This window comes from Lissotriton helveticus, chromosome 12 (genome assembly GCF_964261635.1).
Source record: "Lissotriton helveticus chromosome 12, aLisHel1.1, whole genome shotgun sequence".
NCBI lineage: Eukaryota > Metazoa > Chordata > Amphibia > Caudata > Salamandridae > Lissotriton > Lissotriton helveticus.
Genome location: NC_136073.1, coordinates 747,059,556 through 747,181,451, shown reverse-complemented (window position 1 = coordinate 747,181,451; position 121,896 = coordinate 747,059,556). Strand labels below are relative to the sequence as shown.

Sequence of the window (121,896 nt, the reverse complement as noted above, 5' to 3'; positions counted from 1 at the left end):
ACAAGTTTATAAAGTGTTTTAAGAAATACCTGGGCTGAGGGATCCAAAATAATGTCTGATAAATGTCCTGTTACGGAGGGTACTATGGTGCTCATTGTTGAAATCAGTTTCTCAATAGCCCATAGCCCATTGCTGCTAAAGAACTCATTGCATATCGGAAACATCCAGGGCCCAGTTAATCCGAATCAAAGAGAATTGCTTACCATCTACGAAGCCTACATTGGCTACCGGTCAAAAAGAGGATCCAGTTCAAGGCGCTAACCCTGGCCTTCAGGTCTCCCAGTGACACAGGCCCTAAATACTTAGAACTAAGATTACCCAAATACATCCAAAAAAGGATGCTGAGATCTAATAACCAGAGATTCCTAGCTATTCCACGTTTCAAAAAAGCTAGACTAGGCAGTCGATCTTTTTCTTTTATAACCACCTCTCTCTGGAACTCCATGCCGGAGCATCTCCAAAAGGTCACCTGAGAACCTATTTTTAGGAAGAATCTTAAAACCTGGCTCTTTAGCTTCTCCCCCACCCCCATCAGCCTATTCACCAGGTTACCTCCCCCTTACAACTCGCTCTCAGCGCCGGGACACATCCGTTGGAGGTAGCTGTTATGCTTTACAAAATGCAATAATAATAATTTGCAGTAAGTTCCAAACAGACAGGTTGTAGTTTTTTACCACAGCACAAAATTTAAGCGCTTCTTCATTCACCTCTACAGGTGAATGAAGAAGCGCTTAAATACTCTTATTAAAGGTCTTTCGAGCTGAATTGCCTTTAAGCCTGTTTTCCCTGTCCACATAATTAACACACGCAAGGTATCCACAGAAAAGGGCTGCTTTCTTGTAGTTGGCGTCTATGATAATGCAGGTATGTAATTTTGACTCCGAAGAAGTGTGGCATCAGTGCTTATGGAAGGAAATGTAGACTAATGGTTAAGTAGTGGGGTCAGAAACCAGGAGACTAAGCCCAGCTTACCCACTCCATAAAATTCTGTTATCCTGGGCGAATCAGTCTATCTTCTTTTGCTTTAGTTGCCTTCTACTTAAGATTTTAGAGCATTTGTATGCAAATTAAGCACTACACACATTGTATATTTTAGGATTTGCATTCTGAAATATATAACAAGTGAGTTCCGCTAAAACCGTAGCACTCCAAAGCGTGTGAAGCATCTCGGAAATTAAATATACAAATTGACTCTTAGCCCATCAGATTGATTCACTGATTTATGAACCACTAACAACATTTACAATGAGCGCTTTCAGATGTCCACACAACTGGGTGCTTATGAAGTTGGAATAATTCCAAAATGAATGCCAAGGCTGAAAGATCTCCTCGGAGACTGTTTCTTGATCTTAGGCAGTTTAAATGATTTTGCTGTAGGTATGTTAGTCTTCAGATTAAAGTAACGGATAAAGTAACCAAAGGCATTTATTATGGCCACATAGATTTCTATTCAGTACTGGCTACGATGTGCTTTCTTTCTCAGTCCTTAGGGTAATGTCCAAGGTGCAGATCTCTGGACATGGTGTCTTGCCGTCTGCGCCAAATCCTCCAACTAGGTACAGCGTATCGTTGAGAAGGCATGTCCGGTGTCCTATCCTCTTCTGGCGACGGTCCGTGCTGGGAAAGTGGAACCAGGTTGGCGGTGAACATCCTAAAAAAAAATAATACTACGTTTAAATGTAATTCCATAAATATTAATTATTTTCATAATTACTATATCAAAGCAAAAAATTGCCATGCTTTTTTTAAATATAAAAGACTTATAAAGGAAGCCGTTTAAGCGGGCTTGGGTCAACTGCTTGTGAGTTTTAGAAGTTTGTGTTAGTGAAAGCAGTTATCAACTTGGCGTCAAAGACCCCCTCTAATCTTACTAATTACCTTCCAACTCCTCTAGCCTAGGCTAGCCTGGATGGGCTCCTACTCAAGACTGCACCTTTTACAAGAATAAGGACATCCATGAAGCGGCCAAGCTCTCGATACAACTGCCACTGGCATCGCTTTTTTTATTTTATTTTAAATTAAAGTTCATAGACCATGCTTTCTATTTTATCATTTTTCTGGGTACAAATGGGCATTATCCAGCCCTGTGTGTGTCCTAGTTCCCCGTGGGCTTGAGCACTCACAATGCCCTCACAGGTTTTTATCCAATAAGGTTCAAAAACTGAGTGAACTAGTTCTAAAACCCTGCAATGTTATGCCATCTCAACCTATAACGCTCCTTCTGGTTTTTTTAAAGCTGCAGAGCCAGTTCACGAATCGCAAGTTGTCGGACTGGAGGAAAAACAGTCACTCATATATATTTGTTTCGTTTCATTCAAAATTTCCATACAAGGAACTGGTGCACAAACTAGCGTGGTACAGAGATTCATAACGTTTGTCATTTTATTTAGATCAGTTCTGTCCTGGAGATATTGCTTTATTTGAGAGCAAAAATACCTACACGTCATTCAAATGGAAATGCAGAGTTTGAGAATCTATCTTATAAATCCCATTCCCACTGTGCATTAGATTTGCAACAATCAATATAAAAGGCTTACATATTTTCGTAGGAACCAAGGGGGTCCGATTTATTAGTGATCCGGAAAGTGACTTTTCAGTGTAACTTACAACTTTACTACTGAGTGGCTTCTTCTATGTCCCTTGCACAAAAACAGACAATTGTCTCCCTCCCTCCTTTGATCCTCTTAGAGGAAAATGTAGCTCTGCATCATAGCACCCTGAATTCACTGGGCAAAAACTTTACACAAGCACTTTATTTAGTGCCCCTGCTAACGCGGGATTACTGGTTACTAATTATCTTACCAAATCCCAAACTATGTCGACTGAATCGTTGGTACCTGTCGTTGAGTAAAAGGTAATCTCGCAATAAGTCAATCAATTTAAGAACTTACAACACTCTAAATGATCACTGACCAAATTTAAGTTTTAAAGATTTAATATAAAGTCAAAGATAACTGAAGATACAAACTTCTCAAAATGAGATTCAAAAGATAAATTGGTATCACTATAAACATGAACTTCTTGAATAATCTAAGTCTGAAGAACAAAATAATAAGTACAAGCTCAAAGACCATAAGGGTTGTCAAAATAGATATAAGTTGCAATCTCAAAGTCATTACAGAAAAGAAAATTAAGGTTAGTCTGTCCCTACACTATTTTAAATGACATCCCTACTTAGCAAGATCTTAACCCTCTAGGTGTCAGCCGTGGTGACTTCCTAAGAAGATCACGCACTTCTCTTTGTCTCTTCTCTGATAATGGGTCTCTCCTGATCAGCCTATCTGCCTACCCATCCGCTTCCTTAGGCTCCCAAAATCATCTGCTCTGCTCTCCTCCCAGGTCTCTTTCCCTAATACCAAATCACATTTCCAATAGAAACGCCCCTTGGGACGCCCCTCACGTGGTACATCTTTGCGCGGCAAACTCCATGATGGTACTCTTGAAGACCCTCGTTATAGTTGACCTTGGTTCCCAGGCTTCTTCAGTGCGCTGATACCCCCTGAAATTCCTGGAAACTCCTACAGGCCTGCGCAAGGCGCCACTGAACAAAGTCCCTTTCATTCGAGCTGATTAAGACCCTCGCACCTGCATACAGCTCGTCCTGCAGTGGGCCTCAAATTCCAGACTCCACCATATCTTTAGTCATAAAACACTCTCAAAGCTCGGTGCTGGACACCTCGCGACCTCTTCTCTAACGAGCACATGACGATTTACACGACATGACATTATCTGCTCAGGCCTACTTGATTTACATGCAGCAGGTCCCTGCACTCTTAAAACGTTAACTTGATTTAAACAGCAAACATTCTTAACTAGCATACGTTTCTAAAATAACACATCTATAAAGCATATACTTTTAACCCTAAGTTCAATAGTACATTTTGGAAGAACCATGTCAACCTTATCTCACATTAATTTAGCAGCACGTTCAGGTTTGCTGTGAATTGCCCTAAGGCCTACACATAATACTGGATTTTCAAAGTTACATTTAATTCGGACATGATTCTTTTAACATGAGAACATGAGGTTTTCACATATATTCCAACATTTTCTACATTAATCTCACACCGTTACAATTATAGTTACTCTACTTAACATTCTATACATTTCACTACTAAATATAAAACACTCTGTATATTTCACTCCTGGATATAAAACACTCGTGTGCAAAACATGTTTAAACTAACTACGTGCTTGTAAATATGGTGTACTTATACATTTTTTTCTCAAACTTGTGCTCTCTCAGTCCCCCCTTTGATGACCTCCAGGGGTCATCATCACCAAAACACTAAAAATGTAGAACCCTTCAAAATGAAGACATGGTTGTGCCACCTCTTTTCATACTCTCCAATGCTTTCAGACTCTTATATTGAGTGTCCTGCATCGCTGTCAACTCTTCTTCCTGTTTCCTCATAGCTCTCTGCAACCTATTTGCTCTATAACATTGATACAAACGCACCAATCCCCACAAAGTGATTACGCAAATCACAATTATGATGATGGGTTTCAGTATGTACCAAACGATACCTTTCCCTAGGTTGGCAAACCAACTTCCAACTTTACCCATTCCATGACCTACCTTTTCCCACACATTTACCTTTGCTAGGTCCTCAATTTCGTAGTGTATGGCAGTGATATTTTGTATATACTTCTCTAGAGGTTTTGAATTGTCTGGAATGTAAGTACAGCATTCCTGGACCTTCAAAGCCTTACAGACTCCTCCCTCTTTTGCTAACAGAACATCTAAAGCAAGTCGGTTCTGAAGAACCATTGCCCTAATCGATTGCATCTCACCTTCTATCAGCATCAATGATCTTGCAGTACTAGCAGATAGCCTATCTACGACTGTAGCTAACCTCCTGATCTTAATGTCATTCATTATCAATCCTAAGAAAGGGAATGCAGCACCTAGTACATCTCCAACTACTTCTGCTGCACCCAGCCCTCGCTTCCATCTAGTTGATATTTCTTTCTTAGGCGTGCCTAAATTCTCAACATGATATATTTTAGGGAAGACAACAGCCAGATAGCATGATCCGTACCAATTATCTGGTAACTTCACATAGGCACTTCTTCCACATACAAAATATACATTTGGTATTGCTTGCATCCCTTTCAAAAAGTTCTTAGAGTAATACTCCAATTGAAAGGCATGTTCACAATGGACTTGACCTACATAAAAGTTTTCATAATATGAGTAACTCCTGTGAATGCACAGTTTTCCCCGTTTATCCTTATCCAAAGCAATTGGACCAATACTACCTTTTCTTTGATGTGCCCTTTCCTCCTTGGTCCAATCTGTTTCCCATTGTCCTGATGCTTTCAAAATCTTCTGCCTCCTGTATCTAGTATCTACCTGTGCTATAAACTTTTTCTCAACTTCTGATATTTGACAAGTCAGATTGTTCCTTCGAGCATGTGAAGTATCTAACGTTTTCCATGGAATAAACCATTTGTGTAATCTGTCTTCGCTTTTGTAGTAGTCCCATTTGTTCAAATGCTTGAAATTCGGAACCTCTGGCAATGTCGAGTCGAAATTCGAGAAATAATACTCGAATCCTTCTCGTCCATAAAACATGCTCAACAATAAACTGCACGTTATTCCATATGTCAACGGAAGATGATGGTATCTGATACCCTCCTCCACTGAAGCTGGTAATTGCATACAAACGTAACAATCCTTCACTTCCATGGCATCAACATATTCATAAAGCAATTTAGCATAAGCATTTGACTTGTAATTTCCCTGTGACTCGTCGGTGTGAAGCCTTTTTATTTCTGCATCTAACAATGCTTTGTCTTTCTCATTGATGTTTCCCTTCTCTTTAATAATGGTAGTTTTCGGTGTTGATACTCCCTTATCCTCCTTAACTGCGGTTTCATCCCCTTCGTGTCCCGCTAGGAATGAAACAGTTACCACTAAAATTATAAGAGAAACCACTACTCCTAAAAGTGTAACAGCTATACATTTTGCCCTGCGGTTCGGGTTGCCAGCCTCCATGTTCTCAAACAGTGTAGTTTTTGACTTTCTTCCAGCATTCACTTCCTCTTCTTTTCAAACAAAGTCTTTCTCTCTTGCAATGTCTTTCTTTGAACACTTGGAAGCTTGACAATTTGTTTCCGCAAAACAGTTCAAAGTCCAGTAGAAAATAGACAACCCTAGCCCTTCTCCATCCACTAAAATGAAACCCCTATCACGTTTCTTCTTCCACTCGGCGCTAGGTTATCTTGCAACAAGTTTTTACCATTTCTTTTCAACAGTCTTATTTTCGTCTGAAGTTATGTATGACTCCAGGAGTGACACTACGTCTTCATAAATGTCCATCCGAAGTATCATTCCCTCAGGTTCTGGGCAGTTCGTCCCACAACATGGAAAGTCAACTTTTTCTAGGATTATTCTCCTTATTTCGCTCAAGACAAGTGGACGGACAAAATTGAGAGTTAGCGTTTTTTCAATTTCCACTCCTGGTACTATCAGTTCTACATCCACGATTACAAAGGGGTCCGTTCTAATCAAGATCACTTTCTTCACCTTTCCAGTTCTGCGCCCCTTTGAAGACATTCACAATATGGTATTAATCCACAACAATAAGCGCTCCTAGCATTTCTACTACTCGCTCAAGCATCTCCAAACGAAGAAGAGTTCCCTCCAATATTGGATATCGTGAACAGCAAACTGGAAACTCAACTGTCTCTAAAATCAATTTTCTTATTCCACTCAGGAGAGCAGGATGAACGATGTTGAGTGTCAGCAACCTTTCGGTCTCCGCTCCTGGCAGTAGAAACCTTATTTGCACTGTGATGATCGGGTCAGTTCTGATCAGTTCCACTTCCCTGATCCTCCCTGTTCTGTGTCTCCCAGACATCTGCAACGAGGTAGGTCCAGTCGGGAGTAGAGTATCTTCTACTAGGCACTCGCACCCTCCTTGATCTTCTAAGACCCTCCTCGGCTTGATCCTGGATATCTTCTTCTGGATCTGAGTCTTCGGATATAGGAGTAAGCGTTTCTTCCTGGGCCGACCTCAAACTTAGCCTTCTTCTCCTTGTTGGCCAAGTGGCAGCTCCAAGCCTTATTCTCCTATTCCTTGTCCTCTCACTTGGTTCTTGGTCGCTCTGATACGGATCTGAGTCTGAGTCGTATTCACTTCTGCTCTCTCCTTCAGTTGCGTCTTCTGTCTCACTGCCGTCCTGCCTTCGCTCTTCTTCTGAATCCGTTGCGTTCCCAACTTCTTCCGACACCCCCTCAGCTGCCTCAATCCCTTCTTGCGACTCTTCTTCCACTTCCGGGCTTTCGTCTGGGATGGGAGCTGTTCCTTCTAGAGGTGCTGGAACTCTTCGAGTATGGGATGCATGGATCCAATTTGGCAGCCCCCCGCACTTCACCGCGGTGTTCGTTATCAGGATTACCTGAAAGGGCCCACGCCAGCGAACATCTAGGCAGTTCTTCCGGACGTGTTTTTTAACTAAGACCCAGTCCCCTGGGTTCAGGTCATGACACAGGTTCCTCGATGCTGGAACTTCAACCGCATGCACCTGAAGGGACACAGAATGGATGGCGTCAGACAGTCCTTTACAATAATCCAAGATCAGATCATCTGTAATATTCAATAGGGCAGTAGTTGGAACTGTAGGAAGTCTCATGGCCCTCCCCATCAGGATCTCGTGGGGAGAAAGACCTGTCCTCCTGTCAGGGGTGCTGCGCATGCTCATGAGCACTAAAGGAAGAGCATCTGGCCAACTCAAGGATGTGGATGCCACTACTTTAGCCAATCTATTCTTCAAAGTGCCATTCACTTGTTCCACAATTCCTGAAGCTTCTGGTCGATAACTACAATGCAGCTTTTGATCGATATTCAGTGTGGAGCACAACATCTTCACTATTTCGCTGTTAAAATGTTTTCCTCTGTCAGATTCCAAAGAGGCAGGCACCCCGAAGCGCGGTATCAACTCCCTGAGCAACAATTTAGCCACTGTGAGTGTATCGCACCTACGTGTAGGGTACGCTTCAACCCATCTGGAAAATACGCATACAATCACCAACACATACCGAAGGCGATTGACTCTTGGCATTTCGATGAAATCTAGTTGCATTCTATTGAAAGGCCCCCCCGACCTCCCAATGTGACTCAGTGTGACTGGTGTTCGTTTGCCTACATTCAGCTGTTGGCAAGTAACACATCGCTTGCATACTGATTCTGCTGCTATTCTAAATTTGGGGCAATACCAAGTCTGCCTAAAAACTCTCAACATAGCATCTCTTCCTAGGTGTACTGGACCATGTATTTCTCTCGCCATGGGATTTGCTAACTCTTCAGGTAACACAGCCCTCCCGTCTGCTGAAACCCAAAAATCCATTTCACTTCGCACACAACCTGCGGTTTCCCATGCCCTTTTCTCAGTTTCTGGTGCATTCTCCTGCATTACCCTCAAATCTTCCCAGGAATCCACGGTCTCTAACATCATGCTTAATTCAGTCTTTTCTTCTGCACCTTCTATTTCCACCTTTGAGAAGGAATAATTTTGTTCCGCACAATAGCGTGCGACTTCATCAGCGTATCTATTGCCTTGTGACACAAAATCTGTATTCTTAGTATGAGCTACACATTTTACTATTGCGATATCAACTGGACCTTGCAATGCTTCTAACAACAGCCGCACAAATTCTCCATTTCGAATGGGCGAACCAGAGGAGGTCATGTAACCCCTCTGAGACCACAACTGCCCGAAATCATGAACCACACCGAAACCATATTGTCTGTCCGTGTAGATGGTGACTCTTTTCCCGTTTCCTGCTATGCAGGCACGAGTTAGGGCAATAATTTCTGCTACCTGTGCGGAATGTACTCCTTCCAGGCAAGCGGCTTCCACAACTCCAGTAATGGTACAAACAGCATAAGCTGCTCTCAACCGACCAGTATCGTCTCTTAAACATGAGCCATCAACAAAATTAATTTCATCGGGGTCTGACAATGGCTCATCCACAATATCTGGTCTGGGTTTCGTGCATAGTTCAGTCACATCAAGGCAATCGTGGTCTTCACATCCTTCGCCTTCTATTACAGTGGGTAATGGCATCAAAGTAGCAGGATTCAAGACAGAGCATCTCCTGAGGGTCACGTTTTCTGCGGCAAGTATAACTTGCTCGTAGCGCGTGAGCCTACTATTGGTCAGATGCTGCGTCTTCGTCCTGGTCATTAGCAATTCAACTGAATGTGGTACATACACCACTACTGGATGTCCCATCACAATACTCTCGCTCCTTTCAATGCTGACACCCGTTGCAGCAACGGATTTGAGACATCCGGGCAACGCTGCGGCTACTGGATCTAATGTAGCCGAAAAATATGCAACTGGTCTACGGGCATTACCGTGGGTCTGTGCCAAGACTGACAAAGCACATCCCTCTCTCTCACAGCAATAGAGTGAAAAGGACTTCTCGTAATCGGGCATTCCCAAAGCTGGAGCACGGCATAAATCGTCTCTCAGCTGTAAAAACGCCACCAGACATTCTTCATCCCATGGTACCGGATCACTCACCACCTTGTGCGTCAGTTTCTGTAAGGGCTTTGCTTTCAGTGAGAAGTTAACTATCCACTGTCGGCAGTAACCCACCATTCCTAGGAACATTCTAACTTCTCTCTGTGTTGTAGGCGCATTCATTTTCATTATTGCCTCAATCCTCTCTGGGGACACCTTACGTTTCCCTTTTTCTAACCTGTGCCCTAGATACTGTACTTCTGTCAGACAATACTGCAACTTGCTCGGAGATACCTTATGTCCATTTTCAGCTAAATGGTTCAGTAAGGCAATTGAGTCTGTTTTACAAGCTTCCTCTGTTTCTGACGCAACAAGTAGGTCATCTATGTACTGTACCAGAACCGAGTTCTGTGGCAGTACTAGATTCTCAAGATTCTTTTTCAACAACTGATTAAAGATGGATGGGCTGTCTGTGAATCCTTGTGGGATTCGACACCATGTTAAAACGCGATCTTCCATTTTAAAAGCAAAAAGATACCTGCTCTCTTCATCCAATGGGATTGAAAAGAAAGCCTGACAAAGATCTATCACTGTGAACCATTCTGCTTGACATGGTATTTGAAATAGTATCACTGAAGGATTCGGTACCACGGGACAACATGAAACGACTATGTTGTTAATTTTTCGTAAATCCTGAACTATCCTAAACTTCCCGCTAGGTTTCTGCAAACCCATAATCGGGGAGTTACAAGGACTACCCACGATTTCTTTCAGTATTCCCTGCTGTATCATTGACTCGATCACAGGTTTTATTCCCGCAATCGTTTCCTGGGACAATTTGTATTGAGGCGTTCTTGGAAACTCAACATTTGGTTTTACCAATATTTTTACCGGCTCTACCCCCTTAATCAATCCTATTTCTTCTCCTGTGAAATCCCATACCTCTGACGCCACTGCATCTCGTAGGTCTTGAGGAAGATCTTCTATTGTCAGAGTAGGATATAGTTCTACACAAGATTTTGAATTAGCCACCTTAAAAGTAGCATCTTCGTCGGTAGTCTGTACCTCCACTCCTTGCGGGGTGCAGTATATGGTGCAATTCAGTTTGCACAACAAATCCCTTCCTAACAGACATACCGGACTTGAGTCACAAACCACAAACTGATGTTCGTTCATGTGGTTTCCAATTTTCACAGACACTGGTTCTGTCAAAGGACTAGTCATTCTTTTATTTGCGACTCCTACCACCTGAATAGTTTCCCCTGACATTGGCAAGTCTGGAACCACCGCTGATCTCAGAGTCGAACGAGTAGCCCCCGTATCCACTAAGAACGTAGTGGGACACCCTGCCACTTCTGCCTCAACAAATGGCCCTCTTTGATCCACTTCTAGGACTGCCCCGAGGGTACAGTCCTCTTCACTGCTCACACGTTGTCCTGTCAATGGATCAATGTAGTAACACCTGTCTTCCTCGATGAAGAGAGGCATCTGCTTAAAGACCTTACCCCCAGCTGCTATCTTCGGTGGCTGTGGGAATTGGGCCCGTGGAGCCGAAGTCCCCCCTTTGGCCACCTTACTACTTGGGACTGTCACCTTTTGCACTGGGACTTCTTGGACCTGCTCTTCTACTTCTAGCTCTCCATTTTCAGGGTTAAAGGGACACTCGCGTCGCCAATGCCCCACCTGGTGACACTGATGACATTTTGTCGTTTTCTTTAAAGTAGCAAAGTCTATCCTAGGTCTCTGCCCTTCCTCATTGTCCTTATTCTGACCGTTTGGCTTTCGTCCCATCCCCTGTTTCTGCTGGCCACCCTTCCCAGCGGACTGCATTTGCACCACCATCAATTTCTCCTTTAGATTCTTGGCTTTAGAATCTATCTCGTCACTACAGTATCGTGCATAACGTAGAATTTCATCTAGTGGTTTGTTCTGCCAACAGATTAAATGTTGTTGAATCATCAAGCAAATGTCAGGTCTCAACCCCAAGACAAACTTTGACACAAACTGTCCTATATCTTTGGGATCCATTACATCAAGTCCACTGTATTGCTTGAATGTTTTCAACAACCTCTCATAAAACTCATGCACGGTCTCCTTCGGTTCTTGCCTTGTTCGATCTATCTTTACCCAATCTATATCCTGTGGTGGTACCTTATCTTTCAACCAAGCTATTACCCTTTCATACTTTCGCATGACAATCTCAGATGGTCCATTAGTTCGAGCATCCCTCAATGGTTCAGCATTTGGCCATTCGACACTAGTCTTACAAGGGGTCCACAGATCAGATGGGACCACGATGTCAAACAACGTGTTCAAATCAATCCACAATACCTTCGAAATTTTAACAAACCTCTCTACCTGCTTATACCACTCTACTGGATTGTCCCGCAACTTCGGAAATGAGTTGGTAAATGCAGCTAAATCTCCTCTACTCCAGGGTACATGTACATAATTTCCGTTTGATATTTCTCGCAAAGGGAATGCCTCCATATGCATTACCCTTCCCTCGGGGGTCATCACATTTGCACTTCGCCTAACCGTGCCCTTTTTCGACCACCTTTCTTCCCATTTATCCAGTTCTCTACACACTCGTATCCCAGCTATCAGCTCCCTTATGTGAGTTTTCAATCCAGTAGTCCTCTTCTCATCTAGATCTTGGTCTGAGTACTGTAACCTATGGTTACTCTGTAGTGCCCTTGTCCTAGATAAATCTACAGCATATCTGTCGGCCAAATTAGACAGTTTCTCGTGGAATGCTCTAGCTCTCCTAGTAGTATCCTTTGCTATGAATAGCAACTCATCTTGTTCGTACAAATCGATCCTTTCTAAAGGCACCGTTCCTTCTATAATCTCGTCTAGATCGGATTTCAGACTGGAGACATCAAGCCTTTTAACCTTTATCGCAGCTTTCAGCACCTCTGGTCCAGATGTACCTTCTGCCTCCCTCCCGTACCAGCTCCTAGCCCTGCGCCTAGGCACTGGTGAGTTAAAGGGAGTCCTCCCCTGTTCCCATCTCTCTAGGTCCCATGCCTTTCCATCTTCTCGGGGTGGATGATGAAATACTTCCCTGTTTCTCAATTTTCCGCCTTCCCCGATCTGTCTGTTTTCTCTAGGTGCATAGTAAGGCATCCCATTGCTCCCCCTCTCTTCACTGTTTCCCTGTGATTCTTGATTACTCGAAGCATGGCGGGACCTGTCACTATTCTCCTTCCTCCAATGTTGAACATCTTCCCCGAGTGTATGGTGAAGGCACCTAAACCTATTTTGGAAAGCCCGTACCATTTCATCTCCCCCTTTCTCCCAGAGACGGGACATTTCCTCACACTCTACAATCCTAGTATTTTGTTCCGGCTGTTCTCTCTGATTGGTAGGACATGCATCCCCTCTATTCTCTTGACTTTGGCCTTCCCGGCCCTGACTACTCTCGCTGGCCCCACAATGAGATACTGTCCCATTGCCCCTGGTATCCCACTCTGGTTCCGTCCTTGTCCTGTTACTCGGGGATACTATGGACCCGTCCCATTCCCTCAAATCAGCTCTTAATTCTGAATAGGGTCTTGGCCGTGGTCCCCTTAGATCCATTGGTCCTCTCGGACCTCCCTGTTCTGAATTGGGACCGACAGTTGTGTCTAATGGGGTATTCCATGTTACTGATCCTGGCAATTGTTTCCATGCATTTGTCACATTATTCCTCCTTTCCATCTCGATCCTTTCTCTATCCAATTGCCTTTGTTGTTCCTCTCTATCTCTCTCAGGGTTATAGATCGAAACTATGGGTCCTATGGTAACAGGCACCTGAAGAGCGTCTGGCAATCCAACAGTCTCAGCCCTTTCGGTGGTTGGCGCTTTTTGCACCACAAACCTTCCCACTACACTCTGTACAGTGTTGTTTGGAGGTGTTTCTCCACTTTTGATAGGTGTCCATTCCGATATAGGGAGTGGTGTATATCCTTCTATGTCATTCCCATCTTCCCTTGCGAGCCCTCTATCTTCTATCCTCCCCACTCTCGGAGGTGGTCTATCCATTAACAATCTGTTTATTAGATTGTCCTCCGACTCGCTTTCCTCGTCTTCTTCCATGAGATTTCCTCCGCCTGACACCTCCCTCATCGGATACATTTTCTCCACCTCAATAGTCTGTAGCCTCCAACGCTTTTCCTCCTCATCCCATTTGGAATCTCGCACTGCCCTTACCGATCGCGTCAGTCTTTGTTGACGCCTGTTCAAATTTCGGTCGTGTGCAGCCTTAATCCATGCATTAAGTGCCTCAAACTGTGTTGGTCTAGGTGAGGGTTTCAATGAGGACATGGTTGCTTTTAGCCGATGTAACACCTCTAATTTAAACGTCCCGTACTTCGGGAACTGCATTTCCTCATTCCCTTCCGTAAGCTTATTCCAAGCCCCAATCCACAATATGGTATGCAGCCCAACATTCGTTGCCATATAATGAGCTGGCGTACCCTCTGGGGGAGCCTCTTCCCCGTAATAATGTTCACTTCGTTTACGTTTAAAAATCCCTTTCAAACACTTAAAACACTTCATGATTTCTCTTTTCTCCGCGTTTGTTTACTTCCTGATGACACTCCACCAATCTCAGCGCCGTTCTCACTAACTGGCCTATCCGTACGCGACTTTCCTCCGACGTCACGCTAGCCGCCCAACCAGAGCGCGGCTTTAGCTAACGTCACACCAACCGCTCAATCACAGCGCGACTCTAGCCGACGTCACCCGTCCCCCTTCGCAGCAGTTCCCCTCCTTTCTCAGCTCGTCTCCTCGGTCATGCACGCATCCCATTCATACTCTGAAAAATGATTACTTCCGTCCAAGCGATCACCTTTCTTTGACTGTACGCCCACAGTCTTTCTGTAGTTGTCACCTTAACTTGGCGAAATGTCTTTCCGATTACTTCCAGACAATCGCCTTCTCCGATAGGTTACTCACACACAGTAACTTTCGACCAGCGTCCGTTACTCATACACTCACTCTTACACTCCCCCTATCTTGGATCCACGGCGGTCAATGGTACCTCGTGACCTCCGTACTATGGTCGACAACTACCCTGGATGTTCGATACACCCAAAACCACTTAAGCTCTGGCCTGAACTTAAGATTTCACCAGTTAACCCGTTTACCAGGTTACCAGTTTACCAGGTTGCGCGCGCTCACAACCTTCTCTCATTCACACTACAGGCATTCAACTCCGCAAGACATTACAATACAAATACAACACAAAACACCGCAATCTGTTCACGCATGACCCTTTTTATACTCACTCTCCGATACTGCTGCTTTTCTCGCACCGTCTGCACCTTTCGGCACACGATTCTTCCGCTGCTCGTCTCTCGACGTCTCGGGCCTTGGGGTAAACTAACCTCTCTAGATTACCTTCCTCAAGAAGATAACCATCCTCACTCTGCTACCAACTGCTAACGCGGGATTACTGGTTACTAATTATCTTACCAAATCCCAAACTATGTCGACTGAATCGTTGGTACCTGTCGTTGAGTAAAAGGTAATCTCGCAATAAGTCAATCAATTTAAGAACTTACAACACTCTAAATGATCACTGACCAAATTTAAGTTTTAAAGATTTAATATAAAGTCAAAGATAACTGAAGATACAAACTTCTCAAAATGAGATTCAAAAGATAAATTGGTATCACTATAAACATGAACTTCTTGAATAATCTAAGTCTGAAGAACAAAATAATAAGTACAAGCTCAAAGACCATAAGGGTTGTCAAAATAGATATAAGTTACAATCTCAAAGTCATTACAGAAAAGAAAATTAAGGTTAGTCTGTCCCTACACTATTTTAAATGACATCCCTACTTAGCAAGATCTTAACCCTCTAGGTGTCAGCCGTGGTGACTTCCTAAGAAGATCACGCACTTCTCTTTGTCTCTTCTCTGATAATGGGTCTCTCCTGATCAGCCTATCTGCCTACCCATCCGCTTCCTTAGGCTCCCAAAATCATCTGCTCTGCTCTCCTCCCAGGTCTCTTTCCCTAATACCAAATCACATTTCCAATAGAAACGCCCCTTGGGACGCCCCTCACGTGGTACATCTTTGCGCGGCAAACTCCATGATGGTACTCTTGAAGACCCTCGTTATAGTTGACCTTGGTTCCCAGGCTTCTTCTTCAGTGCGCTGATACCCCCTGAAATTCCTGGAAACTCCTACAGGCCTGCGCAAGGCGCCACTGAACAAAGTCCCTTTCATTCGAGCTGATTAAGACCCTCGCACCTGCATACAGCTCGTCCTGCAGTGGGCCTCAAATTCCAGACTCCACCATATCTTTAGTCATAAAACACTCTCAAAGCTCGGTGCTGGACACCTCGCGACCTCTTCTCTAACGAGCACATGACGATTTACACGACATGACATTATCTGCTCAGGCCTACTTGATTTACATGCAGCAGGTCCCTGCACTCTTAAAACGTTAACTTGATTTAAACAGCAAACATTCTTAACTAGCATACGTTTCTAAAATAACACATCTATAAAGCATATACTTTTAACCCTAAGTTCAATAGTACATTTTGGAAGAACCATGTCAACCTTATCTCACATTAATTTAGCAGCACGTTCAGGTTTGCTGTGAATTGCCCTAAGGCCTACACATAATACTGGATTTTCAAAGTTACATTTAATTCGGACATGATTCTTTTAACATGAGAACATGAGGTTTTCACATATATTCCAACATTTTCTACATTAATCTCACACCGTTACAATTATAGTTACTCTACTTAACATTCTATACATTTCACTACTAAATATAAAACACTCTGTATATTTCACTCCTGGATATAAAACACTCGTGTGCAAAACATGTTTAAACTAACTACGTGCTTGTAAATATGGTGTACTTATACATTTTTTTCTCAAACTTGTGCTCTCTCACCCCTGCCGAGTAGCAGCAGCGGATACGCCTGTATCCTAAAAGGCAGAGATAATAGCCTGGGGATTTAGGGCATGGTCATGAACCGAGCCACCTGCACAGAACAGCTACCCTTTCAGTAAAATTGTGACACATTTTTTGTGGCTCATTGTTTTTGGTGGGATTTTATTTGAAATATAAAGATTCTGCAAGTGGAACTGCATTCTTTAGAACTAATCTTACTAATGGTACATTTCTATGCTCCGGATCTGACTATTTTTGTAAGTAGCTAAAACAGCAGATCTCCTAAAAAATATTCTGCACTGATTTTTGCTTCCCCACTTTTATTTAAATAATCTGTGCATGCGGTGTCATGCCTGCCGCTCCTTACCCCGGCACCTGAAGGAGATTCCTGGAGTCATTACAGACCTGAACATCAACTGACATGTCTTACGTGGGTGGCAGAGAGACCAGTGTAACGTGGTATGAATGCAGCATTGATTGATTCCTGGAGTCATTACAGACCTGAACATCAACTGACATGTCTTCCATGGGTGGCAGAGAGACCAGTGTAACGTGGTATGAATGCAGCATGCATTGGAAGGCAATAATGTTCAGTCACTCTGCCTGCAGCCTCAGCGTGTTAGACGCCAAACATTTTTCTTGTATAACCATATCTGATCTTTATGTATGGTTTACAAATAGTGAGACTGAGGCAAGAGAAATCGCACCTTTCACATTTAGTGAATCTGGTCTAACCTATGTGGTGCACTGATGAGGAAGAACAGTCTCATTGTCTTCCTCACAGGAGTACTACTCCATAATACTATTGCACTAGAGTGATCGGCACACGCAATTTTTCATTCATGGACAGGGACATATAATATACATCTTGTTAAGACATGGGATGCACAAACTTCATTCACATATTCTTTGTTTTTAAAAAGACCTCCTTTATTCAAATCTTAAAATATGATTTTTTGAGTAGCCAATGCGTTTCAACTCTTCACAATAGACTGCTTCTGGGCTACAAAGATGCAGATAATACACACATGATTAAATTCAAATACAAGGAGATTTTCAATTAAAACCAACATTTTGTTACACAAGCTGCCCAATTGTATGTGATTTATCCTCAAACTATTTAGCGGTGGTTTTTCAACATTTGATCAAAATGTTCAACATCTGTGTGCAACCTATTTGTTAGTTTCATTTTTTACAACAGTATCATGTCCTAAAATGTGAGGCTAGTGTATTATCATTTAATTCATGTCATTTTCAAACATAACTTTCAAAACTTCAAGATTGTTTGGGGATAATGTGTAATTAAACATTATTCATTGAATATTCTACCTTATATTTGATCCATGTATAATATGTTTCTCAAAAAGAATTAACAAATGTTTTAGTATCTCAGAAAGAGTCGACAATACTTCTAGTTGATAATCTTATGCATATATTGTAAGAAACATTCTCTTCAGCCATCAAGTTATGACACAGAAAATTAAACCAGTTTGCTCAGATGTTATGTGATTAATAGCATCATTTTAACAGTTTGAACCAATTCAGCATTATGATGTACCTCAATTTGTTGCTTAAGGCAAAAAGGCCCCAAAAGCCATGTTCCATCATCTAGAGCAGGTCACGTCCAAGTGGAAAATTCTATTGTCTCCATGATACACATATATAGTCAGTTGGCCCCATGCACTCGTTATAACATAATTCTAAAATAGAGTTTGAGAATAACATGTTATCTGAATTCTTCTTTTATAAATTATATTGTCTACAGTAATTCCTAAAAACAATTATCAAATGATATACCTCTTATCACGGTCAGCATCTCCCTTATCTTGCAAGATATTAGTTTCTCCGGGTGCGTGTTCAAAGCCTATGTTGGTATCAAAATATGTTTTAATTATAAAAGAATAGTATTCTTGTATCATCAATGCTGCCTTCCCTACAGTGCATTTCAAGAAATCGAAATCTCTCGTTAAATTTAAAGAAAGGCATTGTATTCCCTTTTAATATTCAATTTCTATCTTCCCTGTAAGAAGTTTCCTTATGCCTAAGTGGCACACCATTTTTCATAATGTATCCAAACATATGGGGCAAGAATTGCAGATCCCATCCACTGAATTACCAGAGTGGTCTCATAAACAGCGCCCACATAATGATGGGTAGATAAATTATGTTTGCACATCTATTACGCATGGTTCCTGATTTTGGCTAGCTCACAAAATGGCAAGATGACGAATTGATGTGAGCCACAATCTTATCATATAAATTACTTGCAACAGTTGTGGAAAAGCCCTTTTGTTCAAGCAATATGCATTACGTTGAAGTTAAAAGCTATTGATTCATCATCCAGCAATATCATTAGTCATAAATAAAAGGGATCTCATTTTTCAATGATGGTAACATATTTGAGATGTGTAATCCTTCGAAATAAATGCAATAATGTGTACCTTTGAATTGCACACTAAAAGATGGTGGCCACATTCATGGGAAATACCAACACCTCGCCTGTTCACCCATCACTCAGATGATAGTATTTGCCTAGTCTTTAAATGCCAGCGAGATTGGAGCGCAAATCTTTTGAATCGACTGTATACACAAGTTGCTGCGCACCGCTAATACGGTAAGAACATGGGGACAAAGGGAGTCCTTTACATGCTTGACTAGTAATTTAGATCTATATTTGTGGGCTTCTTTAGAGATCACTTAGTTCTATTATAATCTAGCCATAAGTATGTGGGTGGGGTTTGAGACCACTATGGTAATGAGATGGGTGGGATCTGCAATACTTACCCCATATGTTTGGTTGCTTTATGAAAAATGGTGTGGCAATTATGCATAAGGATTCTTGGCGAAAGGAAACGACTTACCGGGAATAGAGCAATTGAATATTAAAAGGGAATACAATGCCTTTTTTCAAATTTAACAAGAGATTTCGATTTCTTGATTGCACTCTAGGGAAGGCAGCATTGATGATCTACCAATGCCCTTAGTTTATAATTCAAACAGATTTTGATGCCAACATAGGCTTTGAACACGCATTCTGAGAGACTAGTATCTAGCAAGATAAGGGAGATGCTGACACAGTGATAAGCGGTACATCATTTGATACTTGTTTTTAGGAATTACTGTTGACAATACAATTTATAAAAGAAGAGTTAAAGTAACAGGTTATTTATAAACTCTGTTTTAGAATTATGTCCTAACGAGTGCATGGGCCCAGCTGAACATACATATGTATCTTGGGAGACAATAGAATTTCCCACTTGGGCATAACCTGCTCAGGATGAAGTAACAAGGCTTTTGAGGCCTTTATGCATTAAGTAAGAAATGGAAGAACATTATAATGCTGAAGTGGTTCAAACTCTTGAAATTATGCTATTTCTCACTTAAAATTTTAGCAATTGATTTAATTTGCTGTGTCATAATAACTTGGCGGCTGATAAGGCATGTTTATTTAGAATATATTAATAAGTATCAACTAGAAGTATCTACTCTTTCTAAGAAACTAGAAGCATTGTTAATTCTTTTTGAGAAACATTTTATATATGGTTCAAATCTCAGAAAGAATACAAAATGAAGAATATATATGCAAATGAATGGCTAAGAGCCTGAATGTTTAAATAGAAGAAACTTGTAGTTGTGGATCTTCAATTTGAAAATGACATATATTATATTAGGCTCACATTTTAGGACATGATGCTGTTGTAAAAAAATGAAATAACTAACAAATGAGTTGCACACAGATGTTGAGCTTTTTGACCAAATGCTGAGAAATCACCGGTAAATGGTTTGGAGGATAAACAACATATAATTGGGCAGCTTTTGTAACAAAATCTTGGTTTTCATTGAGAATCTCTTTGTATTTAATCGTGTGTATTATTTTTTGTATCTTTGTAGCCCTGTAGAAGTCTCTTGTGAAGAGACGAAACGCATTGGCTACACGAAAAATCTGATTTTACGAAGATTTGAATAAAGGAGGTCTTTTTAAAACAAAGAAAATGTGAATGAAGTTTGTGCATCCCATGTCTTAACAAGATGTACACTATATGTCTATGAATGAAAAATTGTGTGTGCCGATCACTCTAATGCAATAGCATTATGGAGTAGTACTCCTGTGAGGAAGACAGTGAGACTGTTCTTCCTGATCAGTGCACTACATAGGTCAGACCTGATTCACTAAATGTGCTGAGTGCGTTTTTTGTATAGTATATGTCCATGAATGGAAAAATTGTGTATGCCGATCACTCTTGTGCAATATGATCCTTATGTATGAATGGAGGCTCACTTAAGCTTGTTTTCAAGGCAAGTCATAGCAATGTAGGCTTTCCTGATGTAATCACAGGAGTCGTCAAAGCTATGAAATGAACAGCAACTTAAATTACTTTGTGTGGTAGGAGATATCCATAGTACGAGTTGTGTGCTGGAAAATCATAGTGTAGAGTTGCTATGTGCAACCAGTCATTAGGTTCTGGACTTCCATGAAAATGCAGCATAATGAATAGGAGCACAATCTAACACGAGAAATGGAGTGCGTACAAGAACCTTCAGCAAACAATATTTATTTGCATATGCTGCAAAGCCACAGAGACCACTTGAGAGCCTTGAGTCCGGTAGCAACCACAATTCACAATGTCCAGCTTGGCAACTCTATAGATAGATCTTGCTAACTTTCTTAGGGCACCATTCCTGTCTATCCCCAACTATGAAGCCTTCATAGCTGCATTACTGAAAGGCTCACTGAGGCCTCCAAAGTTGAATGTAACGATCTAGATAAGTCTATAGATATCAGCATAGTACACGTAAAGCTCCAGTTGCTAGACACAAACCAGAGGTGGACTTCACACTGCACATAAGGTTACATAAATGGTTCAACCAATTGAAACCGAATCCACACTGGGCCTCTAGAACCAGATGAGACCTGAAGAACTGGGAACAAGAATCCAGACATCAACATACTAATAGTTGTTGTCTAAGGACTGAACACAGTTGAGGCCTTACTAGCTATACACACGCAACATCCCAGTAGCCTAAGACTATTCTTTGCTCACTTAGGGGTCTCTTATTAAATAATCTCAAAGATGTTCAACAACAAGTGTTGCCATGCTTGTACATCTGCTAAGCTGTATAATATGTGTCAACCAGGAAATCCTGCACTACAGCACCTTAGCCTGTTCTGTCTATTAGTGGAGCTAGGTAAAAACCTTTCACCTTACGTAAGCAACCCAGAATAATCAACTGCTTGTAAAATACAATCCATGTCACTCAACTTAAAGATAAGGCACTTTTACGCCATGCACGCCTTTCCCTGGCATGACACCACACACAAATACAAGTGGAGCCATACAGGTGAGCTACACAAATGCTGGGTTATGTAATAAATGCACTAATAAGTTATGAACTATACCCTGCCACACCGTCTATCTAGACCACCTGAAGTGAACACTGCGCAAGAATCAAGACCATGCAGTCATACTGTAGAAAAGACAGGTGATCATCTGCCAGGTAGAAATTATCAACACCATGCTGCCCCTCATATAGGAAAATACAGCCAGGGCCACACGAAAGCCATGTCTGAAAATAGCCACACTGTATACAATAGGATAAACAAAACAGCTGTCGTCTCTGGTCCAGCATTTCCTGTTTCTGATCAAGGCAACAACTGCAAAAGTAGGATTCTCATCCTTGGACATCTGCTCCTCAACGTCCTCAAGAATCACTCAGGAAAACCAAAGGCAACTAATGCAAATTTCTGAAAACTAAATTTTTCCCTGGCCTAAAGAAAACCCAGATTCTCACTTCCAACCTATAACAAGCATTTGCAATGCAAAAGGTCTCGCATTCACGAGATTTTGAAAGCTATTGGCATTCTAAATGACACTGCCTTTAATTTATGTGTTTTGAAAACCTGCAAGCGGTGTGTAAACACGCACCTTGTAATTATAGTTGTTGCTTATGAGAAGCAAGGCTGGCAGTAACTGCCCCTTTTTTACCGCCAGCCTTGCCTCTCCTAAGCAAGGACTATAAGTAGACAGTGAGTGTTTACGCACCGCTTGCAGGTTTTCTAAACACATTAATAAAAAGCATTGTCATTTATAATGCCAATAGCTTAAACTCTCGCAAATGCGAGACATACTGAATTGCAAATGCTTCTTTATTATTATCTCAGCCCCCCCCCTCCGTGCTGCCCACCTACCCGGCCTCCACCCCCCCCCCGCCCCCCCAGTTCCGCCCCCACCCCACTGCCCCACCTATGCTGGCCCACCATATTTCCCTGATGCCAGCTGCTACTGCTTTTTCTCTAACTTTACCTCTGTGACTACAGAAAAGTAGTACATTTACACAAAAGTAAAAATTTACCTCTGGGATTTGGGGCCCATATTCGGGGAAGTGTGGCTTCTTGTTGGACGTGATCATGGAGTCTGCTGAACGTGAGATTTGCCGAATGGAGGGAGTGTTGCAGAATGGCAGAAGGAGGGATGCTGCATGGCCACCGATGGAGGGAGCTAGTCGGGATTCTGCTGGAAGTCTGAAAGGTACACCAGCAGCATGGATGCCAGGAGTACTGCAAGTGCAAGAGATGAGGGACAGCCGCAGTAAGCAGGGGGACGTGTGCATGGAAGGAGAGAGACGGAGTACTGCAGCACCCTGGGGGGGGGGGGGGAGTCTGGGTAGCAGGGAGCACGGTAGAGAGCCCAGAGGGGCATGGAGGGAGCACTGACTGATCAAGAATAGAGTGAGCACCACAGCACCCTGGGGAGAGTCTCGGGAGCACAGGAGAGCCCAGAGGAGCATAGAGGGAAGGAGCACTGACTGATCAAGAATAGAGTGAGCACCACAGCACCCTGGGGAGAGTCTCAGGAGCAAAAGAGAGCCCAGGGGAGCATAGAAGGAGGGAGCACTGACTGATCAAGAATAGAGTGAGCACCACAGCACCCTGGGGAGAGTCTCGGGAGCAAAGGAGAGCCCAGAGGAGCATAGAGGGAAGGAGCACTGACTGATCAAGAATAGAGTGAGCGCCACAGCACCCTGGGGAGAGTCTCAGGAGCAAAAGAGAGCCCAGAGGGGCATAGAGGGAAGGAGCACTGACTGATCAAGAATAGAGTGAGCGCCACCGCACCCTGGGGAGAGTCTCAGGACCAGGTAGAGAGCCCAGAGGAGCATAGAGGGAGGGAGCAATGACTGATCAAGAATAGAGGGAGCACCACAGCACCCTGGGGAGTGTCTCAGGAGCAAAAGAGAGCCCAGAGGGGCATAGAGGGAAGGAGCACTGACTGATCAAGAATAGAGTGAGCGCCACCGCACCCTGGGGAGAGTCTCAGGACCAGGTAGAGAGCCCAGAGGAGCATAGAGGGAGGGAGCACTCACTGATCAAGTATAGAGTGAGCGCCACATCACCCTGGGGAGAGTCTCAGAAGCAAATGAGAGCCCAGAGGAGCATAGAGGGAGGGAGCACTGACTGATCAAGAATAGAGTGAGCGCTACAGTGCCCTGGGAAGAGTCTCAGAAGCAAAAGAGAGCCCAAAGGAGCATAGAGGGAGGGAGCACTGACTGATCAAGAATAGAGTGAGCGCCACAGCACCCTGGGGAGAGTCTCAGGAGCAAAAGAGAGCCCAGAGGAGCATAGAGGGAGGGAGCACTGACTGATCAAGAATAGAGTGAGCGCCACAGCACCCTGGGGAGAGTCTCAGGAGCAAAAGAGAGCCCAGAGGAGCATCGAGGGAGGGAGCACTGACTGATCAAGTATAGAGTGAGCGCCACAGCACCCTGGGGAGAGTCTCAGGAGCAAAAGAGAGCCCAGAGGAGAATAGAGGGAAGGAGCACTGACTGATCAAGAATAGAGTGAGCGCCACCGCACCCTGGGGAGAGTCTCAGGAGCAAAAGAGAGCCCAGAGGAGCATAGAGGGAAGGAGCACTGACTGATCAAGAATAGAGTGAGCGCCACAGCTGCCTGGGGAGAGTCTCGGGAGCAAAAGAGAGCCCAGAGTGGCATAGAAGGAGGGAGCACTGACTGATCAAGAAGAGAGTGTGCGCCACATCACCCTGGGGAGAGTCTCAGAAGCAAGGGAGCCCAGAGGAGCATAGAGGGAGGGAGCACTGACTGATCAAGAATAGAGGGAGCGCCACAGCTGCCTGGGGAGAGTCTCGGGAGCAAAAGAGAGCCCAGAGTGGCATAGAAGGAGGGAGCACTGACTGATCAAGAAGAGAGTGAGCGCCACAGCACCCTGGAGAGGCAGTCACTGCAGAGGAAGGGCATACAGCAGATCCCTGAAAGCATGAGGCACAGAAGGGGCAATGGCCGGGGTATTCTGGAGGAAAGACTGTGGCACTAGCCTGTAGAGGGTGCTGGCTGGGAGTCAGTGCTGAGAGAAGCTTTGCTGTGCTCAGTTACTACTCAGATACTTTAACAGCCCATCAATAGTAACACAGCCTCCGAGATTCCCAGTTCCATGCTTGATTAGCGCATCCTGCCAAGGTTCAGATTTGTATTCTAGTACATATAGTACTTTTATTTTGTTAACAATTCAGGTTACCTAAAGGTAACAGGATGCTAAGAAAACGCCTGTGCCTGTGTTACTTGTAGAGAGCACTGTCCCTGTTTGTGCCACGAGCCATCCGCACAGGTGTCATTGTCATTCTAGGTATATTTCTGGCTCCGCAATGTGTGTGCTAGTGTTTAATTCAATATACTACTGGTGGCAATACACAATATGTTTTGTATCTGTTTCAGCACTCACTAGTTTCCCATGAGTAAGTAGTTTATCCAGTACCAGGTGTTGTGTTTTTTTTGCATTCTGGGACTTGTAGTCCTGTTTATTCTACTAAGTGATCGGGACAGCACATCCCAGCATGCAGAGAAAAACTCTAGACTGGATAAGCTACTCACACATGGACCTGGGAAACTTGACAGCTCTTCTGTTTTGGTCAGTAAAGAAGTTCACAATGAAGTATTACTCCTGGTGCCACTGAACCGGCTCTACCATCCATAGCCATGCGCCGGATTCGACCCCACTTGATAGCGGAGCCAAGTAAATGCAGCTTAAGTTTTGTAAGACATATAAAGCTTAGATTTATTTCCTTATAATCATATTCTAGTAAGAACCTGTTCAGGGAATCACCTTTTCTCTGCCTCTTTATGCTTCTTACTATTTACTTAATAGCACCAAGAGATTTTGTTTTTTGAGTGTTTGTTAACGCTGTACAAAAAGTCATTTAAAAATCATGATAATAATATTAATAATGATTATTGTTATTAATATTAAGGAGGTTGTCCCTGTTCTGAGAGTGAAGGAAGCTTGCCTGCTGTCTGCTATATCCTTGTGTGTGAGAGAAACCAGTAGTGCTGCTGCCTATGCTGTACTATTCCATAAGTGAGGGAAGATTGCACTGCTGCTATCTGTGATGTACTTCTCTATGCAAGGGATGCTTGCACTGACATTGTGTATGCTGCACCTGTTCTATAAGCAAGGGAAGCTTGCACCGCTAATGCCTGTGCTGTACCTGTTCTTTATGCAAAGGATGCGTTCACTGATATTGTCTGTGCTGTACCTGTTCTCTATGCAAGGCAAGCTTGCACCTCTGCTGCCTGTGCCCTACCTGCTCTTTGTGCAAGGGATGCTTGCACTGTCATTGCGTATGCTGTACCTGTTCTCTCTGCGAGGGAAGCTTGCAAGGCTGCTGCCTGTGCCATACCTGTTCTCTATGTGAGAGAAGCTTGCACTGCTGGTGCCTGTGCTGTACTTGTTCATTGGGTTAAGGAAGCTTGCATTGATGCTGCCGGGCGGGTGCAGGGTGTGTGTGCGTCCAGTAATGCTGCTGTCTGTGCTGTACCTGTTCTAGATGCGAGGGAAGGTTGCACCGCTAATGCCTGTGCTGTACCTGTTCTTTATGCAAAGGATGCATGCACTGACATTGTCTGTGCTGTACCTGTTCCTATACAAGGCAAATTTTCACCTCTGCTGCCTGTGCCCTACCCTGCTCTTTATGCAAGGGATGCTTGCACTGACATTGTGTATGCTGTACCTGTTCTCTATGTGAGGGAAGCTTGCAAGGCTGCTGCCCGTGCTGCACCTGTTCTTTATGCAAAGGATGTGCGCACTGACATTGTCTGTGCTGTACCTGTTCCTATACAAGGCACATTTTCACCTCTGCTGCCTGTGCCCTACCCTGCTCTTTATGCAAGGGATGCTTGCACTGACATTGTGTATGCTGTACCTGTTCTCTATGTGAGGGAAGCTTGCAAGGCTGCTGCCCGTGCTGCACCTGTTCTTTATGCAAAGGATGCGCGCACTGACATTGTCTGTGCTGTACCTGTTCCTATACAAGGCAAATTTTCACCTCTGCTGCCTGTGCCCTACCCTGCTCTTTATGCAAGGGATGCTTGCACTGACATTGTGTATGCTGTACCTGTTCTCTATGTGAGGGAAGCTTGCAAGGCTGCTGCCCGTGCTGCACCTGTTCTTTATACAAAGGATGCGCGCACTGACATTGTCTGTGCTGTACCTGTTCTCTATGCAAGGCAAGCTTGCACCTCTGCTGCCTGTGTCCTACCTGCTCTTTATGCAAGGGATGCTTGCACTGACATTGTGTATGCTGTACCTGTTCTCTATGTGAGGGAATCTTGCAAGGCTGCTGCCTGTACTGTACCTGTTCTCTATGTGAGGGATGCTTGCACTGACATTGTCTGTGCTGTTACAGTTTTTTTGGTTAAGGAAGATTGGATGTATGACGTTATAACGCATACTTTTACTCCGCAGACCATTACAACGCGACTTTTACTCCGCATACCGTTACAACGCATAGCGCCTTGGGGCGCTGGATAGTGGTAAGTATAATTTACTATTCTAACTCCAGTCCCCGTGGACCCTAGGGAAGGTGTTGGATAGTAAATTATACTTATCCCCTATCCTAGAGCGCCCCCCAGCGCAATGCGTTGTAATGGTATGCGGAGTAATGGTCGCGTTGTAATGGGTCTGCGGAGTAAAAGATCCGTTGTAACGGGTGTATACCAGGAAGATTGCATTGCTGCTGTGTGTGCTCTACCTGTTCCTTAGGTTAAGGACGCTTGCACTGGTACTGTCTGTGCGTTATCTTTGTGTGTGAGAAATCAGTAGTGCTTCTGTCTGTGCTGTACCTCTTCTCTATGCGAGGGAAGCTTGCACTGCTGCTGCCTGCGCTGTACATGCTCTCTAAGCAAGGGTAGCTTGTATTGCTGATGGCTGCACTGTACCTGTACTGCTGCTAAGGAGGAGTTAAATTCATGAAATCAGTTAATAGCCTCCTACTGCAAGCCGACGTAGATCAAATATAAATTCGTGTAAAATCACCCCAACACCCTCTTCAAGGGGCTCACATTTTGTTAAACCTGCTACTCGAGTTTAAAAATCGTCAAAGCAAGTTTTTTAATAATTGAATTTTATTGCCATATACTTTTTATAACAAAAAATAGTGATGTGTATACATTCTTTTATTGCACGCTTATTCTATTTGCCTATGTAGCTTTTTTTATTCTTTTCTCCAGGGGGTTTAGTAATGATTTTAATTAATCAAACAATAAAATTTGAATAACTGTACTTCTGCTGCCTGTGCTGTAGCAGTTCCCTATGCAAGGGAAGCTTGAACTGATGCTGTCTGTGCTGTATATGTTCTCTCTGTGAGAGAGGCTTGCACTGCTGCTGATTGTACTGTACCTGTTCTATATGGGAGGGAAGATTGCAATTCTGCTGACTGCACTGGGCTTTCTGTATCAAAAAGAGAAGCATGTAGCTCTCTGTGTGACGGAAGCTTGTAGGGCTTCTGTCTGTACTGTATGTGCTATCTATGGGAGGGATGCTTGCACTGCTGCTGCTGCTGCTGCCTGTATTGTACCTGTTGTCTACAGGAGGGAAACTTGCATTACTGCTGCTGGCTGTGCTCTCCTTTCTGTATTGCAAGAGAAGCTTGTAGTTCTCTGCATGAGAGTAGCTTTCTGTACTGCTGTCAGGACTTTACATGCTATCTATAGGAGGGACGCTTGCACCGGTACTTCCTGTGCTGCACCTGTTCTCTATGTCAGGTAAGATTGCACTGCTGATGACTGTACTGTACAGGAGGGAAGCTTGCACTGCTGCTGACTGTACTGTACAGGAGGGAAGCTTGGACTGATGCTGCCTGTACTGTACCTATTCTCTACAGGAGGAAGCTTAGACGTCTGCTGCTGCCTGTGCTGTACATACATGTTTGCAAGAGAAGCTTTTAGTTCTCCGTGTGAGGGAAGCTTGCACTGCTGCTGACTACACTGTACCTGCTTTCTACGGGAGGGAAGTTTGGACTGATGCTGCCTGTGCTGTACCTTTTCTCTAATGGAGGGAAGCTTGGACTGATGCCTGTTCTGCATCTGTTCTCTATGGGAGGGAAGCTTGCATTGCAGCTGCCTGTGCTGTCCTTTCTGTATGCAAGAGAAGCTCGTAGTTCTCTGTGTGAGGGAAGGTTGGACTGATGCTGCCTGTGCTGTCCTTTCTGTATGCAAGAGAAGCTTGTAGTTCTCTGTGTGAGGGAAGGTTGGACTGATGCTGCCTGTGCTGCATCTGTTCTCTATGGGAGGGTAGCTTGCATTGCAATGGCCCGTGCTGTCCTTTCTGTATGCAAGAGAAGCTTGTAGTTCTCTGTGTGAGGGAAGGTTGGACTGATGCTGCCTGTGCTGCATCTGTTCTCTATGTGAGGGAAGCTTGGACTGATGCTGCCTGTGCTGCATCTGTTCTCTATGTGAGGTTAGCTTGCATTGCAATGGCCTGAGCTGTCCTTTCTGTATGCAAGAGAAGCTTGTAGTTCTCTGTGTGAGGGAAGGTTAGACTGATGCTGCCTGTGCTGCATCTGTTCTCTATGGGAGGGAAGCTTGGACTGATGCTGCCTGTGCTGCATCTGTTCTCTATGTGAGGGTAGCTTGCATTGCAATGGCCCGTGCTGTTCTTTCTGTATGCAAGAGAAGCTTGTAGTTCTCTGTGTGAGGGAAGGTGAGACTGATGCTGCCTGTGCTGCATCTGTTCTCCATGTGAGGGAAGCTTGCATTGCAGCTGCCTGTGCTGCATCTGTTCTCTATGTGAGGGTAGCTTGCATTGCAATGGCCTGAGCTGTCCTTTATGTATGCAAGAGAAGCTTGTAGTTCTCTGTGTGAGGGAAGGTTGGACTGATGCTGCCTGTGCTGCATCTGTTCTCCATGTGAGGGAAGCTTGAACTGATGCTGCCTGTGCTGCATCTCTTCTCTATGTGAGGGTAGCTTGCATTGCAATGGCCCGTGCTGTTCTTTCTGTATGCAAGAGAAGCTTGTAGTTCTCTGTGTGAGGGAAGGTTGGACTGATGCTGCCTGTGCTGCATCTGTTCTCCATGTGAGGGAAGCTTGCATTGCAGCTGCCTGTGCTGCATCTGTTCTCTATGTGAGGGTAGCTTGCATTGCAATGGCCTGAGCTGTCCTTTCTGTATGCAAGAGAAGCTTGTAGTTCTCTATGTGAGGGAAGGTTGGACTGATGCTGCCTGTGCTGCATCTGTTCTCTATGTGAGGGTAGCTTGATTTGCAATGGCCCGTGCTGTTCTTTCTGTATGCAAGAGAAGCTTGTAGTTCTCTGTGTGAGGGAAGGTTGGACTGATGCTGCCTGTGCTGCATGTGTTCTCTATGTGAGGGAAGCTTGGACTGATGCTGCCTGTGCTGCATCTGTTCTCTATGTGAGGGTAGCTTGCATTGCAATGGCCGGTGCTGTTCTTTCTGTATGCAAGAGAAGCTTGTAGTTCTCTGTGTGAGGGAAGGTTGGACTGATGCTGCCTGTGCTGCATCTGTTCTCTATGTAAGGGAAGCTTGGACTGATGCTGCCTGTGCTGCATCTGTTCTCTATGTGAGGGTAGCTTGCATTGCAATGGCCCGTGCTGTTCTTTCTGTATGCAAGAGAAGCTTGTAGTTCTCTGTGTGAGGGAAGGTTGGACTGATGCTGCCTGTGCTGCATCTGTTCTCCATGTGAGGGAAGCTTGGACTGATGCTGCCTGTGCTGCATCTGTTCTCTATGTGAGGGTAGCTTGCATTGCAATGGCCCGTGCTGTTCTTTCTGTATGCAAGAGAAGCTTGTAGTTCTCTGTGTGAGGGAAGGTTGGACTGATGCTGCCTGTGCTGCATCTGTTCTCTATGTGAGGGAAGCTTGGACTGATGCTGCCTGTGCTGCATCTGTTCTCTATGTGAGGGTAGCTTGCATTGCGATGGCCCGTGCTGTTCTTTCTGTATGCAAGAGAAGCTTGTAGTTCTCTGTGTGAGGGAAGGTTGGACTGATGCTGCCTGTGCAGCATCTGTTCTTCATGTGAGGGAAGCTTGGACTGATGCTGCCTGTGCTGCATCTGTTCTCTATGTGAGGGTAGCTTGCATTGCAATGGCCCGTGCTGTTCTTTCTGTATGCAAGAGAAGCTTGTAGTTCTCCATGTGAGGGAAGCTTGGACTGATGCTGCCTGTGCTGCATCTGTTCTCTATGTGAGGGTAGCTTGCATTGCAATGGCCTGAGCTGTCCTTTCTGTATGCAAGAGAAGCTTGTAGTTCTCTGTGTGAGGGAAGGTTGGACTGATGCTGCCTGTGCTGCACCTGTTCTCCATGTGAGGGAAGCTTGCATTGCAGCTGCATGTGCTGCATCTGTTCTCTATGTGAGGGTAGCTTGCATTGCAATGGCCCGTGCTGTCCTTTCTGTATGCAAGAGAAGCTTGTAGTTCTCTGTGTGAGGGAAGGTTAGACTGATGCTGCCTGTGCTGCATCTGTTCTCTATGGGAGGGAAGCTTGCATTGCAATGGCCTGAGCTGTCCTTTCTGTATGCAAGAGAAGCTTGTAGTTCTCTGTGTGAGGGAAGGTTGGACTGATGCTGCCTGTGCTGCATCTGTTCTCTATGTGAGGGTAGCTTGCATTGCAATGGCCCGTGCTGTTCTTTCTGTATGCAAGAGAAGCTTGTAGTTCTCTGTGTGAGGGAAGGTTGGACTGATGCTGCCTGTGCTGCATCTGTTCTCTATGTGAGGGTAGCTTGCATTGCAATGGCCTGAGCTGTCCTTTCTGTATGCAAGAGAAGCTTGTAGTTCTCTGTGTGAGGGAAGGTTGGACTGATGCTGCCTGTGCTGCATCTGTTCTCCATGTGAGGGAAGCTTGCATTGCAGCTGCCTGTGCTGCATCTGTTCTCTATGTGAGGGTAGCTTGCATTGCAATGGCATGAGCTGTCCTTTCTGTATGCAAGAGAAGCTTGTAGTTCTCTGTGTGAGGGAAGGTTGGACTGATGCTGCCTGTGCTGCATCTGTTCTCCATGTGAGGGAAGCTTGCATTGCAGCTGCCTGTGCTGCATCTGTTCTCTATGTGAGGGTAGCTTGCATTGCAATGGCCTGAGCTGTCCTTTCTGTATGCAAGAGAAGCTTGTAGTTCTCTGTGTGAGGGAAGGTGAGACTGATGCTGCCTGTGCTGCATCTGTTCTCCATGTGAGGGAAGCTTGCATTGCAGCTGCCTGTGCTGCATCTGTTCTCTATGTGAGGGTAGCTTGCATTGCAGCTGCCTGTGCTGTCCTTTCTGTATGCAAGAGAAGCTTGTAGTTCTCTGTGTGAGGGAAGGTTGGACTGATGCTGCCTGTGCTGCATCTGTTCTCCATGTGAGGGAAGCTTGCATTGCAGCTGCCTGTGCTGCATCTGTTCTCTATGTGAGGGTAGCTTGCATTGCAATGGCCTGAGCTGTCCTTTCTGTATGCAAGAGAAGCTTGTAGTTCTCTATGTGAGGGAAGGTTGGACTGATGCTGCCTGTGCTGCATCTGTTCTCTATGTGAGGGTAGCTTGATTTGCAATGGCCCGTGCTGTTCTTTCTGTATGCAAGAGAAGCTTGTAGTTCTCTGTGTGAGGGAAGGTTGGACTGATGCTGCCTGTGCTGCATCTGTTCTCTATGTGAGGGAAGTTTGGACTGATGCTGCCTGTGCTGCATCTGTTCTCTATGTGAGGGTAACTTGCATTGCAATGGCCTGTGCTGTTCTTTCTGTATGCAAGAGAAGCTTGTAGTTCTCTGTGTGAGGGAAGGTTGGACTGATGCTGCCTGTGCTGCATCTGTTCTCTATGTAAGGGAAGCTTGGACTGATGCTGCCTGTGCTGCATCTGTTCTCTATGTGAGGGTAGCTTGCATTGCAATGGCCTGTGCTGTTCTTTCTGCATGCAAGAGAAGCTTGTAGTTCTCTGTGTGAGGGAAGGTTGGACTGATGCTGCCTGTGCTGCATCTGTTCTCCATGTGAGGGAAGCTTGGACTGATGCTGCCTGTGCTGCATCTGTTCTCTATGTGAGGGTAGCTTGCATTGCAATGGCCCGTGCTGTTCGTTCTTTATGCAAGAGAAGCTTGTAGTTCTCTGTGTGAGGGAAGGTTGGACTGATGCTGCCTGTGCTGCATCTGTTCTCTATGTGAGGGAAGCTTGGACTGATGCTGCCTGTGCTGCATCTGTTCTCTATGTGAGGGTAGCTTGCATTGCAATGGCCCGTGCTGTTCTTTCTGTATGCAAGAGAAGCTTGTAGTTCTCTGTGTGAGGGAAGGTTGGACTGATGCTGCCTGTGCAGCATCTGTTCTTCATGTGAGGGAAGCTTGGACTGATGCTGCCTGTGCTGCATCTGTTCTCTATGTGAGGGTAGCTTGCATTGCAATGGCCCGTGCTGTTCTTTCTGTATGCAAGAGAAGCTTGTAGTTCTCCATGTGAGGGAAGCTTGGACTGATGCTGCCTGTGCTGCATCTGTTCTCTATGTGAGGGTAGCTTGCATTGCAATGGCCTGAGCTGTACTTTCTGTATGCAAGAGAAGCTTGTAGTTCTCTGTGTGAGGGAAGGTTGGACTGATGCTGCCTGTGCTGCACCTGTTCTCCATGTGAGGGAAGCTTGCATTGCAGCTGCATGTGCTGCATCTGTTCTCTATGTGAGGGTAGCTTGCATTGCAATGGCCCGTGCTGTCCTTTCTGTATGCAAGAGAAGCTTGTAGTTCTCTGTATGAGGGAAGGTTAGACTGATGCTGCCTGTGCTGCATCTGTTCTCTATGGGAGGGAAGCTTGCATTGCAATGGCCTGAGCTGTCCTTTCTGTATGCAAGAGAAGCTTGTAGTTCTCTGTGTGAGGGAAGGTTGGACTGATGCTGCCTGTGCTGCATCTGTTCTCCATGTGAGGGAAGCTTGCATTGCAGCTGCCTGTGCTGCATCTGTTCTCTATGTGAGGGTAGCTTGCATTGCAATGGCATGAGCTGTCCTTTCTGTATGCAAGAGAAACTTGTAGTTCTCTGTGTGAGGGAAGGTTGGACTGATGCTGCCTGTGCTGCATCTGTTCTCCATGTGAGGGAAGCTTGCATTGCAGCTGCCTGTGCTGCATCTGTTCTCTATGTGAGGGTAGCTTGCATTGCAATGGCATGAGCTGTCCTTTCTGTATGCAAGAGAAGCTTGTAGTTCTCTGTGTGAGGGAAGGTTGGACTGATGCTGCCTGTGCTGCATCTGTTCTCCATGTGAGGGAAGCTTGCATTGCAGCTGCCTGTGCTGCATCTGTTCTCTATGTGAGGGTAGCTTGCATTGCAGCTGCCTGTGCTGTCCTTTCTGTATGCAAGAGAAGCTTGTAGTTCTCTGTGTGAGGGAAGGTTAGACTGATGCTGCCTGTGCTGCATCTGTTCTCTATGGGAGGGAAGCTTGCATTGCAATGGCCCGTGCTGTCCTTTCTGTATGCAAGAGAAGCTTGTAGTTCTCTGTGTGAGGGAAGGTTAGACTGATGCTGCCTGTGCTGCATCTGTTCTCTATGGGAGGGAAGCTTGCATTGCAATGGCCTGAGCTGTCCTTTCTGTATGCAAGAGAAGCTTGTAGTTCTCTGTGTGAGGGAAGGTGAGACTGATGCTGCCTGTGCTGCATCTGTTCTCCATGTGAGGGAAGCTTGCATTGCAGCTGCCTGTGCTGTCCTTTATGTATGCAAGAGAAGCTTGTAGTTCTCTGTGTGAGGGAAGGTTGGACTGATGCTGCCTGTGCTGCATCTGTTCTCTATGTGAGGGAAGCTTGCATTGCAGCTGCCTGTGCTGCATCTGTTCTCTATGGGAGGGAAGCTTGCATTGCAATGGCCCGTGCTGTTCTTTCTGTATGCAAGAGAAGCTTGTAGTTCTCTGTGTGAGGGAAGGTTGGACTGATGCTGCCTGTGCTGCATCTGTTCTCCATGTGAGGGAAGCTTGCATTGCAGCTGCCTGTGCTGCATCTGTTCTCTATGGGAGGGAAGCTTGCACTGCTGCTGCCTGTCCTGTATTTATAATGTGGCGATGGAAGCTTGCACTGCCTACTCTCTGCCTCTTTGTCATCACATCCAGGCATCCAAGCACTGTTCTTGTTCCATCTCCTTTTGCCAGGCGTAAAGTACAGAGTTCTTTGCCGTAAGTTTACATGAGCTGTACTCAGAAGAGAGACCTCGTATTCTACTGTCCAGCAAAACATGAGTCTGTTTCCTCTTCTTCAGCATCTAGCACCAGCACCTTGTCTTTCCCGTCCCTCACCCCACTCGGGCTACCACCACTTCAGGCAACCCCCCCCCCCCCCCCCAAGCTCACCAAGATGTGAGTGGTCAGAGCTCCTGGCCCGATTACTGCCAACGTCAAAGCACTCACTAAGAAAACAGGAAAAATGCAAGAGATACCAACCTTGTTGATGAGACGAAATTGAAAATGCAGACCTTTTGCTAAATATTGTTTTCTGCGCACTTAAAGCACATTTGACGGACTTGATGTCTGGAAAGAAGGACTCTGGGGTGGGGGCCACGGGGGCTTTCTATGGGGAGGTATGAGGGATAGGCTCCAAGCGAACAAAGATACAAAACAGAACGAGTTATTAAGCACCAATTAAGATAACACATTGTTTTCATGTATGTACCAAAAAGGATGAAAAAGCACGTGTTTCTAGTATTTTAACATTTATAAATAAAAATAATTCTCCCAATCATTTCAAATGCGCAAACGTTGGGATTACCGCTTCAGCTGGGGCATGGGTGGGGGGTTACTTTTTGCAGGTCGAGCATTCGAGACCTCTTGTATATACTTTAGTATATACTTATGCGTATGTACTTTGTGGGCCCTGGAGATCAGCCCTAGGACTTATGTGATTCCGCTTAGGACTTTTTTCTGTTCAACTGCCTCTATTTAACTGTCTTGATAGAAAACAACCAGCAGAGGTCAGTAAAATATCAGAATTGCTTTCTGCTGAGGGACTTTCTTTTTCTTAGTTTTCTGGCAACTGCCTCTATTTAACTTTCTTGATAGAAAACGACCAGCAGAGTACAGTAAAATACCAGAATCACTTTAGCATTCTCTAGATTCCAGTCCATAGAAATTGTCTTCCACGAGCACCCATAGACAATAATATTTTTTTCTAATCTTGTATTTTCAGTGATATGGTCACCGAAGGCCCTGCTTTTATATTAAAAACAAAGCTTTGGACTATACCATTTACTGCTGAAAGGCAATATTTCTCTCCATGTGTTCCCATACCTGGCATGTCACGCAGTTTGGTGCTTAATTTCCCTCCATGTCAAAGAACAGTAGGTGTTTCAGCACCCAGGCAAATGTGCTGCATAGCTAAATACATATAAGGTCCCAAAGGCGTGACCGATTGCATTGCAAATGCTTCTAGTAGATAGGTAGGGACAGGGGGAAAGCTGCTTTTCTTCAAAGAGCCAGGACAAGCATTTATTTTGCAATATTTTAGCAATTGACTTTGTATTTCTTGACAAGGAACGAGGGGATTTGTATTTTCCTGCCTTATTTGCTTGATGATAAAAGCATGGATTCCTCATTATTCAATACTATTTCATGGATTTCCGAAAAGTCTAGGTCTGACGACAGAGCATTACTCACTTGTATCATAGATGTACAAATCATTGCAGATGGCATCTCGCCCCTTTGACAGTGTTTCTCCACCGAACACCACCGCAAATGGGCCGACCATGGTGCAGGAGTGGTGCCTGAGTCCTTTAGGCTCCTCGTGGGATGCTCTGTTAGAGGCAACCAGACATGATAGCTGTTCGATCAGCTTAGGAGCATGGATAGTGTCCACCTGGATCAGAAGAAAACACAGATCAAGTTGATCTTTATTGCCTGGACTGAAACAAAGAAAAGAAACCATGATTGACTGTAAGGTAGATGTACAAAATGTGAGAGTCTTCGACCTGAGTTAAGCCAGTAAAATGAACTGGGTTGATTAAATGAGCACTGTAGAAAACTGTATGATGCTTTCTTGCACCAGGTGAGAATACTGGAAAAGCTTACTCAACCTTAAATCCCTTTGGAAACATCAAAATAGTACTATTATGTTTGATCTGCAGTGAAAATGGATCCAAATGTAATGTGAATATGAACGAACTGTCTCTGTTGAACTCAAACGTAATGCAGTAGATACAGAGAATGATCTAAAGTAATCTCATTTGAAGGTATCTGGTCTCTTCAGACAGACAAAAGTGGTCAGTGCAGGTGAGAGCCGTGGGGCGGGTGGGACACAACAGCTGACGACGAAGAGAAAAAATTATTAATTTAATTTTCCCTCGTCTGTCGAGTTCCCACCCCACCTCTCTTACCTGCACGGGCCGCTCCTGCAGACAGAGGATATCTCGTCCCGGTTTACATTCATCTAAGTCTTCTGGCAGAATAATGCAGGTACTTGACTCTCTATTCTCAAAGTCTCAGGATTGAGATCAACCCATTGAAAGGGCCGACTTCAAATACTTCAGTCTCAGTCTATCGAAAATGCAATTGCTTTAAACATTTTAGTCTTTTGATCTAGTTTTCGGACAATCTATTGCATACAGTACCATTACACAGAGACTGCTTTTTTAGGTCTCGTGACCTACAATGCGCGCAAGCGCATTGAGGAGCGAGAATTCAAGTGCTCGAAATCCTCGTCAAACCAAGGGCTTCATTCCTTGCGGTTTTCTTGAAGTTCACGTGGCCACAGGCACGCGCTTTTGGGCCATAAACTCTGTTCCCCACAGCCTTACATTCATTTCTCCTCCCCCTCCCCAGCCAGCTTCCCCCAGGCCATAGCAGCACTCCTCCCACACCAGCACCTCCCCTCTCTCTCCCCGCAAACACAGCCTTTACTTTAATTTCTCCTCCCCCTCCCCAGCCATGCCGAATTCTCCTCCCACCTCCCACGGCCGTCCTTTCTGCCCGCACGAGCCTTCTCTTCTCTCTGCTCTCCCCTCAGGCGCCGTGACATACTTCAAAGGCTTATCACTTCACACGGCCGCAGGCCGTGCAACCAGAGCACTTCAGTTGGTGCGCAGCCCCCCTCCCAGCACTGCCTTGTTACTCTCGGCAGCCAACTTTCGTTTCATGGTGGAACAAACCTCACTGATAACTATCGTCTATTGTAGCGAACAACACCAGGTTCAACTTGTGACTTCAGGCGCTACACGCATCTTTGCAGGGTGTGTGCACAACCTAACGCCATTTTTTGTAGCTACCTTTACGAGTATCATTGGGTATTACGACCCTGTCTACGTGCCTTGAAGTAGCATCCTGATGGCTTAAGGCGCTTGCTCACAAGTCCGCACTCGATGCACTCTCTTATCTTCTCCTTCCTGCTACCCAGGCTCCGCATTTCACCCATTGAAATAACTTTAGAGCAGCATAAAAGGGTATACAAACAAAGTAATGTAACTAAACAGAACATATATTCTTAACTAAATGTGGCATATACATGGATAATATATGGAACGTATGTAAGCATAACATACCATATGTAGAGTGCAGAGTGCAGATTCAGAGTGCAGTGTGCAGAGTGCAGATTGTGAGTGCAGATTGTGAGTGCAGATTCAGAGTGCAGATTCAGAGTGCAGATCCAGAGTGCAGATTCAGAGTGCAGAGTGCAGATTCAGAGTGCAGAGTGCAGATTTAGAGTGCAGATTGTGAGTGCAGAGTGCAGATTGTGAGTGCAGATTCAGAGTGCAGAGTGCAGATTCAGAGTGCAGATTCAGAGTGCAGAGTTCAGATTCAGAGTGCAGAGTGCAGATTCAGAGTGCAGAGTGCAGATTCAGAGTGCAGATTCAGAGTGCAGATTCAGAGTGCAGATTCAGAGTGCAGATTCAGAGTGCAGATGCAGATTCAGAGTGCAGATTCAGAGTGCAGAGTGCAGATGCAGAGTGCAGAGTGCAGATTCAGAGTGCAGAGTGCAGATTCAGAGTGCAGATTCAGAGTGCAGATTCAGAGTGCAGAGTGCAGATCCAGAGTGCAGATCCAGAGTGCAGATTCAGAGTGCAGAGTGCAGATTCAGAGTGCAGATTCAGAGTGCAGATTCAGAGTGCAGATTCAGAGTGCAGAGTGCAGATGCAGATTCAGAGTGCAGATTCAGAGTGCAGATTCAGAGTGCAGATTCAGAGTGCAGAGTGCAGATGCAGATTCAGAGTGCAGATTCAGAGTGCAGATTCAGAGTGCAGATTCAGAGTGCAGAGTGCAGATTCAGAGTGCAGAGTGCAGATGCAGAGTGCAGAGTGCAGATTCAGAGTGCAGAGTGCAGATTCAGAGTGCAGATTCAGAGTGCAGATTCAGAGTGCAGAGTGCAGATTCAGAGTGCAGATTCAGAGTGCAGATTCAGAGTGCAGATTTAGAGTGCAGAGTGCAGATTCAGAGTGCAGATTCAGAGTGCAGAGTGCAGATTCAGAGTGCAGATTAAGAGTGCAGAGTGCAGATTCAGAGTGCAGATTCAGAGTGCAGAGTGCAGATTCAGAGTGCAGATTCAGAGTGCAGATTCAGAGTGCAGAGTGCAGATGCAGAGTGCAGATTCAGAGTGCAGAGTGCAGATTCAGAGTGCAGATTCAAAGTGCAGATTCAGAGTGCAGATTCAGTGTGCAGATTCAGAGTGCAGATTCAGAGTGCAGATTCAGAGTGCAGAGTGCAGATTCAGAGTGCAGATTCAGAGTGCAGAGTGCACATTCAGAGTGCAGAGTGCAGATTCAGAGTGCAGATTCAGAGTGCAGAGTGCAGATTCAGAGTGCAGATTCAGAGTGCAGATTCAGAGTGCAGAGTGCAGATTCAGAGTGCAGATTCAGAGTGCAGAGTGCAGATTCAGAGTGCAGAGTGCAGATTCAGAGTGCAGAGTGCAGATTCAGAGTGCAGAGTGCAGATTCAGATTCAGAGTGCAGATTCAGAGTGCAGATTCAGAGTGCAGATTCAGGGTGCAGATTCAGAGTGCAGATTCAGAGTGCAGAGTGCAGATTCAGAGTGCAGAGTGCAGATTCAGAGTGCAGATTCAGAGTGCAGAGTGCAGATTCAGAGTGCAGAGTGCAGAGTGCAGATTCAGAGTGCAGATTCAGAGTGCAGAGTGCAGATTCAGAGTGCAGATTCAGAGTGCAGAGTGCAGATTCTGAGTGCAGATTCAGAGTGCAGAGTGCAGAGTGCAGTTGCAGAGTGCAGAGTGCAGAGTGCAGAGTGCAGTTGCAGAGTGCAGTTGCAGAGTGCAGTTGCAGAGTGCACTCAGCAGCACCACCACAGCATCACTCAGCAGCACCACAGCATCACTCAGCACCACCACAGCACCACTCAGCACCACCACAGCACCACTCAGCGCAATCCCAGCATCACTCAGCACCACCACAGCATCACTCAGCACCACCACAGCATCACTCAGCACCACCACAGCATCAATCTGTGCAACCGTTCAACAACAACTGGTTCAATTATGTTCTCTCAATGTTTCAAGCTTTATTACAAATGTCACAAAAAGATGTTATTTCACTTCTGTTCTTGGATTTTCATCACAATAAAATACACTGAACATAATCTTCACAAACGTTATTTACAAAAGTTTAAGCTATTGCCAATATAAATTACAATCACTTTTATTTAAGTATTAATTATTTAAAAAAATTAAAAGCCGTTGCTATTTGTAATATCAATACATCTAAGTCACGTAAATACCAAACATGTTGCATTACAAATGCTATAGTCGTCACATGTGCGAAAGTTATAACTATTGGCATTGAAAATGACAAAGCTATTAATTTAGCTACTTTCAAAATCAACACATAAATAAAAAAATTGTCATTTACAAGACCAATAGCTCAAACTTTCATAATGCGAGACCTATTGCATTGCAAATGCTTGTGTTAGTTCATTGCTTATCATTGGTTGTCTTTCTTGTCAAATGAATTTGTTTCCCTCTTATTAAGGGCCTGATTCAGAGTTTGGTGGTGCAGGAGCGGGATCGCCACGCCGCCACCCAGCTCCCACACCACCAAACTGGTATGCGCACCACCCACCAGATTATGACTTTTTTAGTCACTGGTGGGCGGTTCTTTGGAATCCCAGCGTCAGTGCTTAGGATCTAGGCACTGCAATGGGAATGTCAAAGGCAGTACCTGCATGGCATGGACTGGTGCAGTCCATGCCATGTAGGTACTGTGGTACATGCACATGGGAGGGGAACATGTGCCTCCCCCAGAGACAACAGGGTGCCCTGCAGGGCCCCCTTTTGTTTCCTCTCCGCCACAGTTTTCTTGGAGGAGGAACCGCCATGAAAACCGTGGTAGAGAGAAAACTTGTAGTATGCTTGGCGGGACCGTCAAGCATATTGCAGCCTCAAGATCGCCACTACTTCTTCGGAGGATCCGATAACTTCAATTTACTACCGGGCTGCCCTTCACTACAAGGTGCTTTTGTACACCTTTTTTTTATTTTTTATTTCCCTATGAGAGATAGACATAATACTGTTATTTTAGTATTGGACAGCGGGACTGGCATCATGGGACAGGGTGGGGGAAAATGTGGAGCAAAAAAATTGGTAACGTGCTCAGGGGAGGAGGCTAAAATGGTCTAAAGTAATACCTGATACCTTTTTTGCTGATTTTTGCTTAAAGGCTGAAGGGAATCTTGCCACGTGTATAGACTCCTCCAATCCAAAAGATTTGATCCTCAAAGCCTTTGAGGGCATCTGTAGCCAGATTGCAGCAGATCTTACGACTAATTTGAAGATCAAAGGGTATCAGGGTAATAGGTGGTTTGACAACACCTGTTCGAGTGCACATCGACTATTAATTTTAGCTTTGAAAAGCGTACCACGAGATAGGGGGTTGGTAGCGAGCCTCCGTAAGCAGTATAAGCTAGCGGTACAATCACGGAAAGCAGAAATTAAAACAGAGGCTCTGAATGCACTCTTGTCAGTAGAGATTTTAAAAGATAGTTCCAAATTTTGGTCTATTCTTAATGCCCCTTTTTTTTCTTCTGCTGATAATGATGTGCAGGAGTGCAACATAACAGAGGCACCGTGGTCAGCTCATTTTGGGGCAATCTTATGAGTCCACTAACACACTGATCCCTATTGCCAGCCCTCCTTCTCGACTGGGAACAGACCATTTTGTGTTTAGTGAGATCGACATTGAGAAAGCTATAAAGGAGACCATGGGTGATAAAGCCCCAGGTCCTGACGGGGTTCCGGCGGACCTTTAAAAAATGCAAACCCTAAATTCTGGTAAAAAATATTGGCAAATGTTTTTTATGCTTCTGGCATGCAGGGGTTCCTTCCCGGCATATTGGAGTCAATCTATCATCCCAGTCTTTAAGAAGGGTCAGAGAGGGGACCAGCGATGCTATAGAGCCATATCGCTGATCGAATCTGCGGTTAAAATTTTAGGGAAAGTGGTCCTAGCTAAGATTACAGACTTGATTAACGAAAATAAGATTGTTTCAGACCTGCAGTATGGTTTCAGGCATGGAAGAAGTACTATGGACCAGTGCCTCAATTTGCACTTATTAATTAGCAAGTACACTGTGGCCAAAGAAGGCACACTACATATGGCCTTTATGGATTTATCCTCAACCTTTGACCTGGTTAACAGGTCTAGGCTGTGGAACATTCTGCTAGAAATGGGCATTGAGCCACGTTTAGTTTATTTTTGGGCTGATCTCCATCGGGACTTATATGCGTCAGTTAGGACCTCCCAAGACGGTAGTTGTACCGAGTCTTTTAAATCGGACCTGGGGCATCCGCCAAGGGTGCATATTGGCATCTCTATTGTTTACTCTTTATATTAATGCACTTGATAAATCTTTAAAGGAGGCCACCGTGGACATCCCGCGTGTAGGAGAATATTTCTCCTATACGCTGATGATGCCGTCCTTTTAGCATGTACTGCGTTGGGTCTCCAGAAGCTCCTGGACGCTTTTGGATCATATATGCAGTCTTTAGACCTGGTTGTGAACAATGGGAAGTCACACATTATGTCCATTGGCAAAAAAACTAGGAAATTGAAGTCATCTTTCTGTAATGGAGTGGAGTGTCCAGGGTTTCCTCCTTTACTTACCTCGGAGTATTATTCGATGACAAAGGCTCGTGGGTCCCCCAAGATAAGGCTAAGAGACTGGCTTTAAGTAGATCGACGACAGCCTTATTAGGGTTTGCTCAACGTTTGGGGGCTAAGCCAGTTGAGGCAATTATGAAAATATATAGATCAAAGTGTGTGCCTATCGCCGCGTTCGTTTCCTCTATTTGGGGTTTTAAACAACAGCCAGGGGTCGAGATAGCTCAAACTATATTTCTCCGTAGCCTTTTGTCCGTCCCTCAATCAACACCCACCTATGCAATTCATCAAGAATTAGGGCAGGGCTACGTATCAGACATTATGAGTTTAGCTCCTCTTTTGTGCTGGGTCAAAACTTGGCTTAATCCAGAGTTGACATTGAATCTGTTGATTCTGCGAGATATTATCAATCTGGACAAAGCCAATGAAATTAAGTGGCTGACATATGTTAAACATATGTTTTTTAAAATAGGACGGCCAGAATTATTTTAATCCCCTGATAGGATTTGTAAGCAGGACTTGAGGTGGGTCAAAACATTTTTTTTAAATATTTCGATGTTGGAGCTACAGAAACCATTAGCTAGGGCTCACTGTTTGACTAAAACCACCTTGTCTACTGAACCTTACCTGACTTCGGTGACTAAACCTTTTCACCGCTGGCTCCTGACAAGATTCCGTTTCAACTTGATCCACTTGGTGTTGGGTGATTTCCAGGGGTGGTGTAAGCCAGGGGAGGTTGAACCCTGTCATTGCGATAATTTTTCTGTACAGAATACCCTACATTTCATGATGTTCTGTGATTATTACAATGTCATTAGGAGGAGGTTCATAATGCCATTACTGAGGGGTAAAGGTTTTGTACAAGTAAGACCGGTCCTGGTCTAGACTGTGTATGAATTGCAACGGTAATGTTTTTAACTGGGTACTCGCCTTTTATTGTATTTTGAGATGACCAAATGGTTTTTAAAGGATGTGTTTCTGTCTTTGTATTTGTCTTTTTGTACTTTTATGAATTTTACAAAAATCGAAAAAAGTGGATTGATTGATTGATTGATTTATATACATCTGTTATCTCGGATCAGTACATTTAAAAAAGAAAATGGTCTCTGCATCATGAAGTTTGTGAATGTATACTAAGTACTCTATATCCAATCTTGCAACTCTGCAGTTGCACTATGTTGTTTTTTGAGCATCTCATTGACAAAGGATTGCAGCACATAATTGTGGGGTCGGCCGCTAGTTAAAAATACAAATGTATTCCTGTTTTAGAGGAGAGTGGATGGAGAAGAGTGCAATGTTTAATGCAGAGGACTCCTTTTTTCCCAGCACAAGTATCACCACTCACATGCATTTTGTCCTTGCTCCAGTGGCCAGCCATGTCTACATCTGATGAGTCTCGACCTCCGAACACCAGCAGTTTGTAGCCAGAGTCCTTCCCGTCTCGGCCCTTGCTGTGCAGCAGCATGGCGGAATGCCCAGATCTTGATGCTGTTCGGGACGGCTCCTCCTTGTACCTACCAAAAGCAACAATAAAACATGAAAGGCCCTAACAAAGGGGTAGCCTTTTATTCAGGATATATGCTGCTTTTCCTTTGCAGTAGCTTGGACAGTAGTCCTTTTTGAGTCTGTTACAGCCATCTTCCACTGAGCAGCAAAATATTTGCTACTTACAAATTCATCACTGCCATTGGCTACTGATCATTTTATAATTGTTAAGTTGTATATTATGGTTGCTGTTGGCGTTTTACACAGTCTTATAACTTTTAGGTCTCGTCTTCCAGACCGTGCAAACTAAGAAAGACCTATTTTGGACATAGAGTGGGCCTCGACCCTGCCTATTGTTTACCACAGGTTGACTTTATAGTCCCTGTCATTAGCTTGCTATTTTATTTAGCCTCGTATATGCTTGCCTTGTTCTTCTATGTTTGTCCCTGTCCTCAAGCATAGGGGCACATGCATCAACATAAGGAATTGCGATTCCTTAATAGCGATTTTTCAGAAATCTCTATTTAGGAATCATACCCCCCACATGCATCATTGTAGGAATTTGTGATTCCTAAATTGCGAAAATTAAGGAATCGCAATTAAGGAATCGCAAATTCCTATGCATCAAGAAATTGCAAACGTTTTTGCGATTTCTTAATTTTCTTTATTTGCGATCGCATTACATTGATTCCTATGGGCCATAGGAATTAATGGGAAGGCATTCTCATTTTGCAAATTCGCAATTAAGGAATCGCAAAATGAGAATGCAATTTCAAGGGTGCAAGGGGGGTCCAAATGACCCCCCCCCATGCACCCCTGAAATGTCACGTAAGTAAATTTTTCTCACACACATGTCCCAAGGGCATGTGTGTGTGTAAAATATAAGTTTCAAAAATGCACTTTTGTGCATTTTTGAAACTTTTCTCAAATTACCATGAAGGTTTACTTCATGGTAATTTTCCCCTTCCAAATTGCGAATTCGCAAATGAAAAATAATCATGCAAAGCATTTAAGAAATCGCAAAATTTGCGATTTCTTAAATGCTATCGCAATTTAAGAAATCGCAAAAATTGCGAAAAATGAAGAAAAAAAATGATGCATCCCAAAAAAGGTTTTTGCATTCGCAAACGGCCGAATTTTGAGATTCGCACCGTTTGCGATTGGAAAAAAGCTTGATGCATGTGGGCAATAATTCCTTGTGCATGTAGGAATCGCTAAAAAAATTGCGATTCCTACATATTCCTTAATTGCGAACTACAATTGGCAATTAAGGAATAGCTTCCCATTCATTCCTATGGGCCTAGAGGTGCAAGGGTGCCAGAAGGATACCCTGATGCACCCCTGAAATTGCGATGTGACCACATGTTGCACACACACATGCCCTATGGAACTTTGAAAAATGCACTTTAGTGCATTTCTCAAAGTTTTCGCAAATTACAATCAACTTTAAAAATTTATGGTAATTAGCGATCCCTAATTGCGAAATTGCAATTTAAAATTGCATCATGCATTGCATTTAGGGAATCACAATTTGCAATTCCCTAATGCATTTGCAATTTAAGTAATCACAATTTTTGCAATTACTTACATTTGCGAATTTGCATTTGGGTTTATGCATCCCAAACACAAAAATACCATTCGCAGAGGGGCAGATTCTGTGAATCTGCCCCTTTGCGACCGGTATTTAGAATGATGCATGTGCCCCATAGTCTCTTTATTTTTCTCCTTACACTGCTTATTTTTAAAGAACTTCATTTTTCTCTTTGGTTTAGCTCTCCATGCGAGTGCATGTGTTTTGCAGCTGTCTTTCTTGTATGCCACTCTTCTCTCTGCTGCGCTCTATGTTGCACTCTCTCTCACCCGAGTGCTTCTATGCACCTCCTTCAGCGAAGGGCTTGCCCTCGTGTGTTTCAAGCACTCAGCTTTGCTTTCGCGCTCACGTGCTTCTCCCTTCAGCACTATAATAACGCCTTAGAAGAATATAAGGCAGACATAAAAAACGCCAAATCTGTCTACTTCACTGAAAAAATCCGGGAGGCGAAAAACTGCTCCAAGGAGCTGTTCAAAACTGTGACAGCGCTATCCAAATGCCCGTGTGACAGAGTATTTTCGCCGAACCAAAATTTTGTGGAACAAATGGCCGGTTTTTTTTCAAAATAAAGTTCAAATGGTATACAATGGGCTAGCTACTGCAGCATGTGTCCTGGTAAAGAACAGTGCAGATTCTTTGGATAACCGGACATCACTGCATAGGTTGTCACGTTTTTCCGCCCTAGCAGCGAATAAAGTTGCCAACCTGTTGTTACATACCAAGTCAGGATCGCCTCTGGACCCGTGCCCCCCTCATATATTACACTTGGTATCGGAAGAAGTAAGTTCTTCCTTGACCCCCCTACTAAATGATATCACCAGTTCCGGGGAATTTCCTGAAATCAGGAATCTTCCACTTCCCATGTGGAGTCCCACAGGGTTCGGCCTTGTCCCGACACTATTTAATCTATATGTCAGACCCCTGGCACGAGTAATTAAAGAACATGGCCTTATGTTGGTGTTGTACGCTGACGACACCCAACTAGTGGTATCATTGGCACAAAGTGTGGGGCTAACAGTGGACAGGTTTCGTAACTGCCTCACAGATGAACTTGAAGTTTTTAAATATTAATACAGAAAAAAAACGAGGTCCTAGAGTTCAGTCAACTATCATCAGTATGGAGCCAGGCCCGGGGGCCTCCCGAGGCTGGCAATAGTCCAGTCCCTATGCCTAAGGCCAGGAACCTTGGATTTGTGCTTGACAAGGACCTCAAACTTGCCTCGCAAATAAATCAAGTTTCCTCTGCATGTTTTTTCAAATTAAAAGTCCTGTGGACAATCCTGCCATTTATTCCTTTGTCACTTAGGAAAACAGTGGTCGGAGCTCTGGTTTTGTCCAGAGTCGGCTATTGCAATGCCCTGTATTTAGGGTTTGACAAACTTCAATCGCTTCAGAATGCAGCGGCTTGGGTTCTGCTTGGTTTACCTAAATACCACCCCACATCAGCGGTGATTAAGCAGCTACATTGGCTTCCAGTCCGTCAGAGAGTGAATTTTAAAGCCCTATGCCTACTGCACAAGGCTATTTACGGAGGTGGGGCTGCGGATATTCAAACTCTTTTCTATATACCAGCCCCAACGCTGTCTCAGTTCTGCCAACACAGGATTGGTATGTGTTCCTAGAATAAAAAGAGCTATATGGGGAGGAAATGGGTTCTCTCGCCAAGCATCCATCTTATGGTACTCCCTCCCCGTGACAATTAGGTTAGAGTCCAACAGGGCCTTATTCAGGAAACTGATAAAGACCTGGCTCTTTTCAAGGTCTTAAAGATCCATTAGCTGCCTGCATCATACTCACCCAGCATCAAGACGCCTCAGCAAAAGTGCGCTTTATAAGCTCTTCAGTCAGTCAGTCAGCACTGTTCTTCCCTCTCCCACCAGCTTCCCATTGCTTTCCCTTTCTTATCCTTCAGCTTCCCGTCGCTACCTCCTCCCACCTTCCCACTCCCTACTGCTGACTGCTCCTCCGCCAATTGTTGCTTTTTAAAATGTATTTATTTATTTAATTTTTTTGCAGAGAACAATGCAGCAATGGCTACTGACCTGTCTGCCTTATAATCCCTTTTGTGCTACTGCCATTTCTTTTCCTTACTTACAGATCCATCTTGTATGTATTTATAGATAAACAAATGTTGCCCTCATCAGTTTGTAGGCATGCATGAATAATAGAGCATGCACACTGCACCCTTTTTACCATTTTATTTTGTGGCTTTTCTATGCTGTACAGCATGGTTAAAACCCACTGGCAAAGCTAATAGGTCCCAAAGGCGAGAATATATGACTTTACCAATGCTTCTTTTAATACACCTTTGGGAGAAGCAGCTTGTGTTGCTTTCATCAGTCAATTTATGTTTGTACGCCATGGGCAAAATGTAATGACCAGTGCTTTGACGGAGACATTTGTAAGGGTCCAAAATATCCTCTAAACAGTGGATTATTCCCACTTGTTCTAGGGTATGACTATTCCGTACAGACAGGTGTTTGAACAAACATAAACTACAGCATGGCTACTTAGCCACAGAGGATAAAGAGATATTTAGTAAAGAGGCTTAAACAGCAGTAGCTATGCACAAGGCTGATACTGTAATGTGCATTTTTTCATACAAGTTAATTGATTTATCTTCTGCGGGTGTTCATATCACTGAAATCTGAGAGGCGTTCAAGCATGACTGCATATGTATTGGTTAAATAAATGTGGAAATATACCAGTTTCAGCTTTACTTTTTTCACAAAATCCATAATAAATATGGATAAATATAGATAAAGTTAACAAAAAATAAATATGGATAAAAACAGATGGAAATGACAAAAAAATAAATACCATAAAATCGGGAGCCCTAATTATAATAGGGGGCAAGTGGGGGAATTCTGATGCTGGGACATACTGTAACCAGCAAATAATGACTATATCAATTGCGCCAATTAAATTATATCAAAAGTGGTTTCGTTTTCCAAGGCGAGGTAACAGTAACTAGACATTATTGAAATCCAAACGTCATATTTCTTCAATATTGATTAACCATCCATAAATGTTTATGTTGATAAACTGGGATTAATTCTGAATTTAATATCTATATCTATACAGGCTTTCTTATTTACTTATCACTGTCAGTAGAGGAGAGGATGTGGTGTAACAGCTAGAATGGTCAACTCCGAAGCTAGGAAACGGGTTTCAGGTCTCATCGGGGACGCTCAACATCTTGTGATTCGGGCCAAATCGCTTAATCTCCACATGCCTAACAAGATTAATGTGTCCATCTGTAAAGCAACTGGTGCTCATGTAAAGAGCTCTAATACCTTCAGGTCGAGTTCGCGCTATATAAAACAACCTCCCCCCCTCAAAAAAAAAAGTTGAGCTGTATCTAGTCATCTTTAATTAAAAAAAAAATGATGATGTTGTTTGGAGTTTCATGACTATATAAAGGAACTTTTCTTCGTGATGTCTATACACATTTGAATGGGGACCCTACCTGAAGTGAAATGTGTAACTTGGAATGTACGGAGGCTGAATTCCATGCTGAAACGACACAAGGTGCATGCCTACCTAGTCCGCAGAGGGATCCAAGTAGCTTTTCTGCAGGAGACGCATGTTGACCGAACCGAGGGGCGGGCCCTGCAGAGCAGGTGGCGGGGCCAGCTGTTTTATTCTACTTACTCGGCTTTTGCGCGGGGAGTTTTAATCTGGGTGAGGGCGGGGGTCCCATTCCAGCCCCTGGAGACGTTAGTGGATCCTGATGGGAGATATGTGGCTGTACAGGGTAGGCTTGACGGGAGGGATTTGACGCTGTGCAGTGTGTATGCCCCGAATGTGGAGCAAGCGGCTTTCTTTGCGCGATTATCAGGGAAATTGGCGACAGTCTTAGCGGGCACAGTCCTCCTTGGGGGGGATTTCAATTCGGTAACAGATGTGGAGTTGGACAGGTCGCACCCGCCGCTTGCGCAGTCGGCGGTTCATAGGATGGAGAAAGGGAGACGGGAGTGGCAATCTATGTGGGGATTGGTCAATGCCTGGCGGACGCAGCACCCCGCTGAGCGGGATTATTCCTTCTATTCCTCCCCGCACGATCTCCATGTCCGGCTTGATAGTGTCCTCTGTTCACCGGATGTCCAGGGCTTGATCCGCCACAGCGAGTATTTGGCGAGAACAATTTCTGACCATAACCATTGCTTGGTGATGGTCCGGTGGTTCAGGCAGCGCCAGGCTATTCCCACGTGGCGGTTGAACCCGTTGGCGCTAGAGGACTCGGCCTTTAAGGCCTCGGTGCAAGACAGCGTGGAGGGCTATTTTGCGGCGAATGAGGGTACCGCGTCGAGTAGGGCCCTTGAATGGGACGCCTTCAAGGCGGTGATTAGAGGTGCCTGTATTTCGGCCACGGCGGGGGCCCGCAAGACCCTCCTGCAAGACCTTGCACATGGCGAAGATCGGTTGTGCGCAGCGGAGCGAGCTGGCCACGACGATCCTGACGCTCACGAGGCTGTCTCAGCCGCCCGCGAGGAGGTCGCGGTGCAGATGGAGCGACTCCGCTGCTTTGATCATAAGGAGTATCTTATTAGGGCGCACGCTGAGCGCGATAAAGTGAGTTCCCTGTTGGCTTGGCTGGCCAATCCTGCGGCCCGTGGCACCCCGATCTTGGCTTTAACCACGGCGGAGGGGCGCTTAGTCTACACCCAAACCAACATCAATGGTCAGTTTTATGAGTACTATGCGCGACTGTATCAGAGCACGATGCCCAATGCACCGGAGGGACTAGATGACTTCCTGGCCGCCGCACAGTTGCCGCGCCTTGAGCCGTAGCATGGGGACAAGCTAGGCGACGAGATCTCTGTGGGGGAAATACGCGCGGCCATCAAATGCATTGCTCGCCGCAAGACCCCTGGCGCAGATGGTCTACCGATTGAGTTCTATGCGGCTTACATTGACGTCTTGGCCCCGCGGCTGCACGCTGTTTATAGGGAGGCATGGGATGCTGGCGTTCTTCCCGCAACCTCTCGGGAGGCCATCATAATACCCCTCTTGAAGCGAGGGGGAGAGGCCGGCTCTTGCCTGTCCTACCGCCCCCTATCTATGCTCACGACTGATTACAAAATTCTGAGCAGAGTCCTCGCGAAGCGGCTGCTTGCCCATATGTGCTCATTGGTCCACCCGGACCAGGCGGGCTTCATTCCCCAGCGCACCACGGCCACCTGTGTGCGCCGCCTGTTGCGGGTCATGGGTGGTGATTTCGGAGGGCTCCCGGAGGCCGCTGTGCTTTCGATTGATATTGAAAAAGCATTTGACAGTGTGGAGTGGCCACACATGTTCCGGGTCTTGGAGGTGTTTGGGCTAGGAGAACGATTCGTGAAATGGACGGCTTTACTGTATAATGCGGCCACGGCTAGAGTGAAGACGGGAGCTGCGATATCGGTGGCGTATCCGGTTGGCCGGGGGACACGTCAGGGCTGTTCCCTTTCCCCATTGCTCTTCGCGCTGGCCATTGAGCCGCTGGCGGCTCATGCTCGGATGGGACGGACCTATGAGGGCCTGGCACTGAGGGGCGACCCTCACTACATCACCTTATACGCAGATGATTTGTTGATGTTTTTGGCAGATACCGATGATTCCCTTCGTGGGGCCAAGCGCCTTCTTCTTCACTTCGGCGGTCTCTCGGGGCTGCGGGTCAATTGGGGGAAGTCGTGCCTCTTGCCGGTAACACCGAAGGACGGTGAACCCCGGATGGAGGGGAACCTTCGCTGGGAACACCGTTGCCTCCCCTATCTGGGCACTCAGATCTACCACACTCCATTGGATCTGCTGGAAGGCAACATCAACAGAGCGATCAGGAATCTACAGGGTTCCATAGGGTTCTGGCGAACCCTACCTCTCTCGGTAGCAGGTCGGGTGGCATTGCTGAAGATGATTGCTCTTCCTCGTCTACTATATTTATTTTGTACCCTGCCGGTGTGGGAGCCAACGTCGGTATTTCGCAAACTTCGCTCCTTAACCACGGGATTCATCTGGGGATCAGGCAGACACCGGGTCGCTTTAACAACTGTGATGCGTCCCAGGGCCGATGGGGGGTTGGCGGTCCCAGATTTTGAGTGGTACTATCTGGCGGCGCAACTCCAATGGCTTACTCAAGCAGTGGCTCGCGAATTTCGCGGTCCGGAAGGGCCACAGGGTCGGCTGTTTCCGAGACATGTCATCTCTTTCATAGTGCTGGGCCAGAAGCTCGAATTAGGCCGCCTTACCCTCGAGGAGCGCACTCTTCGCCTCTGTTGGCTCCGGAGTCAAAGGCGCGCGGGCACCTCTCGCCTATATGCCCAGGAAATTCCCTTGGGGATGTGCACGGCCCTCCCACATGGTGGGGATTGGTCGGCGCTGGCAACCTGGGAGGAACTTGGGTTGCACATGCTTGGAGACCTATACCGCGATGGGGCGCTGCTGACCTTTCAGGAGCTGCACGACGCTTATGGCCTCCCGCGGGGGGATTACTTGTTACATGCCGCCCTGGTGGCCAGTATCCAGAAACACTGGGGTGGGGGCCTTGCCGAGCCACCGACTTCTCTGGGTTGCCAATATGTGGTCATGGCAGCTGGTACTTTCAAGGCCGTTACCTGTCTATACCGGAGGCTTTCGACAGAGGCCATGTTGCCCCTGGATGTGCTGCGAGGCAAATGGGAATTGGATCTTGAGAGGCCCATCCCTGAAACGACGTGGCCTCAACTGGTTCGGCGTGCCTGGAAGGGCACGCGGAACGCTAGGTTCCAACTGGTCCAATTTTTTACGCTTCATAGAGCGTATTTGACGCCTGTCAAGATTTCGCAATATTTTGGGGGCGCCACGTCCCTCTGGCCAAGATGCGGCACAGACGGAGCAGACTTCGCCCACATGTTTTGGTCGTGCGCAACGCTGGCGGCTTATTGGACTGCGGTGGTGACCTGTTTGAACGCGATCACGGATCGGCGGATAGAAGTGGATATGGGCGTTTGCTTGCTGCTCTGGTTTCCGCACCCCCCCGGACGAAAGTCACTAGTAAGTTTTGTGATTTGGGTTTAATTATGGCCAAACGAGAACTTACCTTACATTGGAACTCACGCGATGGCCCTAGTTATGCGCGGTGGAAGGCGGCCTTTCTGCGCTGGGCGCGTGCTGAGAGCTCTCTCCGACTGCAACAAGCCAATCGTTTAGATAATGACAAGGCAATGGAAGTGGCTAGGGCATGGGAGGCACTTGTGACCGAGCTGCAGAGACCGGCGGATGGGTTGAGTGACGAGGAGGAGCCTGTGTCGTAGAGCCGGGGGTTGAATGGGTGGCCCACATTCCTGCGGACTGTTTTTTTTTTCTTCTTTTAACGTTGTCCCCGTAACATTAATGGGTACAATTGAGCACGTTACTAGAAGGAGGGTACTCATGGTTGTTACATTTATATGAGTTGAGCGGGGCGCACTGACAGGGGTGGGGAGGGTTGTTGAGGGGGTGCAAAAAGAGATTACAGTATAAAAGGCATGAATATCACTGATTATGTTGTATTTTGGAACCGGTGTGTATTACTGTAATGTGGTACTAGATGTTCCCTCTATTTCAGAATGCCAATAAAAAACGTATTTACAAAAAAAAAAATATAAAGGAACTTTTCAATCGGCTCTGTTCCTCTATATGTTCATGGAACTCCTCAGTGACTTGCAATTGCCAGGGGATACATTATGCAATAAATTCTTCTCTTGTGTGCACACTACAGGTCATGTGAATTAATCTTCAGACTGTCAAGTTGCAGACAGATCCTTTTAGATAGTCATTATCTGACCAATCTGGTACATCCTTCGGAAACACAAAGCATTGACAGTGATACAGACTGTAGGCTCGTTCTGGAGCCCCAGACAGTGGCCTAGCCTTGACAGTCACTAAATAATAGTTCTGAGAAGTTTTGTTTATCTGCTGTTTTTTACCCTTGAGGTGTATGCTACTGGTTCCTTCATTGTATCCCATTCAGTGTATATCTGTGATGCCATTAGATACCATCTTGAAATCAATGTACGGTAGAGTTTAAGCCTTTTGCAATAAATGTACCTACATTTCAGGTCCAAGTTACCATCTGTGGTCTTTAAGAATTACTATACAATGTAACTTTGTACTTTAAGGTATTTATCCTGTAAACAAGGAAATGGCTTGTCCTAAGGGCACACGAAACTTACCAGTAGGTTTTGGTTTTGGCGTTAACTCGTAGGGTGTACACGCTGGCGTAGCGTCTTTGGGTACGCAGTCCACCTTCCCGCCCGACGATCCGCAGTTCATGATCAGACACCTTTGTGCATGTGTGACTGCTGAGACCCACCGGTGGGTCGTTAGATGCACCCTCACTCCACGTGTCCCACACTTTGCTCTCTGTATCAAAGCTGAATACCGAGGAGACCCTTTTGGTGCCGTCCCAACCTCCAACCACGCTTAGCCACCGCCCTCCAAGGACTGCGGCGTCATGGTGGCTGCGACTTTGTCTGCTGTCCTCTGCCACTCTCTCCACCAACTGCTGTTCTGGGTCAAAGGTCACCACATCACCCAGTGGAACCTCCTTGGGGCCTCCTGATTTTACTCCACCAAACACAAATAGCTTGCCTTGCACCGCAGTGCATGTGTGGTATGCCCGCGCAAAGAGATCATCATGAGCCACAGGCTTCCAGCCCCAGCAAGAGTCCGCTGTAGACATGTCCTAGTGGAGACAAGGACAGGAGAAGAGATTAGTTTTTTGTATTGAATTTCATCGGACCCAATTCCACACATAATATAATGACCTTCTACAACACCTGATTAATCAACTTATTATTTTATTTTAGGACAAGACCTCTCTATTTTTCGATACAAAAACATTTTTAGTAAACATCACAATACTTTGAGAGAGGGTTGCCCACAAGCTCACTCTCAACGAAACACGCCTTTGCACCTCGAAGATCAAAGGGACAAGGGAAGATTGTCTTACTTGCAAAGGCACATTTGCCCCGGCAGTCTCAAGTTGCCAAGATTATTTTTCCATTTCACAATTCTATGTTTATTAGTTGTATGATGTAGAGAATCGGTGGTCGTTGAGTGGGCTGGAGCTGCCAAGCTGCATCTGCAGGGCTGACCCTCCATCCCAGGTACATATACTTTGTGTTAATCAACAGCAACTTCACAGGACTGCCCTATCCAATTCAATTCAATTCAAAAGTACTTTATTCAGTTTTTTTTGTACAAAAACCATAAAAGTTCACATGACATTAAAACTAGCAATCTAAACTTTCAGATAAAAATACACAAGACAAGTTACAATTTATAAAAACCGGCTATTGGTAACATAAATGTTCAGCTGTTGGATGATCAAAAGGGGGGCAGAAGACACAGGGTTTTATTCTTGACAGTCTTACATATCCAAACATTTCCTATACGTCATAGTACTTTTTAAAAAACCAGCCACATGAGGTATAGTTTCTGGGTTCAACATTTGTAGATAAAATAACGCAGGACGGGCTTGTGCATAATTCATCCTTTTTAAAATAGGTTTAAGATAAAAAGCCCTGGGGAATTCATAATATTTACAATAAAACATGAAGTGAAGCAAATCCTGTGGAGACAGATTGTCGCAGCCACAGGGTGCTAACACCATCCCCTTATGAAACCCCCTAGGGACTGCCAGTAAAAGGTGAAACAAGTTAAACCTAAACCTAATTAAAAGAAATCGCTCATATGCTGGTAATGGCCAGAGTAAGTACTGCTCCTCAACAGGCGAGGTTATTAACATCAGATGGAGGCGCACGATGGGCTTCAACGAGTCCCTTTCCTCTCTGTCCAGTTTCTTGCGGGTAATAAATGACTGTTTTATAAATGCAAGATCTGTCCTCGATATTCCTGACGGGTTTACAAATAGGTCCGGTCGCCCCTCTTTGCCAAAACTATCTCTAAGATATCTCAGCCAGGGCATTTTGGACATATGTTCAAGACTCAGGGTTTCTTTTAGCAAGCTATGTGTTAGCCCAAGATGTTTGTTGAGTCAACATTGCATCCAGAACATAAGGGGGCGCAGTGACAAAGTGTCACTGATGAAGGGCATGCCAGTTTCTTCATGCACTGATGTATACGGGGTTCCCTGAGGGACGGACAGAAGTTGTTTTAAAAATTTATTTTCAGCGACTTGGAGACCCTCGTGGTTACTGTATCCCCATAGTTCGCTCCCGAAAGTGGCTATTGCAGTGCTCTTGGAGCGATAGACCTTTAGCATTGCCGCCACCGGTCTATTGCCCATTCTGGCTGCGAAATCAAAAAGCGCAGCGTTAGCCCTAGCCACTTCTCCCCTTTTCCTGTTCAGAAGTGCAACCCAGTTCAGCTGTTGGTCTAAAAGTACCCCAGGTAAAAGTGGTGCATGAGGGCACCCTGATTCCATTTACCCTGAATGGATGCTGTTTTCTAGCTGCCTTTCCCACCTGCAACACATAGGATTTAGTGTTGTTTATATGTAAATCTCGTGATAACATAAATCCATAAAAGGCGTCCAATAATGTTTGTAGTCCATTTGGGGTGCGGGCTAAGAGGACGGCATCGTCGGCATACAGTAGGACTGGCAGACCCCGTCGTCCCACGTGCGGGTAGTCTGCCCCCGTCTTAACCAGTTTGTCTTCTAGGTCATTGATATATAAGTTAAAAAGAAAGGGGGCCAGGATGCACCCTTGCCTGACCCCCCGCCTAGTTCTAAAACTTCGAGTGACCTCGAGATCCCGGGTATATCTGACGTTAGCCTTTGTGTCACTGTGTAAGTCCATTAGGAAATTCACCAGGTGTTGCTCTACCCCCATGGCCTCCATGGACTGCCACGACTTTCCCCGGTTGACACAGTCAAAGGCCGAGGAAAGGTCCATGAAGGCCATGTAAACAGTTCCTGGTCGTGTGATGGTGTATTTACCCAGGATTAGGTAGAGATTGAGGCACTGGGCCATGGTGGAATGTCCTGCACGGAACCCATACTGTATGTCAGAGATGATCTCCTTCTCCTCTGCCCAAGTGGACAGCCTCTTCAGGATAACGCCCCCTAGTACTTTTACGATGGAATCTAACAGGGAGAGATTATAGACATTGGAATGATTTCTGGGATTTCTGGGAATTGAGAGTGAACAGGAGGGGAGAGGCAAGATGGCGGTCGTGTAGAACGGCCGGGAGCATGAAGCAGTGGATGATGTGTGCTGTGCCCTGAACTCAGAGAACACGATGCCATATAACTGCAGGGGTATATGGAGGAATAAGTGAGCAGTCTACGGCAGTTTTTGGAAGTTTTCAACGTCGGAAAAAAGCGGCGAGATACACATGCTACTGACCCATACCTGCCGCGGAACCATCGGGAGGTTGCTGCGGGAGCTGACGCTGGCCGTGAGAGTGCTGGCAGCCGGAGGCAGGGCTCAGGTGAAGGGGAGGAGCCGGGAGCCTCCGCGGACTCCGCGGAGCTCGTTGAGTAGACAGCGGGCTGCTGCTGCGGAGACGGCGACGGAGCCATCAACAAGTCAAGGCTTCCAAACTACACGGAGCTGCAAGAAAAACGATAAAAAAGTTCAAAGTGGAGTTATGGCCCCAAAAGCGATTACGAGTTCTAAAGCTGCCTCAAAAGGGAAAGCTGCTGCCGAAGCGGCTGCTGAAGCCGAGGAGGAAGACAGCCGGCAGAGGAAGCAGACACCGGTAAGGAAGAATCAGCTTGCGGTGAAAACCAAACAAACTGGGTCTCCTATTTCAGATATCTTTGCTAAAATAGGCAAGGAGAAGGGCCTGAAAGTTGATGCTCTGCGGGGGAAAAAGGAGCAGGAGATGGGTGCTGAGGAAGTTTCAGTGGCCGTAGATGTGGATGGGGGTGGGGTAGATGCGCTATCCCCCTCACCAGGTCCAACGGCTGACCCCCCTCGAGCTCAGTAAAAGCAGATGCGAAGAATGAGGAACAACATAACGCTTTGCCCCTGCCTCAGTTGAAAGAATCCCCAGTGATGTCAGGGGGAGTTGGAGAAGGCATAGGGGCCATAAACCCAAGTCCAGAAGAACAGACCAAGACCATAATAGAGTCAACAATACCACAGGGGGCCCTGTTGGCGGACAATACAATAAATCTAGCGGCTGAAAAATTTAATGATAAGGAGAAACCTCCCAGTGAATGCTTCTTTTCCGTCTCAGAAAAAGGCGAGTGGTCGGAGGATGGAGACAGCTCTGAACAGGGAGGGAGTAATTTAGACACAGATAGTGAACCTGAGCACGATATTGGGTCACTTATATCTTCTGCCAAACCACCTATCGGAGTTAAAGCGCAGGACCTTAGCTGGGATCATTCGTCAGCCACCCCGCTAGTCGGGAGTCCGCATGGGGAAGCCGCACAGATGTCTCTCCTCGAGGTGATACACAAGGAGATCCTAGCTCACAGGGAAGAAACTCGACAAGACAGCCGCAAGGCACAGGCCGCTGTTAGAAAGATGCAAGGAGCCATAAGGAAAATGTCTAAAGTCTGCACTAATTTGGGCGATAGAGTTTCTAATTTAGAGGAAAGGGTTGTCTCAACCGAGGCGGAGTCAGTAGCTGCTTCAAATAAAGTAGATGCCCAAAGTGCTCAAATAACAGACATCCAATGGAAGCTGGAGGACTTGGAAAACCGACAGAGACGGAATAATCTTCGAATTTTGGGGGTACAGGAGGGGGTCGAAGGGACAGATGTGAGGGCATTTGTTATCAAGCTCTTCAAGCAAGCATTTGTCGATTTGCCAGGCTGGAATTGGGCAGATGAAATCCAGCGGGCTCACCGCACTCCGTTCAAACTAGGCAGGAATTTAAAGGAAGGAGACAAGCCGAGAGCTATTCTGATATTCTTAGGTAATTTTGTACTAAGACAGGCGATATCGGAAAAAGCAAGACCTGATTCAAGGAAGATAGTAGAAGGAATTTCTTTTTTCGTTAGACCTGACTTCTGTCATATAACAGTTGAGAGACGATGGAGGTTGAGACAATTGATAAAACCCTTCCAAGACAAAAAGATGCAGGCGTACCTGATTAATCTGGCACAACTCAAAATAATTAATGCTGGTAGGACCCTGTATTTCACCTCTGAAATCAAGGCCAAGGAATATTTAGATTCTCAGGGGGTTTGATTCTGGACAATAATCTACTTTTGTTGTTGCTCAGAGAGCTGTTTAACGGAATATTGACTATCTTGATAAGCTTACTGGTGGGTCAAATTTAATCTGCTTTAAATTACCATGCATGGCTGCAGTTGGGTGGTGGGTTGTGTTTCGTGGCATCTAGGGATTTCAATTTTTGCTTTATCGATCTGCAGGGTCCGGATTTTATGTACGGTTTTGTTTAGTTTCATCTCCACTGCTCCAGATGCTTTTCCATTGTGTGCACAGACAAGGTCTGAGCGCCTCACTTGAGTGGGTGTGTGGGTGGGAGGGGGGGGGAGGGCAAGAAAAGGAGGTAGGGGGTGGATGGGAGGAAGGGGGAGGGGTGGGAAGGGGGAAAAAAAGCAAAAAATGAGATGTTTTGGAGCAAAGAGGTTTTTAGCAGCAATCAGAGGATAACATTGATAACAATGGCCAAGTTATAGGTATCGGATATCTCCTACCAGGAAAGATTATTTCAAGAGGATGTCGCACATTAAAAATTGTTCTATCAACGTTGGTGGTTTAAATGATTGGAGAAAACGCCAAAGATTTTGTCATTTTGTTAAATTTAATAATCTGGATGTTCTGTGTGTGCAGGAGACCCACCTTCCATGGGCCAGGAGAAATTTACTAAATATAAGGGGTTATGAGCTATTAGCCTGCTCTTCACAGACTTCGAAGGTCAGGGGGGTGACTATCTTTGCCAATTCAATTTTAGGCGGGGTTAAGAGGTCTAAGGCAGATAGCTCAGGGAGATGGGTAATAGCGGAATTGAGTCTCGGATATACGATATGTACGGTTTATGGGTCAAATCAGGACGATCCGGAAGTGTTTGACAAACTAGAGGGAGAACTGGCAGACTGGCCAACCCCTATTATAATCTGTGGGGATCTCAATATTTCGGTGGACTGGAATAGAGTAGGCAATTATTCAGGGGGTAAACCAAGAGTGTTTCGTGCCTTGACCTCCTTAATGAGATCGCACGGTCTGAAAGACGTTTGGAGTGCAAAAGAACCTATTGATCCAGGTTTTACATATTACTCTTTCCCACATCAAAAATACTCCAAGCTGGATTATTTTCTGCTATCCTCAGAGAAGCTTGGTAAAGCTAAGATTAAAAAGTTGCCCAAATCTCTATCTGATCATAGCCCGTTGATTCTAATATGTGATGTAGATAATATCGAAAGGCGACAAACAAGATGGTCATTTGAGAGAAAACTCCTCGCGGATGATAGATTTGTGAGACATATAAAACAATGGACTAGGGAATTCTATGAGATTAATCGGTATAGTGCGTCCCGCAATGTAGTTTGGGAAACATTTAAGACCTCTTTGAGGGGGGAGACAATAAGTTGCTCAGCCAGACTGAGGAAGGAGGATAGGATGAAGGTTGAGACTCTGATTGGGGAACTAGGGATAGTAGAAGTACAACATATTAAAGAGATAGGGCAGGGGGCTGATGGTCAGGCAAGTTTAAACAGAATGGCCACCATCAAAGCGGACCTCCAGGGAGTAGTGACGCAGAAAGAGTCTAGGGAGTATCAGTCTTCTAGGGCAAAGAGATATGAGACGGGGGAACAGGCAGGAAGAGCATTAGCACTCCGGATTAGGCAGGAGAGATCTAAAAACTTGATCACCAGTATACAGGAAAATGGGACTGAACATACTGAGCCTAAAGAAATACTGAGAGTTTTCCAGACGTTTTATCAAAAACTATATGATGAAGAGGTTGGGAGGGTGGCACAAAGTCCTGCCCTCAAAGATGACGGCCCAGAACTAGATGAAAGAAGTAGGGCGATGTTGGAACGCGACCTGACTCTGACTGAGATAAAGATGGCCCTTCAGGAACTAGCAGCTGGTAAAGCTGCGGGACCTGATGGGATCCCCCTCGAAGTATATAAATGCTTAGAGGAGGAAATTGCACCAATCTTGCTGGATTTATTTACCGGTATAGTGTGTTCGGGCTCAATTCCTGATTCCTGGAAGGAGACAAATATTGTCATATTCCATAAGAAAGGCAAACCCAAAAATAATCCAGGCTCGTATCGCCCGATCTCCCTTATTAACGCGGACACAAAATTATATTCCAAGGTCTGGGCGAAAAGATTGGGGGGGATCATTGGTCGATTGGTCTACCCGTGGCAGCATGGGTTTGTGCCAGGCCGAAGCACTACGGACCATATAAGGCGTGCTATAGCATTATTCGATGCCCATGCTGTCGCGGGCAGAGATATGGCCATGATCCTCCTCGACGCGGAGAAAGCATTCGACCGTGTGACCTGGGATTGCTTGTGGGGAATCTTGGCCGGAAGAGGTGTTGGGAATAAGAGCATGAGGGCAATCAAGGCGATGTATAGTGATCCGGTTGCTAGGGTAATGGTTATGGGCCAAAGCTCGGAAGAAATAATAATTAGAAGGGGGACTCGTCAAGGATGCCCCTGCTCCCCGATTCTATTCTCGTTGTATATCGATCCCCTTATACAAAAAATTCTGGTGTCTGTACAGATCACCCCAGTGATACTCAATGGCCATACTACCAAACTTCTGGCATACGCTGATGACCTGGCAATTATAACAACGGCCCCCCAACAAGCTATGGCCGAGATATGTCAGTTGGCTAAGGACTTTGGTGTACGGTCAGGTTATCGCCTGAACGAGGAAAAAACACAGATCATATGCACAAGTAACATCACCAAGCTGGATCAAAGATATGTGGAATCAGCTGTGTATTTGGGGGTAAGGGTGAATGCTAATGTAAATAAGATTATTGTGGATAACCATATACCATTGATAGATTCAATTGAAAAGGAGCTTAAGAGGATAGATATATTGCATTTATCACTGATTGGTAGGGTAAATGTATTGAAAATGACTATGTTTCCTAAACTCCTCTATCTGTTCCGGGCCATTCCATTGCTATTGGAAGAGGGGATGATTAGGACAATTGAAGCAATGTTTATCCGTTTTATCTGGCAGTATGGGAAAGTTAGGAGATCGATTGCTCACATGTCTCTACCATTTGAGAGGGGTGGCATGGCGATGCCTAATATCAGGATGTATCATTGGACATGTCTTTTGGTTCAAATGAATGTATTGTTTCAATATGATCTGGAAACATTAGAAACCCCGCCAGGCATGCAAGCGCTCCCCTCTATCTTTGAGCTCTTAGTGGGAAGGAAGGCAGTAGGGCTATTGATGCGCGAAGTTGACCGGAAGTATTACAAGAGAGCCAGATATAAGATTCTGATGGGGGCATGGGGAACATGGAAGTCGGTAATGACATTTTTGAATATCCCAAAAATTCATGCCAATATTGATCTTTGGAAATCGAGCATCTTTGCCCATCTAGGTCAAAATAGAAATAGTCTTCTTTGGAGGGAGCTGGGAGTTAGGTGTCTAGGTGATGTTATGCTAGGCAATGAGATTCTTGGTTTTAATATACTTCAGCAAAAATTTGGGCTCCCAGCCAGTCAGTGGCTCTTATATGGGCAGATTGCTCAAACACTTCGCTCATTCAGGCCTAGGTTATCTTTTTTGTTGAGCAATCCAATTGTAGAATATTTGAAAAGGGGTGGTAGTAAAATCAGAATAGGGTATAACAATCTTCTACAAGAGCTGGAGGATGACATGGAAAAAACAGAAACTACCCTAGCTCAAAAAAATTGGTGACCCATATGTGGATTTAGATTTAGCCCTAGTTCTGAACAAGAAGATTTTTAGGTCCTTAAATTTGAGGGCCCAGCATTATAAGACCCTTTTTAACTTGTATTTTACCCCATCAAAATTGTTCGCCTGGGGCGTAAGAGATAATGACAGGTGCCCTAGGTGTATTATGGGTCCAGCAGATTTGCTCCATATGTTTTATAACTGCCCGAATTTAACACCGATTATTAGTGAGATACAGTTATTTTTGGGGGGGCTGCTAGAACAAAACATCATTCTATCCCCTACCTTGGTTTTAGTAGGCACGGACGGCAAATTGAAGGCAGAAGGTGGGATTGAAGCCCTAGTTTTCATATCAGTGGCTATATTGCGTTTATTAATTTCTGCTGGATGGAAAGATACGATTCAGAAAAGGGGGTGGTGATGAACAGAGGGCCTGAATTAAGCAGACCACTCTTACCCAGTCCAAAGATCAGGGCTTGATCCATCACCGTTTTTTAGCTCACTGCACCATCCCAGCTCAGAACTTGGCTATATGCAAATTAGTCTGTTCCTGTCCCAGTGCATGATGGGAACAGGGCAAACCAAACTACCAAGCCAATTCTTATACTGGGAAGGAAACAAGCTTCCGGGGACCGGTTTCTGCCATTTCAGGCATCGTCGGCCCGGCTTGCTTGAATCCTGATGGTGCAATGAGCAAGGGACTCACATCTGAGTATACCCTTCCACGCTTATGGTGGACAAAATGATTCAGAAAAGGGGGTGGTGATGAACAGAGTGCCTGAATTAAGCAGACCACTCTTACCCAGTCCAAAGATCAGGGCTTGATCCATCACCGTTTTTTTAGCTCACTGCACCATCCCAGCTCAGAACTTGGCTATATGCAAATTAGTCTGTTCCTGTCCCAGTGCATGATGGGAACAGGGCAAACCAAACTACCAAGCCAATTCTTATACTGGGAAGGAAACAAGCTTCCGGGGACCGGTTTCTGCCATTTCAGGCGTCGTCGGCCCGGCTTGCTTGAATCCTGATGGTGCAATGAGCAAGGGACTCACATCTGAGTATACCCTTCCACGCTTATGGTGGACAAAATGATTCAGAAAAGGGGGTGGTGATGAACAGAGTGCCTGAATTAAGCAGACCACTCTTACCCAGTCCAAAGATCAGGGCTTGATCCATCACCGTTTTTTAGCTCACTGCACCATCCCAGCTCAGAACTTGGCTATATGCAAATTAGTCTGTTCCTGTCCCAGTGCATGATGGGAACAGGGCAAACCAAACTACCAAGCCAATTCTTATACTGGGAAGGAAACAAGCTACCGGGGACCGGTTTCTGCCATTTCAGGCGTCGTCGGCCCGGCTTGCTTGAACCCTGATGGTGCAATGAGCAAGGGACTCACATCAGAGTATACCCTTCCACGCTTATGGTGGACAAAATGATTCAGAAAAGGGGGTGGTGATGAACAGAGTGCCTGAATTAAGCAGACCACTCTTACCCAGTCCAAAGATCAGGGCTTGATCCATCACCGTTTTTTAGCTCACTGCACCATCCCAGCTCAGAACTTGGCTATATGCAAATTAGTCTGTTCCTGTCCCAGTGCATGATGGGAACAGGGCAAACCAAACTACCAAGCCAATTCTTATACTGGGAAGGAAACAAGCTTCCGGGGACCAGTTTCTGCCATGGAAAGATACTACAGCACCCACATTTCAGCAGTGGTTAACAAGGCTTTTAGGAATGCATAATATCGAGGAGTGCCTGTATGATTTTAAGGGAAAGAAAACACGGGAACTGGGTAGAAAGATATGGGCCCCAGTCAGAAAATGGAGGGAATCTAGACAATGAAAATACAAATCGAATTGTTTATGAGATTGGATGGTTCTTATGCATACTCATGTCTACCTCAGTGTTTTCTTTTTTAGCCCTGCCTTTCTTACTTACTTTTTGTATTCACTATTTATTGTTGTCATTGTATTTATTCTGATTGTGTAATGAATTGATATATGTATTGATTTTTACCTCAACACCCCGAAGCATCTCAATAAAAAAAAAAAAAAAGGAATCTAACAGGGAGATAGGCCTGTAATTTAAAATGCAGTTACGGTCTCCCTTTTTAAATACGGGGACTATTGTTGAGAGACCCCATGAGGCTGAGCAAGCCCTTTCTGATGCAGCATTACCCACAGCGGTGAGCATTTGGGCCCAAAAGGTAGGGTCTGATTTGTAGAGGTCAGGAGGGATGCCGTCTGGGCCTGGGGCCTTTTTGTTGGAGAGATTACTTATTCCCTTCATCAGTTCACCTACTGAAAATACCACTATGTCCTGCCCAGGCCTCTCATGTGAGGGCGCTGGTTGTACGTTTTTCACCCACTCACCCTCCGCGATGTTTGACCCCACGTCAGTAGTCCCTGATGGTGCTAGTGGTGATTGGTTAATTGTACACCAAAATCTAGAGCTATTGGACAGGGTCAAGGGGTTTAAAAGTTCCTCCCATAGCGCGTTTTTCAGCTCGGTCTTCCTTTTTGTCAGCACCTATCCAAATAAAAAATAATAATAAGGATTGAGTCTTGCAGAGTTGGGGGCCCGACAGAGGCTATCTGAGTTTGTACATATCTTTCTACGCTCATTTGTATCTAATCTCCCATCACACATTAGGGATACTAAACATCTACTAAATAACCTCAATGATGTGACATGGGAAAAGAACATGACCTTGGATGTGGTTTCACTCTATACGAATTTAGTACACCAACATGACATTACAGATTTGATATATTTTCTATATAAAAGACAGATAGAGTTCTTGGACCACTCAGAAATTATAATAGAGATGTCCAAATTGGTACTTGGAAATAATGCGTTTTTATTTAATGCCATGTTGTTCAAACAGAAGTGTGGGACCGCGATGGGCTCTAGGTTCACACCGTCTTTTGCCAACCACTTTATGGGATGGTTTGAGACAGTGTGTATCTGGGGCCCACCAGGTGCCAAGTGAAATGAACATATACACCATTGGGGTCATTACATTGATGACTGCCTAATGATCTGGATGGGCATCCAAGTGGAAATCATGGAATTCTTTGCATTTATGAATGACAACACCTACAATATGTCCTTTACAATGGAATGTAGCCAGGATAGGATTGTGTTTTTAGATATGGAACGATATATCAGTGGAGACAAGATTAAAAGTAGGATGTATAGGAAAGCCACAGCCTGTAACTCATTGCTTCATGCTAGCAGCTCACATCCCAGGTGCCAAGTTAATTCAATACCGCATGGAGAAATGTTGAGAGCGAGTTGAAATTGCAGTAATGATAAGGAATGTTTAGAAAACATCAGTGACATAGGAGAAAGCCTGAGTGTATGATAAAGATGTGATCTCAAAAGCAAGCAAAAGGACCCGGACATTAAAATGTATCAGCACACTTATAAATGCTAAGAGACCAAACAGCAGCAGTAGGGCTTTAGTGAGGCTAATCACTAAATATCATCCCTACTCACAGAAAGTGTACAATATACTAAAGAAACACTGGTCCTTACTTATGACAGACCAAACATTACGACCATTTCTAACTAAATACCTCTGAGTTATATACCGAACGGGTCATACGATAGGCAAAATCATTAGTTTCAATTACCCAATACAAGATATCTGAGATATGGCTACACAAAAGAGATATGGGTTCATATAAGTGTGGACAATGTAATATGTGTGGACTAGCTACAAATGGTGTTGTCAACTTTTCCCACATTAACACACGGAAATCCATAATACGTATGCATAATGACTGTACCACCAAATATGTTGTATATGTTCTGATTTGCAAATGTGATAACATTTATGTTGGCTGCACGATCAGGTCAGTCAGGGAACAAACCTCGGGAAACATTTCAAAGTTATAAAACACGGTAATGAAAGATATCCCATTGTGGCCCATGCAAAAGATTGTGAGGCTCAAGACGAACATCTGAGCTTTAGCTATCATGGAATCGAAGCAATACAGAGTAATGTGAGGAGGGTAACTCTGAACTCAGTTTGCGCCAATGTGAGGCACAGTGGATCTTGAGGGTGCATGCAGTTGAATTAGGATTGAATTTTGATCATGAACTCCAATATTTTGTAACTAGGAATGACACTCCCAAATACTAACACCAAGACATATTCCCCTACTGTTACGCTTTTTTCTATTCTCATTTTGGTTGAGCTGGGTACTGTGATTATCTTACACCTGATCTGTAAGATAGTGAAGTATAAAACATCTATAAAATATTTTATCGTCATGTTTAGGATCGACTACACTAGCGACACACAATATTACATAGCGCTTTTCTATTAGGCTAATTTGACAGGATACGGCTACATTCAAAATGTGTTATTATACATTGTAAAAATGCTAAATATCGGTATCATTGATGCACTTGGATATCCAATGATGAGTACTGTTGACTTATGGCGTCGGGATAGTGTCATATTAAAATCATAGCAATATGGTAGAATGCGTTAGAATTGACTTTATATTTAAATAAGGGTGCCACGATGTGTTTACTTTCATGCACCTTTGCATGTATTGATATTTAAAATAATTACAAATGAAATTGGCACCACGCTAAGATGGCGGCGACGCTACCGTAATTGTACAATAGTCCGCTTTCTAGTCGAGCACGTTTGGGTGTGTATAAAGAGCCACTCCAAGATGAAATGAATGTAGCATGCTGATTTCATAGCGGATGGAGTACTCTTCATCGCAGGACTAGAGATCACAGAGCTAAGGTAAGAACACATTGTAATAGCTTCAGCTATATAGCACTTTGTAGCGTCTGACAACACATGGCTTGTAAGACTTGTAGTTAGATGTACCCATTAATGTTTAACTGTGAAGCTTTTAGGAGGGATTACGCTATATGAATGACTAAACTTAGTAGCGACATGAGGTAATGAGACTAAGACTTTCTGCCATGTTATTAGGTCCATGTTTTACACTTTGGTTTTACGAAGTAGCCGGATCATAAAATGTCACGACACCATCATATTGATCGTTATAATGTTATGAAGTGCCCTTTGAATACTTATTGTGTGTTGTGTTTGTAGAATAACTTGGAAGAAATGTTTTCCTTGGTGGGGTATTAGTAAGGATAAAGACTAATGGGTTGTATCAACTCCACGCTGACTGATAGGATCTGAACACTGGATATGTACTCAGAGATTCTGAACACAGATTCGGCCTATGATTAATGAAGCTGGCTGTTCTTGAGATTACACTACAAGGTTGCGGCTAGATGTATCGGGTAAGAACTGGGCTTAAGAGTTTCTGTTGTGAATAAGTAGTACATCATGATGAGAGGAGGAGATAGTCTTGAAACATAGTATTTTATGTATCTAGGGACAGATGATATATAATTGAATACTGGATAGCTACTTTGGAACGATTTTTGCAAGGGTATGTGTCATTTGGTTAAGATGAGTATTACAGGTGCTGGCTTTACTAATATACAAGTGGGAATCTGAGCTTATAATAATTAGCAAGCCACACAAACAGAAGCACGAATTGGATTGGTGATGGTTACTTTATTTTCTCTCCGCAATCTTCTTAATATATATTTATATTATTTAATACATATATACTTGTATCACACTTTTTGTTATTTTTAATCAAAGTCTCCATCTTATTATCTTTATTTTCACCCTTAACAATCCCTACAGCAGGGGGCGTGGCTAAGCGCCCGACGCGGATGGCAGCACAGTGGTAGGAGCTCCGTCCCTACCGGAGAATACCGGCGGTTCGCATCACTCCAGCGAATCATGGAGACCTGTCCTCGTCGGCGGAACTGACCAGGCATCATCACAGCCGGACTTCGCTCCTCATCTGAGCCGACATTGCACATAAGCGCCTGCTTTGACTCCGGTCGTGGCTCCTCCCGGCCGCGACCGCCATTTTGTTTTCTTTCCGGCGCCTCTCTCAGACGTGCGTTTTGCCGCACGTATTACCACCGGCTCCCATGGACCTTATTTGATGTTGTTCTCCTTCATCTCTTGACGGCGACCTCCTTCAACCATCACAGGTGACTTTTTTCCAATCTCTGGCATTGACTTATTGTGTTTTTTATCGACTTTATCGCTCTCCTCAGACTTGCCGGCCATTTTGTTCTTCTGAAGTCAGTTTTGCCTTGGCATGCTGTGGATGTTGATATTTCCTTGCAATTTACTGCACATTTTTGTTGCTCCTCTTGGCTGTTTTGGTTCTCCTCCTGCTTTAACCCTCAATTGGCTCTATTCCCAATTTTGAGCCCTCGCCTTTTTCTCTCAACTATATTCTGCGCTAATTTTGACGCTTTACTCACCTGCATTTCAATGGCGCAGCGTCTCGACAAGCCCCCTAAGCGCAATTTCGTCAAAAATTCAAAACTGTTTTCGGCGCTGGCTCACCTAGAAGCCTCCACAGACCTTCCTATTGCTACTACGACAGCTGACATGGAGACTTCTCCTCAGGTTGCTACCAAAACCAACCCTAAAAGGTTGAAGAAGGACCCACCCTCTCCCTCGAAATCCTCCTCGACTATTTCAATCGAACTACTCCTTGAAGAAATACGAGCCCTGCGCCCTTACATGGAAGACACTAATGCCAAGTTGCAAACGCTCACTGACAACTGGTCTAACATGGACGCCAGGGTCTCCACCGTGGAAAAGGATATCTCATCTCTTCAGGAAACAGCAACCAAGGTCGCTCACATGGATCTTCAGATCTCCTCCCTTCAAAAGCAGGTTGAGGACCTTGAAAACAGAAATAGGCGCAATAACCTGCGTCTTTACGGCCTGAAGGAGGGCAGCGAGGGGAATGATCCTATTGCCTTCTTCAAGTCCTTTCTTCCCAAGCTATTGCACTTACCCGAAGACACCTCACTCAACATTCTACGTGCTCACAGGCTTGGACGACTCCTCTCCTCTGTCTCTACCTCAACTAAGCCTAGAGGGGTGATAATGTATTTCCTTGAATACACTGACTTGCTGAAGGTCCTCTTGGCAGCCAAGGCCTCATCACGCATTACTTGGTCAGGCTCTACCTTATTCTTTGCTCAAGATTACGCTAAGTCCACGGCTGCTCGTCGTAAAGCCTTTCTTGACATGAGAGCGGATCTTCGTTCCATTGGAGCCAGATATGGACTTTTCCACCCTTGTCTATTTAAAGTCACCTATAACAATAAGACTACAACTTTTGAAGACCCTGTACGACTCCGAAGTTTCCTGAACTCTTGTGGTTCTGCTGGCATGGAATTCTCCAGTTCTTCTTCTTCGTTTCCACCATGACTTTTGTTGTTGTTATCACTGATTATTCCATGCCATTTTGTTCATTGTTCACTCATGTTTACTTAGTTCCGAACTTTTAGACTCTCAGACGAGTCTATATTTCTCTTCCTTGTTATCTGTTATCGTTGTATTCATTCCTTTTTCTTTTGTCGACATGATATTTGTTTGTGTTCTCGCTGTTTATCGTCCTCTAACCCTGTTACTCTCCTTTTTCCACAGATCTTATCTAGTGTTCCGTCCTGTCCTCTCCGGTTGGACATCTCGCTGCCCTGTGTACCCGCCCTTCGTTGGTTGGTCTTACCTCCCTCCCGTTACTTCCGTATTGTTCCCCTTTTGTCCCGACTTCTGATCGTCTTCCCTCTTCGACATCCTTTGTAAGTACCTCCCCTCCCCTCTTATTTTAACATGTTGCCATTTATCGCATTTGTTCTCTTTCTTGTACCCTTCCTGACTTTTTCAATTATTCTGGTGTCAATTTTGTCTAGATCGTTTTTTATTCTCTTCTCACTTCTCTTTCTTCTTCTTCTCACCGTTCTTTGGTTTTATACAATCAGTCCTTTCTTTTTCCTGTATTTTCTTCACACTCTATTTTGTTTCTCCTCTTATTTTACTACGCATTTTTCATCTTGTCATTTCCCTATTACATTTTCTATACGCTTCTTCATGTCTCTCCATTCCGATGACTCTTCCTCATCCTGGTTTACACTTGGTTTTCTCTCACAGCTCAATCATTCTCCCACATCGCTCTTTTTCTTTATCAGAATTCTCGACATTGTTCTCCTTGGTGTCTCTTTTCTCCTGCTCTCCTATGTTTCTTCTTCTTTCTTATATCACTCCTCTCTATCGTTCCTTCCCTTTTCTTCAATCATTCTTTATGCTGCTATAGTTCTCTTCTCTTTTGCACCCTTGCTTCTTCTGATTCCTTCCTCCTTTCCCTTTCTCTGCTTCCTTTCTTCTTTTTTTTCCATTTTTCCTGATTATGAGGCTTTACTTTTGTTCATTATTTTTATTACGCTCTCCCTCATTAATTTTCCTTGATGTCAATACGTATTGTTTCCTGGAACGTTAAAGGTTTGCACCCCCCCATTAAGAGGCAGAAGATCCTCTCCCATCTAGCTAAATTGAATGTAGATGTTGCCTTTCTGCAAGAAACCCATCTATCTGACATTGAAGCTGCTAAGCTTAAAAGAGGTTGGGTGGGGACTGTTTTTTCTGCTCCTGGTGATGGTAAAAGAAATGGTGTTGCTTTGTTAATTCGCAAGTCTTTTTCTCATTTAGTTTTACAGTCCGAATTTGACCCTGAAGGCAGGTGGTTATTTGTTAAGCTTTCCTCAAAAGGTATCCCTTTTTCCCTGCTTAATGTTTATGCCCCCACTGGTGGGAATCCTACCTTTTGGAGTGCGTTTGCCTCCCATATCACTGAATGCATTGATGATAATTTCATTTTGGCAGGCGACTGTAATATGCCTTTGGACCCCTTTCTGGATAGGCACTCCAAATCTTTTTTTGTTCCTAACAAATCTCACAAGCTCTTCACGCACGCCATTTCTCAACATAAGCTTGTTGATGCTTGGCGAGTATGCAATCCGACCTGTAAGGAATTTACTTTTTACTCCCCGGTGCACCACTCCCAATCACGTATCGACTATATCTTCCTGTCTCACCACATGTCCCAGTCCCTCACTCAGGCTGATATAGGCCCCATAATGTTTTCTGATCATGCCCCAGTTTTCATTAATATTGATATTTTGCCCAAATCCATTGGACCTAAGAGGTGGCGCTTCAACAACACTCTTCTCCTCGATCCCAAATTTACTGCCTCCTTTACCGATTTTACTACCGAATTTTTTGCTCTCAATGACACTCCCTCTTTAGCCGAGCACACCATCTGGGATGCTTACAAAGCTGCGGCCAGAGACTTCATCATCAGACATGTTGCCGCAAAACGTAAAGCTGCTCGTAAACGCACTAGTGACCTTTTATCTCAGATCAAGACCCTAGAACATGCTTTCTACACCTCCCACACTCAGGAAAGTTTGACAGCTCTTGTTGATGCCAAAATGAAATACAACAAGCAATCCACTGAAGATGCCTCACTATATTTACTGAAATCCAGTTCGAAATTTTATGGTGGGAAAAATAGGGCGGGGAAAGTTCTTGCTAATTATTTGAAAGTTAAGCAAAACAAATTGAATATTGAGTCTGTTTTTGACGTTAACTCAGTCCTGCAACATAAAAATGTTGATATCTTGGAAGAATTTTCTCGTTTCTACTCTACACTCTACTCTTCTGGAACTCAACCCTCTGCTCATTCTCTCTCCACCTTCTTTGCAAGCATTCAGCCTCCTCCCAATTTTCCTATCGACCTATCTCCCCTTGAAACCCCCATTACTATTCGCGAATTACATACCGCACTCCACTCCCTTAAAAAAGACAAAGCTCCAGGCCCAGATGGGTTTACAGTCGAATTTTACCAACACTTTGCAACCCTTTTGTTACCCAAATTACATAGTCTCCTCGATTCCTTTAAAGCAAGAGGTGCATCCTCTGGCACTTTTTCAGACACTTACATTTGCATTATACCCAAGGAGGGGAAGGACACCCAGCATTGTAAAAATTACAGACCAATATCACTTGTTAACATCGACTATAAATTATATGCCAAATCTTTAGCCATCAGATTAGATTCTTTTCTTCCAGAGCTCCTTGGCCACGAACAATCTGGATTTGTCAAAGGTCGCTTCATTACTGATAACACCAGGCTCCTCTTCAATGTCCTTTCTAAGTCTTCACGTTTTAGTGACTCCCTAGCTGCAATCGCCTTAGATGCTGAGAAAGCGTTCGATAGAGTGGAATGGTCTTTTCTTTTCTCTGCTCTAAAATGGTTTGGGTTTGACCCTAATTTTATTTCCCTCATCTCCTTCCTTTACACGAACCCTAGAGCAGTGGTTTGCGCCAATGGCTTGATCTCTTCCTTTTTTAGCCTTGGCAGAGGTGTTCGCCAGGGATGCCCTCTTTCCCCCTTCCTCTTTAACCTGGCCCTAGAACCTTTCCTATCTAAACTACGTCAAAATCCACACATTAATGGTTTTCAACTTTCCCATTCGCAGGTTAAACTAGCTGCTTATGCAGATGACATTTTACTCTTCATTTCCAACCCCTCTGATTCCATCCCCGCTTTCCTTGCCGAAGTCAACGTTTATTCTCAACTCTCTGGCTATAAATTGAATAACGATAAATGCGAAATTCTCCCCCTTACCAAATTCACCCTCAAATCTGATTTTGCGGCATCCGACTTCAAGTGGAGCCCGGCCCATACAAAATATCTTGGTTTGCATATAACCTCTTCCATTTCAGATACTATCTCCCTCTGCCTTAATCAATGTACCCAAAAACTATCAGACCTTACTTCCAGATGGCACCCCCTTTACCTCTCCTGGTGGGGCCGTCTCGACACCATCAAGATGATGCTATCCCCAATCGTCCTCTATACCATTTCAAATATTCCTGTTTCCATCCCTGCCAAATTCTTTACTAAAATTAACACTATCCTCTCCCCCTTTCTGTGGTCTGGTAAGAAACCGCGTATGTCTTTACTCCGACTGCGTCTCCCCAAATCAGAGGGTGGGGTTAATTTCCCAAATTTCCCTGCCTATCACAAAGCTTTCCTCCTGAAACAAGCCTCCCTCTGGCTCAAAGACCCTACCGAGCCTCTCCCCCTTTGGGCTGAACTTGAACGTCTCTCTCTATCTCCTTTCTCTTTTGCCGAATATCTCTCCTTCTCCCGTAAACCTCAATTCCTGTCTACTCCGATTCACAAATATACTGCGAAACTACTCCTAGCCTTTGCTCCAGTTTCCCCCTCCTCTGTTACTGACTTCCTCAACACCACTATTTGGTATAATAATTGCATTCTCATTAACCAGAAGCCATTTTACTGGAAAACTTGGAGGCAACGAGGCCTGATTTGGGTTTCGCAACTCTTCACTGGATCTGTTTTCAAGTCTTTTTCTATCCTTAGCCGAGATTTCTCTCTCCCTTCCTCCTTTACTTGCAAATTCTCTTTACTCAGGACTGCAGTTATGTCCGTATACGATTCCCTTTCTCAATCCCCTCTTCCAGTTGTTTCTCTTAACCCAACTTCATCGCTCCATTCCCTACTTCGCTCCGGCCCCTCCGCTTCCTCCATCTACCATTCCTTTCACAAACCTCCATTACCCTGGCCGAAATCCACAGTGGAAGAGCACTGGGAATCTGAATTTGCCACGTCTTGGTCTACTTCCCTTTGGGATAAACTTTGGACTAAGCTCCGCAAATCCTCTAGAGCTGCTTCTCTCACACAAACACTTTTCTTCATTTATAATCGACTCCTCTACACACCTTTTCTTCTTCACAAGAGGTTCCCCTTGGTTCCGGATCTTTGCTGGTCCTGTTCCACCCCCAACGCCACGCTTTTTCATATGCTTTTTCTATGTCCCCTTACACACATCTTCTGGACTCAAGTATGGGACCAAATCAATACTATATTTCATACTTCTATCCCTTTCTCTCTTACTGATATCTTCCTTGGCTCACTTTCCTCTTCTTGGGCTGCTGTTGACTCAAATGTTCAAATCATAGACTTGTTACTAGCTGTTGCATTCCAACAGATCACTGTTAATTGGAAAAATTCAAATGACATTACTTTTAAAGCTTGGTGGTTTAATGTATGTTTTAATCATAGACTTGATACTGCATTTGTATATCCCCTTAATCTTGCCCCGAAAAGACACGCCCTATGGCTTCCCATTACCCTTTACCTTGATGTTTGTGCCAAGCGCTCCTCTCATCTACCCCCTTTTCAACAAGAAGTTTCAAAACCTCCTTAACCCCTTCGACGCTGATGACGAGATGAGCTCGTCATGAGTTACGCCTCTCGTACGCTCATGACGAGCTCAGCTCGTCATGTAACGCGCGTTTTTAAAAACCGCCGCGCACAGCGGGAAAACCGCTAGCACGCATGCGGTTAAGTTACCTTTCGTTCCTTTATTTACTTTAGCACTTATTTTTCCTCACATAATATTTATTGTCTTACCCCCATTTATACAGCCTCATATATCTTATAGCTCTCGTCTCATTTACACTTTTTTTTTTCCCCCCGCAATTTTATACTTTCTGATATTTATTGTTGTAACCTAATTTACCTTGCTTTCTTGATGGTAATTTATCTCATTTCTTTTTCTGTAATGGCACCTTTGTTATTCTAATAAAATTTTACATGAACTTAAAAAAAAACAATCCCTACAGCAAATTACCATCACTCACTTCTATGCTACGGTGCATAACTATTTTGAGAGATAAATCTTTATCCTTAGAGCCATATCTATGGATTGTTTGCGGAACTAGTCCTAATTTTAGATTTTACTCATTATTTTTGATCACCATATAGATGGTCTTGGAATTACTTTAAGTGTGCGCCATCCCATGGATATTAATACTCACTCTGGTGGTGGAGTACGAGATATGAATATGCAGTACTAATATTGGGGATGAATGTTGTTTGTCTTTATAGACCTGATGAAGTTGTCGGTAAAGAAATTTCTTGGAAACGAAACAAGTGTTGGCTACATATGGCTATGAATTTGCATTTTGATTTTGCTTAAATCCACGTGAAGATTGGAATGAAAATAAAGAATAACCAATAATCACAACTTTACATGTTCTTAAGAGACTCTGTATTTTTTTTGGGTACTCAGGATCTTTTCAGTATATTATATTGTTTATTAGACTACATACATTTCAATGGTACTGGCCGGGTTAGGAAAAAAGGGTACAGGTAATTAGTGGTTGGCCGACATATGTTTCGCTCAGGCTTGATTTGTCTTCAAGCTTACTCAACACATGGTTCTTTAAATTTGCAGAGAAGTGTTCAATAGCACTGCATTAAATTAGCGTCTTGAGCGCATCACACTTATTTTTATGTTTTCATTCTATAGACACTGTCTAACATCCACACTACACTCTTATTATATGGTCACAGAAAGAAAGACATTTCTGCTAGGGATTAGTAAGTGAATTGTTTTAAATGTGCAGTGTGCACAACACGGCAACACCTGTCGAAATTTAGAAAAAGAATAGAATAGCAAAATGACTGATGTCATGAGGTTCATTGGATATCTGTTCATTCTTGACATCATGACGGACACTGTTTCTACTCATAGGCTTCCAAGTGAGCACCTAATGCATTCTGGGTATTTTTAGTCTGCAACTTTCTCTCTACACCATTTCTTCACTATTCCTCGTCATGTATGTTGTCCAGAAACGCACTCAACTTCATAAAATAAATACCCCTGTAATGAATACTATTACAAATTAAGTATTCAAGTAGTTTATTTGACAACCAGTAAACAGCTACATAGCAACTGACCCAAGTCTAGCATTCCAATCTACACGTACAATTATACAGAATATAGAATACAGAACATTGTACATTCTAAAATCTATTAAAGGTATCACTACAACCCCCATTTGACTGAAATTGATACAGCTAATTAGCAATAAAATGTGTGTAAATTCAGGATAGCTCTCATGTTTGTCATTCCATAAGCATGCGTTGGGTGGCTTGTCAGTCTAGCTTCTTTCTTTGCATTGGTGTACTTATATGCCTGAATGTATAATGGTATTATAATTCCCAGAATGCAACGTAAAAAAGCCGAACAGTAGGAAGTACTCACGCATGGAAACTTTATAATTAGTCTTGCTTTTCTTTGGTCTGACGGAACAGTTTTCCAAATATTGCATGACTGATGGCGTCACAGATATGACGAAGTTCAACATCTAGAGCCAAGAAGCCCTTCTCTTAGGTTAGAACTCGCGTTTAATGTCTAATCCGTGCAGCCCCCCCCCCCCCCCCCAAGTGAAGATATGGGCTTTAAAAATGAATGATAAGGATAACTTTTTTTATTTTTCAGAATCGGGCAGATCTTTTCATGATTGTCTTCCTTTCGATCAGCACATCATTAGGCGCTACAATTAAAGACATTGATTACAAACAAACGGAAACATGTCTCACCTGATAAGAGTCACTGGCGCCTGGTTACTGCAGCAACCTCCAGACCTTGGCAACCAAACACAACGCCCTTAGCAACGGCTGCTGCAAAACCTGCCAGAAAGCGTCCTCGGACGGCCGTGTCACTGCAGAGCGCGCCCTGCATGCCCGTGGAAGGGAAAATATGTACTTCGGACTAGGACTGCATCAGCACAATCTTTTTTCCCATTACAGGACACATACAAACCAGGCAACAGCAGTGCAAGGTTTGCTTCGTCACAGAACACCTGCAGCAAGGCAGTAGCAAGCAAAGCATGACTTCCTGCCTCTCAGAAGGCAGCAACTTTAATCTTCCATTCAACCAGGAAAAGGGTCAAGCACAGTAGACTAGCACAAGCTTCCCTCTCTCACTGAACATGTGCACTTAAGGCCTGAGTGAAATATAGGTGAAAAACAGGTTTCTGAAGCGGGTCCTAAACTCAGTGAGAAGAATGGATTGGTGGAAGGGTGAGCAAATATATGAGTTATGACACCATTCTCACTTATGTGATTGTCCACATCAGCATTCTGAAAGACCTGCTGCAGCCACTTGGTGACCTGATGTATGTAATTATTCTTTGGTTTTCGATATATTGAGAAACAGCCGAATCCTTGTAGGTCATTGTTATGTGGAGCAGCTCAGCCACAGGTTAAGTAACTAACTAGACAGGCACACTGGGGCAAACATCTATGAACGTGTGCAATCCAAGCCTTGGTATGGAACGTGTTCAAACATTTCAGGGCTGCCACTGTAATATAACAGCTTATTCATAGTAACTATAATAATAAACACACTGTCAGGCATTTATTACCGTTGTTAATGGAGGGAAGGGCATACCAGTCAACTCTCCATTATTTGGCTGGTATCACCCTCTTTTTTACTTCTATTCGACTGCCTGATAAACAAAATGCAGTCATATATTTTAAAAGGGTAACACCCTTTTCTAAAATATCACCCACCAAAAAAGTGTTCCTTCACCATTTGCCTTACTGGGATCACCATCTTAAAGGCCAGACTACATTTGAATTTTTGATTCTAAAGGTTGACTGGTTTTGGAAGTGTGTTAAGACTCACAAAATGCCTCATTTCTTTGGAGTCATTGCACCTTCCCAAACTCATCGATGACAATAATTAACATATTATACCCTGTGTGTTGTACCTTGTGCATCTGCATATATGCAGTATTAAAACTGTCAACATTCTCAAGTCAGTTGCACACCCAGTACAGGTTTTTGCTGCCCATGTAGTCCAGTTTATTTAATTGGACCTAAAAGTCCCTGAGTACAATAAAAACCAAACTTAACAGGATAAGTTACTAAAACAAGAACATGTAACATTCGAGAGCTCTATTACATATAGTTTTAAGGAGGAATCTCATACTATCACTGTTAGAAAGGCGACCCCGGGGGAGGCAGAAGATGTCTGACTGACCACCCCTAGGTCCATGTTAGAACCGGGCGTCTCTGGTTGGCAAAGGTAAGTACCTTGGCCCAAGCAGGGACCCCTAGTTCCGGTCAGGGCGACGGAATAACCCTCTGAGATAACCCCTGCTCACCCTCTAGGTAGCATGGCGCGAGCAGTCTAGGCTAAACTCGGAGGCAATGTGGATAACATTTGCACTTAACACAACAATAATTCCCAATCCACCACAAACTGAGACCACACAGGTAAGTATATATAAAATATAACTTTATCTAGTTTCAGCATGTAAATGAAGCCGTTGCATGATAATCACTTCTGTAGAACACATAGCATTTTAGCTTAAAGGTTGCACGTAATTTTCTAGGATGGTACTTGTAAATAGGCAGTTCTGGTCATTCAAAACAATAGTCTCAGGGTCCAAATCAAAAATAGTCTCTAGTCTCTTAAATCAGCCCTTACAAAAATATGGCCACTGATCTATAACTGTGACGCTCTCAACATGAGCAAAGAAAACAAGGCCCACGTGTACTTATATCTATGGGCTTCAAGCGCTGTTTCAACTCCCTCGCGAGGCCCAGGGACTCTTTCTCGTCCCCGGGGCAGCCTCGCGTCTTCCTGGGACTCAGGCGCACCACTGCGCACCAGCCGTGCAGACTGCACGCGTCCCCGCCCCGGCCGGTCCCCTTTCCTCTCCCGCCCGCTCTCGACAATCCAACGAGCGGCGGGGGAGGCGGTGAAGCTCACCTGATGGAGGGACGGCTGGCCAGGGGTGGGGGACGCTTCCAGGTCCCTCGGCGGGGTCAGAGCTCTTCCCCGGTCCCGGCGGGGATTTCGGCAATTCTTCGGCACCTCCCGCAGCTTCAGCGGAGGCAGCCAATCCTGTCGCGGCCCTCAGTCGAGCCCCTCTGAGCGCGAGGCCGCCAACCAATGGCAGCGCGGCCTCGCCGATGACGCTCCGCAAGCTCGGCCAATCACGGCACCAGGACGCTGATGATGCTACGCCGCACGGGCCAATCCCGTTGCGGCGTTGGTGAGGGGGCTCGGCTCCCTCAGCCAATGGGGTCGCGGCGGCTTCGTTCTTCGCCGCGGCAGCTCCTGGACCTCGGAGCAAGTCGCGGGGGGGTTTCCTGGCCCCGGGCCGCGGTGGTGATTTGGCGGCAAAGGGTTTTCAAGGGCGCTGGTCTCGATTAGACCCCCCTCTCGACCTTGCCACCACCTGGGAGCAGATTTCACGAGGGGAGGCTCCACAAGCCTCCAACCCTCACGGTTAATGTGCCGATGAGCACACCGATCCCTTCCTCACGCTCCGCAGTTCAGCACCACGCGTCTCGGGTCCCAACAGCACGATTTTCCAGCCGTTTTCTGGGATAGCTTTAGGAACCTTTAGTCCTGGGTTCCCAACAGGAGGCCAGCTCTTCTCAGGCCCTTGGAGATTCAGTTGCAGACACAGCACACAGCAGAGTCTTGGCAGTTTCAAGTAGGCAGGGTCACAGCACACAGCAAAGCCCCTTTCCTTCTCCTCAGCTTCCAGGTAGACAGTAGAACAGGTCAGCCCTTAGAGCACACAGCAAGGCAGTCTTCCTTTAGTTCCCTAGCTGTCCTCCTTCCAGCAGAGGTTCCTTCTTGGTTGCAGAATTTCAGAATCTAATTCTCTGTAGACAGGGGTCCTTTCCTTATACCCCTCAATGCCTTTGAAGTTCTTTGAAGCCTTTGTGCATGGAGGCCCTGGGTCCAGTCTAAACCAGTTCTGGGGGTTGCGGAGCACTGAGGTGTCTCTGGTTTTCTTCTTCCTGGCAGCTTCAGGGCCAGGGGGGTCAGTTGACCACCAGGAGAGAGCTAACGTGGGGGAGGTAGGCAGGCACAGCTCCGCACTTATCAGGCATTCCTTCCTCCCTCCTCCCAGGCAGGCAGATGTGCCCTTTCATCCCCGGGATGGCTCCGACCCTCTCCTCTGGGGCTCTGCAGCCCCTCCCTGTCACATCCAGACCAGGCAGGCATTCCACAAACCCAGGCACACAGAAAGGTTTAGACAAGAGAACAGCCACTTTCTAAAAGGGGCTATTCTCCAACACAGGATTTAAAAACACCCTTCACTAAAAGATGTGTCATTAAATTCTGAGTCCAGGGATATCTTTCACTTATGTCTCATCTTGTTCCAATGGGAAGATAGGCTGGTATCACATGGGCCCAGCCTCCTCCATGTTACTCTATGGAGCAAGATAGCCTTACAGCAGTGAGCACATAAAATGGCTGCAGCCCACTACCAGAGCATAGTACCTGCACTAGCACATGCTCTACCTTATCCATACACTGCACCCTGCCCAGGGGGGTACCTTGAGCCTTCTATAGGGGTGTCTGATGTGCACAGACAGGGAAGGGTTAGGCCTAGCCAGTGGGGACACTGGCCAGGCTGACATGGCAGTCACTGACTGCACACAGGCTCTGCGCTGGCAGGCCTGAGTCACCATTTTAAAGCTACTCATGTGGATGGCGCAATCTGCGCTGCAGGCCCACTAGTAGCATTTGTCATCACCAGCCCTGGCACACACAGTGCACTTTACTAGGGACTTCGTGGTGATACAAATATGCCAATCAGGTATATTCAATCAATATCACAATTTACAGAGGGAGCACTTACACTCTGACACTGATCAGCAGTGGCAGAGTGTCCAAAGCATCTAAATCAGCAAAAACGAAATCCAGCACAGCATCAAAACACATGAGTCAGAGGCAAAAAGATGGGGGGAGAACCACGCCAAAAGGTGTCAGGTCTAACACGTGTCCCCTCCAGCTGAAAGTGGGGAGAACTACCCAACCTCTTGGGAGTCCTCATCACTAAGGCGGAAGAATCTGGACAGACCGTCAGCATTGGCGTGTTCTGTACCAGGGCGGTGCTCCACCGTAAAGTCCATCCCCTGTAGGGAAATGGACCACCTCAACAATTTTGGATTCTCGCCCCTCATCTGCATTAACCATCTGAGGGGCCTGTGGTCGGTCTGAACACGGAAGTGAGTCCCAAACAGGTAGGGCCTCAGCTTCTTCAGAGCCCAGACCACAGCGAAAGCTTCTCTTTCAATGGCACTCCATTTTTGTTCCCTGGGGATCAGCCTCCGGCTAATGAAAGCCACGGGTTGGTCTCCTCCCTCATCATTGATCTGTGAGAGTACTGCTCCCACGCCTTGCTCTGAAGCGTCAGTTTGCACAATGAACTCACTGGAAAAGTCAGGTGCCTTAAGCACCGGTGCTGTGCACATGGCAGTTTTGAGGGTGTCAAAAGCAGTTTGACAGGCCTCAGTCCAATTCACTTTTCTAGGCTGATTCCTAGATGTCAGCTCTGTCAAAGGGGCCACAATGGTGCCATAACCTTTGACAAACCGTCTGTAATACCCGGTGAGACCTAGAAAGGCTCTCACCTCAGTCTGGGTCTTGGGGGGTTCCCAAGCCAGAATGGTATCAATTTTTGCCTGTAGGGGCGCCACCTTGCCGCTCCCCACCTGGTGTCCCAAGTACACCACAGATCCCTGCCCTATCTGGCATTTACTGGCCTTGATAGTGAGGCCTGCCTTCTGCAGAGCCTTCAACACTTCAGTGAGGTGTTGCAGGTGTTCCTCCCAAGTGGAGCTGAACACAGCAATGTCATCCAGGTAGGCTGCGCTGAATTGCTCCAGCCCTGCCAGTACCTGGTTGACCAATCTCTGAAATGTGGCGGGAGCATTTTTCAACCCAAAGGGCATGACACGAAACTGGAAGTGTCCTTCTGGCGTTGAAAATGCTGACCTCTCCTTTGCCCCTTCAGTTAAGGCAATCTGCCAGTACCCTGAAGTCAAATCAAAAGTATTCAGGTACTGGGCAGCTCCCAACCGATCCACCAATTCATCAGCTCTGGGGATGGGGTGCGCGTCAGTTTTGGTGACCGCATTGAGCCCACGGTAGTCCACGCAGAACCGAAGTTCTGGGGTGCCACCGGGGGTAGCAGCTTTCTTAGGCACTAGGACCACTGGGCTACCCCAGGGGCTGCTGGAGGGCTCAATAACCCCAAGCGCCAACATCTTGAAAACTTCTTCTTTGATGCTAGCTCTGACCTTGTCAGCCACCCTGTAAAACTTCTGTTTCACAGGCATGCTGTCTCCAGTGTCCACGTCGTGGACGCACCATTTGGTGACACCTGGGGTCAGGGAGAACAGTGGGGCGAACTGACCCAACACTTGGCGACAGTCCTCCCGCTGTTCTGGGGTCAGGGTGGGGGAGAGGACCACACCATCCACTGACCCATCTTGCTCCTTGACTGCCAGGAGGTCAGGGAGAGGATCACTATCCTCCTCCCCTCCAACATCTGTAGCCATGAGCATAGTCACTTCAGTTCTTTCAAAGTGGGGTTTGAGGCGGTTCACATGTAGCACTCTCAGGGGCTGCCTGGGAGTCTTCAGGTTAACCAAATAGGTAACCTCGCTCTTGCGCTCCACCACCTCATATGGGCCAGACCACTTGTCACGGAGCGCACAAGGCTCCACTGGCGCCATCACCCACACCTTCTGACCAGGTTGGAACTCAACCAGAGAAGTGTTCTGGTCATACCACCTCTTCATTTCCTCCTGGCTAGCCTCCAGGTTCTCTTGAGCGAGCTTCCTGAAGCGCTTGGTCTGGTTGCGGATGGCCAGCACATAGCTGAACACATCCTGAGGGGTTTTCCCACGGGATTTCTCCCACCCCTCTTTCACCAGCGCCAGAGGCCCTCTGACAGGGTGGCCATACAGCAACTCAAAGGGACTGAACCCTAAGGATTTCTGAGGCACCTCCCTGTAGGCAAACAACAGGCATGGCAACAAGACATCCCATTTCCGCCTCATGGGCTCCTCCAGGCCCATGATCATGCCCTTCAATGTGCGGTTGAATCTCTCAACCAAACCATTTCCTTGAGGGTGGTAAGGAGTGGTGAATTTGTATGTCACCCCACACTCACTCCACAGGGACTTCATATATTTAGAAATGAAGTTTGTCCCGCGGTCCGAAACGACCTCCTTCGGAAATCCCACCCGGGAAAAGATCCCCATCAGGGCACGGCCCACCACCGGGGCGGTGACAGTCCTGAGCGGAAGGGCTTCCGGGTACCGAGTGGCATGGTCCACCAAGACCAGGATAAACCTGTTGCCTAGGGCCGTCTTGGGATCCAGGGGCCCCACGATGTCAATGCCCACCCGCTCAAAAGGGGTGCTCACCACGGGAAAGGGTTGGAGGGGGGCCACGCGCCTCCCTCCACTCTTGCCACTGGCCTGACAAGTCTGGCAAGACTTACAAAAGGCAGAGACGTGCGTCTTCATCTGGGGCCAGTAGAAATGGGTGACAAGCCTGTGATAGGTCTTGTCTTGCCCCAGATGTCCTGCGAGAGGCACGTCATGAGCCAGACCCAGTAGGAAGTTCCTGAAGCGCTCCGGTACCACCAGCACACGGACTGCGCCGGGCTCAGCGAACTTAGGCTCACTATAAAGTAAGTCATCCTCCCAATAGATCAAATGCTCCTTGGACCCCAGGCCGGCGGCCTGGTCGGCAGCCTGCTGCCGCACACCAATGAGAGAAGGGCACTCCTTCTGAGCCTGGCAGAATTCCTCCCTGGAGGGACCACCCTCTTGCTGCCACTGGGACAGCTCAGGCAATTCCCCTAGTTCAGCCACCTGCTCCCCTGTAGGTTCCAGGGCATCCCCCTCTGGGTCTGCCTCCTCCTGGACCGTGGGAACAGTGGGGGCCGGTTTCCCGCGCCCTCTACCCCTTCCTCTCTTGGCAGGTCCCTGGGCCACTGTTCCAGGCTCCAGTTTTGCTAGACCGCCCTCTCTGGCTGTCATTGCACGGGTGGACACACAGATCCACGCAGGCAAACCCAACATCTCCAAGTGAGTCCGGTGCTCCACCTCTTTCCATGGGGAGCTCTCCAGGTCATTACCTAATAGACAATCTACAGGCAAGGCATCACTTACAACAATCTCCAAAATACCGGAGACTCCTCCCCATTCAAATGGAACTTTCGCCAGCCTGCAGTAGCGCACTGAACTGTCAGCGGCCACCACAGGCCGGAGTACCTGGGGAACAATTTGCTCTTCAGACACCCACTGACACCTAACAGATGTCACGCTGGCCCCTGTGTCTCTCAGAGCCTCCACCACCTGTCCATTGATGGTCACCTTCTGCCCGTATTTCTTAGTGTTTTGGGGCAGCAAGGTTTCCTGGGCCATCTCTTGGTCTCCTAGAGAGACAAGGGTCATCAATGCTAACCCCTCCTCCCCACTAGAAATCAAATCCCCTCCCAAAGCTACACTGGCTATCGCCGGAGCTGGAGCTGGAGCACCAGTGGGTGCAGATTTCTTCTTTGGACAGTTTGGAGCAATGTGCCCCACCTCCCTACATGCATAGCAAGTGAGGGTCTTCTTGTCCTGCGGGCCCTTATGGGGCCAGGACTTCTTAGACTTGGGGGGTTGAGACACCTTCTCTTGGGAACTACTTTGGGGCCCTTTAGAAGACTCCTTTTGATTACCCGTGTCCCCCCCACTCTTCTGCTGGGGACCCTGTCCACCTTTGGCTGGGGTACTTACCACCCCCTTGTGGACCCTGGTGCTAGTCCACCGGTCCGCCTCTTTAGCAAGCTCACTGGGATCAGTTAACTTACTATCCAAAAGATGCTGGCGCAGCTCTGGGACACATAAACTACTTAAGTGCTCCCTACTAATCAAGTGACACAACCCCACATAATCAGTAACCTTGCTGCCAATCATCCAACCTTCCAGTGCACGCGTGTACATACTCACACACTCCACCCAAGTACTTGAATCAAGCTTCTTGAAGTTCCTAAACTTCTGGCGGTACTGTTCAGCAGTGAGCCCATACCTGAGGCACAAAGCCTCCTTCATGGCGGAGTAGGCTAAAGCATTCTTTGCGTCTAAGGGTGCCAATACATCCCTCCCTGAGGCCTCAAAATGCTTCCACAATCCTGCTCCCCAATTCTTTTCAGGCACCTCATTCATCTTCAAGGCAAGTTCATACGCTCTGAACCACGCATAAATATCCTCACCCCTCTGATAATTCTGTACCAGATCCTTTGGTATGTATACCTTACCCGCCTGTACTGGTTGTGCGCTGCCACCATTAGAACTGGACCCCCTCTCTTTATATTTGAAATCCAATTCCTTCATGCTCCTCTCATGAGCCAATTGGAGCTTCTTCTCCTCCAAAGCGAGAGCATGCCTTCTCTCCTGTGCCGCCCTCTCCTGCGCCTCTTTCTCAACTTCTAGGCGCAGTCTCTTCTCGTCGGCTTCCGCTTTGAGCTTCAAAAGCTCAATCTCATGGGCCCTAGCTCTCTGATTCTCCTCCACCTCCTCTGGAGAAATAATCCTACTGGAGTGGGTGCTGCCGGCCCTAGACGCTGGCTTCGCCACTGGCAATTCACTGGGCAAAAACCCATTCTCCTGTGTGTCTCCCTCTCCAGTAGCAGCTTCCGGGGCACCATGTTTGGCCTCCCACCAGGCCCTCAGAGCTGTCCGTAGCTCTTCCTTATTTGCGCCGCCCCTTACTGGGCATTCAAGCTGTCTGCAGAATTTTCTCAGTTGCTCCTTGTTATAGGTGAGCAACTCCTGGCTTTCAAATTCCACTTCCCCTTCTGCATTCATGCTTTGCGCGGTCTGAGACATGTTACCTCCTACTCTTTTTCAGCTAAAAAGGTTTCACCAAAAAGAAAAAATCCTGCGCAACCTGTTCCGCTAAACTAGACTAGTGATGTACAAGAAATCACTGCAGGTCAAGTGCAATCATTAGTTCAAAATCCGCACCGCGAGCCACCAATGTTAGAACCGGGCGTCTCTGGTTGGCAAAGGTAAGTACCTTGGCCCAAGCAGGGACCCCTAGTTCCGGTCAGGGCGACGGAATAACCCTCTGAGATAACCCCTGCTCACCCTCTAGGTAGCATGGCGCGAGCAGTCTAGGCTAAACTCGGAGGCAATGTGGATAACATTTGCACTTAACACAACAATAATTCCCAATCCACCACAAACTGAGACCACACAGGTAAGTATATATAAAATATAACTTTATCTAGTTTCAGCATGTAAATGAAGCCGTTGCATGATAATCACTTCTGTAGAACACATAGCATTTTAGCTTAAAGGTTGCACGTAATTTTCTAGGATGGTACTTGTAAATAGGCAGTTCTGGTCATTCAAAACAATAGTCTCAGGGTCCAAATCAAAAATAGTCTCTAGTCTCTTAAATCAGCCCTTACAAAAATATGGCCACTGATCTATAACTGTGACGCTCTCAACATGAGCAAAGAAAACAAGGCCCACGTGTACTTATATCTATGGGCTTCAAGCGCTGTTTCAACTCCCTCGCGAGGCCCAGGGACTCTTTCTCGTCCCCGGGGCAGCCTCGCATCTTCCTGGGACTCAGGCGCACCACTGCGCACCAGCCGTGCAGACTGCACGCGTCCCCGCCCCGGCCGGTCCCCTTTCCTCTCCCGCCCGCTCTCGACAATCCAACGAGCGGCGGGGGAGGCGGTGAAGCTCACCTGATGGAGGGACGGCTGGCCAGGGGTGCGGGACGCTTCCAGGTCCCTCGGCGGGGTCAGAGCTCTTCCCCGGTCCCGGCGGGGATTTCGGCAATTCTTCGGCACCTCCCGCAGCTTCAGCGGAGACAGCCAATCCTGTCGCGGCCCTCAGTCGAGCCCCTCTGAGCGCGAGGCCGCCAACCAATGGCAGCGCGGCCTCGCCGATGACGCTCCGCAAGCTCGGCCAATCACGGCACCAGGACGCTGATGATGCTACGCCGCACGGGCCAATCCCGTCGCGGCGTTGGTGAGGGGGCTCGGCTCCCTCAGCCAATGGGGTCGCGGCGGCTTCGTTCTTCGCCGCGGCAGCTCCTGGACCTCGGAGCAAGTCGCGGGGGGGTTTCCTGGCCCCGGGCCGCGGTGGTGATTTGGCGGCAAAGGGTTTTCAAGGGCGCTGGTCTCGATTAGACCCCCCTCTCGACCTTGCCACCACCTGGGAGCAGATTTCACGAGGGGAGGCTCCACAAGCCTCCAACCCTCACGGTTAATGTGCCGATGAGCACACCGATCCCTTCCTCACGCTCCGCAGTTCAGCACCACGCGTCTCGGGTCCCAACAGCACGATTTTCCAGCCGTTTTCTGGGATAGCTTTAGGAACCTTTAGTCCTGGGTTCCCAACAGGAGGCCAGCTCTTCTCAGGCCCTTGGAGATTCAGTTGCAGACACAGCACACAGCAGAGTCTTGGCAGTTTCAAGTAGGCAGGGTCACAGCACACAGCAAAGCCCCTTTCCTTCTCCTCAGCTTCCAGGTAGACAGTAGAACAGGTCAGCCCTTAGAGCACACAGCAAGGCAGTCTTCCTTTAGTTCCCTAGCTGTCCTCCTTCCAGCAGAGGTTCCTTCTTGGTTGCAGAATTTCAGAATCTAATTATCTGTAGACAGGGGTCCTTTCCTTATACCCCTCAATGCCTTTGAAGTTCTTTGAAGCCTTTGTGCATGGAGGCCCTGGGTCCAGTCTAAACCAGTTCTGGGGGTTGCGGAGCACTGAGGTGTCTCTGGTTTTCTTCTTCCTGGCAGCTTCAGGGCCAGGGGGGTCAGTTGACCACCAGGAGAGAGCTAACGTGGGGGAGGTAGGCAGGCACAGCTCCGCACTTATCAGGCATTCCTTCCTCCCTCCTCCCAGGCAGGCAGATGTGCCCTTTCATCCCCGGGATGGCTCCGACCCTCTCCTCTGGGGCTCTGCAGCCCCTCCCTGTCACATCCAGACCAGGCAGGCATTCCACAAACCCAGGCACACAGAAAGGTTTAGACAAGAGAACAGCCACTTTCTAAAAGGGGCTATTCTCCAACACAGGATTTAAAAACACCCTTCACTTAGAGATGTGTCATTAAATTCTGAGTCCAGGGATATCTTTCACTTATGTCTCATCTTGTTCCTATGGGAAGATAGGCTGGTATCACATGGGCCCAGCCTCCTACATGTTACTCTATGGAGCAAGATAGCCTTACAGCAGTGAGCACATAAAATGGCTGCAGCCCACTACCAGAGCATAGTACCTGCACTAGCACATGCTCTACCTTATCCATACACTGCACCCTGCCCAGGGGGGTACCTTGAGCCTTCTATAGGGGTGTCTGATGTGCACAGACAGGGAAGGGTTAGGCCTAGCCAGTGGGGACACTGGCCAGGCTGACATGGCAGTCACTGACTGCACACAGGCTCTGCGCTGGCAGGCCTGAGTCACCATTTTAAAGCTACTCATGTGGGTGGCGCAATCTGCGCTGCAGGCCCACTAGTAGCATTTGTCATCACCAGCCCTGGCACACACAGTGCACTTTACTAGGGACTTCGTGGTGATACAAATATGCCAATCAGGTATATTCAATCAATATCACAATTTACAGAGGGAGCACTTACACTCTGACACTGATCAGCAGTGGCAGAGTGTCCAAAGCATCTAAATCAGCAAAAACGAAATCCAGCACAGCATCAAAACACATGAGTCAGAGGCAAAAAGATGGGGGGAGAACCACGCCAAAAGGTGTCAGGTCTAACAGTCCACCTCTCCGTTAAGAAGTAGCCGTACGTTACTGAGAGGCCTCCTGGGTGAGGGCCCTCTCCTAGGATCGCACAGCAGAGTAACCACACACTACAAATGGACACCACACCAGAGGTCGAGTTCGTAAGCTTTATCAGGAAATAAGGGTTGCTGGTTCTCAGCGATATGTACAAGCAGACCGAGGGGTCTGTAAAGTCTCGCAAGAGGGGATCAGGGTAGCGGGACAGTCTCGGTTGGGGTGGAGGAAGGGATACCTTGCGCACAGCTCTCAATCCTCGAGCCGGGGGTTCCGAGAGGTTGAGCCGCGGCAGCGCCAGCAGGCTCTCAAGATGGTTCGGCAAAGGTGGGCCGCGGCAGCGCCAGCAGGCTCCCAAGATGGTTCGGCAGAGGTGGGCCACGGCAGCGCCAGCAGGCTCTCAAGATGTTTCGGCAAAGGTGGGCCGCGGCAGCGCCAGCAGGCTCCCAAGATGGTTCGGCAATGGTGGGCCGCGGCAGCGCCAGCAGGCTCTCAAGATGTTTCGGCAAAGGTGGGCCGCGGCAGCGCCAGCAGGCTCCCAAGATGGTTCGGCAAAGGTGGGCCGCGGCAGCGCCAGCAGGCTCTCAAGTTCTCGTGAGGTTCCAGGAAAAATGAGTTCTTCTGGGGTCGGCCGTGACAGCGTCAGCAGAGCTTTCCAGTCCAGGATACAACTGACGTCCTAATCCAGGGCTGGCCCAGATATAGGACTGGAGTCCTTTGATGTCCGGACCCTCGTCCCTGGGGGTCAGAGGGGCCGGGATGATGGTGTCCAGACACCCAGCAGGGGGGTGGAGCCAGCGCCCAGGGAGGCCGGAGGGGTGATCGAAACCAGGCGTCCGGGGACGGCTGGAGGGCCATCGAAACACCCTTTTCTCCGGGATCTGTCGAGTGGCCACTCGACCACCTGGGTGGATCTTGGTGCCTCGATGTCTGGGCTGTGCTGAGGCCTGGGCCGGGGCCGAGGCCACGTGGTCGTGACGTGGTGGGCCCAAGATGGAGTCGGGCGCGGCCTCGTGCTTAGGTCGTGAGGGGCCCACGCTGGAGCCAGGTCGGTAGTGGGGGTCCGGGATGGTGGCCGGACCAGCAATGTTGGAGCGTGCAGTGTCGGGCCAAAGGGCTGCCCGATGCTGGGTGGAGGGCCGATGTCGTCCTGGGCCCGCCATGCGGGAAGGGTAGGACCACGCCATGAGGCCGGGTCCAACACACGTCCCCCCCAGCTGAAGGCAGGGGAGAGTCACCCATCTTCTTGGGGATTCTCCTCGCCGAGGCGGAAGAATCTGGAGAGGCCGTCAGCATTGGCGTGGTCGTTGCCGGGGCGATGCTCCACAGTGAAGTCCATCCCTTGCAGGGAGATGAACCATCGCAACAGTTTCGGGTTCTCGCCCCGCATCTGCATCAACCACCGCAGGGGCCGGTGGTCGGTCTGGACCCGGAAGTGGGTGCCGAAGAGGTAGGGCCGGAGCTTCTTTAGGGCCCACACGACGGCGAAGGCTTCCCTCTCGATGGTGCTCCAGCGCTGTTCTCTGGCTAGCAGCCGCCGGCTGATGAAGGCAACGGGAAGGTCGATTCCCTCAGGGTTTACTTGTGAGAGGACCGCCCCAATGCCGTGCTCCGAGGCGTCGGTTTGGACCACAAACTCTCGGCTGTAGTCGGGGGCCTGGAGCACAGGGGCGGTGCACATGGCAGTCTTTAGAGTCTCGAAGGCTGCTTGGCACTCTGGGGTCCAGCACACCTTCTGGGGTAGCTTCTTGGAGGTCAGTTCCGTGAGGGGCCCCACAATGCTTCCATAGTCTTTGATGAAGCGCCGATAGTATCCTGTGAGCCCCAGGAAGGCTCGGACGGCTGTTTGGGTGATTGGGGGTTCCCAGGCCCGGATGGCGTCAATCTTTGGCTGGAGGGGAGCCACCCGGCCGCTTCCCACCTGGTGTCCTAGATACGTCACGGACCCTTGGCCGATCTGGCACTTGCTGGCCTATATTGTTAGTCCGGCCCGTCGGAGGGCCGACAGGACCTCCCGGAGGTGGGTCAGGTGTGCATCCCAGCGGAGGCTGTACACTGCAATGTCGTCTAGGTAGGCGGCGCTGAACTCTTCTAGCCCGGCCAGCACTCTATTCACGAGTCTCTGGAAGGTGGCCGGGGCGTTTTTCATGCCGAAGGGCATCACCTTGAAATGGTAGTGGCCATCAGGGGTCGAGAAGGCTGATAGCTCTTGCGCTCCAGGGGTGAGGCCGATCTGCCAATACCCGGCCGTGAGATCGAAGGTGCTGAGATACTTCGCAGCCCCCAGGCGATCGATCAGTTCATCCGCCCGGGGGATGGGATGGGCGTCGGTCCTGGTGACGGCATTCAGCCCCCGGTAGTCAACACAGAACTGGAGCTCCGGGGGCGTGCCAGGGGCGGCGGCTTTAGGGACCAGGACAACTGGGCTGGCCCACGGACTGTCGGAGGGTTCGACTACCCCCAGCGCTAGCATCTTGGCCACCTCGGACTGGATGCAGGCCCGAACTCGATCGGGCACTCGGAAAGCTCGGTGTCTTACAGGCGGGCTGTCTCCGGTGTCTACATCGTGGACACACCACCGGGTGACTCCAGGGGTGAGGGAAAACAGATCTGCAAACTGCCCCAGCAGCTGCCGGCAGTCATGGTGCTGCTCCGGGGTCAGGGTGGAGGAGAGCATGACCCCTTCGATGGAGCCGTCCTTCTCAGTGGTGCTCATGAGATCTGGCAGCGGTTCGGAGTCGTCTTCAGCTCCTTCATCGGTCGCTAACAGCAGGCTTAGTTCAGTGCGGGCAAAGTGCGGCTTGAGCCGGTTAGCGTGTAGAACCCGGAGGGGGTTCCGGGGGGACTCCATGTCCACCAGATAGGTGACGGGGCTCTTGCGCTCCACCACTTTGAAGGGCCCCGTCCACTTGTCTTGGAGGGCACAAGGTTCAACCGGGGACATGACCCAGACCTGCTGGCCCGGTTCGAATTCGATGGACGAGGCGTTCTGGTCATACCAGCGTTTCATCTCCTCCTGACTGGCTTCAAGGTTGGCTTCGGCAAGTTCCCGGAACTTCTGAGTCTGGTTGCGGAGGGTCAGGAGGTACTGGTAGACATCTGGTGGAGCGCCTCGGGCAGCCGTCTCCCAGCCTTCTTTGACCAGGCTGAGGGGGCCCCGGACCGGGTGCCCATACAATAGTTCGAAGGGGCTGAACCCCAGGGACTTCTGTGGTACTTCGCGGTACGCGAACAGGAGGCAAGGCAGCAGAACATCCCATTTGCGTCGTAGTGGCTCCTCGAGGCCCTTGATCATTCCCTTCAGTGTTCGGTTAAACCGCTCCACAAGTCCATTTCCTTGGGGGTGATACGGGGTGGTGAACTTATATGTGACCCCGCACTGTTGCCACAGGGATCGCATATACTTGGAAATAAAGTTGGTGCCCCGATCACTCACGACTTCGCGGGGGAAACCGACTCTGGAGAAGATCCCCATTAGGGCCCGGCCTACTACTGGGGCCGTGATGGTTCGGAGGGGGATGGCTTCCGGATATCGGGTGGCATGGTCCACCAGCACGAGGATGAAGCGGTGCCCTTGAGGGGTGCGGGGGTCCAGGGGCCCCACGATGTCTATCCCCACTCGCTCGAAGGGGGGGGTGACCACGGGAAACAGCTGGAGCGGGGCTTTGACTTTCCCCCCGCTCTTCCCGCTGGCTTGACAGGTCGGGCAGGATCTGCAGTGATTGTGCACATCGTTGCGCATTTTCGGCCAGTAGAAATGAGTCACCAGGCGGCTGTAAGTTTTGTCCTGCCCCAGGTGCCCGGCGAGGGGCACATCATGTGCTAAGTTCAAGAGGAAGTCTCGAAATCGGAGGGGAACGACCAGCACCCGGCTGGCCCCTAGTTCGGCAATCTTCTGCTCACTGTAGAGAAGGTCGTTGTCCCAATAGACCCAGTGGGTCCCCGCAGGGTCTCCAGCGGCTTGAGTGGCGGCTTGTCGTCGAATTCCCTCGAGGGAAGGACAGGTGCTATGTTCTTGTCGGAATTGTTCGCGGGTGGGGCCTCCTTCTTGGCGCCACTGAGCTAGTTCCGGCAGGTGGCCGAGCTCGGTGATTTCCTCATGGCTGGGCCCCGGGGGGCCGGGTTCAGAGTCAGTATCCTCAGGGACGGCGGGCGGTGGAGGTGCGGGCCACTCCGGCTCCTCGATCGGGGCTTCCTCCGTTGGGGGGAGGCCCGGGCGGACATGGAGCGGGTGGTCGCACAAACCCACTCGGGAAGGCCTAGCATCCCCAGATGCTCTTTCCGCTCTACGCCGGCCCAGAGGGAACTTTCCAGGTCGTTCCCGAGGAGGCAGTCCACGGGGGCATCGTCTCGGACAGTCACCTTCAGCATGCCCGACACCCCTCCCCACTCGAAGGGGATGCGGGCCATCTGGCACAAACTTTCAGAGTTGTCAGCCGACCGCACTGGGCACAAGACGTTGGGGAGAATTTGTTCTGGTGTTACCAAGTGGCAGCGGACCGCCGTCACGCTGGCTCCAGTATCCCGGAGGGCTTCGGCCCGACGTCCATTGATGGTGACCCATTGGCGGTATTTCTGGGTGTTACCTGGGATCGGGTCTCGGGGGATCTTGTCTCGATCACCCAGGCATGCTAAGATCATGGCTGCGGGCTCCCACTCGGCCTGCTCGGTGTCGTCGCCCTCTTCTTCGCCTCCCTCTGCACTCTGGGCGGCGGCCGCGATCTGGCGGCTCGGGGGACCGGTGGTGCCGGGTCGCTGGTTCATCGGGCAGAGAGGGTCGTTCGCATAATGGCCCTGTCGCTGGCATCTGTGGCACGTAACATTCGGGTGGGGCCCGGGCCTGGCTGGGGGGCCTCCCCTCCAACCCAGGGATGGCGACTGGGAGGTAGGGGATGACCCCGCGGGGGTGTCTCGGCCCCTGCTCTGGCCTCCTCCGCCGCCTCGGGGTCGGTGGTTCCCCGGGGATCCCCGGCCGTAGTCTCCCATCGGACTCCGGGGAACTCGGTTGCTCACCCATCTATCCGCCTCGACAGCGAGTTTTCGTGGCTCTGTCAATTTGCTGTCGAGGAGGTGCTGCCGGAGTTCGACGAAGCAATTATTGGAAAGATGCTCCCATAGGATGAGGTTGACCAACTGCTGGTAGGTGGTGACCTGGCAGCCTCTGATCCACCCTTCGAAGGCTCTCCTGTAAAAGTTCACGTACTCCACCCAAGTGGTACCGGGGATTTTTTTACAGTCTCGAAATCGCTGCCGGTACATTTCGGGGGTGAGTCCGTAGCGAGTGAGGAGGGCGGTCTTCATGTGTTCGTACGAGGTCATCTCGGCGTCGGGGAGCTCTAGCAGGGCATCTCTCCCCTCGTTGATGAACTTCCCCCATAAGCCGGCGCCCCAGTCTTTGAGGGGTACTCGATGGGCGGTCATGGCGACCTCGTAGGCTTTGAACCACTGTTGGATGTCGTCGTTCTTATAGTATTCTTTGACGACCTCCTTGGGTATGTGCACCTTCGTGTCCCCCGGCGGGGGTGAGGTCTTACCCCCGGCGGTGCCGGTTTCTGTTGTCTTGGCCTTGATTTCCAGTTCTTTGAGGCCGCGCTCATGCTCGAGCACGAGTTTCTTTTCTTCGAGGTCTCGTTGTCTTCTCCTTTCCTCTAGGTCTCCTTCTAGCCGTAGTTGCTCGAGGGCTAATTTCCTTTCTGCCAGCTGTATCTCTCCTTCTTGTCGGAGTCGGGCGAGCTCCAACGCGTGGAGCCGGTTCCTCTCTCATTCTCGGGGGTCTCCGTGGGGGAGGCCCGTGTCTAGGTCTGCGGGTCTTTCCCCCGCTGTGTTCGCGTCGGTCTCCGGGCGTCCATTCGGGCCCGGGTTATCTTCATTCTGGGGCGGCGCGTTATCGGCGTCCGCCCAGGCTTGCAGGGCTGATTTATAGTCCTCTTTGGTGTTGAGGCCCGTGGTAGCGATGCCTAGGTCCTTGCAAAATTGTTTTAATTCCTTGTGGCTGTAATCTTCCATCTTTCCTTTCTGGAATTCCGTTGTCGGTCTGGTTTCCTGAGTAGTCATGGTCGCGGTGTGTTTTTCTCGGTAGTGAGTGAATTACTCTCTCGTACGATCTGCGTCGGCTCGGATCCCGTCGCCTGCCACCAATGTTAGAAAGGCGACCCCGGGGGAGGCAGAAGATATCTGACTGACCACCCCTAGGTCCACCTCTCCGTTAAGAAGTAGCCGAGCGTTACTGAGAGGCCTCCTGGGTGAGGGCCCTCTCCTAGGATCGCACAGCAGAGTAACCACACACTACAAATGGACACCACACCAGAGGTCGAGTTTGTAAGCTTTATCAGGAAATAAAGGTTGCTGGTTCTCAGCGATATGTACAAGCAGACTGAGGGGTCTGTAAAGTCTCGCAAGAGGGGATCAGGGTAGCGGGACAGTCTCGGTTGGGGTGGAGGAAGGGATACCTTGCGCACAGCTCTCAATCCTCGAGCCGGGGGTTCCGAGAGGTTGAGCCGCGGCAGCGCCAGCAGGCTCTCAAGATGGTTCGGCAAAGGTGGGCCGCGGCAGCGCCAGCAGGCTCCCAAGATGGTTCGGCAAAGGTGGGCCGCAGCAGCGCCAGCAGGCTCTCAAGAGGGTTCGGCAAAGGTGGGCCGCGGCAGCGCCAGCAGGCTCCCAAGATGGTTCGGCAAAGGTGGGCCGCGGCAGCGCCAGCAGGCTCCCAAGATGGTTCGGCAAAGGTGGGCCGCGGCAGCGCCAGCAGGCTCTCAAGATGTTTCGGCAAAGGTGGGCCGCGGCAGCGCCAGCAGGCTCCCAAGATGGTTCGGCAAAGGTGGGCCGCGGCAGCGCCAGCAGGCTCTCAAGTTCTCGTGAGGTTCCAGGAAAAATGAGTTCTTCTGGGGTCGGCCGTGACAGCGTCAGCAGGGCTTTCCAGTCCAGGATACAACTGACGTCCTAATCCAGGGCTGGCCCAGATATAGGACTGGAGTCCTTTGATGTCCGGACCCTCGCGCCTGGGGGTCAGAGGGGCCGGGATGATGGTGTCCAGACACCCAGCAGGGGGGTGGAGCCAGCGCCCAGGGAGGCCGGAGGGGCGATCGAAACCAGGCGTCCGGGGACGGCTGGAGGGCCATCGAAACACCATTTTCTCCGGGATCTGTCGAGTGGCCACTCGACCACCTGGGTGGATCTTGGTGCCTCGATGTCTGGGCTGTGCTGAGGCCTGGGCCGGGGCCGAGGCCACGTGGTCGTGACGTGGTGGGCCCAAGATGGAGTCGGGCGCGGCCTCGTGCTTAGGTCGTGAGGGGCCCACGCTGGAGCCAGGTCGGTAGTGGGGGTCCGGGATGGTGGCCGGACCAGCAATGTTGGGGCGTGCAGTGTCGGGCCAAAGGGCTGCCCGATGCTGGGTGGAGGGCCGATGTCGTCCTGGGCCCGCCATGCGGGAGGGGTAGGACCACGCCATGAGGCCGGGTCCAACAATCACATGCCAGGAAATTGTGAGAACTGCTGTGTCTATGGAGTTGTGCTATTGTGCTTTCACTATTGAAGGAGCAGGGAAGATGTTGGAAAAATGTCTCCTGTGCTGAAAACTGGTGTTTTGCCAGAAATGTTTCTAGTATCCTTATGAATCCCTAATTATATCGTAGTGTGATGGCCATTCTAACTTTTAAAATGACCTCATGGTGGAGAAAATAGTTTATTCGATTCTTCCTGATGGTAATATTGAAAACAGACTTGAGGGTAATAAATTGTCCTCCAGTGGTTCAACCTGTTTCATCCAGTACAGCTCGAGAAAAAATGGTCTAGGGCTTTCATCAGGATGATGCTTTTTATTGATATACTAACCCCCCACTTAAAAAAAATATGAGCTGTTATGTGAAGGGTAGTAAAAAGCAGTCTAAAAAAATTGAAATATTCTAATATGCGAAACCGGTAAAAGATATCTTCTGATCAGTTGGTTAATACCTGTCTAGAAGCACAAACATTGGAGTGGAAACATTTCGGTAGTCATCATTCACCAATGAACACACTCGTAATGTGAATGAACTATCAAACAGAGCGCTGAGCATTTCACCTAGCATGCTAGCATTTGTATTCTAGGTTTAGTGTAATTTAAGAATTTCTTTGATATGTGTATGCCTTTAAATTCCAACTTGCATAAGAATTTGGCTAAAAGCCATGATTTGTTGCTAGCGTCATACATAGCAGTGGATCACTTGGAAGCTGTGTGGTAAGCTTCTGTACCAGAATGCAAATTGAAAAACTCATTGGCGGTTTGAGGGAAATGCCTTGTGTGCACAACGGCAAGATGGTGGCCGCACGTTTGACCGAGTGAGCTGGCGTTCTCCCTCACGGAGATCTCACCTGAGTTTGGTTAGCATCCAAGGCGGTCTCCCCAGCTGCAGTTACTCGGGAAAAAAGGACGGAGAAGACCTGCGGAAGAATATGGCTGTAACCACGGATTGACATGCAAAGATTAATTATCTGTCCTCCGGGCTTTGGTTTTAGCAGCGGTCACCGGTTGCTTCGTTCTTCTACTTGGTGTGTGATCCCGACTTTCCAGCATCTCTTCGACGGCTTCAGTATGGCGCCAAAGGTCATTTCCAAAGCTGCATTAGCAGCTAGAGCGTGCTCCGCGGCAACCGCAGCCGCAGCATCTTCGAATGGCAGAGAGGCAGGGAGCGACTCAGGGAGCCTTTCGAAGGGAGACCGGAGTAGCGAGAAAACGGTAGGATCTTCTCGTAATGGCACTAACGTGAAAGGTAGCATGAAGACAGTACCCGCTCTGTTTAACCAGGTAAATACTAAATCTAAAAACTATGTTGCAGCAGTCAACCAAGCTCCTGAGGGTTTGTTGAAAGGCACTGTGGTGGAGACAGGGGGGGGCATCTGTATCCCTGATTCCTATGGAGGATTGTGTTGGCAATGATGGCAGTCTGCCCCCCTCACTGGATAAAATTGGGAAGATTTCTGTGGTGCTTGAACAGGGACCCTTGGCAGATAGCCCGGCGCAAAGCTCTCTAAGAGAGGATTCCAGTACTGATTTAAGCAATCCGGTGAACTGAATTCTGGGAAATGTAGTTCATTTAGGTGATGAAGCACCAGGCTCAGTATGTACTCTTGCTCCCAGTATATTGCTGGATAAATCAAGTGAATTTGCTAATCAGGGTACTGATATTGCTAACCAGCTCGCTAAGGAACTTGAAGGCGAAAATGTATTTTCTCTCTCGGAGCACACTGGGTCATCTCTGGATGGGGACGAGTTTGACCATGACTGGACAGACAATGGTAGTGATAATGGGGATTGGCGGCAGAATGATATCGTGAGTAACGGTTTGGTTCCCCGGCATCCCCGCACAGTTCGAAAAGGGGCCGCGCAGAAAACTCTGGGTCCTGTGAGAAAGGATCCAGAGACAGAGACACGCGGATTTTCATTTTTGGACAATTCGCTAATTGATGGATGCGATTCAGTAGAAGGCAAGTTAGTGGCAGTAACCACAAAGCAGCTTCAAGGATCTGATCAGCCACCCTCTGAGATCACGCTATCACTTATCTATCAAACAATGATTGCGCATCGGGAGGAATCGCGCCAAGAGAATGTCCGTACTCAGGGGGTTTGCCTCAGAGTTCAGAATTCCGTCCAGAGAATTGCAAAAACATGCACGGAAATAGGAGCCAGAATCGGTGAAGCAGAGGAAAGGATTTCCAATCTGGAAGATGCTCTTGTTGAGCAGAAGAGAGCAACTGATTTAATTGGGGCACAGAAGGAGGACATATTATGGAAACTAACTGATTTAGAAAATAGAGCGAGAAGGAACAATCTTAGGATTTTAGGGGTTCCAGAAGGCTGTGAAGGGGAAGACGTAAGACAATTCGTGGTGGAGCTTTTTAAAGAGGCATTTCCAGAAATCTTACAGTGGGACTGGCAGCTGGAGGTTCTCCGTGCTCACCGATTTTCTTTCAAACAGCGGCAAAAGACTGGGGATAAGCCCCGTGCAATCCTGATCTGTCTCAATAACTATTTAGCAAGGGAAAAGTTATATGATTTAGCAAGACCGGATAGGAAAAGGCGTGGTAAGGGGTGTGATTTTTTTGTTCGGGCGGATTTTTGTCCAGCGACAGTGGAGCGGAGGTGGCAGCTCTGCCAGCTGATCGCTCCCTTTCAGGCGAAAGGGGCACAGGCGTTTTTGCTTTTCCCTTCGAAGTTGAAAGTTATTCAGAACGGGCAAACAACATTATTTTCGTCTGAGATACAGGCTAAGGAATTCCTTTCTACGATTCAATTTTTCGTAGTGGTCTGGGGAGTAGCCGCCTTATGGGTGCTAGCTTTTTTTTTTTTTTTGGCAGATAGGGAGGGCTATGAGGTAAGCGCTAGTAGGATGATTGTATAATAATATTCATGGGCCTTTTTTTCTGGTCTTTTATCTCAATCTTTGCCAGATCTTTTTTGTATTATTAGGTAGTGCTTTGCCCTTAGTCCTCCCTCTTTTTTTTGCTTGCTTTGACTGGGTGAAGGAACCCGTGTGGGAGTGAGACACTAGCTCTTTCCATCACAAGGACTTGAGTCCTGTTGCCACATAAGGGTGCTTTAAGGGATGGGGTGGTGAAGGGGGGGTGGGGTTGCCTGGGTGGGTGGGTAGGGGTAGGGAGGGGAGTTGGTGTAGGGGGCTGTGAGGTAGGGACAAGACTAAGAAGGATCATGAAAGTCACTGCAGAATTGGCATTAAAATTGGATCAAATGATTGTATGTTTATTTTTTTGTATATCGGAAAGGTTGGGAAAGTTACAAAGTAGGTCGAGTGCAGGTTGTTTAGCTGGGGCAGGATAAACTTGTTATAGGCACATGGAATGTATGTGGTCTCAATGATGCTAAGAAGCGGGCCCTATTTTCTAAAATTGTACAAATTATGCACCTTGACATATTATGTATACAGGAGACGCACATACCATGGGGGAGGCGGGATTGTCTGAAGCTCCCGGGGTTTGAAGTGATAGTATGCTCTAAACAGTCTTCAATGATAAGAGGAGTGGCCATTTTAATGAAGCGGGGAGTGCGGACCTGCAAAAGAGTCCTGGAAGATCGAATGAGAAGGTGGGCCATTGCCGAACTGTTAATTGGTGGCAGGTTACTAACGGTCTGCACTGTTTACGGTTCTAACATAGACGATCCTGAGGTGGTCAAGTACTTAAACGTTGAATTAGCTACCTGGCCTAGTCCACTCATTGTGAGTGGGGACATGAATATCAACATAACAAGTGATTTTAATTTAGCAAAGGATGCTAATTATGTTGGTAGGAAGCCAAAAGTGTTTAAAGCACTCCAGACTTTACTTCAAGAGCATGGAGTTATAGATTTATGGTTTTTGCAAAACAAAATGGATGATGGCTACACGTATTACTCCGCCCCTCATAATAAAAATGTTAGGCTAGATTATGTTTTTCTTTCTGATCAGGTGGCAGCTGTCTCTTCTATTTTTTCCCCTCCCCGGATCCTTTCGGATCACAATCCACTGATAGCTGAATGTCCGTGGCCACGGACCAGAAGATCTCCTTGTGAGTGGACATTTGAAAGGAAGTTATTATTAGATGAGGCTTATTGTGCCCATATTTGGGGAAATGGCTAGTCGAATTTTTAAATATCAATAGGGGTACTGCAATAGACCAGATAGTGTGGGACGCTTGAAAGCGGGTTTGCGTGGGGAGACCAAAAGCTTTTCCTCATACAGGTGGAAGACAGAGCAAGAGCAGATTAAGAGCCGAATGAAAGAGTTAAGGGATGCGGAAGAAGAACTTGCTCTTAAAATCAAGCAGGGTCCTAATATAGAGTCTAGCCAACAGGAGGTAGCAATAATAAAAGCTAGACTGCTGGAGTTTTTCGGACAGGACCTGGCCACGAAGTATCTGCAATATCGCACAGAGATGTTTGAGTTCCGTGAGAACTCCGGCAGGGTTCTTGCCAAGAGAATCCACCAGCGAAGTGTTATAAAAATCCAAGACCAAATGGGAGTCGTACATGACACTAAGGAGGGTGTTAATGAAGTGTTTTTAAGCTATTATACCAACCTGTATAGGGAGGATATTTTTAGGCCCGAGACAGAATTAGCAGTGGAGGATTTTTTAGTAGGGGTCGCTACTCCTAAGTTATCTCAGGAGCAGTGCGAATGTTTGTCTGCTCCTATTCAATGGGATGAAGTGGAACTTGCGGTGAAGTCTTTAGCGAATGGTAAGGCCTGTGGCCCAGATGCAGTCCCACTTGAGTTCTATAAGGCATTTTTGGGTGAGATTCGGCAGGATTTGCTTGAAGTATTTAGAGCTGCGCAGAAGGGTATAGTGTCAGAATCATGGCAAGATACTATTATAGTTTTGTTTAAAAAAAAAGGGCAAACCTGAGCTGCTGCCATCATCTTTTCGACCAATTTCACTAATAAATAGTGATTCTAAAATCTATTAAAAAATGTTGGCAGCCAGGCTAGCTCAGGTGATTACACCTTTGGTTTCCTTGCATCAGCACGGATTTATTCCGGGGCGGGACATGGCAGATCATGTTAGACATGTCATTGCGTTATTAGACTGGGCACAAGTCACGGCCTCTCCCCTCGGGGTGATCCTGTTGGACGCCGAGAAGGCGTTCAACAGGGTCTCCTGGGGGTTCTTGTGGGCCGTGCTCCAGTGGAAGGGATTTCCTATTGAATTTATAGAGGCGATTCGGGCGCTGTATTCCTCTCCAAAACCTGCACTTCATATCTCTGGCCAACAGACTAGTTCTTTTTCTATAGGTAGGGGCACACGGCAAGGGTGTCCTTGTTCACCCTTGCTGTTTGCCCTATATATAGATCCATTCTTGAGCAAAATAGAGGATAACCAGGGCATAGTACCGATAAGGGCTAGTGATACTCTCTATCGTATATTAGTGTATGCAGACGATATAGTTGTCTTAACTTCTGACGTCTCGTCTGCATTTAGTGCGCTTAAGGATTTGGGCGAGCAATTTGGGGCAGTGTCGGGGTACAAGCTAAATGTATCCAAAACACATGTGGTTCAGACACCTGATATGCCATTGTCAGATGCTCCAGTGGTCACAGAAGCCACGTATTTAGGGGTTCGTATAACTGCCGCAGTTGAAACCATTCCGGATTTAAACATCCTTCCGGTGGTAGTGGCGGTGAATACTAAATTAGAGCGGCTAGACCACCTGCACCTTTTACTTTATGGACGATGTAGTGTTCTTAAAATGTTAATACTCCCTAAGTTTTTATATTTATTTAGGACTATTCCTCTATTATTATCTCAAAGCAGTTTGATTAAGGCAGGCGCTCTCGCAGGGTAGCCAAGTGGATGTACCTTCCGCGGGATCGTGTCGGCTGGTCTGTTCCAAATCTAGTTCTATACTACTGGGCAGTGATGGCTCAGTCGCTGGGAGTACTACTACTTGGAGATAAACCTATGGTGCCAATATGCAATCGCCCTACTATTTTTGAGATAGGCTTGGGTTCTGAGGTTAAGGGTATTCTGTTGGAGGTGCTCGAGCCAAGCTTTTATAAAAGAACTAGATTTAAGGTCACTATGGCAGCGTTCACTATCTGGCAGAAAATAAGGTGGAAATTATGTATCCCAAATCTCAATATATATACTCCTGTCAAAGCTGCTCGACTTTTGCCTGGTATATTTCATGATCAAACTATGCTTAGATGGCAAATGCAGGGAGTGCGGGTGATAGGGGATTTGGTTGGGCATGGGCATGGGCAAGTGTTACCATATGTCCTTATTAAGGACAAATTTCAGTTGTATTCACTGGACTTTTTAAAATATTTACAGATTCAAAGTTTTTTCATAAACATTTGAAGGTTACACCCTCTATGTTAGACAAATTGCCTATTATTGAATTGATCCAAAAAAGAGGCAGAATAGGAATGTTCTATCAGTATCTACTATCTGTTCTCCCTGACGATCTGTTGGCCCAAAGCACTAAATGTGAAGATAAGCTTGGAAAGACAGGCATTGACTTAATACCAGTGCTAGAGCTTGCCAGTGAGGTGATGGTGTCTGGAACACTTAGAACTCAAAGCTATATCGCAATGCTGGATTTATATTATACTCCGGCAAAAATTTCAAGAGGAGTGGCCATTTTAATGAAAGGGAGACTCTTCTGCAAGGTGTGGGCTATTTGTGGCTGACGCTATTCATGTTTTATTCTTGCCCATCCCTTTCTAGTTTCTTGGCAGATATTGAGCGTTTTATCAATACTACACTTAAGATTAGGTGCACTTTGACTCCAGAACTGGTGATATTTGGCTATGATGCTGGGAATAATGAAGATGTTAGAAATACGCGATATCTATTAGCTTTTTTGTTTATAGCTATGTCCCAGGTTCAGTTGTGTATAACTTCTCAATGGCTGTCCCTTGAAGCTCCTACTTTTCTGAATTGGAGAGCTAGATCGCTAGCTATTCATAGGCTCGAATCTTCAGTTTTTCCTCTTAAGGGTGGGAGGAGGAGACAGATGGCATCTAGGATCCTGGCACCGGTTGAAGAATGGATTAATTGAAATGATTGGATATCTCTTTCTATTCTCTTCTAAGTTTATTATTTCCTCTCCTGCCTGAGGATCAGTATCTTTGTGCTTTTTCCATGTGTCTTTTATAAAATGTGTCCGTTTGTGTCTCTTTTGTTCATTTTCTAAAATGAATGTAATACTGATTGCGGTAAGGAATCTAAACCTATTTTTTCGATGTATTAATGCCATTTCTGCATTGCTTGGTTGTAATTCTCTGTCAATAAAGATTTAAATAAAAATAAATGAAAGGCTCATTGGCAAAGCCAATAGGTATGGACTTGGAAAAGCTGTGATTTTTTAAATTTCTTTTTTTTTCAAAACATATGCAATAGACATTCAAAGTTTTACAGCAATATGAAAGTAATAAAAAAGTAAAAATGTAGCAATGTCTAAAGGTGGTGTTCGTATATTTGCAAAAAAACGTAAATTATAAAATAACCCACCTCAAAAAAGATCTTTAGTGTCAATCAAGGCGATGGTCGAAATATATAAAGTGAGAGGTATATCAACTGCTACCTACGAGGTAGGACTATGGGGTTGCACACCCAGTAAATCCCTCCAGATAAAGAGACTCGTTTTCTCAAACGTTTGCCGTGTGTACCTAGTTCTGCACCATCCTTTATAGTTCATAAGGAAACTGGTCTGTGCTACCTAGAGGACATTTTAGGTTTAAAACCTTTACTATTTTGGCAGTCTATCTGGACAAAGGCTGAAACCAGTTTTACAAAGTCTGTTATCTTAGACTGCCTTTCCTTAAACTATGCTGTTAAGAATCCGGGGTTGTCCTATATAAAAATGACTAGTTTTTGTTGTTTGATCTACCTGTGATGAGAGACCCCCAAAGTAACCTCTCTATTGAGAAGAGTGTAAACAAGGCTTCCTTTATGAAATATAGACTGGAGCGAGGGATGCAGGAAGAATCCAGGAAGCAAACAGTTATGACATAATTATCAAGTGATCTGAGAATTGGGTGTCAGTCATATCTTATTTGGGTAACCAACCGGCAACACAGCTTTGTCCTAACCAGATTGAGGTTGGGCACTGTTCATCACCTGACTGCCTTTCCTGATATGAATAAATATCCTACAAGTCTGAGCCACTGTCCCTGTGATGGTGTATCGAAACAAAGAACACAGTATTTTATTTTATTCTGTTGTTTTTATGTAGGTTTGAGAAAACATTATTAAAAACCAATGTATCCCCCACAAAACATCAGGGATTTTAAAACTGCAGCACATCTTAAATGTGCACTTCAGAATCCTTTTGTATGTTTTAATAGGGACTTTATATTTGGGGTGCTATACATCTTAGGAAAAGCATTGTATTGCAACATATTTAAAAAAACTATTTGACTGTTTTAATTTTTACTGCTTTTAAATGGTATATTTATTTGTGATATTTTGTGATCTTTTTTGGAACCAGCATTCCTGACGAATAAAGAATTTGATTGATTAATTGCCATTTAGTGTAAATAAAATAAAAAAATCAAACTAAAGCAGAAGTTGCCAAAGTTTTTTCATACGCGCAAAATTGAGGTGTAAATTACTTGTGCAAAATTGTGATTTTAAAGATGAATATGGTCGGAACTGATGAACTAATGAAGTTGTATTTGAAATGGCTTAATTAGGTGGGCTAGGAGTGTGATTAATTATGTAAATACATTTGTGTGCGAGTATCCATTTTATTACAATGATTTAGGTTTCTGAAATTGTGCTCATCTTGCTCCTGCTCATTCTCCCTCCCAATCAGAGACCCGCTGCAAGCCTTCTCTCCACACAGTTTCAGTGGAGTACAGGTCGCTATGACGTAAATACTGACTGTCCTTAGAAAGCATGTATTGTGAATGAAACGTTCCACAATGTACTCTATGAATATTTTAAAGGATTTCCACTGCAAGTTCCAATTGTTTGTGAAATGTTTCATACTGTATTGTACATCTCCAGAAAGAGTGCAGTTACTGAGGTGGCAAGCTGATTTTCTTTTAAATTAAGAAATAGGTTAGTGTGACAAGTTTTAATGATTATTTCTATTTTTCTATTTCACCATACTTATAAATAAAAAAATAAAAAAAATAATAAAAAAATAAAGCGCATGGCTACTCGAAACTGGGCTTCCCAGCGCTCGAGAAAAGAACAGCGAGGGAAGAAAAACAGAAACAAATTATGGAAAAAGATACATTTTTAGCTGCTTCATAAAGTTCAAAAAGTTGTTTTCACTTCTCAAATTAAGAGGCAGAGTTTTCCCGAGTTTGGGATCAAGATAAGAAAAGTAGCGTATTCACATCTGGCTCTTATTATTCTGGGCACAGATTTAATATCAAGGTTATTAGATCTGAGGTCCCTATTGGGTTGATATAGTGTGATAAATCGATGAAGAACTTTGGGGCCCACCCTGTGTTTGGCCCGAAGTACAAGGTAAAGAGCCTTTAGCTTAACTTTGCAGCTTAAGGACAGTTAGTGAAGGGATTTTCGAGGTATCCTAGCTGACTACTATTTAGGAATACCTAATAGTGTCCAGGCTGCAGCATTCCGAATAGTGTGGAGATTTTCTATTAGCACCTTAGGACTACCTACTTAGAGTGAGTTACCACAATCAAGGCGTGATAGGCTCAGCCCCTTGTTCACTGTTCTTTTTGAAAGCCATCTGAGAGTTTTCCTCAATGCTCTCAGGAGACTAAAACAGCAACCGGCTACCTTGTTTACTTGTGAGGCCATAGTGAGCTGGTTGTCTAAGGTGAAGCCTAAACTCTTCCCCTTCTTTTTGGGTGCTGATCATTCCCCCAGCGACAGGGGCCAGGTGATCTTTTGCCAGAGGGATGGGTTGTTGCCTACCACCATGACCTCCCTTTTCTCCCCATTTAATTTTAAGCAGCTGCCTGCCATCTATTCTGACACCTGCTCAAGCAATCGATAAGTCTTGTTGAGGTGGTATTGATATATGGAGACAGTAAAAAAAACAGTTGTGTATCATCAGCATACAACACCATCGAGAACCCAAAGGTTGATGATGTCAGACATTGGGCGGGCATATAAATTAAAAAGTGCAGGGCTCAGTGATGAACACTGAGGAACTCAGCACCTCAGCTGATGAATTGCAGAATCAAAAGATCCCCCACTAACGTGGAAGCCTCACTTGTCCAGAAAGGAGGCGAGCCAGTTTAGGGCATTTCCCCTTATGCCAATTTCTTCCAGACATTGCAATAGAATGATGTGGGAGACCATATCAAAAGCAGCACTTAGATCACGCAGAACAAGTGCTGCTAAGCCTCCCTGATCGAGGACCGACTTAAGATCTTCTGTCGCCTTTAAGAGTGTCGTTTCTGTGGTATGCCTGGCACTAAAACCTGTCTGGATAGGATGGAGGATATTGTGGACTCCAAGATAGCAGTTATGTTTTTGCTTATGATCTTTTCTAGGATATTTCTAGGCCCAGGGAGTAGAGATAGAGGCCTATAGTTTTCAATAGCTTCTAGGACAAGAGTGGCCTTCTTGAGTAGAGGACGAATAATGGTATGCTTCCACTCTGAAAGTACATGCCTGGTCTTCAGTGACAGATTGTATAAGTCTGTCAGAGTGTAAAGTGGTATATCTCTACCCTTCACCAGAATGTCAATTGAAGCAGGATCAAGAGGCGAGCCTGATTTAACGGAGCCCACCACATATGTATCCTCCTTTATTCCAGTAGCCTTGGCATGGCTTCGACGCCGAATCAAGATGGCGACTTCCCTGTGAGCTCCGTCGCGGGTGCAGACCCTTTTTGACCTTGTGGCCTCTCCTATGCTGATTCTGCGAATGTGGAATACAGCGGGTGAACAGCGGCGGTAAGCCCTTAAACGGACTCCGCACCATGAGGATGCATTTTGAGACCCGTGTGCTGCGGCAGCGTGTTTCTCCTCATAAACACAAGCGGCTGCCATTTTAGACCGCGTCGCTCGCGTCACACCTTTGTTTTCTCTCTTACCTCTTTTTTTCTTTTTTTTGGACATTATGTAGTGTTCCTTTCTGCATCATTGCTCCCTATCTTATCTGGGACCTCCTTCATGTCTGCAGTTTTCTGACCTGGTTTCTGCAATTGGTGTTTTTGGGTCCTGCTGGTCCGCTGTTAATCTGCTATTACTTGTGAAGGTATATCCTCTCAACATCAACATCAAATTTTATTTGATTCAGACCACAACTGAGGTCAAGAAATACTATTACATAAAATAGAAGATGTTGGATCATGTTATTAAAAATGATTAAAAAAAACAAAAACTCTTTATAAGAAAAGACAAGTAATATTAATTTGTGGTCCGCACAAACGACATACAATAGTTAAAACTATTAGATTTGTGCACTTTGTCTTTAAAATAACTTTAAGAAACTCTTAAAAAACTTAAACAAGTTGTCGCAAACAAATTTATGAGGGGGAGACTTACACACCGTGATTAGACCTTGAGCTAAAATAGCGTTGTGTCTTAAACAGATTGGCTTTATAAATCGATGCCGAGTCTCTGCCAATATCGGATTAGGGCAAATTAATAATATGTGGTATAGATCTTGTAATCCGCCATTGCACAAGTCACATTTGCCTAGAGAATTATTTGGGGCATCCCATCTGGCAGAACATGTTTTTCAAGGGAGAATACCCAATCACAAAAGAAGGATACAGCGCCTTACACTGTGCTCTAACTGAAACTGTAGATAAGGTTCGGGTGTTATAAATACTATGTTTTCCGCAAAAGTTTTGTAATGCTTTCATTCGATACAATATTCTTTGTCTATTTCATAGCTTATTGTCGGCGTCATATGTTTTAAAAAGAGCTTCAGATGTGCTGGACACCAGTCCTGCAGAAGTGCAACAGTGCATTGTGACATCTCAAAATGAAGGTGTACCGAGACACTTCGTCGCCAATTTTAATATATATCTTAAATATCTTAATGTGTGATCGAGCTGCATGAAAGAGATTAAAGGCCCATCTTATAATATTGGAGACAACTCGAGCAAATGTGCTCCTTAGAGAGAGCTCAAGGCATAAAGCTTGTATGTGGACTGATTGGGATACTTTTAATAGATTCCGAAGGATAATTCCTTCCTTTAATATCCACTCTGACAGGTTAATTCAATGACCTTTTATTACTTCTAACCTGGGTCTGCCTTTTTGACAGCCATATTGTGGATAATTACAACAGTTTCTCTACAGATTTCGTGAAAACGGGTTTTTGCGACCCCATATTCACTTCATGGGGCCAGTTTTGTCTTTTTCCTATCTTCACCAAAACGTTCCTCTCCCTGTAACAGGATGGCCAGTGATTTGCATGTGTCTTCCAAGCCGTCTTCTTCGGGCACTAAACCTAAAAGAGCGAAGAATGACCCTCCTTCTCCTATTTTATCATCACACAATCCCGTATTGGACTCTATCTTAGATGCAGTACATGGTCTGCAACTATTCATGGTTACCACCAACAAAAACTTGCAACAAATCGAGGATCAATGGATTGTTATGGAAGGGAGGATGTCGGACTTGGAGCAACGTTTGGGAGACCTTCAAGATTTAACTACCAAAATTCCTACGATGCAACATGAAATTCAGAAGCTTAAGCTTCACAGGAAGACCATGGAAATCGTAATAGACGGAACAATCTGCATCTTTATGGTCTTCCGGAGAACATTGAGGCTTCTGATCTTTTGGTCTTCCTGAAGAAATTTCTGTCAGACCTTCTGTATCTTCCTTCTACACCACCACTGAACATTTAGCATGAACATTGTTTGGGACGTCTTCAACCTCATACACCCAAACCACGTGGTATTATAATGCTCTTTTTGGAATTTACTTATTTAATGCGTGTCCTAAAGGCAGCTAAGTTAAAACGTCGTCTTACTTGGTCTGGCCATAATTTGTTTATATCACAAGATGTTTCAAATGCACCAATGCCAGTTGTAAAGAATTCTTAGCTCTTCACCCTCAGATGAGACATTTGAACATTCAGTATGGCATTCTTCATCCTTGTCTTTGCAAGATCACCTATGAAGGCCCCTCGTGGTCATTTGATGATCCCGTGAAACTGAAAAGTTTTTGCAAAGCATAACAAACCATAACTTGGAGATTACTCCTTGTTGGACCCGGCCTCGTGGCGTGGTCCTACCCCTCGCGCATGGCGGGCCCCGGACGACATCGGCCCTCCATCCAGCCCGGGTCGGCCTTGGGCACACCTCTGCACGCCCTCCAAACCACCAGATCCGCCACCCGGCGGCCCACAACCACTGACACGGCACCCTCGGGCTGCCCCAGCATTACCGGTCCGGTGCCCACCCCGGACCCTCATTCCAGGCCCGACGCCATCTTGGGCCCATCACGTCACAGACACGTGGTCCCGGACCAGCCGCGGCCACGGCCCCAGCGAGCCCGCCATCGAGGCACCAAGAACCCTCCGGGTGGTAGAGTGGCCACTCAACCAGAGACAAGGAGAGGGGAGTTTCGATGGCTCTCCAACCGTCCCCGGATGCCTGGTTTCGATCGGCCTCCGGCCTCCCTGGGCTCTGGCTCCACCCCCCTGCTGGGTGTCTGGACACCATCATCCCGGCCCCTCTGACCCCCAGGCGAGAGGGTCCGGACATCAAAGGACTCCAGACCTATATCTGGGCCAGCCCCGGAGTAGGACGGCAGTTGTATCCCGGAGTCGAGAAGCCCTGCTGACGCTGTCGCGGCTGACCCTGAGACGAACTCCCCTTGCTGTTCTACCTGGAACCTGCTGGCGCTGCCGCGGTCCATCTTTGCTGTAACCATCTTGGAGCCTGCTGGCGCTGCCGCGGTCCACACTCGCTGAACCATCTTGGAACCTGCTGGCGCTGCCGCGGTCCATCTTTGCTGTAACCATCTTGGAGCCTGCTGGCGCTGCCGCGGTCCACACTCGCTGAACCATCTTGGAACCTGCTGGCGCTGACGCGGTCCATCTTTGCTGTAACCATCTTGGAGCCTGCTGGCGCTGCCGCGGTCCACACTCGCTGAACCATCTTGGAACCTGCTGGCGCTGCCGTGGTCCATCTTTGCCGTAACCATCTTGGAGCCTGCTGGCGCTGCCGCGGTCCACACTCGCTGAGCCATCTTGGAACCTGCTGGCGCTACCGCGGTCCACACTCGCTGAACCATCTTGGAGCCTGCTGGCGCTGCCGCGGCCCAACCTCCCGGAGCTCCCCAGCTCGAGGATTGAGAGCTGTGCGTAGAGTCTCCTTGCAACCGACCATCTATAAGACTGTCCCGCTACCTTGCCCCTTGTCACGAGACTTTCCAGATCTCGGGATCTGCTGTATATATTGAAACGATACTTATTGCCAGATAAAGATTGAAAACTCTATCTACGTGTGGTGTATATTTGTAGGGGTGTGGTTACTCTGCTGTACGATTCTAGGAGAGGGCCCTCCCGTCGGAGGCCTCTCGACATCGCTCGGTCCCTTCTCTGAAGGAGGGGTAGGCCTAGGGGTGGTCAGTCAGACACCTTCTGCCTCCCCCGGGTTCGCCTTTCTAACATTGGTGGCAGGCGCTGCGATCCGAGCCAACGCAAAATCGTACAGAGAGTGATCTACCCGCTACGACGGAAAAACACACAGAGACCATGACGACCCAAGGAACCAACCTACCTGCCGAATTCCAGAAAGAGAAAATAGAAGAATACAGCCACAAAGAACTAAAACAATTCTGTAAAGACATGGGTATCGCTACCACTGGCCTGAGCACAAAAGAGGACTTCAAATCGGCCCTGCAAGCCTGGGTGGAAACCCGAGACAGACCACCCCAAGAGGAGAATAGCCCGAACGGGCAACAGGAAACCAGCGCACCCCCGACGGGGGAAAGAACCGCAACACTAAACGCGGACCTCATCTATGAAGACGCTCGAGAACGAGAGCGCAACCGGCTACACGAATTGGAGCTTGCACGACTCCGGCTAGACGGAGAGCTCCAGCTAGCGTAGAGAAAGATAGCCCTCGAGCAACTACGGCTGGAGGGGGATCTAGAAGAGAAACGGAGACAACGTGACCTCGAAGAAAAACGACTAGCATATGAACACGAACGAGGCCTGAGAGAACTAGAAATCAAGGCCAAGAGCAACGAAGATAGCGCGGCCGGGGCCAAGACCTCGGCCCCTCCCGTGGACACCAAGGTTCACCTACCGAAAGATGTAGTCGAAGAATACTACAAGAACGATGATATCCAGCAATGGTTCAAAGCCTACGAGGTGGCCATGACCGCCCATTGGGTGCCCCTGAAGGATTGGGGCGCCGGCCTGTGGGGAAAGTTCGTCAACGAAGGGAGGGACGCCCTGCTGGAACTCCCTGACACCGAAATGACCTCCTATGAGCACATGAAAACGGCCCTACTCACGCGCTACGGACTCACCCCCGAAATGTACCGGCAGAGGTTCAGAGACTGTAAAAAAATCCCCGGTACCACTTGGGTAGAATATGTGAACTTTTTTAGCAGAGCCTTCGAGGGATGGGTCAAAGGCAGTCAGGTCACTACCTACCAGCAGTTGGTCGACCTTATGTTATGGGAGCACCTCTCCAACAACTGCTTCATTGAACTACGACAGCACCTCCTCGACAGCAAGTTGACCGAGCCGCGAAAACTAGCGGTCGAAGCAGATCGGTGGGTGAGCAACCGCGTCCACCGGAACACCACAGGAGAATACGGATGAGGGTCCCCGGGGAACCACCGGCCGCGAGGCGGTGGGTCTGGCATCAGCCGAGGCCGAGACCTCCCGCCGGGGTCTTCGCCCGCCTCCTCTACACCAGCCTCCAGCCCGAGGGGGGCCCATCCAGCCCGACCAGGGCCCCGCCCCAACGTTACGTGCCACAGATGCCAGCGGCTGGGTCACTATGCCAATGATCCTCTCTGCCCCATGAACCAGCGGCCCGGCACCACCGGGCCCCCCGGTCGGCAAATCACTGCAGCTGCACTGAGCGAAGAAAAGGACGAAGAAGAAGAGGTCCCTATGGAACCGGAAGAATGGGAGTCCGCGGCCATGTGCCTCGCCTCCCTGGGCGACAAAGACATGATCCCCCGAGACCAGATTCCGATCAACACCCAGAAGTACCGCCAGTGGGTCACTATCAACGGACGCCGGGCCGAGGCTCTCCGTGACACGGGGGCCAGCATAACCGCCGTCCGCTGCCATCTGGTGACCCCAGAACAAATCTTGCCCCACGTTCTGTGCCCTGTCCGGTCAGCGGACAATTCCGAGAGCCTGTGCCAGATGGCCCGCATCCCCTTCGAGTGGGGAGGAGTGTCTGGCATGCTGAAAGTCACCGTCCGAGACAATGCCCCGGTGGACTGCCTCCTAGGGAACGACCTGGAAAGTTCCCCCTGGGCACAGATCGAGCAAAGAGAACATCTGGGGATGCTAGGCCTTCCTGAATGGGTTTGCGTAACGACCGGATCCATGTCCACCCGGGACGCCGTCCCAACCGAAGACAATCTGCCCGAAGAACCTGAATGGCCGGCACCGCTGCCACCCGCCACTGCCACGGCCGAACCCGAACTGGGGCCGCAGGGCCCCAGCCATGAAGAACTTCCCGAGCTCGGGCCCCTTCCCGAACTAGCCCAGTGGCGCCAAGAAGGGGGCCCCACCCGCGAGCAGTTCCGTCGGGAACAAAAGACATGTCCTTCCCTTGAGGGACTCCGACAACAAGCCGCCACGCAAGCCACAGGAGACTCCTCGGGGTCCCACTGGATCTATTGGGACCAGGACCTCCTGTACAGTGAACAAAAGATCGCCGAGCTGGGGGCCGGCCGAGTGCTAGTCGCCCCCCTCCACTTCAGAGACTTTCTCCTAAACCTGGCACATGATGTGCCCCTCGCCGGGCACCTGGGGCAGGACAAAACCTACAGCCGCCTGGTGACCCACTTTTATTGGCCGAAGATGCGCCGCGATGTGTACAACCACTGCCGAACCTGTCCGACCTGCCAAGCCAGCGGAAAGAGTGGGGGGAAAATCAAGGCCCCACTCCAACCGTTTCCCGTGGTGACCACTCCCTTCGAGCGAGTAGGGATCGACATCGTGGGGCCCCTGGATCCTCCTGAAGTAGTGTGGCTCACTGGTTAGAGGCGGCAGACCCGAGAGCAGAGGACGGCCCGGGACCAGGGTTCGATTCCCGGCGCGGCAGGTTTCTGGACCAGGGTCAGCGGACTCGATAATTCTCTCGCCTCGGTGCCCACTCTGATCAGCGTTCACACTCGGCAACTCTGGGCATTAGCTTGCCTCATCTTCACTAACGGCCCCACCAGACTGCCGGGGATGCCTGGTCTCACCCTGGAGATACCCATTAAGGGACCATCTCTCAGGGAAGCCAGGAAGGGTTTCGCAGCGGTCGAAGCGCCTTGGGACCCTATGGGTAAGTAGTGCGCTATATAAATGCCTATACATTTACATTTACATCCCACCTCTCAGGGGCACCGCTTCATCCTCGTCCTGGTGGACCATGCCACCCGCTACCCAGAAGCTATCCCCCTCCGGACTATCACAGCCCCCGTAGTGGGTCGGGCGCTAATGGGGATCTTCTCCAGAGTCGGCTTCCCCCGAGAGGTCGTCAGTGATCGGGGCACAAACTTTATATCGAAATATATGCGGTCCCTGTGGCAACAGTGCGGGGTCGCGTATAAGTTCACCACCCCGTATCACCCTCAAGGAAATGGACTAGTGGAGTGATTTAATAGGACCCTGAAAAGAATGATCAAGGGCCTAGAAGAGCCCCTCCGGCGCAAATGGGACGTTCTGCTGCCATGCCTCCTGTTCGCCTACCGGTAGGTACCCCAGAAGTCCCTGGGGTTCAGCCCCTTTGAACTATTATATGGACACCCGGTGCGAGGCCCCCTCAGCCTGGTCAAGGAAGGCTGGGAGCTGGCCGCCTCCGATACTCCGCCCGATGTTTTCCGATACCTCTTGACTCTCCGCAACCAGACTCGGAAGTTCCGGGAACTGGCCGAAACCAACCTGAAGGCCAGTCAAGAGGAGATGAAGCGCTGGTATGATGAAAATGCCTCGTCCATTGAATTCGAGCCGGGCCAGCAGGTCTGGGTCATGTCCCCGGTCGACCCCGGCGCCCTCCAGGACAAATGGACGGGGCCCTTCAAAGTGGTGGAACGCAAGAGCCCCGTCACCTACCTAGTGGACATGGAGTCCCCCCGGAACCCCCTCCGGGTCCTACACGCCAACCGGCTCAAGCCCCACTTTGTCCGCACTGAACTGAGCCTGTTGTTGGCTACCGATGACGGAGCAGAGGACGACTCCGAGCCTCTACCAGACCTCCTGGGCACCTCCGAGAAAGATGGCTCCGTCGAGGGAGTCTCCCTTTCTCCCGCGCTGACACCCAAACAGCGCCAGGACTGCCAGAAACTGCTGGGTCAATTTGCGAACTTATTTTCCCTCACCCCTGGGGTCACCCAGTGGTGTGTTCACGACGTCGACACCGGGGACAGTCCGCCCGTGCGGCACCGAGCCTACCGAGTCCCCGACCGAGTCCGGGCCTGCATCCAAGCCGAAGTTTCCAAGATGCTAGCCCTAGGGGTAGTCGAGCCCTCAGACAGACCATGGGCCAGTCCCGTCGTCCTGGTCCCTAAGGCCGCCGCCCCCGGGGTGCCCCCGGAGCTGCGGTTCTGTGTCGACTACCGGGGACTGAATGCCGTCACCAGGACCGACGCCCATCCCATTCCCCGAGCGGATGAACTGATCGATCGCCTGGGAGCCGCCAGGTACCTCAGCACCTTCGACCTCATGGCCGGATACTGGCAAATCGGCCTCAAGCCAGGGGCACAAGAACGATCCGCTTTCTCGACCCCCGATGGCCACTTCCACTTCAACGTGATGCCCTTCGGCATGAAGAATGCTCCGGCCCCCTTCCAGAGACTAGTGAATCGGGTGCTGGCAGGGCTGGAAGAGTTCAGTGCTGCCTATCTGGACGATATCGCGGTGTACAGCCTCTGTTGGGACGAGCACTTGACCCACCTCTGGAAGGTCCTGACGGCCCTCCAACGGGCCGGACTAACAATAAAAGCCAGCAAGTGCCAGATCGGTCAAGGGTCCGTGACCTATCTGGGACACCAAGTGGGGAGAGGCCAAGTGGCTCCCCTTCAACCCAAGATCGACGCCATCCAGGCCTGGGAGCCCCCCGTCACCCAGACCGCCGTCCGAGCCTTCCTGGGGCTCACTGGATACTATCGGCGGTTCATAAAGGACTATGGGAGCATTGTGGGGCCCCTCACAGAACTAACCTCCAAGAGACTACCCCCGAAGGTGCACTGGACCCCCGAGTGCCAAGTAGCCTTTGAGACACTAAAGACGGCCATGTGCACTGCCCCGGTGCTCCAGGCCCCCGACTACAGCCGAGAGTTCATCGTCCAAACTGACGCCTCGGAACACGGCATTGGGGCCGTACTGTCCCAAATGAACTCTGACGGAGTTGACCTTCCTGTGGCCTTCATCAGCCGGCGCCTGCTGGCCCGAGAACAACGATGGAGCACCATCGAGAGGGAAGCATTCGCCGTCTTATGGGCCCTAAAGAAGCTCCGGCCCTACCTCTTCGGCACCCACTTCCGAGTACAGACCGACCACCGGCCCCTGCGGTGGTTGATGCAGATGCGGGGCGAGAACCCGAAGTTGCTACGTTGGTCCATCTCCCTCCAAGGGATGGACTTCACCGTCTAGCATCGCCCTGGCAGCGACCACGCCAACGCTGACGGCCTCTCCAGATTCTTCCCCCTTGGCGAGGAGAATCCCCAAGAAGATGGGTGACTCTCCCCTGCCTTCAGCTGGGGGGGACGCGTGTTGGACCCGGCCTCGTGGCGTGGTCCTACCCCTCCCGCATGGCGGGCCCCGGACGACATCGGCCCTCCATCCAGCCCGGGTCGGCCTCGGGCACACCTCTGCACGCCCTCCAAACCACCAGATCCGCCACCCGGCGGCCCACAACCACTGACACGGCACCCTCGGGCCGCCCCAGCATTACCGGTCCGGTGCCCACCCCAGACCCTCATTCCAGGCCCGACGCCATCTTGGGCCCATCACGTCACAGACACGTGGTCCCGGACCAGCCGCGGCCACGGCCCCAGCGAGCCCGCCATCGAGGCACCAAGAACCCTCCGGGTGGTAGAGCGGCCACTCAACCAGAGACAAGGAGAGGGGAGTTTCGATGGCTCTCCAACCGTCCCCGGATGCCTGGTTTCGATCGGCCTCCGGCCTCCCTGGGCTCTGGCTCCACCCCCCTGCTGGGTGTCTGGACACCATCATTCCGGCCCCTCTGACCTCCAGGCGAGAGGGTCCGGACATCAAAGGACTCCAGACCTATATCTGGGCCAGCCCCGGAGTAGGACGGCAGTTGTATCCCGGAGTCGAGAAGCCCTGCTGACGCTGTCGCGGCTGACCCTGAGACGAACTCCCCTTGCTGTTCTACCTGGAACCTGCTGGCGCTGCCGCGGTCCATCTTTGCGGTAACCATCTTGGAGCCTGCTGGCGCTGCCGCGGTCCACACTCGCTGAACCATCTTGGAACCTGCTGGCGCTGCCGCGGTCCATCTTTGCTGTAACCATCTTGGAGCCTGCTGGCGCTGCCGCGGTCCACACTCGCTGAACCATCTTGGAACCTGCTGGCGCTGCCGCGGTCCATCTTTGCCGTAACCATCTTGGAGCCTGCTGGCGCTGCCGCGGTCCACACTCGCTGAGCCATCTTGGAACCTGCTGGCGCTGCCGCGGTCCACACTCGCTGAACCATCTTGGAGCCTGCTGGCGCTGCCGCGGCCCAACCTCCCGGAGCTCCCCAGCTCGAGGATTGAGAGCTGTGCGTAGAGTCTCCTTGCAACCGACCATCTATAAGACTGTCCCGCTACCTTGCCCCTTGTCACGAGATTTTCCAGATCTCGGGATCTGCTGTATATATTGAAACTATACTTATTGCCAGATAAAGATTGAAAACTCTATCTACGTGTGGTGTACATTTGTAGGGGTGTGGTTACTCTGCTGTACGGTTCTAGGAGAGGTCCCTCCCGTCGGAGGCCTCTCGACATCGCTCGGTCCCTTCTCTGAAGGAGGGGTAGACCTAGGGGTGGTCAGTCAGACACCTTCTGCCTCCCCTGGGTTCGCCTTTCTAACACTCCTTAATATTTTCTTAAATGTTCATTTTCCTTTCACCAGTTTCCTTTTCCTCTCCTTTGATCTGTCTTCTTATATCTTACTATAGTATTACTAATATTCTTAATTCTATATCATAGTCATCTTTCACTTTATCTTTCTTCTCTCTTTAAATCTATGGCTGCTTACTTTATAACTTTTAGAGTCTTTTTTTCTCTGTTGCCGTTCTTGTTTCCGACGTAAGCATGTCCTCAGCTTACCCTTTAACCTTTACAATTCAGATCTGGATTTTTATCCTTGATCTATCCTTTTTTTTCTCTTTCATACTTCTTTCTCCCCACCCCATCTTCCCCTTTATTTGACTTTTTTCTTCCTGGTTTCCTCCTATTACTATTTTTGCCTATGCACGAGTGATTTTCCTTTTCTTGATTCTCTTTCTATTACAACTACCTCTTTCTTATATTATTTGATTGTTGATAAATGGTGTCTCTTTGTCTTCGTTATTGGTTTTGCAGCTTGTTGTTCCTGTTCTTGTATGTCTTCCCACACCCCACAATATGTTTAACCTTGTCTCGTGGAATGTTCATGGTCTAGGTCATCCCGTCAAGCGTCAAAGGCTACTTTCTCATTTGTCCAAACTTAACACACATGTTGCCTTTCTACAGAAAAGTTACAGTAATGATGTGGAATCACTTAAGCTTAAACGTCAATGGGTTAATCAGGTTATTTTTTCTCCTGCTGTTAATCGCCATGGTGGAGTTGCTTTTCAATTTCACTAGTCATTGAATGTGCACATTTTATCAACTGAATGTGATTCAAATGGACGATAGGTGTTGGTTGATGCTATTATATCTCAAAAGCAAGTCACTCTCTTCAATATTTATGGCCCTGTTAAATCTTATCCTGAATTTTGGCAAAACATTAAATTGAAACTATCTTCCTTCCCTAATCCCAATATAATTGTTGATGGCGATTTTAATGAATGGTTAGACCAATTTTCTGACAGAAAAACTAAGTATAAATTCAAACCTGATAAGTCTCACAAAGCCTTTCAATCCACCATCTCCTCTCGCCCATTCTATGGTGTATGGAAAACATGTTATCCTGATGTATATGTAGTCACATTTTTTTCTAATGTTCATCATACTATGTCTTGTCTTGATTATATTTTGGTTTCCAAATCACTACTCCCCTCCATCCATGAAATTTGTTCTATTTTCATTTCTGACCATGCTCCTGTGTTATCTTCTTCTGATGTGTCTCTCAATAACTGCAAGCAAGGCCATTTGTGTTTTAATAATTCCCTACTTTCAGACCAAACCTTCATTTTGGAAGCAACCTCTTTTATTAATGAATTTCTTTCAATGTAATCACTCTATAGATACCTCTGTTCATAATAATTGGGGTGCTTTTAAGGCTTCTTTTAGGGCCTTTACTATTGCCTACTCTGCCATAAAGAAAAAGGCATTAAACAATGAATATCTCTCAACAGTTTATAAAGTTAAAGATTTTAGAACATACTTATTTCTCCTCTAAATCCTCCTCAAGCTTAGAGGAACTGATTAAAGGCAAGTCTTCCCTGAATAAGATTCCTAGAGTCGATGCTTGTAATATCCTTCTTAAAATTAAGTCCAAATACCATGGAGGCCAAAATAAGGCTGGTAAAATGTTAGCCAATTATTTAAAAATCAAATAGGAACGAAAAAACTATTGGCCCTATTTGTTCTGAACAGAATAACAAAATGTTATCCTCCGACTCTGAAATTGTTACTACCTTCCAATCTTATTATGAACTACTATATATATGGGCATATGCATAAACAATCGGTAATACAAGTCCTTATTAGCGATAAATAAGGAATCGCTAATAAGGACTCGCATACCGCGATGCATCAACAGATTCGGTATTAAATACCGAATCGTAAAAAAAATCGCTAAATAAATCCGAAACCACGATTGCGAGACTCCAAAATAAAGATTAGCAAATACCGAATTAGCAAATACCGAATCGGTATTTGCGATTTCGGTATTAGCGAATTTGCAAAAATAAAGTTGCATTGGAAGCAGGCTGATGACATCACAACCAGGAAGTAACACAGCCCATGCTTCATTCAGTGCCCTGAGGAGCTCAGAGGAGGAGGCAGAGCACAGGAGCTAAGGAGTGATACAGTGCCAGCACAAACCAGCTATTGCACAGCATTCCAGGATGCAGAAGGATGCACCCCAGGGACAGAACACACCCAGGAAGAGGAAGCGAACGTTTTCTGACAAAGAACTTGACTTTCTCATTGAGGGGGTGAGCAGCAAGCATGACAGGCTGTTTGGCAAGCTGTCCCTAAAGGTGCCTGAGGCAGAGAAGCGCAAGATGTGGCTGCGCAACAAGGAGAGGGTTAATGCTGTAGGAGTCACTCACCGCAGCATAGACGATCTGAAAAAGAGGTGGTATGACCTCAGGAAAAGGGCAAAGGAGAGGATTGCAGAAAGGGTGAAGGATGCAGCTAGCACAGGAGGGGGAACATCGAACGTCACACCAAACACAGCCCTCGAGGACCTCGTTGAGGGTACCATTGAGCCTGAAGCTGTTGTGGGGGTCACCCAATTGGACACTTCCGGGGCTGCGGCAGGAGGACAAGGTAAGATGCATGCCAGTGCAGATATGCAGCGTGTTGTCTACCCCTGCCCATTCCCCCAGGCCGAACACAGTGCACATGTAGCCGTGCCTAACGCATATACCCTCACCAGAATGTTGCATCATGGGAGTTGTAGTCATATCATGAACGTGTGCATGTCTGATCCCTAATGTTAATGAAATGAGACCAGCAGCACAGGGCCAAATGTCAGTCCAAATATGTCCTTTATGTAGATTAAAGTATGCAACACAGATACATCCAGACAAAATAATAACAATGCACTGTTTCACACACAGATGCATCACCCCTGGATTCCGATGACAGCGGACGCCTCATCATCTCTGAAACCCCAGTAGTGACCGATGCTGAGACTCCACAGGGATGTCAACCCACAACACCACCATCACCATCACCACCATCACCACCATCACCACCACCACCGCGGACAACAACACCAACACCAACACCACTGGGGATAACAACACCAAGCCGCAGGGCAAATGTCCCCTCCCTGCAGGTGATGGAGACGGAGCAGAGGCCAGCAGCCACAAATGTTCCACGCCATTCATTTGTCACTCCGCCAACTCAAACACCAGCACGTGTCCGGGTCCAACAGAGGGGAAGGCCCCTGGGTAGAGCTGCAGGATGGTGGCCGGACCAGCAATGTTGGGGCGTGCAGTGTCGGGCAAAAGGGCTGCCCGCTGCTGGGTGGAGGGCCGATGTCGTTCTGGGCTCGCCATGCGGAAGGAGTAGGACCACGCCATGAGGCCGGGTCCAACACAACCGCACACAACTACAACCACACACACAACCACAAACATAACCACACCCACACATAACCACCCACACACAGAACCACACACAACCAAACACACACACACACACAACCCCACACACAACCACACACACCACACATACAACCACAAACACAACCACACAAACCACCACACATACAACCACACACACACAACCACACACACACACATACAACCACACACACACACACAACCACACACACACACAACCACACACGCACACACAAACACAACCACAATCACACACACAACCACTCACACAACCACACATACAACCACAGACACACACACACACACACAACCACAACCACACATACACAACCACACACAAACACAAACACAACCACACACAACCACACGCACAACCACACACACACAACCACACAACCACACACACACAGCCACACACACACAACCACATACACACACACACAACCACAACCACACACACAACCACACATACACACAACCACACCCACACCCACAACCACACACACAACCACACAACCACAAACCGCCACAACCACACACAACCAAACACACACACAAACACACACACACAATCACACACACAACCACACAACCACACACACAGAACCACACACAACAACATAACCACACATATAACGACAAACACAACACACACAACCACACACATAGAACCCCGCACACAACCACCCACACAACCACACACACAACCATACACACACACAACCATACATGCAAAACCACACACAACCACACCCACAACCACACACACAACCCCCCACACAACCACACACAACCACTCACACAACCACACATACAACCACAAACACATAACCCCACAGAACCGCACAACCATACAACCACAACCACACACACAACCACACACACAACCACACACAACTACACAC

General features: G+C 47.2%; 1 protein-coding gene across 1 annotated transcript; it reads right to left on the bottom strand.

Annotated features, from left to right (window-relative positions):
• Window positions 1-1,149: 1,149 nt before the first annotated feature.
• Window positions 1,150-54,427, bottom strand: KLHDC9 (kelch domain containing 9). The gene is made up of 4 exons (XM_078669430.1): window positions 53,919-54,427; window positions 44,017-44,185; window positions 36,238-36,436; window positions 1,150-1,651 (listed from the first exon to the last, which is right to left on the bottom strand). The coding sequence occupies exons 1-4, from the start codon at window positions 54,425-54,427 to the stop codon at window positions 1,461-1,463; spliced, it is 1,068 nt and encodes a 355-aa protein (XP_078525556.1). The 3' UTR covers window positions 1,150-1,460.
• Window positions 54,428-121,896: the final 67,469 nt, after the last annotated feature.

Excerpts from the sequence above, each read along its gene's own strand:
- KLHDC9 (XM_078669430.1), bottom strand. The coding sequence starts at position 54,427 with ATGTCTACAGCGGACTCTTGCTGGGGCTGGAAGCCTGTGGCTCATGAT. Across the intron at positions 44,186-53,918 it reads GCCAAAACCAAAACCTACTG|GTACAAGGAGGAGCCGTCCC; the intron begins GTAAGTTTCGTG and ends TGCTTTTGGTAG. Across the intron at positions 36,437-44,016 it reads GGAGCAAGGACAAAATGCAT|GTGGACACTATCCATGCTCC; the intron begins GTGAGTGGTGAT and ends CTTCTGATCCAG.